Source organism: Phocoena sinus, chromosome 13 (genome assembly GCF_008692025.1).
Source record: "Phocoena sinus isolate mPhoSin1 chromosome 13, mPhoSin1.pri, whole genome shotgun sequence".
In the NCBI taxonomy this organism is placed as follows: Eukaryota; Metazoa; Chordata; class Mammalia; order Artiodactyla; family Phocoenidae; genus Phocoena; species Phocoena sinus.
In genome coordinates, this window is record NC_045775.1 from 51181543 (window position 1) to 51325721 (window position 144179).

At 45.3% G+C, this 144179-nt stretch overlaps 1 protein-coding gene across 8 annotated transcripts; it reads right to left on the bottom strand.

Moving 5' to 3' along the window:
- Positions 1 to 3703: 3703 nt before the first annotated feature.
- On the bottom strand, positions 3704 to 104126 carry BCL11A (BAF chromatin remodeling complex subunit BCL11A). 8 transcript variants are annotated; one of them, XM_032653523.1, is made up of 5 exons: positions 103417 to 103841; positions 96159 to 96488; positions 20924 to 21025; positions 13912 to 15654; positions 3704 to 5880 (listed from the first exon to the last, which is right to left on the bottom strand). In XM_032653523.1, the coding sequence occupies exons 1-5, from the start codon at positions 103469 to 103471 to the stop codon at positions 5789 to 5791; spliced, it is 2322 nt and encodes a 773-aa protein (XP_032509414.1). In that variant the 5' UTR covers positions 103472 to 103841; the 3' UTR covers positions 3704 to 5788. The 8 variants fall into 8 exon arrangements, with proteins under 8 accessions (XP_032509414.1, XP_032509412.1, XP_032509415.1 ...); XM_032653524.1 differs by having other exon boundaries at positions 5371 to 5880; positions 15512 to 15654; XM_032653519.1 differs by having other exon boundaries at positions 5389 to 5880; positions 13760 to 15654; positions 103417 to 103628.
- Between the last annotated feature and the right edge of the window lie 40053 nt (positions 104127 to 144179).

Here is a 144179-nt window from a genome sequence, read left to right on the forward strand (position 1 = left end):
GGTTAAGCACAGAGAGAGGACAACAGGTGGGTGAGCAAGACGAAGATAAAGCCAGGATTACAACCCAGAGCCGTCAGCTCAGAGACCAGGCGCATTCACCAGCCTGGACCAAAAACGCCAGGAGTCCATCCCTGGCCCATCAGCCTGTCAGAGGGAAAAGAACGTGTACCCTCAAAGAAGCCGAAAAATAAAAAGGACTCCACAAATAAGGCAAAGCAGCCACCAGCAAATCCACGCAAAGGGGACCCCTTTAAAAGAAAATCTCTCGTGTTCCTGAGTTCCGAACTTCGGGCGAGTTTCCGAAGAGGAGTATTTGCATTTTCGTTTTTCCGCTTAGTGTGGGGAAGCCAGCAACAGGTAAAAAGTCAGGCACTCTGAAATAGGGCGTGAGCAACACTTCGCAAATCTTAGCACCAAAGGGAGAAAATCTCCATGCACCTCTCCGTAGGTTTGCTTTCTGTGTGTCGGAGAAGAGGGAAAAATCAGCAGGGAAAGAAATCAGGCAAATGACTTCCTCTCAGACCATCCTCAACAGGGATATTTGATTTGCTGTGGCTCTCTTAGGCTTCCTGCTGCCCTGCTCCTATTTCAGGGATAGCTTTGCCTGTGCAGGCTCGAAACAGCTGCTGCACACAGCAACTGCAGCGCTATCGGGCCCCGAAACATTCAAAGTCAACCCATGTCCATTCGAGGAAGTAAATGTGAATCAAAGGATGGTTGGCAAGAAAAGAAATGGCGGCAGAAGACCTGAACAGAGCAGAATTTGTACATCTCTAAACAGAGCCAGGAACCCCTGACCAAAGGGGAGAATGACTAAGATTTCACCTTGTGCAGAAAAAGACTGTACAGCCTAAACAGCATAGTAAGCGGAATAATTCTCGCAACCCAGAGTTGTATACCACTTCAGTCAATCTTCCCTTTAGTTCTTTGTTATGTCACCATCTTTGAACTCAAAATTAAATATCCCTAGTAACAGGATTCAGGTCATGCTATTGGCTATTTGAATTCTCTAACAGGATGTGATGAGGCCTCGAAATGCAAATTAAGTGGGTGTTTCCCTTAAATCCTGCCTAGAGAATGGAACAGATTGTGAGATCTATTTAAGACATTTGAGATGAATTTGGTTTGGTGAGTAGCTCTTTTTTATGCCCTTTTAACTTTAAATGCTGTCTCCCAGCAATTCTTGATTCCTAAAATTCATTTCTACCATCAGAGGGGTGGATTAAAAGAGGAACCTTTCTAGGTAGTGACCTAAATGTGCCCTGTCATCAGGATGCCGCTTAGAAACCCTTGAAATATGGGACACGCTTACATATTCCCCACTAGGACTGGCACCAAAACAAGCTTTTGATTTCATTCTTAAGTTCTTCTGTAATGCACACTTTTTCTGCCATTCCTGCTTCTGAATTTAGTAGGTCGCAAGGGAGAGATTTGCCGTTTGAGTTCCTTTGCACAGGAGCTGGAGGCTTGGGTTCCAGTTCTGGCTCAGCCACTAACTGTGTGGCTTCAAGCTTGGCTCTCACTTTTTTCAAGCTGTGTGATCTTAGGTCCTTCACTTAATCTTTGGGCCTCTGTTGCCCTGATCTGTAAAACGAATGACAGCTGTGGTTCCTTTCAAGTTTTAGTCTATTCTTGTCCTACCTAATTTCTAGAATCACTAGGAGAATTGATTCTATCATGTCTGTAAAAGTACTCTATAAACCTTAAGTGTTTCCTGGGAGCATTTTTTAAAATATAAAGCAAGGGGGAAAGTAATGGGATTTAACAATAGGTATCTTAATTTACACTAAGATAGGAAGGAAAAGAATGACTGCTTCTGGATTTTGCTGGAATTGAAACAGTGCAAACTGAAAAGCGCTGTCTCTGCTAGGAAGTCAGAGAAAAGCAACATAACATTATTGTTTCCCTGTTGATTAAGAACTCAGGATGGGGCTTCCCTGGTGGCGCAGTGGTTGGGAGTCCGCCTGCCGATGCAGGGGACGCAGGTTCGTGCCCCGGTCCGGGAAAATCCCACATGCCGCGGAGCGGCTGGGCCCGTGAGCCATGGCCGCTGAGCCTGCACGTCCGGAGCCTGTGCTCCGCAACGGGAGAGGCCACAACAGTGAGAGGCCCGCGTACCGCAAAAAAAAAAAAAAAAAAAAAAAAAAAAGAACTCAGGATGGATCCTTGAAGAAGGAACGTGTGCTTGCAGCAGCACACCTTTTTTCTGAACTTTCAACTGAATTCCATATTGACTTTACAACCAATATGCATGTTCCTCAAATCTCTTCCCTCACACTACAACCAAAAAGGAGCCAAAGCTATGTGGCATGTAAGAAGAGAAACGGCACCTGCAGAATACTTCCGTTCTGATCCTCTCTACCACTCCTTTCTGGGGACCCTACTTTATAAAATAAGAATTCTTCATAGCAATAAACATTAACACTGAGAAAAAATATGTTAATAGGAAGGATCATCTTCAACATTAACTTCACTGTCTAGCCCTCAAAAAAAGAAGAGTAGGGGCTTCCCTGGTGGCGCAGTGGTTGAGAGTCTGCCTGCCGATGCAGGGGACACGGGTTCGTGTCCCGGTCCGCGAGGATCCCGCGTGCCGCGGAGCGGCTGGGTCCGTGAGCCATGGCCGCTGAGCCTGCGCGTCCGGAGCCTGTGCTTCGCAACGGGAGAGGCCACAGCAGTGAGAGGCCCGTGTACCACAAAAAAAAAAAAAAAAAAAAGAAGAGTATGTCAGCACACATAAAACTTGAAAGATATTTCTTACCACTCGATAGGTTTGGCTCTAATACAAATACTCTGGAAAACTCCAAGCAAAAATGCCTAGGAGACATTCTACCGAGGTTTGGGGTGCTCAGTTAGACCTCAGTAGGATCCAAGTTTTCTCTCCTTCCCTAAGATTTTTCTTTACCACCAGTTTTGATACAATCATTTATTTCTCCAGCACCACCAGTATTCAAAAGGCCAGGTGCTGGGTGCTGTAGGAGCTACTGAGTCTCTGCCATCATGGGCCCAGATAGCTAACAGATCTTTTTGTTTAGTGTGACAATCTGGACAGACCACAAAATTAATGTTCATAGACCAGGCGTGGGAGGGTAAGAACAATGTCCCATATTTGGTCCCTACCCTCCCGAGAACTCGGAACTCTGTCCTCTAATCCGTGCTCGGTGCATGCTGGGCAGCCAATTAATCTCTCTGTAATTTGAAGTTTCACTCTCGGGAGAGGGCACAGTGAGGACCCCAATCAGATTTGTCAGTCCCTTCTGCTGCTTCCACCATTCACGGAGAAACATGACCTTGACATATCACACGGGGAGATGTCTTCCCAAATCATCAATCTTGCGTGGGTCTTCAAAAGTTCTAGCCCTCGCATAACACCATCATTTCATAATGGATTTTTATTTTCTTTCAGCTAAAAAGGATATAGGGGAAGCTATGTGGGGTTTGGGGGTTTTTTCGTTTGTTTGTTTTAACGAGGGGTCTTTCTTCTCCAAAGGGGGGAAGAAGAAAAAGATATCCTTTACCCACTCCCCCCTCCTCCCCCCAACCCTCCCCCTGCCAAGCCCACTTCTAGAGATATCCATTTATTTACAAACTGACTTCAAGAAGAAATAAGAGGTGGAGGTGGAAACACAAACTAGAAATGAAACTGTAGTGAACACCAGGGCTGAAGGTGTCCCAAAATCCAGGATTGTTTGTTCTGTTTCAGTCGGGTCTCCCTTTTGAAGCAGAGTCACTCTTTCTAGGTAATGGCAAGGAGCTTAGCATGTTCAGTTGAGGATGCTGTCACAGAATCCCTAATAGCCTTAGGTTTCGGTAACACAGAGGCAGAGCATGGGACAGGAAATGTTCCTTTAAGAAATAACACTTGTCTGGAGGTCCCATCTCACCTAGATGAGAGGAACTCTCAAAAACTCATCCAGGCCACCTAGTTAATCAGGGTTATTTATTTGTCATGGAAAAGCCACTGGGGAAAGATGATGGCAAGAAGGGCTGCTTGCTCCAAACTCCCTCTGGCAGTGTGCACAGCTGTTGGTAGGAAGAGACACTTTTGTGTGCCTTACCAGTGGACATCCTTGATCTCTGTGTGTGAGCCATACATGTGTGTGTTTGTGAACGTTTATGGCTTGTGTGCTAACATGGGGAGAGACAATCCCCTTGACCAGTCACAGAGTTCAGTGGAATTCACTGGATGAGACATCAGAACATCTGGCTTCTCTGCTCTCCTTCTCATTGACGTGGCCCTGGGCAAGCCGTTAACTTTGGTGAGCCTCAGTCTCCCCATCCACAAAGTGGAAGTCGTGAGATCTGTCCCAACGAGGATCAGATGAAATGATGCACATGAAAGCACCGTATAACGTATAAGGCAGCACACATCTGTGAGGAGTCATTATTTATGATGAATAAGCAGGAAAGAATCCAGATGCCAATTATTTTTCTGTCTTCTCACTAGGCTAGGTAATCTAGCCAGAGGGTGAGTGGGTAAGATTTTCCCCACTTACGTTCACAGCCAATATGTAAATCTATAATACACAGGTGTCTGAGTTCTATTATTTATAAACCTATTTTAATATGCTATATTGTTTCTAGTTCTCTTCTGGATCTCCAGGCAATAGAAAACACCAAACTTAGAAAAGTTATTTGCAAATTAACTGGGCCAGAAGGAATTTTTAATCACTCGTTTGTAGACCTAACATTTGTGTCACTAATTTCTAAGGAATGGGGCACTATTACGATTACAATAGCGTGTTCTGATATGGACCTCTTTCCTCCTATCATTTTTTTCCCCTTATAAACCTGCCCCAAATTTCCTGATGTGGGTAATAAAGAAGTTTTATGTTTGTTTGTTTGTCTGCATTAAGATATATTTGCTGAAGTTTGGGGAACCTAAAATTAGAATACTTAATAAACAACTACTGATTTTCATCACCTTCTTTGGGATTTACCACTAATCCAGGGACATTAGCTTTCTTGAGCTAAATTAAAAGACAAATTCAAATCCTGCATGGTAGCCACCAAAAGCATATATTTGAAAAACAGAATTCAGCATGCCATATTATGCATTATTTAATGGTATGCAAATTATGTCAGACAGTTAGGAAAACCACACTTTAGCGTTAATAAACAGCAACACTACTACTACATTAATTATGATATTGCTATGATTTATTCCCAAGTTTTGCATTTTGATTCTCCTTGAAAATTTATGCCATCTGATAAGCAGTAACCTATTTCCCCTCCTACACCTCCTACCCGTTCCTCAAATCTGTTCCTCCTTCCCACCCGATGGGTGTGTGCAAAAACGGGTACAGAAATACAGTCTGAAGCGGCTGCATTGTCTTATAAGCATTAATAATTAAAGAACAAGCAAACACCACCTAAAGCTCCAACATTTATTGTGTCAATGTTAAGCACACTTTTTAAAAGACAACATAGAATGTATAGAAACAAGGGGTCTGGGGGACTCATGCTCATTTCCACAATACGGGGAATTAGGTTGGCTGGTCTCAGAAGGGCCAGGACGGCACTCAGGACAGCGATGGTCCATGGGCCCTCAATATGGGACTGATTCACTGTTCCAATGTGGGTCTGTTTTTTTGTTTTTACTTTTTATTAAAAAATATAAATAAAATGGCACTGCAGGCCCGGGCAGGAAGGACACTGCAGGACTCTGTCTTCGCACAACGGCTTCTTGGAGGCTACTGTCAGAAAACATCACAAACTAGCAGGATGACAGACCACGCAGATGTCGGCTGGGCGGCACGCGTCCACCCCGCCCCTGGGGGTTCAAATTTTCTCAGAACTTAAGGGCTCTCGAGCTTCCATCCGAAAACTGCCACACATCTTGAGCTCTCTGGGTACTACGCCGAACGGGGGTGTGTGAAGAACCTAGAAAGAGGTTGGAGACAGAGGAGGGGGAGAAAAAAAGTACAGGTGTGACTTGGCCCAGTCATTTTCTGTTCTCTAACTAGCTTTTTAAAATTATAACTTAAATCAAGCACAGGTTGAGCCACCGGCATCTTAAACATGATTTCAAACTCAATCTCCCCCACCTCCCCCAAATCTCTGACCTCTGAGTGCCTTCCCCATGCCTCCCTCCCCGCCTTCCCCCGAAGGACCCGGACACCCTCCCCGATCATAGGACAGTCCTAATAAGCTGGGGACACACCTGGAAGGAAACACTTTCCCTTATGACTGAGAAAACTGAGTAGGAAACAGTCCTTTGGTTGAGGAGAACAGGGGAAGGAGGAGGGAGGGGGACATTTCCTTAAAATAATAATAAAATTATAAAGAAACAAAAAACTCAAAATTGATGTAAAAGCAGCACAACGAAAACATGAAATGTCATCAAGTTCAACGTCAAAGCAGCCAACGATTTACAAGAGGCGAACAAATCTCTGAAGAGGAAACCAGAACTCAAAATAGTTGCTCCCAAATGGCACCAAAAACTGCCTGTAGTTTCTTTCAAACATGCAGTTTTCTTTTCTTTTTTTTCTTTTTTGTAAGGGGACAAGGCAGTGGTGAAGGGAAGAAGGGAGTGGTTATTTTCCTCCAGGGTTCCTCCCTTGCTTTGTACATTGACTCGAAGCAGCAGAACTGGGAGTCCGGATGTGCCGAGGAAGAGGGCTACGACTGTGGCATTCCAGGCCTCGTTGCCATGGCGACCCGAAGCAGGGGCCTGGGGCCTCCTCTCCCCTGACTTGGCGCCGCAGGAGGCCCAGGGTCTGGAGCTCAGCTGCTTTCTCGCATCCCCCCACCCTGAGCAGTGGAGACCTGGGCTGAGGGGCCTGCTGTGTCCAGGTGGGCTCTTGGGAATTCCATTCCCAGCCCAGCCCTAAGTCACTGTCGTTGAGGCCCCTTTCGCTGATACCCCCCCACACACCCCCGCCATCAAACCCCTTTGTCAGACCTGCTACCAATATTTAAAATCCTAACAGACAAAGTATAGCTAGCATGGGCATGTACCACATCCATTGTTATTTAAAAGCACAGCCCCCCTATGGGTTTGGGGGTCCTGCTTTAAAGGATAGACTTTGGGGAAATGGCTTAATTTGCCTTTTCTGCCATCTCATAAAGACCTGATAAATGCTCCCTTTATCACTTTACAGAAAGGGAAAACAGTATTTGGATCAACCATTGAGTTGCCTTCAGCCAAGTTTAGGTTCTTGAGTACAATGGACCCACGTGAACTGTATTGGTCTCCTTTCCCATGTGAAAGGGAGGAATTGATCGCATCCCATGATCATGAATGACACTGGGAAATAGAGAGAGAGAGAGAAATAGGCCCATCCCCTTAAAGGCTGATTCACTGGCCATGTGTTTTACTAAATGAAACAGCGGGCTAATGGGATAACAAGATGACAGCAAGCAAAAGAACAGACCCACAAACCCATGTCTACAATTTGTAGCTAAAGCAACCCTGGAATAAATGTACATAATCCCAGCTCCGTCTATGTGTTCTGATGTCCATGTCTCTAAAAATGGGTTCATTTATTGTTAATTGGGAAAGCTGCAGGGCCTTAGGAGACACTTAGGAAAATTTGCTAAGTGGCTAATGCCTTTTAAAAGTTAACAGTCTTTTATAAAACACTTTTCCAAGCAGGTTTAAAGAACACTGCTAATCCCATCCTCATACCAGCAAAAGTCCCACAATTTTTTGGTTTTTTAAATGGGAAGTAGTCTGAAAAAAAGAGCATAGGATGTGTACATTCTTGAACACACCAGGCCCAGGGACAATGGAGTAACAGAATCATAATGAAGAACACACGACTACAACACAGTCATAAGAAATCATGTTTGTGTGTATGGAGCCGGGGAGGGGTTTAAAAAACGAAAACACTGTTATTTCCTCCCTCACTCTCTGAGAGTAAAGTGTTTGAAGCAGGACAGAATGGGGCCTGAGGCTTCTCAACTCCTTTCCAGGAAGGCCTGAAACATCCCAGTACCTTTTAACAAACTTTTAGTGTCTGTGAATAAACCAGCTCATTTCCTTATTTCTCCAAATGAAATGATATCTAGCCCCCGCCGCCACTTCCTTTCAAGTCCTCACTTCAAGCATTGTGAATATATACAGTATGAACTTATTGCATATACAGAAATGGTATTTAAATAAACAGTTCTATCACAGAATGCCCTGGGAAAAGCTCAGCTACTTCACACTTCCTGCCATTGCTGGTACAAACGAAGACCCAAGCGTTCACCTCACTTCTTAGCAACCTTTAAAATATGTTCGTCTCACTCTTTTTGTAGGTCCTAAGCAGAGAGAGGAGAGTTACTGGTTTCAGGATGAAGGTAGTACATGTGCTGGAGAGTGTCTGGGTTAAAATCTGTGAGAAATAGTATTTACTGTATTCCTGTTTATTAAATTGTTCTCAAAATGAAGATAAAAAGGAACATGTTAAGCTTTAGGAGTTCAAGTATGTAGAGAACATTGCATTCAACGCATCAGGGGTGTCACATAAACTTAAGTCGAGAATTTTGAAATGTGTTCATGTCCTTAGCAGTTCCTCGTTTTAAAGCTTTATCATGAATTCATCCTACTGTTGGAAATGTTTTTTGTTATTTTATATTAAGATTTTTAATTTTAGGGTTCCAGATACAAGATGTCATTGATAAGTTATATTCTTGTTGCCTAGGTTTTCAGGCTTCTATTGTTCACGCAGCTTCAGAAATAATATTTTATAAGAGGGCTTCAATAAGTCAGGAGACTGAGAACCCTGAAGAACCTGTCTCCCAATAAATTTATTTAACTTTGGGACCATGTAAATCAAACATAATCTGTGATTTATCACCAGATGTTTGCACCCTCCCCATTCCCCATTTAAGAAATTTGAGCATACAAGCATACAGTATCCACCATTAATTCTGTCTGTCAGGATGCAAAACCTAATTACACTAAGAGCATCATATACTGAGAAATTTAAATGAATACTGTATATAAAACCTGCACAGCTGTACTCAGAGCCCCTAATAAAAGAGTAATAGGAATACACAGCGGTTTTATGGACATTTAATATGGTGGAGCAAAGTCACCATGTCTGAAACTGGCATGACACTTGAAGAATATTTCTATCTGTCTTGAACAGCATTCTGGATTCACTTGTGAAGTTAAACTCATCTAAAACACATATATCACCCCTCACTTCATTGCCAATTATCAAGTTCTGCAAGTACCCCCTCATTCCATCCCAGCTCCTGTACCATTTATGCTCTCCCAAATCATCTCTTACCAGATTCCTCCCTGCCTCCACTCTCTGCTTCCCACCCAAACAGACTTTTAAAAAATACACTTACTTTCTCTATAATTTAGAAAGATAAAACAATTCTTGCCTCAGATAAAAGGCATTCTGTGAAAAGGCCACCTCACAAGGCACCAGGGCATAAGAACTGAGCAACAGAAATGCTACCACAAGACAACAGAACGGTTTTTGTTTTGTTTTTTACAAAAAGAAGAACAATGTCGTATCCATTCATCTACACTGGGAACAGGGAGACAGTGTCACAGAGGTATGTGTTTAATAAAGCAAATAGATGCTGCAACATGCAGTATTTGTAAAACTGACAACACAGATTTCTAAGTAGGGGTTTTTAAAACAGACCTAACTTGCTTTTCAAAGACGTTGCTTCATTTTATAAATCTGTTGGTTGGCCAAAAGATAATTGAAGGGTATTCCCACCCTCATTTGCTATCAACCAGGAAGACCCTATAAAAACAGCTACAACATCTGTCCCAACTAGGGTCCCTAGGATCTCAGAATCACAAAGCAACCATATATCTCAGGAAATTAGTGGCTGATTCCACAGGTTTGGCCAAAGCTGGCTAAACTCCTAGTAACTGCTTGCTTGCTTACTTGCTTTCTTTTTTTTCCCCCCTCTCTCTTTTACCTGATGCTTTTGTTTCTGGATTTTTAGATTTGAGGGGTGGGGTTATTTTTGGTATGAGGAAAGACTCTTATGTGGAAACAAAAGAGCTGATTAAAAAAAAAAAAAACTTTTTTACATTATGTTCTAAGATAGGGCATGATGGGAGAATAGAAAAGAACTTTTAGACAACAAGAACACAAAAAAATCCAAAGGGAATAAAGGTTTAAGATGCTATTATCAGGAAGTTTTTCATTTATATCTGAATGGATTACTGCTAAGAGATGGAGGGGAAGTTTTTAACATCATACTGAAAACACTTTCCATTTCTCGAAAATTATTCTAGAATTATAAAGTCTAAACTATTTCCATGGCTTGAGATATGTCTATTTTAATATAGTAAGTATTTTATGTTCCTTTAGGGTATAATACACGCATCAAAATGCCCATAGAAATAATCTTGAAAAAGACTGACTGGCCTTCTCTTAAAACCTGTTATTTTCTTGAAAGTAATTTACAGAGTGTGTCAAATGAGGACACAAGAAGCTTACATTGTGTACTTTAATTTTTTTATTTTTTTCAATAAAGGGACAAAATGGGTGTATGAACAGGTTAATGCAGACAACTGCCAAAAAAACACAGACAGTGGTTTTTCCAATAGAACTTAACAAAGACCAGAAACAAATACAATAAAAAGCCAGGTTGTAATGACCTTTGGTCATCCAAATAAAAAAAAAAATAAAAACAAAGAAAAATAAAAGATCAAATTAAGTGCCTCTGTTTTGAACAGGGCACATAAGCAATAATAAATAGTGACTCCCATAGTAAAAGATAAAATTTCAAGTTACGACAAACAGCTTTCATTACAGGAATAGAAAAGGCCAATAACAAAATATTCTGCATTGCCATTTACAAAAAAGTATTGACTAAAGCGGGCTTTCTCTTTAATATGCTTTGCATATGAAATTCTTTCCAATCTAAATATAAAGCACCATTTAGTTTTTGGCAATGAAAAAAACTGCAAAACATTGGTTTTTTTTTTTTTTCCTTTTTTTTTTTCTTTCTTTCTTTTACTGCATATGAAGGTAAGATGCTGGAATGTAGGGTGATAGAAGGAAAGGGACAAAAAGCACACTACATAACAAACCAACGTTATTAGCTTGCAGTACTGCATACAGCATGGCAGCAGGAAAAAGGAACAAAAAAGGATATGTACAACCCCTATGACAGCCATCCGTGTGACATTCTAGCAGGCTCCCCCAAACCGCCATTATATGGCTTCTCATCTGTACAATGTCACACTTTTTTCTCTTTTTTTTTTTTTTGAAGCATACAAATAATTTGCACTATATTATCCTGCCAAATTAAAAAAATATACTGTGGCAGCCTGTCTTTTTTTTTTTCCACTACCAAAAAAGGTACATTGATACCTTTTAAGAGAACAAGCAACAGTTAAAAATACAAGCTTCAATATAAATACTATAGTGCCTAACACTAGATGAACATTTAATTCAAATACCATTCTAGAAATACAGAAAAAAGACCATAAATGTGTTTTAGCATAGGAATCAACATGAGTGTGCATTTTCCTATATTTAAGTACTATATAATCTTAAACCTTTCCCCAATGTATGTTTTTTTTTTTTACAACCTGAAGAGCGGTGTGTATCCAAGGCATAGAATTTCCACTACCATTTTTAAATGGATAACAAGTCTTGTAACACCACCAAGACAATGGAACCCTAAAATGCAGTTCCCCCCTAAACATAATGAAGTGTTTTTTTAAAAAATTCTTTTTTTCTTAACATTTATATTTAAAAAAGTTTTGTACAAAAAAATCCTTGCACTGTAGAAGCGAAAGCAATCATTCATTTCTATGTTAAGTGTATTCTGTTTTCCATTCACAGCGCTTGCAATGTTGAGTCCGAGTAAGTAAGCTCATTAGTCAAGTAAATGGCGGGCAAAGTTTTTTTTTTAGTTTTTTTTTTTTTTAAATGCTCATCAATGAGATTGTGTTCAAATTATTTTTTTCAGCATTCTTGCAACTTTTCCCTTAAGTATAGACCTGTAAACTGGGAAAATTGTACAGTGCACTTAATTGTCCTATCTGAGCAGGTTTATTTTATACTCAACCTCTGTATCTCTGATTAGAGAAAAGATACAGATATTACAGGCAGAGTCAAGTGCTATTTGAACACCAACTGGGGCAGATGCTAGCTTAATAAAAAAGAAAAAATTAAAAAAATAAAATAAAAACAATGAATCCTCTTTCATGTTAACACAAATAGCACACAGTGTATGGAAAAGAAATGAAGTACAAATTTTAGGGAGCACAGACATATATACTGCTACTCTTAAAATTCTTTCTCTTCTTTTTTAAGAATGTCACATTTAAACGCAAGTCTTAAGAATTCATAGTTAATCATCATTGTATCAATATTAGCTTATACACCTGTTCTAGTTTAAAATGGCAAATAGTACCACATTGTGCTAATAAATCACATATTTTTTTCCTCTGTTACCCTCTGTCAAACCTTATTGTCAGTCTCTTCTTTTTAACATGCTATTCGAGGTCTTAAAGTTTATCGTTTGATTGTCCATTTGACAACCAAGTAGATCTGGATCTATTTCTTCTGGTGCCAGAATTTTTTTTCAAAAGACATTATTTAAAACAAGTTATCTTCATAAAATGAATCCCTTACTAATGTATTTAATCGTGTTCCAGAGCTTTTGCACGTTGCACATTCAATTTAATCATCATTTAAAAAAAATAAAACTTTGGGCAAAAGAGCCCCTTTCTTTTAAGCTCTCATCAGGAGCAAAATAGCTTTTATACTGGTATAATCAGTTTTGCTTACAAGATTAAACGAAAGGGAAAAATGATGATTAACTAGGACATAATGGGTCATATTTTTAGGTAGCCATTGTTGTGAGAAATACAATATAGCATTATACTCTAGGTCCTAAGGTTTATTACCTCACCCAATGCTGAATTAAGCTACAAGTTTATAACAAGTAGAAAGAACCATCAATGTGGTTTTAATAGATCCAAGGCACTCATATTTTAAAACCAAATGATAGAATAAACTTGTTTTATTTTTCTGTTAATTTGTCAATTCAAGGCCTTTCCTTCATCTCCAATTGATATATTTAACCCTTTAGAGACAGACATTTAGCTTGTAGAGATTTGCTTTCAGTGCCATCTATTCTGTCTATAGAGGGTTAATCCAAAGACTGTTTTCCCTCCTCATGTTATAAAAGAAAACTGTACATGATATGTATTACAGAATGTATGCAGCATGGTCTTTTTCTCTCTCTCTCTCTTTTTCTCTCAGAACGGAACTGGAAACAGCAACATGTTTTCTCAGCAACGAATCGGGGACAATTTAAAATAGCCATAACATACCATACATGCTGTCTAAGTTTAAAAAAAAAAAAAAAACATACACAACATGTAAATTATTGCACAAGAGAAAGGCTCAAAGTTTGCGTAAAATGCAATAGTATTGCCCCATACAGATCATGCATTCAAACGGTGAGAACATAAAGGAAAAAAAGAAAAAGAAAAAGAAAAAAAAAACAAAACAAAACAGGTGTGCTGGTGACAAGCACTCTCATATTCTTAGCTTCCGTTACTTCTGTTTGTTTGTTTGTATGTTTAAATCACATGGGACTAGAAAAAAATCCTACAGGGTGTGGGGCTGGAGGGCGATGGGGAAAGGGGAGGGTGATGAAAAAAGGAGGTGGCAGGTGGGAGTGAGGGAGGGGTATTAATATACCTCTATTCAGTTTTTATATCATTATTCAACACTCGATCACTGTGCCATTTTTTCATGTGTTTCTCCAGGGTACTGTACACGCTAAAAGGCATCTTACAAATTTCACATTTGTAAACGTCCTTCCCCACCTGGCCATGCGTTTTCATGTGCCTGGTGAGCTTGCTACTCTGGGCACAGGCATAGTTGCACAGCTCGCATTTATAAGGCCTTTCGCCCGTGTGGCTTCTCCTGTGGACAGTGAGATTGCTACAGTTCTTGAAGACTTTCCCACAGTACTCACAAGTGTCGCTGCGTCTGCCCTCTTTTGAGCTGGGCCTGCCCGGGCCCGGACCACTAATATGGGGCGTGCTCCCTCCACTTCCCGTGCCGCTGCGCCCCGAGATCCCTCCGTCCAGCTCCCCGGGGGGCGTGGAGAAGCGCAAGCTTCCGTTCTCCGAGGAGTGCTCCGACGAGGAGGCGAAAGGCGATTGTCTGGAGTCTCCGAAGCTAAGGAAGGGATCTTTGAGCTGCCTGGAGGCCGCGTAGCCGGCGAGCCACTGCGAGTACACATTCTCCGTGTTGGGCATCGCGGCCGGGGGCAGGTCGAACTCCTTCTCGAGCTTGATGCGCTTGGAGAAGGGGCTCAGCGAGCTGGGGCTGCCCAGCAGCAGCTTTTTGGACAGGCCCCCCGAGGCCGACTCGCCCGGGGAGCAGCCGCGGCCGTTAACAGTGCCATCGTCTATGCGGTCCGACTCGCCGGCCACCGAGTCTTCGTCGCATGTGTCCCTGTGGCCCTCGGCCTCGGCCAGGTGGCCGCGCTTATGCTTCTCGCCCAGGACCTGGTGGAAGGCCTCGCTGAAGTGCTGCATGGAGCTGAGCACCATGCCCTGCATGACGTCGGGCAGGGCACGGCCCTCGTCGCCCACGCCCACCACCGCGCCCCGCGAGCTGTTCTCGTGGTGGCGCGCCGCCTCCAGGCTCAGCCCGAAGCCGTAGTCCACCCTCTCGCTCTCCGTCAGCTCCTCCTCCTCCTCTTCCTCCTCTTCTTCCTCTTCCTCGTCGTCCTCCTCTTCCTCCTCGTCCCCATTCTCCGGGATCAAGTTGGGGTCGTTCTCGCTCTTGAACTTGGCCACCACGGACTTGAGCGCGCTGCTGGCGCTGCCCACCAGGTCGCTGGTGCCGGGTTCCGGGGAGCTGGCGGTGGAGAGGCCGTCGTCGGACTTGACCGTCATGGGGGACGACTTGTGCATGTGCGTCTTCATGTGGCGCTTCAGCTTGCTGGCCTGTGTGCACGCGTGGTCGCACAGGTTGCACTTGTAGGGCTTCTCGCCCGTGTGGCTGCGCCGATGCACCACCAGGTTGCTCTGAAATTTGAACGTCTTGCCGCAGAACTCGCATGACTTGGACTTGACCGGGGGCTGGGAGGGAGGAGGGGCGGATTGCAGAGGAGGGAGTGGGGGCGTCGCCAGGAAGGGCGGCTTGCTACCTGGCTGGAATGGTTGCAGTAACCTTTGCATAGGGCTGGGCCGGCCTGGGGACAGCGGTGGGCTAGACGTGTTCCCTGCCAGCTCTCTAAGTCTCCTAGAGAAATCCATGGCGGGAGGCTCCATAGCCATTGGATTCAACCGCAGCACCCTGTCAAAGGCACTCGGGTGATGGGTGGCCAGGGCCATCTCTTCCGCCCCCAGGCGCTCTATGCGGTGGGGGTCCAAGTGATGTCTTGGTGGTGGACTAAACAGGGGGGGAGTGGGTGGAAAGCGCCCTTCTGCCAGGCCGGAAGCCTCTCTGGATACTGATCCTGGTATTCTTAGCAGGTTAAAGGGGTTATTGTCTGCAATATGAATCCCATGGAGAGGTGGCTGGGAAGGACATTCTGCACCTAGTCCTGAAGGGATACCAACCCGCGGGGTCAGGGGACTTCCGTGTTCGCTTTCTAAGTAGATTCTTAATCCATGAGTGTTCTGTGCGTGTTGCAAGAGAAACCATGCACTGGTGAATGGCTGTTTGCAAGTTGTACATGTGTAGCTGCTGGGCTCATCTTTACCTGCAAAATAATACAACACCAACATCAATGTTTAATCACCAAGGAGGGCATCAGCAATTGCTTATTTATGTTCCACCTCCAGCCTTCCCTGCCCCCAGCCCTCAACCCCACGGCCTAAGCCCTCACTGACCTTATCCCCTGTGCCTAGATGGTGCTGGCACATCTGGAGGTTGGTGCCCAATAAAAATTTGTCAAATCAGTCTTCCTGCCATTTGACTCAGTTCTAAGAATTTTAAATCCAGTCTTCAAAGTAGAAAGATCTAGATCGATTCAAGCTTGAGGATGAGGATCCCTACATTCTAGAGAAATTCAGCAAACATCTTCTGAACTTTCCAGTCTTTCACCAGCTGTGTTTTGGGGCAAGCCATTTCATCTCTGTACCTCTGTTTTCCTTGTCCGTTAAGTGAGGGATTTGGACAGGCTGGCCTAAGGGAAACTTTCCTGCTTTCCTAAATCCCCCTGGGTGGCAGGTGAACTTTCTAAACAGGCAATCATTTAATGGAGATATGAAAAAAGAGAAGGTCAACTCATTACAATTCTCTATGGCCCTAGAGATGCTTTTAATCTTAGCCTGAAACACACTAATTGTTGATATTGTTAAAAATGAGAAGGTACTCATGAAATAATTACGTGGAAGAGAGACTAGCGACATCCTCACAACCCCAGCCTGTGTGAGGGTCAGTTAGTCCCAGTTCTGGTTCCACAACACCCCACGGGGATTCCCATTTTTATCTCAACGGCTGTTACAAAAAATCTCAATAGAGAAATTTAATTCAGATTTAACCAACAGGCCATATCAAATCTTTAGGAGTTGTCCACCCCAGTCAAACAAATGGGAGTCTAGAGAAGTTAGGTGGAGTGTCTAGTGCCAACTTAAGCAGACATAGCATCCTAGCTTAAGAACAGTTAAAGCAGCCAGCACCCTGAAGGGCAGCAGGCTGAGAAATGCTACACTAGCCTCCTCCTCATTATTTTGAGAGGCTAACAACGTGAACCAAATTATACAACATCCTGCGCCCTCAGCTGAGCCTCAGCTCCAGTTGAGAAAGAAACAGAAAGATACAGTTCAGCTAGTCAACTCTTTGGCCAGTAGCCAAGCCGTCTGGAGAGGGGCCCTGCTTAAGTCACATTATTCTCTCTAGCTGAAAAGAACCCGAGAGTGGGAAATGCCGCTGTGGCAAAGAGGGGCCAGCTTGACTTCCCAATCATTCCTTTTCGGTGATAGCTAAACTAAAAAACACATATAACAAGGGAGTAACTAACAGTTTACCAGTCAACTCAGCATTAAAAAGGGCTCAGATGCTGGTGGCCAAAGGACTAGGATGAGAAAAACCAGTAACTTCCCAGGAATTCCAAAAAAGACACTGTATAAAGCACAAATGAGAAATACACTTTAGTTCCCCTTTTTAAGAGGCGTTCCTTAAGGCCACAGATAGTATTAGTCAGTAACTCTTGAAAAAGGAAAAAATTCACCATGGAGTTAAAGAGTGGGACTGAGGAATTAATCAATTATGATTCTTCCATTTAGCAAGTCAGAAAAGCTGGCAGCATCTTCTCAGGAGCCCCAAACACTCATATTCCAAAACAAGCCAGCCTCACTCAAGCACTTGTCTGAATAATGGACTCCCTGCCCTGACCTTGTAATTTACTTTACAATGCATTTATAATCTCACTCAATATATCCCACTCCTGGGTAAATCTCTTTAACAAGATTAGATGATAAGATACCAAAATTAGGTTTCAAACATTTGCTAATGTGGAGGGGGAAAAAAAAAGGCAGAAAGATTTTGAAAGAAAACCGCTGACATTAGTATCACATTATCTGCCTATTTTTGTTTGCCTTCTCTCTTCAAAGGGAAATAAAAAGCATCATTGAGCGTATTTTCATAAATTTTTTGTTGTTGTTGAACAATGACTTGGGTCCTAAATAGGCAGGAAAAAAACTATCTAGTTCCAACTACCGTGACCCTCTGTGGCTTTCTCCTTTGCCTCTCTAGGACTCTGTGTTATTATCATACATTTAGCCTGACAATCTGAATTGGGTAAGTAAAAAGGAGATTTGTCAGCTGAAGCAAGTCGTTAACACTTTCATCACTACAAATGCCTTTAAATCATATTTTACCTTATAATATTCTATTGAAACCCAGGACTGGACCCATAATTAGCGATGCTGGTTTTGCATGCACCATGAATGCAGTCATTGGTAAATGCCGAAATCTGTATAGCACTACATCAAGGGTCTCATCTGGATCCTTTTAAAAAGGCTTAAATGAGAAAAGTCCATTTTATTTTGCTGCACTGAGCTTCCTAAAATTTTGTTTTCAAAGCTATGTGATCATGCTACAATATGTTAACACTGTGCTGTTACCCTCCCCTCTCTCTCACACATCAGGTTAGAGAAAATGGCATTTTATCTTATAATGAGCATACAACATACAGTTTTCACTACCGCATTTTAGTATTCCCATCAACTAGATATTCTAGATCATGAGGGCAGCTAGTGTAATCATAATGTCAATGAGAAGGGCTGTTACGATTGAGACTAAAGATTACATGGAAAGAGCTGCTTTGAAACTGGTAATTATTACCAGTCCACTAATAGCAAATGATGCATTACAGTTTCACCATATAATCTGTATTTCACTCAGCTCACGCCCGTGCACCATATTATATCACAGGGCTCACGGATTCTAAATTCCGAAACTGCGGTCATCAATAAATGTGTTACTTGCCGTAATTTGTGAAATTACTTTGTTCATAACATCTTTGATGGTTTAGAAAGACCAGAATTGATTTCCTGTGTGGCAAAATTAGGACTACATTGATTTATTGACGTGTAAAATATAATAATATTCTTCATTTACTCTGATGGAAATCAACTTCTCAACTTGAGAGCCTCATTGGACATTCACTGGGATTGTTTTGATTTAGAGCAATAAACGGAGACCTGGCCCCAAGCATGGGAACTTGAGGCATCAAAACGGTTAAAATCAGCTATTAGCTCACCTACAGCTTTTACTTTATTTCATTTTATTGTATGGAAAGGAATAACCCCATTCCTAGTTTGTCACCAAGGCTCAAGAGTCATGATTTAGAAGAGTGATGTCTTATGAGGGACCCCTGGCTCTACTATTTACTAGCTGGTAGCTCTGGGACAGTCATTTAATTTCTCCGAGTCTTAGGTTTCCTATGTGGAAAATGAGCGTGAAAAACAGTTCCTTAAAGAATTGTGAGGCTCAAATGACAAACATATATAAAAGCTCTCTGTAATCTATCAGGTCCAACATGAATGTGAGTTTTCATTATTACCAGGCTTGATTAGTTACCACGAATGATGACTAACCACACGTTACACACCCACAAGGGCTTCTGGAGGAAAGACTGGAATCCAGAATCCGGGCTTTCCCAGGCCAAGGGGAGGCCCTGGTTAGAAGAAAGCAAGAGGGGGTGATTTTTAAGGCCCTTGCCCATGGTCCACCCAGCAGGGAGGCTACAAGTTCAGTGCTAAGTGCTCTGAAAGCCAAGGGCACTGGTTAAGGCAGCTGAGTGGGGTGCGGGTCAGTTTTGCTTCAGAACTTTCTGGATCCCTACAACCCATTTCCACATACCTTGTTCTGGTCACTCCTAAACTGGTCCTGCCGGCATGGGCACCAGCAAACTAGGCTCCCTCCCATTGCCGGAAGCAGGGAGAAGACAGGGGCTCCTTGTCAGGCTACTGGTTTCCCACCCCCTAGATCAAACTCCCTGCCCTCAGGAGGATCCAGAGGAAGAGAGAGAACTCACTCCCTTCCTACCCCTTCCCTCCAAGGGTGGCTCTGTTCCCACAGCCAAGTAAGGGCCCCAGGCACCCCCAGCAAAACGAGGCGAGTTCTGCCCACCCAGTCAGCATGTAGGGACTTGAAACCATGAGTCCAAACCCCTAAACTCTGTACAATCAGTGACCTAACCCAGGCTTCTGCCCAGCTAGGCTTGTGGGTGCCTGGGGCGGGTGGGGGGGGGGGGGGTGGGGGGGGGCGGGTGCATGGCAGGGAGGTGCTTTTAACCCCTGCACCACCCAGCAGTCAGGACCTGAGGGCTTGTGAAATTCATACAATAACTCTTTGTTACCTAGACCTAGGAGTTAATAAAAATAAACAACTAGCTTCCAGTCTGATCTCAGGGCACAGGCCCTGCCCTGCAGACACCATTCACAAGAAGGTTGGGTCTAGTTGACCTCCCATCTGAAAACAAGTCACCTTTAAGGCCCCAACTCCTGCATTTTGCTCTCTGTTATTCCCTCTCCACGACACATCATTCCCTTTCTTCTTTTCTTTCCACAAAAGGTTATTTTTTTCATTTACTTTAAAAATATTTTCCTTAAATACAAATTAGATGCCACACTTCTTTTCTTCTTGAACCTGCTTTTTTGTGTTTGTGGTGGAATCAATCCCCCGGCCCCCTCCTCCTCCCCCCCGCATCTGACTTTTTAGCCATGCATGACTCATACCATTTATTCCTACAGAGAGAAGCAAACTGTATTACCTTCTAAAACAACATCTTTCAAAAACATTTTTTTCCCAAAAACATTTTTATAAACATACGAATCTAAATTTCATAAGGTCCCCACTATGAAAGTTGGCTTAAGTAACTGGATGGTGGTAGTCGTAGTGATGGCGGGAGGGGTGTGTGTGGCATCTTTGAATTTTAGCAACAATGCTATGCATTTTTCTCTAAATCTAGGAGAAAAACAAATAGAAATCATATATATCTGCACATATATAATGTACGATGCATATATAAAAATATACCATGTTTAAATACACACGTAAATGCATATATAACACGCATGAGGATAACTCTAGAGTAACTGTGAACTGACTCCTTTCGGTTCTGGCCTCTGCTAAAGACATATGCCATGGAGTAAATCCAAAGTCCTAAATGAGGCCATGGGAGTAAATGTCCAGCAATACAATGGGCCCTGAACACACAGATGTATGCAGTCACCAGCCATGGAGCCACACAAGACCCTGGGGAGGAGACCCGCAGGGATGAGCTGCTTTCAGCCCCATGCCTTCAGTAAGGAGAGAGACAAAAAGGGGAGGGAAAAAAGCCACTTAGGGCTGAATGGATTGGGGGAGCTGGGTGCCAAGTGAGTAATGGAATATACATATGCAGATGCCAATGTATTTTGGAAATAACTCCTTTCAGTACTTAAAAAGTAAGGGTAATTTCCAGAAACTCTCATCTCTACACACATGGACGTTTGTAGAAGAAATAATGCTCAACTTACAAATACCCTGCGGGGCATATTCTGCACTCATCCCAGGCGTGGGGATTAGAGCTCCGTGTGTAGAACGAGGGGAGGAGAGCCCCCTCCAGTGCAGAAGCTTATCTGTGAAAGAAACCCAAAATCAAGCACTAAAGCTATAAACAATGTGCATCTTAAACCACAGGATACCACATTTCAATTCCATTAAAATAGGTTAACATCATTACAACAGCCTTGCAGATAGTTAACAGGCCCGGGCCTGTGTCAAAAGAACAGTGGTGAGTCCTTTCCCACAGTTCTGCTTTGTTTTTAATTTTGGTCTTTTTTGACAAAAGGGAAGGGAGTTTGTTTTAGGTATGGGGCAGCCGGGGGGGGGGGGGGGGGGGGGGGGGGTTCTTTGGTTCATTTGTTTGTTTGTTATTGTCTGATAATAAGAGATGTGTAAATAGCAAGGGGAAAATCGGTAATATGACTGGCAGCCTGGTAAAATGGGGGGATTTATCTGCAAGGCTGGTTTACATGCATACATTTACTTTACTTATAGACAAGCTCAAGCAAAAAACAATACGGTAACAGGAAATGAGTAGATTTGTGAATCTTTTCTTCTAGAACAGAGTCCCACTCTGCCTTTCCTGTCCCACTCTTCCCATTCTGTCTTTATGACAGCACCTTCAATGATAGGGAAACCTTGGGCATCTCAGGACCTGGAATTCTATCCATGGAGTACCCCATGTAGACATGGCTTCTTACAGCACAAAGCAGTGGGCAATAAAGATTAGACTTCTGGGGTTAAGATAACTTTGGCCAAGTCCTCACATTAAGGGTAAGGAATCCTACCGTTCAATGACAAGGAGCGAAGCAGCATTCCAAAAATAGCAACACCCTGAAAAACGTGGCCCACCTTCTCTATTCTACTGCACTGGGTTGCACTCTGGTGAGGAAAAATGACTTCTCACACTGATAAACATAAATCTAGCCGTAAATCAAGCCGTTCTAGCCGTGAGATTTTTGTGAGAAAGGAAATATTTGGTTTGTGCAACCTGGGGATTGTATGGTTTATGTGGTGAGTTCCTAGCTTTTCCAAGTCCACCTTGAGCTAACCAAGCATGGAGAGGTCAACCTTGAGACAGAGTGGAGGAGAGATGGAGCAGGGACACTCCGTGTGTCCTAGAGGCTTGGAGTTTGTGATGATTGGGGGAGGCGGGAGAGAAGAAAAACAGACTTTGATGGTGAGTAAACAGAGTATGTTTTCCATTAGCTTAATATTAAGAGCACTTAGAAGAGTTGTTGTTATACTCTAGGATAGCAGGTCTCAAGTGTAAAATACATCCTGTTCTCCTTCTATAGATCATGCTGCCAAGAACAGCCAGGGCAGTCAGCACAAGGTTTCCTTTCATGAGGAGCCTGGTGGGTAACAATGGCGTGTTGCTCGTGGAAGCTCTTACACAGAGGCATAAATCTGTTGTTACTGGGCCTGCCCAGGGAGGCAGCCACGAAGGCTCCGCCTAGCCCGAGACCATCTACAGAGGCATGTCCTCCTCCCTGACCCCAAACAAAACAAATACCACAAAATGAACCAGCAAAAGCAGGAAGACTAGACTTAAAAAGCAAGCATGTCTTCATCTAACTGCTTATGTTCTATGAATTGAGAGGCAAGGGTAAAATTAACTACAGATTTAGTCATAGTGTTTTTCAACGAGAAATCTGAGAATCCATTTTTGCACTTGTTCTTGCCTCAGCTATTTAATAAGTTTGTTTGTTGCCAAGACTGAAGTCTGTTTCTTAGGAGACCCATACAACTGAGTACTGTGACCCCAGCATAAAAGCAACAGGGTACTTGGACCCTCACACTGGGAAAGACTCATTTCATATTCCCTGCCACTTACTCTGGGAAGACCCTGAGGTGCCTCAAATAGACCCCCAGCAAGCAATGGGAGAACCGTTAACCTGGTCCAGGCCTGACCACGTGCATGCATCTCCTGTTGGCAAACTCATCTACTAACCCATTGGCCTAGAGCAAGCTGAGTTTCTGGGGGTAGCAGCCTGGCCCAGTTCCCCACAGCACTAGGCCACAAGGCAAAGTGAGGGCTCATCAAGGAGAGTGTCTGAGTATCTGCCCCCATTATTTGGTTTGGGGTTTGGTTTTGAGTTGTAAAAAACCTTAGAGATCATCAAGTCTAATGCCTTCATTTTACAGGTGGGGAAACTGAGGCTTTGAGAAATTAAGTGACTGGCTCACAGCTATAATGATGGTTAACCACAAAAGTGAAGATCAGAATTAGTCTCCTGACTCCCCAGTCCAGTGCTCTTTTCTGGGATATCCATCTCTCTCCTCCCCTCTGTCGTTCCCACCCTGGTCTGTACTGCTCAAGAAGTACCAGTGAGAAGGGATCTCTTTCTCTTGACCCATTCGGAGGAACAACCTCTCTTGGGAAAGAGTCCAGCCCAGAGGTGCTGAGTGGACCTTTCAAAAGGTCCAAATGAACTGACTTGGTTTCAAAATTGGAAAACATCTGATCTACTTCCTGCACCTTGCCTCACCCCCCACTGTTTTCATCCTCTACTTCTGCTTCCCCTGCAGAATCAGCCAGCTGAAGAGAAACAAACCATTCCTATCAGCCTAACAAGCTACTGACACTGTCTTCGTGAGAGAGACTCATACTTGCATTTCTCTTCCTCCACGAAGAGTGTCAAACCAAAGACAATGGGGACCCCAGCTGATTCTGCAGCCTCTCCCGCCAAACACATCTCTGAACACGTTCTCATTGGTAAGTAGAATCAACATGCCCACAGGAACTGGAAATGCTGAATTGTTAATAGCTTCCCTAGGGTTTAACTTCTTGCTATGATGCTTTCAATTATCCCATCACAGTTTAGGCAGAGTAGAGTCTCACAATTAATGCTTCTAAGCATCACCCTCAACCAGCAGCTCTGCCTTCCCAGGCTGCCCTTGACTGAGGGCCTCTTCTCCTCCCACCTGCATTTTCGTTCTCCCCAGGGAGAGGTGGGCTCCGGTGGCTGGCAGGGAAGTGGGTGGTCTAGCTATGCTCTCTTTATTTCCTTGGTGGTTCTCTCAGGGCAGTGGTTCTCAAAGTGTAGACCCAGGCCCAGCATCAGCATCACCTGGGAGCTTGTTGGAAATGCAACGTCTCAGGCCCTTCCTCAGAATTATTGAATCAAAAACTGGGATTGGGGAAGTGGATGTAGAGTATAAGAATCTATGTTTAGCAAGCACTCCAGGTGATTCGTACGCACAATCCAGTTTCATAAGTGCTGTCTTAGCATGAGGGGAGGAATGGAAGCTGGAAGCTTTGATGTTCTCCTGGCAGCCAGAGATCCACTGGCTATGAGGCTCTCATCCCTTCTGTCTGGGACTCACCTCCTTTAGGACCAGAGCAAGCCTGGGAAATTCCTAAGGATCCCTCCATGTGGAATCCAAGGTTCCACCCTCCCTCACTGACCAGGACACGGAACAGGCCCAGACTCAAGCAGGGAACGCTCTTTGCATAACATCCAAACCAGCTTATGTCAGGCAGATGGTATCCTCACTGCTTCCATAAATGCGGAAATGTTTGCAAATGCAGCTATGGCACGCTGCACGGGTGCAGTAAGCACTGGACTCCTGTTTCCCTTTCTGGACTCTCAAATGTGTTGCCCTCTTCTGAATTAATCTTTTCAAATGCCTTGTACTCCTCTGGTGAAAAGCATTTTAACCTGTTCTGTTTCATAAAAGTCTCTCCAGACCCAGCATTTCCACTTTAGGGCCTCAGAAATGCCTTATGTATTATTAGGTTGCAATGTTTCCTTATGGCTGAGTAACAAATAACGAATCTTATCTTTCAGGTCTCATTAAAAAATCTGCCACAAATTGGGAATGGTTTTGATTGAATGTTATGCATCGGTCACTTTAGATTTCTATATGCATTGGGACCAACTTTTGACACAGAGCTCTATAAACCAGGTGGGATGTCCCTGGAATTGAAGATCATTAAATCAAGTTTTAGGTTACCCCAAGAACATCTCAAAGATTCCTTTACTACTGACCTGTTATTTGTTTCTGAAACTAATCACTGGGTGTGTCATATAGCCACATCACTGTCTACCAATCAACAAGTAATACCGCTGATCTACAAATGTGCTGAAACAGCTGAGCACAAAGCATTATTTCCAAAACACTGAATGACTGCTCCAGGTGCTGACTTTTATAGGAACTAAAAACCCAGGCCTCTCTAGAGGAGTAGATACACGTATAGATGTTTGCCGTTCACGAAAACGTATATGTGCATTTATGTATTTCTTTTCTTAACCATATGTTTCTAGATAACTTCCCTATTTTCCCAGCAAGACGGGGCACCAAAGAAGTAGAGCCATCCCCAAGAGGAAGGGTTACCCTGTGAAGCGTGACCTCCCACTCACCTTGCGTCTTCAAAAAAAGAGAAGATGACAACCCACTATGATGGGGAGGGATCTCTATATTGGTGACAGGCCAAAATAAAGAACACTTACCGCCCCTTCTAGCTCCAACATTCTCAAGTCCCCTCTCTGCCCTCAGCCAGTAGCCAACTTACAGACTACACTTAAAATGCATCCCGAAAGTTTGTAAAGTTCCCTGAACGAACCAATTCCCGTTCTATCAATATTACTGGATCTAAATCACAAAAATAACTACAGTACAGCTAGTCTAGGATAGAGGCTTCTATATCTAACTGGAAAGCAAATCCACTAAATCTCCTTCTAGCTCCTGACCCTCCATTTAAGGCAGATACCAGCCCCCATCTCTCAGATCCTGTGACTTTTTCGAGTATTATAGAACCAACATTAGCCATGCCTGTGTCTTGAGTTGTGTCAATCTGAACTGAAAATGTGCCAGCTTTACCACTGCTCACAGACTTCTTAATTAACCTTCTGATATTGTCAAAATCACATTCCCTCTTGTTCTAGAAATGAGCATTTACATGAGTGTTTTCCCCATCACTATGCTTTTTCACTAGCTAAGATTTTACGGAATTGTGATGCTCTGTATACACAAAGCAAGCAAGAATTCTTCAGACATCACACTATAGAATTTCTTTGCTGAAACTTGTTCATGGTCCTTATATTCATAGAGACTTCACCAATGACTTTCATCTCATCAATCACTCATTGAAAACCTTTTTTTTTTTTCTTTTTTGACCAAGCCTATCACCTCAGAGCCTTGATTACCTAACAACACATTACTAATTTCACCTTTTAAGAGTTCTCACCCTAGGCGTCCACTCTATGAGTGAGGAGGAGAGATGACATCTTTCATGCCCCTTTATCTATAAAAATGCAAAAAATGCAAGCCACCAATCTGTCAGCCCTAAACAAAATTTTCTGCAATCTGTGTCTTTAACATAAGCAAAGCATATAATTCAAAAAAAAAAAAAGGAACTTGCTTTTCTGAAGAATAAGTAAGCCAAAGACATTGTGTTCCATCTTTGTGTTGAAATGCAGATTTCCCACTAAAAGGCAAATCCTTCATTTCAAAAGGTTGAATAGGATGATACTTAAAAAAAAAGAATTCCAACTGGTTAAATTTAGGGTGTTGAAAAAAGTTCATTCCAATAATATTTTTTGGCTCTGGGCCCTAAGTATTTTCATTTGATCATGAATTAGATACATTTTTATTACATTTTAAGCTCTCGCCTTAGAATGGTGGAACTTCTTGAGGAGACTGGAAGGGCAGCTCATAAGAAGACAAATTGTTTTAGGACAGTCTTTTTTTTTCCTTTGTTTAACTGTGTACCTCACTATGCAAGACGTGTGTACCCAGGATAAATTCCATTCATTCATTCTTTCACGCATTCATTCAACAACTATTTACTGAGTGCCCGAACTCAGTGAACGATTATACTTCCCCAAGCAATGGGCTACCTCTGTGGGCAACGCAAAGAAAAGTCAGACACAGACTTCCCTACAGGAGCCTCCATCTAGTAGAGAAGATAAGCCTGGAAAGGAATCGCTCTGCTCCAAAGTAGAAAGTGTGTCATAAGAGAGGTACAGATAAACTGAACGGAAATTCAAAAGAGACAAATAACTTCCATTTGTAAGGGAGGAGAGTGGCTTTAGGCAAAAGGGAACTTAGGAACTGGACCTGGAGAGCCAAGAGGAAGGACTTTCTAGACAAAAGAAAAAAGCAGGTATTGATGCCCCGAGAGAAGGCAAGCTCGAGATGTACCCAGAGCAAATGGGGCCCAATAGGTAGTACATTTAAATCAAAATATTACTCACCAATCCATCCTGTTGATAACAGAGGATATGGTCATCTAAATAAACCCTCTGAGGGCTTTTGTGAAGGATTCACCTTCCACAACTTCTTATTTTCAAACATCACATTTTCTTACAATAATGGATGCAGCCACGTGGACGCTGGTGAAACTATGAAAGGTCATCTGTCCTGTTTTGTTTCCCCCCACCCTGATTGTTTTGCCCCCTGATGAGTGGTGAGTGGTCTACCAAGGCAGAATTCACTGTGTTCTATTCCTCTGAGTCAGACAAACAAGTGTTGATAGCCATGTTCTTCCTGCAACCCTGCCTCCCCGGTTTAAATAATCTATTTCAGATGTAGCACTGCCAGTTTCACATGGGCTTGTACTTGCTGACACATCTTCAACAAATGACTGTGCAAGAAAGGTGGAGATTTTCCTATACCTCTGTGTCTCTTCAATCATCACCTTGACCTTCCCTCCAAATTTCCCCCCTTTCTTCTCTTCAGAGCCACGGGAAGAGCGGGGGTAACCTTACTCCCGCTCTGAGTCCTCACTGGAGGACGTTGTTTGTGTGTGGTGGGGTGTGAGGGAGTGTACATGTGTGGGCACAGGCTTGCTTCTACCTGAGGTTATTTTTCAGGTTATTTGGGGGAATTGGGGAACTACTTTTAAAAAGGCCTTGCCCAATCCATTCCTTCATGGGTCCCACTCTCTCCGGATTCCTTTCTTCCTTCAGGATGTTAGGGACTCATTCCTCTGGAGAGAGCTGCTAGAAAAAAATCAGGAGTTTAAGTTCTTCAATCCCAACTCTGCCATTCCCGGCTAAGCATGACTTTGAGTAAATCCCTTCCCCTTTCTGGCCCTAAGTTTTCCCATCTTTAAAAAGAGAAGACTGGATTAAGATGGAGGAGTTCTTTCTCCCAGGCCAGTCTTGAGTCTCCCTGAGACCAGATCAAGGGCAGGAGTCTTGGACGCAGTTAAGAGACCTACTATGGGCCATCCTAGAAGCTGGCCAGGATGGGCCTATGCCCCTTATGAACTTGCAGGGATGAGAAAAAAACCTACAGGCCTCTGTGGGCTGGGTCTGGTCCCCAGGCTAATTCTTAGACTCAGAAAGTAGGCCTGGTGGTGGTTTTCAACCTCCTGGGGCACAGTCGCGCAAAGCTTACCTGTCTAAGTTTCAAGCAGGAAACCTAGGTGAGTCCTGAGCCACAGAGACTGAAGGTCAGAGAGAACCAGGAAGAAACTTCCCACAAACTCAGGCTAAACGTCAAGGGGAAAGGTCTCTGTTGCCCGTGCCCGAAGGCCAGTGGCAAAGTTTGGCCTCATGTCAGAGCCTGGTACCCACTGCACATGAGGGCACGCACAGGACTCTAAGAAAAGCCAGAATCCTCTCCCAGCCGCCCCAAACCAGGGAGGCAAGGCCCCAGCGTCCTGTGGTCCCTGCCTCAGCCAACCTGAAGGGTTCCTGGAAAGCCATGTGTAAACTGAATTTCTGTAAACTGAATCACATTTGCTGACGGACGTAATTTCAGGGATGTTTCATCACCCTTCCAGGCTCATCGAAAATTGGCAGGGCTTCTAACACTTTTACCTTTTAAGTGCTTCTTCCTCCACCCCCTCCCCAACCTCTCTGTCAAGTAGTTAATGATCTGTAAACAAACACTTTAAATTCAGTGGGGGAGCTCACTATTGAAAGGAACCCTGTGGGGAAACCTTTTGAAAAGTTAACAATCTTTCTGTAATGTGAAAAATCACCCTCTAATTTATCAGTTTCCATTGATGAGATTTGGTGTGTATTGGGCTTTCTTAAAGTGGGGCTCAACTGCAGTACCTTTGTGGTTACAAGAAGGGGTGAGGAATGAAAGAAGGTGAAGTCCTGAACGTGTTTCTTTTGCCCAAATCATCCAGTCTCACGCAAATGTATTCGCAGACCCCACTCACCGCACAGCGAAAGGAAGAAAAGGATGGAAAATCATAGCCCCAGCACCTGGAAAGCCTTGAAAACTACACGTGTGTTCCCCATGATTTAAGGATTCGATGTCTGGGGGAACGAGCATTTTCAACTGAGGGGAGGAAGGCCTTTGGGCTGTAAAGGTGGATCCAGTGAGACTAACCATTTGCTCAGCAAACGTTTAATTCTGATAACACCAGCCAGGGCAGAGAAGGACTTCTCTATCAAAGCAAGCAGAACATGCAACTCCCAAATTCCTCTGAAGAGGCCACCCCGAGCCTTTTTATCTGTGTCAACTACCAAACGTAATTTATTGCCTCCCTATCTCCATTTTCATCAGTCTAAGAAAATACCAGAATAAGTTTAAGAAAACCAAGCTTGGCACTTATAAGAAGACCCCTGTTATTTTCAGGTGTCCCTGGGCCTCGCAGAGGAGGGCGTTTGTGGGATGTGGGCAGTGATGCTGCTGGAGGGGAGCGGCATGGTTGGTAGATGTGAGCAGGCCCAGAGAGCTGGAGAGTTTTCTGGTTTTATCTTCCAGGACTGATGTGTGCAACCTTCAAAGGAAACGGGCCCAGAAGCACGGGTAGCCTCCAAGCCTGGCCCTTTTTGAGAAAGTATGTTGTGGCCGCTGTGGAGGGTTTTATCTTCTTCCCAAAGCCTTCTCCTCACATTCTGACCCCACAGTAATCCTGTGGGATGAGGGAAGGTGTTATCCTCACCTCCCCAGGTGGCAGAAGATCTCAGAGGCACCCTGCTGCAGGCAGTGAGAGCAGAGCTGGAACTCAGAGTCCTGTCCACTGACTTGGGGACCAACCTTTGCCCCTCGTCACCACTCACTCACCTCACTCACCCCACCTCCGGGTGGGGTGAGGCAGAGTGTCCGGGCACTAGTCTTACAGCCACTTGCAGGCAATCATTTGCCTTCCTGGGATGATAAAATAGGGTGTGCGTGTCCAGGGAAATGGGGAAGGCACACTCTATGGGCCTAATGTTCTGTGACAATCTTGGCCAAGAGATTCTTAGAACCAGAACTGGCCATTCTCCAGAATTAAAACCTATTATGTCCTGTGGTTAATACAGAACTGCTCAGAAATTATGAGAACTAATTTAAGGCTTCAAAGCTCTACAAACTTAAAAAAAAAAAAAATGGTCTAGCAGGTCAGGCTCTGACATTTCTTCAGGAACAAAACTAGGCTGCCCTCTTGCCTGAGGTGAGATTGAATCAAGGAGGGTTCTGGGGCTTCGAGGCCAGGCCTCGTCCCATGGCAGAGAGTCCTTCTTTCAGAAACAGGCCTCTGCCCGCCCACACGCTCCTCCAGCTTCTGCTACCATCTGCTCAGTCCCTCAGCACCTTCCTCCTCCGAGCCCTGGCCTCAGACCCAACCTCTCTGACAGCCCTACAGAACAAAGGCGAGGCAGACACAGCCTACTGACTGGTGGCCTATTTTCTTGGCTTCAGAGATATTTTCCTGGCTTTTTACCCAATTCCGAATCCTTCATTTATCCCACTGACCAAATTGGAAAGAATTTCCTGAATAAAAATGGAGATGCGCATGTGTATCACCTGCAGCCATCCGAGGGGCTCCAGTCCAGCCGCAGGGTGGGTGCTGCTGGCCGTTCTCGGGCTTACTAGTTCCGTTGATACAACGGGGGCAACACCCAAAGTTATCAGCCTCCTCCAAGCTCCTCAAACCAAGAACACACCATCCCTTTCGCCCACTGGACAGGTCCACTTGGGAACTCAGCTTGTGGAAACCTGGCCTCTTTGGACCTTGAGGCCACCGTCCCCTTTCCCGTCTCCATAGACATCAAGGGCCCTCTGCCCCCCCCCCCAACACACACACACAGGGGAGTCCCCAGTATCATTTCCTGTTTTGAATCTAAGACTGTCTGGGCAATGAGGCCTCAGCTGTACTCTATTTCCATGCAGCACCAGCAGTGAGACTGACCCGGAGCCGCCTGTGTCAAGGTCTCTCAGGTCCACTAGGAACAGAGGCAATTCCCTCTCCCTAACAGGCCCCTCAGGCTGACATCCTTTTGCTTCCAGAGCCTCAACTTTCCACTGCTGGGTAGAAAGCCCCCTCTGTCACTGGCCCACAGATCTCCGCCACCATCATGGCCCAGCCCTGTCAGGTGGTGGGAGTGTGGACAGCAGGGCGGGTGTGTTCAAAGAGGCCGACCAGGCAAGAACCATCCTGTACTCCTGCCCTGGCTCTAACGCAATAAAATGTCTTCTATCAGTGTAATTCAAGGCAGAGTCAAGGGTCTGTCACCATTTTAAAGAGGCTTATTACATGGCCACAAGAATTTGCCTCGGGCTCAAACCTGGCATGTAAGGTATCAGTGTGGGACAGGTTCTTTTGATTTGATTTTATTTTCTTACAAAATCTGAAAATGAAACGCTTCTGTCCCTCCCTTCCACCAACCGTTTTTTGATTTATGGGGAGGAGGAAAGAAATCTGAAGTTGACAGGTTGGGACAACTCCACTCAGCTTTCTCACTCAAAAGCTGCTTTTGTTAAACCATACTTTGCATTTATGGCCTGCGGCTCTTGGCTAACACGGCCACTCCTCCAGTGTGGAGCAGGCTGCGGACTTCCCCGGGAGGAGGCCCCACTGAGATTACGTGCCCGCCTGCACCCAGGGCGGGAGCATCTTGGCTCAGGGGGCGAGGGGCACCCTGGTTAGACAAAGGCAAGGCCGGTGAAGGCTATCCCACGCCTGGTCCCCAGCCTTACACTACGTTTGGGTCCAGGGCTCCACGCGATCACTATGTATCCACCACCACTGGTCCCAACTAAAGTCCAAGACTTCCGAGAAGCAACAGCGTGCTATCCACCTCTCCTCGCCTGGCACCATTCGGGGCAAAGAAGAGCCCCTTAATCAATACTCGTAAATCAAGTGCTGTTCAGTGAACTTTTCTTCCTGGAGGGCGATTCTAAATGACCTGGCTGGAAGGAGCTGCCAAGGACCCAGCAGTGATCAGGGGAACCTTGCCTTCCTGGAGTCGCTGAGGTCTCTCCCGTAAATGATTCACTAACCAAGGAGCCTCCAGGTCAGCCTTGACCCGGGAGATGATTACAGTCCCTTGAAAGTGGCTGCAGGCCCATCAGTTCACTGTATAATTTTGGCAACCTGTGATTGTATATTTACTCAATGGTCGTTATGGACAATCAAGTTAATAATTCACTTTCCAAATGCTGTGTAATTATACAGTTAGGAGAGTTACAATAGATGTCAAATTTCCTTAAGACTTCTGGTGTATTGGTCCCAATTACCTAGTTTGGGTCCCTTTCCTCTCCCTCTCTCAATTTTTTTTTTTTTTTTTTTTTTAGTAATCTCCCACACTTTTCTCTATTCTCATTCCCCACCTACACCCCTATCTTTCTGCCCCGAGAGAAAGAACAGTGTGAAGTCCTGCAGTTCAAGCAATCCTATTTAGAACACATAGTTTTGCTCCACTAAATAAGGCTAGCCTTGGAAGGCTGTCTGGATGACCTCATCTGCCTCCCTGCCTCCAATGCAGGAGAACGCCTGCAGCAGCCCACAGCTCATGCCCCAAGTTGCACCAGATCCTGGCACAGCCCCGTGGAGGCCCAGAGAAGAGAGTGCAAAACCCTGGAGTGCTGGCTGGGGCTTCCCAGCCAAACGACTGGCATGTCCCTGCCCAGCCAGAGCTCCAGGCCCAAGCCCAGCCCCTGCCTCTGTTTGGGATGCGCTGGAGAACATGAGAGAAACACGTACACCCTGAAAACTAAAATGAGGCAGGGATCCCAGGAAAAGCAAAAACATTCAGAACCCTGGGCCTCCTGTCTGCTTCCTAAGAGCTAAACTTGGCCCTTCACTCCTGTTTTGTGGTCTTCACACACACACCCCACCCATCACAAGCATATAACCTGCTTTCAAGGCTCAAATTTCTGCCCCCCAGTAGGGCAGTGTGGTCAGCTGACCCGGATCACCCCAAGCTGCAGGGCCTGGCAGGGAAACCCAGGCAAGACGTGAATGTCCTTGAGCACAACCGGTGAAGGAGGAGAGGGACAAAGGTGACAGGAGGTAACTGCAGCAGAGACAATATTTTTTCTCCATTTCAATGAGTTTCTCTTTTTTTAAGTCATTTTTTGGGTGCTCCACCCTCTATACCTTTCTCTCTCCCACATGCTCCAGCGTACACACAACCCAGGGCTCCTGTGTTTTAAAAGGTCTTCTCCCACCCCCTCTCCCCCATCCCTGCCCCACAGATGAGATTAATTTTCTAACAGATTCCCCACCCCCAAATTTTATATTATGGTGGGAAAGTCTTTTGATCGTCGTGGTGTTCTGGAAGCATAAGAGCTAAGCATGCTCTCTGGAAAGTGAATTGGGACAGAAAATTCTCAAATTCATGAAATTCACCTTAGATACAGAAAACATCTCCAGAACCTCCCGTCAGTTCTAATCTTGGTGTCAAAAGAATGGGGATGGGGCTTCCCTGGTGGCGCGGTGGTTGAGAGTCCACCTGCCCATGCAGGGGACACGGGTTCGTGCCCCGGTCCGGGAAGATCCCACATGCCGCGGAGCGGCTGGACCCGTGAGCCATGGCCGCTGAGCCTGCGCGTCCGGAGCCTATGCTCCGCAACGGGAGAGGCCACGGCAGAGAGAAGCCCGCGTACCGCAAAATAAATAAATAAATAAATAAATAAATAAATGAATAAATAAATAAATAAATAAAAGAACGGGGATGGACTGTTTCCCGGCTGAGGGCTTGGCTATCACTTTCAGATCTAACATCCTGTTCTTCAGGGTCACTCCTGATGCCCAGAGAGGGGGGCAGACCTGTTAAAGGGGGGATTTCTATACGTTTAGAACATTTGGGATCGCTCTTTGTAGAGAGTTCGGTTTGGCTGGAGTTTTTGTTCAGGTTGTGGTTTCTTTTCCTCCATAAAAAAAAAAAAAAAAAAAAAAATTGGAGCTGTATTTGTTTCCTGTTGGTGGTGCGGACAGAAGGAGGGTGTGTGCTGGAGGAGGTGTGTGGGGGGGGGAAGGCTGGTGGATGGAGCAGGGCCGAGAATACCCGGAATTGGAGAAAAGCGAGAAATGGAGATTTTTCTTGGCCTCCAAACAGTTGTAATTTCTACTGCCACTGCTTAGATCCTGGGCACCAGGCAGAGAGAGTGGGAAAAGGGACATGTGACAACTTTGCCACAAATCAGGATTTGGCATTTAAATCCACAGGAAGCAAGAAGAATAGAGGGACATCTTATTTATAGATTTGCAGATGAATTGAATGAGATAACCAAACTGCACTTCTCATGTATCTGAAGGAGCAATTCCATTTTCAGACTTGGAAAGTTTCCCATAATTGAGTATCACCCGACCTCAGCAACCCGCTGCAGCCCAAGGTTAAGATCAGCTTCCTAAAAACCGGGCAGAAGGCTGCTGCTTAGGTGGTAGCTCAAGAATTCTACTTTGAAGGACAGGTTGGTACCACACTACATTTAACTGGATTCAGTTCATCTGATTATACAGTGCCTTGCTTTCTGGAATATGTAATCATCTCTTTCTGATGACATTTTAAATATCCAACTAGACAAATAATTGCAGCAATAATTGATAGCAGAGTCAAGCTGGAAGCTCACTGATTGGCAGAGTCCCTACCAAAACAAATCTTCTTTCTTTCAAACATTACAGGAATGATGTTTAAATCTAACTTTTGCTGATAAATGCTCAAAATCTGATTTACTGACAAAGACACGGTAAGAAAACCTGCATTTCAGCCTGTGATTACTTTGCTGAGCTGTTCGAGAAGAATCAGGCAGCGTGATTTATATTATTTTATTTCCCATGAATAACTACAAGGACAGTATGGGTAGTTGGGGAGAATCAACGGGGACAAGAGAAGTGCTGCTCTTAATACTGCGCTTCCTGAATGATGTCAGCCAGCCCTCAAGGTTTACAGCCCTGTCCCCCTCTGATGTGTGTCCCATGTAGAGAAATGGTTTTGACAAGGGGAACACCCAGAAAGGAAGGCACGCAAATGATGGGCTCCACACAGGCCTTTGGAAACTGGTTTAAATCAATGACTCAAACCAGCACTTAAATTCCCCTGCCCTGCGCACAGAGCCCTGGATGGGGTCAGGAGGCCTGAGCTCAGACAGATCCCCAAGGGATCTCAGGCAAGTCTCCAGGGACAGATGAGGTCCCCTTCAGCCCCCAGTCTGTTTCTCCATCCAAGGTTCAGCCCCAAATCAACTGTTGTCTACATCACGTTTCAATTGTAATATTCAAGTTGTTATGGTTTGGGTCACTGCTTTCAACAATTCAGACCCTGTGGAATGCTGCGATGGTCAGAAATAACTCACGGAGGAGGCTCGTCTCCGGGAAACATCAAATGAACGAGCTGGCATATTAGCAGACATAGATTACAGTAAGGAAAATCTAAAACAGAAGATGTATCTGATTGTTCCAGCCAGTGACAAAGGCAAGAATTCAGGGATGGGGTCTGAACGTTTGCCCAAAGCACTAGCATGAGAACCTCTTGTTCATTTCCCGCCCCCATTTTCCCTATTTTTTTCCCCTATTTTCTTTTCTTCTTCTTGTTCTTTCTTTATTCCCTTCCTTCTTTCTTTCTTCTTTTTCAGACGGGGGTCTAGGGTGTGCTTTTTTTTTTTTTTTTTTTTTTTTTTTTTTTTTCCCTTGAAACTGAACCGTTATAGGACAGTTCATCTCACAGCTTCTGTTAAAAATCAGGAGCCTGTTAGATGTAATGATTATCTGCGCCATGACACTTAGTGCATGTGAGGGGGCTTGTCGAACAGCTTTCCTCTAATTTGGATCTCCTCCGTTAATTAGAAAGCCCTCAGAGTTTCTGCAAATGCAGGTCACCATCGACAGCGCGTGCCTCTGATGCTTCGCCTGTGACAGTTGTAAGGCTCTCCTTCCAGGAGTGTCAGAAATTTCAGTCACCACAGCCGCCTCACAGTAAGTTACAGGCACGGTGACTGACCGTACAGTCGGTTTCCCCACAGCCAATGAGCCTGATGAAATCTGCGTTGGAGTCCAGCTAAAAATAGCCCAGGGCTTCCCTGGTGGCGCAGTGGTTGAGAGTCCGCCTGCCGATGCAGGGGACATGGGTTCGTGCCCCGGTCCGGGAGGATCCCACGTGCCGCGGAGCGGCTGGGCCCGTGAGCCATGGCCGCTGAGCCTGCGTGTCCGGAGCCTGTGCTCCGCAACGGGAGAGGCCACAGCAGTGAGAGGCCCGCGTACCGCAAAAAAAAAAAAAAAAAAAATAGCCCAAATGTCACTCCTCTCTCCCCGCTCCCTCTTTCCTTCTCTCTTCCCCTTTTTCTTCTCCTTTCCACCTGTTTCTACATCTCCCTTCTCTTATCTCCCCTCCCTTTTCTCTTCCAAAGGAGTCCTCTGCCATTCAAACTGGTCCCACTCACCAGAAAGGGAAGTAGGTTTTACAGATAAACCAGGTTGCTTTTTATTGAAACAGCAGTGATTGTGGAACAGAAACCACCCCCCCCCAAAAAAAATACGTATTTCCTATTTTTTTTTTGCGCTGGTCAGCAGCTGCACCTGGTGAGGTGGAGGTCAAGTCTATACTCCCAGCATGGCTCACACGTTTTTTCTTAAGGGAAGGAAGACCTTGTAGGGGGAGAGAAAAGGAGGAGGAAGGAAGGAAAGGTTAACAACTCAAGCCAAAATGCATATGGGGCTGAGGTCTTCTGCACTTATCACCATGCAAAGTAATTCCTATTACTTAGGAATAGCTCATTATGTGCTGGTGGGGGGAGGGGCGGGGGGAGGGAGTGGTGGTGATCTGTCCATGACCACGTGTGCATAAATTTGCGTTCAGCAAGTTCATCGCAATCTCATCAGGTTCAAGCCAAAAAGAAACCCTCTGTGGCATTTGCCTAAGACTTGGCCAAAAAAAGAGACCAGTATTTGAATCAAAATAGGAAATATAAAAATTATGTGTGCACACTCCCCCCACCCCCAAACAACAAGGAACAGCCCGGAAGAACAGCTATCCCTTGCCACCATCGTTCCCAAATGGACTGATCTCAAGGTCAAAGCCCAATTCCCTAAGCAGACCTGCACACAAATGCAGGAAGCTGAGGGTATTGGGAGCCTGGTCTTGCAGTTGCTGGCTTATGGAATGCAATGGGATGGAATAGGGTGGGATGCCATAGGTCAGACTGATGAATTCACACAAACCCAGAATGAGCTAAAGTCACAGCAACCAGGCAGGGTGGAGCAAGGTAACCCCAGCAAGAATCCCAAAGCCAGCCTCCTCAACAGGTACAGTGGGCAGCTAACCCCAGGCTTCTACTGACATCATGCTGCTGTCAACTTGGCCGTTGGCCTCCAGACACCAGTCCCAGGAAAGCCCTTGGTACCTTTAAGCTAACTGAAAAAAAACAATACAAAACAGAACAAAACCAGGATCATTTAGATTCTGCCTGTGAGGGAAGATAAGACAAACCCCAGACCTGGGAAGTAATGTGAAAAGTGGCAAAAACCAATCAAGTCATTTAAAAAGAAAAACCCTCCCTCCAACGTCACAAAGCTGCCGAACATTAGGTTCCTAGGAAACTGTCCCAGCAACCTAGATATGAGAAACAACGCTTGCTATTCTGAGGTGAGAAGTGAAGCTGTCTTTCACTCGGGACAGTCAAACATGGTCTATAAATACCAGCGCTGCCCCTTGTGAACAATGGGCTGAGCTCAACCCAGAGAAGGCAAGTATTTCCCTGAGGTCACACAGCAATTCCAGGTCCCCCCAGACAAACCCCTTCACCCAATAGATGGCTTTGTCTTCTCTTAGAAATACATATTGCTACATCAGATCCCCATTTTCGGGAGGTTGGGGAATGAAACTGCACATTTTAGTGTTACTTTCCCTACTTTCTTTCTCCAACCCTCTGCTCTGGTTCTCTCCTTCCACACACCCACATGTGCTCACACACGCACGTGCACGCACACACACACACACACACACAAGATGTTTAGTATATATAGGGATCTATTTCCATACCTAGCCAAGTTTCTAATAGCATTGCTTTGTCAGCAGATCAAGAGTAAAGGATAGTGGCAAGCTGTTCTCCATTCTGAAATGGATTAGACCGAAAGGCTGCTGGAAGTCAAGACCTCCTGGGGAGGTCAGTCCTGGGGCTTTCAGGGTTACAGCTCTGCAGGTAGACCATGGCTCATTTGCAGAGAATGCCTTGTGACTCGCTCTCTCCCCTACACATCAAATGGAGACATCAATCACAGCTCTGCCAGCCCACCTTGACCCACCTCCAGTTGGGCACCCGTGCCTTCTTCCCACACAATGAGAGAGAACGGAGTGGCCAAATGCTGAAAGTCCACTTTATGGACATATGTATCGTTAAGTACTGAAGTGAGTGAGAAATTCAAGAAAGCTATGCTTAGACTACACATGCACGCTCACACACACACACATTTTGCACGGAAGTGGGCAGCGTGATGGATTAGCTGGTAGGTTATCATCAGATACATGGAAGCTCCAACTTGACAACAGGACTGGGTCTGGAATGTCTCTTAGGAAGACCTTTATAGCATTAGACTGTTGACCAAGGCATCATTAAAAACATTAGGTGGTCGACCAAGGCATCATGGTATGACAGAGAAGCAGCCCATAGTCTCAACATGACCACACCCCTACGCGGAGTGGCATTTCTGCCCAAAACCCTATGAAGCCACTCATCTCTCAAACTTGGCCACTGCTCTCAGCCTGTATTCCCCCTTTCAGGTATTCATCCCTTTCCCTGCTAAAAGAAATGGAATCAGAACAAATTAAAATTTAATTTTAAGATTACTCTTCTATCAGAATTAAAAGGACTCAGGAAATTCAAAGCTAAGGCAAACGTCCCTCCTATAAATCTAACTTGACTATTCAGACAGTTCAGAGTTCTACGAACAGGGCATCTGCCCGCCTTCGATCAGTTACTCACCACGAGCCTCTGCCACAGGCAGGACGGGGAAAGCCAGGCTACACCTCTAAGTGTGCGAAGTTCTAACCTTTTACCCATGTCGATGGGTAAATATTATAATATATAATATTATAATATTATAATATAATATTTTGTCTTTAATCAGAGAAAGAATAAGATAATTTGATATCCCATAAAACTCCCTAACCTATATTTTGCAAGTCAATTAGGCAGTCCTTTTGCGTTAATGTCAGCACATCCCATGTTGCATCTCCAGTCAGGCTTTCGGGTATCTGCGGCCCACGATGCCCCACACTGAGAGGGTAAGAAGAAAACTCAGCAGGGAGCAAGGGGTGTGTGGCATGCAGTGGGCAGTGACTTTTTCGTCATCTGTATGGAAATTGGGAAATCGTCTTCTCAAATGGAGATTACCTTCCCTTGGGATCCTTCTGGAGGGCTATAAATAATAGAACATACTAATCAACATTATATATTAAAAAATGAATACAGAATCAGATTAAGGAAAAACTAAATTATACCATTATAAAAGCCAAAGTTAAAAAAAAAAAAAAAGAGGCATGAAAAAGATGTCTTAGCCCATCCCCTTCAGTTTGCCCTACTCTCTGGCAGCCAAACCTGCCTTAATAAGGGCGTTCAAAGTAACCGTTTCTCACTCCCTTATTTATGAGCAACGGAATGCAAAAAGCAAGGGGATTAATTTCAATGCAGCCATTTCTCTATCAGCTATTCTAACTAAGGAAGCTGCAGAAAAGTGAAGACTGGAAATTTATGAACACTTTATGAGAAATCTGGACAAGAATTTGGTCTAAATATATGAGAGGAACATGGACATATGGCATAAACATAAGACAGGAATGTTCCCAACTCCAGCTGCCCAATGATGTCTACCTCTAAGCGTCTTATGACTCAGTTTTCCCATCTCTAAAATGGAGTCCCCTAACCAAATCTGGGGAAACATTATAAAGAATAATTGGATGTTCAACTCTCACATAGAGACCTCTCTTTGCTATTACTTTTGAGCTGGTTTTAAAAAAACACAATAATAATACTTATAATGCATTCTCATTGTGCAGAAACATTAACATTATCCTGGAAGAGTCTGTCTCATTGGCTGTTGGAAGAGACTGTTTCTTTCTTTCTGTCTAGGAACACAAGGAGTGAACTTGGCTATTTCATCAAAGCCTGTAAAAGACACCTGAGTCATCATTTTAACTAAACAATTTCTCCAAGAATTCAACCTATGTGAGGGGAAAGAAGCCCGTCTCTGGGGTGTGCTGGGAAACGCCACTGACTTCTCGCTGATTCCTGTCCTCTGTCCTTGGCAATCCAGTTATGATCTGACAGCATTTAAAGATGACAGTATTTGAGGTAATAGGACAATGCCGTAACAAGATTACAGCAAATGTGAAAGGAAGGACACAAGTAGGTACCGTCATTTAGGTAACGTCACCTATGATCAGCTTTTGTTTCATTTTTTTGCTGACACAGAAGTCAGTATCAATTATACAATTCAGGGTAAACCTTGTTATGGCTGTAAATAGTTGGCTTCCCCGATGAAAGGAAACATTTATATTGCAGGGGGATTCAGTGAAACTTTTCTAGCTTTGGTCGATGTGAAAATAATAACCAAAAAAAATTCAAACCAATAGCCAAAGAGTCAAAATCAGCCTGAAGTCACTATCACCCCAAATTAATTTATCTTGAAAGAAAGAAAGAAAAAATTGCTGTTGATCATAAACAATAGGTGACCAAGAGGCTCCTGAAGAAGTCTTAGACCCTAATGAAACTGTTGCTTCAGAGAGTTTGGGGAAGATAAAGTGGAAACACCTAACTACATTCACTTCTGAGAGCTGGTCAACAGCAGTGCCCCTGCCAACAGCGTCCTTCTTAGTCATTTACACCATTTCTCATTCCATTTCCTTTTTGTCATTTGGCCCACAGCACATCCAGATCCACATAACACCAGCTTTTGCAAGTCGGTTCTACTCTACTTTCTAATTAATTTCTGCCACTGTGAGCTTTTCTCCAAAGCCACCAAGTCTCCTAGAAGCTGATATTCCTTTGCAGTGCACAGAGCTACCCTGCCTGCTGCTAAAATGACCTCCTCGTTGTCCTGGACAAGGTGCCATGCTGTATGCCAAGAGACCAACCACAAACAAAAACACTTGTCTGGGGCTTCCCTGGTGGTGCAGTGGTTAAGAGTCCGCCTGCCGATGCAGGGGACGCGGGTTCGTGCCCCGGTCTGGGAAGATCCCACATGCCGCGGAGCGGCTGGGCCCGTGAGCCATGGCCGCTGAGCCTGCGCATCCGGAGCCTGTGCTCCGCAACAGGAGAGGCCACAGCAGTGAGAGGCCCGCATACCGCAAAAACAAAACAAAACAAAACAAAAAACACTTGTCTGACCAACACCTGTCACAAAAGAAAATTCTGGCTAGAGGAGGAAGTCCCATGAAGGAGGCTGAAAAGATGTTCTGACCATTTCAAATCCTAACAGAGGCTAGTCCTCCTCTAGGACATTCTGGGTCCACTAGGATCTCTGATTTCCTTTTGACTCTCTGTGTGTCCCTGGCTAATCTCATGAGCCCCTAGACCCCCTTTCCCCTCCCAAATGCCTATCTAATACTCCTTTTATCAACTCTCCTCTTACATCATCCACAAAGGTTCATTCAAATTCAGGCTAGCTTTAAAAATCCCCAAAGTAGGAGGGTGCTATTAAAGAGAGTTCATAAGGATGTGAATTTGGTGCCTGCCTTATTTCATCACACACAATCTGAATGATAAATGCCATCATGAAAAACTAACCATGCCCTGAACAATTCCCCACATGGATGGTCTGGAGGAGAGGGACAAGGGTCCACTGGGAACCCAATGGGCTCTTGATTCCAAACTTCATTCCTGTCCACTCCCCACTCACAATAGGGGTGAAATGAAAACTTTCCGAGACTCTACACTAATAACAGACTGATTTGCTAATCTCCTACAATGTTTGGTTCCATTCTGCTTGTGAAAACCCTACAGTCAACCATTCCATCCTCTAGAACATATCTGTCAAAGGGGAGAACTCAGCATGAAGGACATTAAAGAGAGAATCCCAACAACTGGCCCCATCCTTCCTCTGGACAGAGTCCTTAATTTATGTCACCCTAGAATGCTGCCTTCATTCTTTGCTCAGAACATTGACAGCCTCCCATGGTCTACAGGATATGGTCCAACGCCTTAAGCGTCCATTCCAGAGCTCCATAGTCCCTCCCTAAATTTTTATTCCAGGCTCAGCTCCCTCTATGCACCGAGGAAAATACTCTGCTCAAGTAAAAATCTCTTCCTTTCTCATTCCCTTTCAGGCTTTTCTTCTTCCTCTTCGACTTCCTGGAATCCCGTTCATACTTCAAGCCCCAGCTAAAGGTCTACTAGTCACCTTAGCATAAAGAATCAATCTCTTCCTTTCCCAACCTTAAGGAGCACTCATTCCCTGCACCACCTGGACTCATAACCAGTCCTTACATCACTGGTTACCTCTCTGTGCCTCTACTTAATTCTACATCTTTCCAGTGTGCTTCTTAAGTGCGGGGACTCTGTCTTCTACTTATTTTTGTTTTACTTCAAAGGATCCAGCATAGCATGTGATATATGATATACCTATATCCTAGGAACTCAACAAATAGTGGTTAAATGACTGATTTGCCTTCCTAAAAGGAAAATTATTTTTCCAAGTATCTTTTCTGTCCATAATGACAATTTTAACCATCTCTGTAGCCACAAACAGTTCCCTTCTGATATCTGCTTGAATTTCCAGATAAAAAAAGGCAAGTGGCAGTAACCTGTTATGCTACACAAAGATTAGCATTAATATCCACCCTCTTTAAACAGCCACCCCACACCCTAGAGAAGAGCAGAAGTGAAGCACATGCACCAGCCGGAATGTGTGCCAGGTTGATTGAGTCTGGCTGTCAGTTACCAAAAAGTAACATCTTTATGGGAAACCCATCTTTAAGCTTGTACAACCCTCTAGCTCTATTTCAACCTTGGTCAGCTGCAAAGAAGTTAAGCTCAGCAGAAGCACACCCTGAATGCAAAACACTAAGCTCTAAAAACATATTTTTAATACTCTTTTGAATCCAGCACCACTAAAAAGGACTTCGCTTTGATGCCAGCGAGCAGGAAACATGGATGTTCTTGGCCGCCTTATCTATTGGGTGTGGTAAAGGGAAGGCCCTGCAAAAACGAAGGCAGCACCTAATGTAACTATTATTTGAAATGTTGCCTTCAATTCTCCAGCCTGGGCTGACTGTTCATATCAAAGCCCCCTAACAGTCAAGTCCCAGAATAAGGCCGTGTGGCCAGATGCAACCCAACACTACACATACACAGAAGTCTTCCACGTAAGGACTTAAATCTATGCAGCCTTAGCACAGATCTGGGTTCAGAAAAGGCATTCTCCCCACGTCTGCCAGATGAATGAGGAAAGTTCAGATACCACATGAATGCTGACTACCTTGGAAACTGCATGAGAGACAATTTGGAGAGGAAGATGGATGTTAAAAACAAACAAAAACTTTCACTTTACAGGAATTCACCGGACAGTCACACAGTTGGGATCTCCACCCAAGGAGGAGATATATCAATGAGTAAGACTGACTCAGGCATGTTCTCCCCTTTCATCTTTTAAAGCCCTCTAGAATTCTATGAAGTAAACCCCTCCTCTTACTGTCTCTCGCCTCAAACACTCACAAGTGCTCACGCATTTTTCACATAAGTACACGTGCTCTGCTGGTGGTGGAAAACATCACCTCAGTCTGCTTCTGTCTCTCTCCCAGACATTAACCAACTTCCATGAAATCTCCGAATTCAAAGAGCATTCTGAGTTCCCTGAAATGCACTTTAGTGTCCCCCCCCCACCCCCTTCAGAGACGGCTGGAGTCTTGAGATGACGCAGACAGTTAAAGGCTAGAGACAGACAGACAGCCTTCCATGATAGTCCAACTCAAGTGGTTGGTTTTCATTTTTTAGCTTTATTGAGGCATAATTCACATACAATAAAAGTCACCAACTTAAGTGTACAGTTTTATGAATTCTGCTAATTGTATACAGTGGTATAACCTCCACCAAAATCAGGTAGAGAACATTTCCGTCACTCTAAAGAGTTTTCCCATGCCCCTTTGCAGTCAGTCCCCTCCCCTAATCCTCTGACCCCATTTAATCATATATCTACTACCCATCCCTCTAGTTTTGATTTTTCCAGAATCTTACATAAATGGAATCACACAGCATTAAACCTTTTCTTAATTTCTTTCACTGAGCAGAATGATTTTGAGATTCATCCATGTTGTTGGGTGTATTACTATTTCATTCTTATATTGAATATTCCATTGTATGGCTGTACTACATTTTGTTTATCCATGCACCTATTGATTGACTTTGAGTTGTTACCACTTTTTGACTATTGGGAACAATGCCACAATGAACATTTGTGTATATGTGTTTGTATGAATGCATGTCTTCATTTCCCTTAGATAAATATCTAGAGCAACTCAAGTTTTGAGAACACAGAAAAGGTTTTGAGTTTGAGAGTCCAGGGAGTCCCCATTTTGTCACCCTACAGCCTGCCCCATCTCCACCCCATTCCTCGAGGAGTACAGCTCCAAAGCCCGTATCGCAGCCACCTGTTTGGTTCAATTACCAAATGTCATCTTATTCCAAGCAGAAACATCGCCACTATTCTAAGGGAGTGATGGGAAGTGACCCCAAAAGATTTTTATAACGGACATTCATTTGGACTGAGACCCCTACTGAGTCAGGGGTAACTATTAAATGTGGTGTTGAGAGCCCTAAGAGCCCCCCTAGGTCAGAAGGCAGGGTGGTTGACCTACTAGTTGTACAGCAGCCAAGGGTCCTGGAGATAACTTCTAACTTGCCAAAAGGCCTTGGGAAGTTAGACAACACCAAGGCCTCCCTCAGAAGGGCCCCCAGCTGCTGGCCAGTGCTGTGGACAGCAGAGAATCAGGGGAAGACGTGAAGATTCCCCTTGCCTCCCCTCCCCGACCCTCACTGGCTGTGACAGGGCAGGGCTGGGGGTCAACAGGTGACCAGGAAGCAGAAGGATCCGTGAAGGAGCTGGAGCCTTGAGACTGGAGCTGCAGTGGCCCCAGGAAGTGGCAGAGGCAGATTGAGGGAAGACACAGTGTGTGGAGGGAGAGTGGAAAAAAGAGGGGGCAGCCACCTTAAATAGAAAGACAACAACTCAAGGGGAAGAAGCTGAAAGAAACAGAACAGAGACTACTACTGGCAATAAACTGAGAAAGTGAAGCCCCGTGAGTGAGAGGCATGCCTACATCACTTAAGACGCCTGAGTAGACCTGTACTCCTGCCCCGTGAGTGAGGCATGCCTACATCACTTAAGACGCCTAGGCAGACCCGTACTCCTGGGGCAACAGATCCCTTAGCTATATAGACTAAGGAAGCATGAGGCAGGGGGAGGGTGGTGCTGACAGCGGTACAGGACCGTGGGAAGATGTGAGGCTGGGAGCTGAGGGCCCTGGCTTCTCGCCTGTGCATTGCCACCACCTGGCCCGGTGACCATGTTGGGTCTCGTCACCTCTGTGGACCTCAGTTGCCCCACGGTAAACAAGGAAGTTAGAAGAAATTATCTCTAATTCCCTAATGTCTTATAAATCTTGTGCCATTTTTGCAGAGATGGGAGTATGGGGAGAGGAAAGTGGAAATGGCCCAGAGCTGGCTGAGATGAAATAGCAAAGGGGAGGAAGGGTATTCATTCTAACTACCTAATCTCCAGTTGGCAAAGCCAGCCTGGGGGAGATACAGACTGCTTCTGTGATGACAAATACTCCTGGCTCACTCCTAATGTTTCACCACCAAACTTTATTTCTTTAGCTGGAATTAAATAATTGACTCATCTGTAAAATGGGAAGAATAATAGTATCTGCTTAATAGGGTTGTTATGAAAGTAAAATGACTTAATATTTGTAACGTACTTAGAACAGAGTAAGTACGTACATTTTATTGTGAAATGAAACACATGCCTCCTGGCATTTATTAGTTACACCTCAGCAGAAATGAGGTCATCAGCCCCTTTCCCAAGAGGAAGTTGGGATCAGTAGAAAAGGAAAGAGGGAGAGAACAGATCGAGGAACGTGAGGCTGGGGGGAGGGGGGTCAATTGGGAATGCAGATTCTAAGCTACTGTGCTGATAGGCGCCTGTATGTGACCAATGGATGGACAGATGGACAGATGAAAAATGGATGGATAGTGATGAGGTGGGGGGAGTGCAGACAGGGGAGCCCTCACCTCCTTCACAATTTGGGGAGGGATGATCTAGTCCACCTGCCATGGCATACAAATCGTTTTTTTCCCACTGAGTAATCAAAGCAAATTCTCCACCGACAAGAGACCCTTTTGAAAGAGGCCACCTAAGCGAAAGGCCACGGACCTGGAGCTCTCACTCCTCTTCCAGCCCACCCTCACCCCCACCCCAATCAAAGGCCAAACCCTTCCACGGGGACTTCGATAAAAGCAACTGTTGGTTTGCTCCAGACCAACTTTTCAAGTTGTGTTGGCCCTGGTGGGTCATGGCTAAGAGGAGGTGCTGTAGCTACTTTCCGCCAGTTTGGGGCTCTGCACTGGAGTCAGCAACCTGCTCACGTTTGTGCACACCTGGGCACAGACCAGCCCTGTATCTCTCTTCCGCCATATCACTCTGGATAACTTCCAAGTCCTGCCTAGCTTCGGGGTCCATCGGCAAATCAGGGCGGAACCCCCTAGAAATGAGCCCAGCTTGGCAAGTGGAGGTAGTTAGGTTGTATTCCAGGTTGGGGTGCAGAAATTTTTATGGTGCCCGTGGTTTGAGAGCTTGGGACTTCCCAAAAGGTACAGATACGTAAAGGACGTTTGGCAGACTCCCTTCCTGCTCAGACACAGGCACTCCAAGGCTCCTACCAGCCCAAACCCACTGCCACCGTGGGAGCCTGGGGCAGAGGGAGACGGCACACTTAGGGCAGACTGCAACTCCGGGTTCTAAACGGCGCTCCCGTTCCTCTGAGAGTCTCTAAAATTGCAAGGATATTTTCATTCTTATTAGAATATTTTTAAAAACACCTAGGAAACAATCTACAAATCTTGGAAAGATTGCCAGAAAAGGGGGGCACAAACTAAATAGGAGACCAGGGCCACTCTCCTGTGAAAACTCAATTCATGATAAAGCTTTTTAGGATAACAAGAAGGGGGATGGGGCTTCCCTGGTGGCGCAGTGGTTGAGAGTCCGCCTGCCGATGCAGGGGACACGGGTTCGTGCCCCGGTCCGGGAGGATCCCACACGCCGCGGAGCGCCTGGGCCCGTGAGCCATGGCCGCTGAGCCTGTGGGTCCAGAGCCTGTGCTCCGCAACGGGAGAGGCCACAACAGTGAGAGGCCCGCGTACCGCAAAAAAAAAAAAAAAAAGAAGGGGGATGATGGAAAGCTCTGCATATACGGAGGAAATGGATTAGGGGAACATGGATTTGCTCTTGAAATCCCAGAATGCTAGGACCAGGGAGGGTCCCCTGAAGCTGGAAAAACAAATTAGGATCTATACACCGGAAGCCCAATAAACCCTTTTACAGAATGCCTGGCCCAAAGAGGTGGGGCAGGCTGCCACAGACGGGGAAGGGTGAGAGCTGACCATCCCAAAGGTGTTACTAAAGGGGCAAGTGCCTAGCCTTCTGAGGCAGGAGTCCAGGCCAGAACCAGGAGCTTTTTGTGGTTCTCTATTTCCCAGCAGAGACAGAGCTGGTGCTGACCGTCTGATGATAGGTCTGCCTAGTCCTCTGGTCACCTCTGACACGCAGCAAAAGTGCGCTCAGAGCAGCAGCCAGCAGGAGCTCGGGAGGAAAGAAGGATGACGTCCATCTTCCACTTTGCCACTAGTCTGCGACTCGGATTCGAGCCAGTTACCCCTCCGGGAAGTCTGATGAGTACATTTCTCCCCTTGTACAAACCTCTTGCCTTACAGATGTCTCTCCCCCGGCATCCAGCGGGGGCCTGGGTCATTTCTGGGAGGCAAACTCTGATCACACAGAATTAAATTCCAGGACAGCCAAGCCTCTGCATTCCATCACAAGCTCTCTCCGTGCTCCCAGGAGGAGTCTTAGGCCAACTCCTTCCTCCAATCTCCCTCACTGTGTGCCACAACAGTATTCCTGAAAAGCAGTATGTAAACTGAATCTTTGCAAAGCAAAGCCCATTCTCCCATTAATAAATCATAAGAGATGGGTGAACACACCTTAGCACTTTAATTTCTGTCTTCACGATACTGTCTTCCCAATAATTTCATGAGAAGTCTTGCTTCCAAAGAGACTACCAGTCCTCCGAGGAACGAAGCATGCTGCCTACTTCTCTCTCAGCGTTGGACACACAGAGTGCTCAGCAGACACCTGTCAGCCAACAGAGTCTCATTCTCTTTAGCATCCTCTAAGCTAGAGCTGTGAGTCTATTTCCTTGCAGGTTTCCTTTTCTCTACCGAAGTCCTTCCATGGAGTAGTTAATGACCTGTAAACACTTACTGAGCTAGACAAACATTCCATTGAAAAGGAATACCACTGAGGATCCTTCTGTAAAGTGAAAAAAAATCTTTTGTAAAATGAAGCATCACCTTTTTACTGCTCTGTTTGATAAATTCAGATTTTTCACAATATGGACAAGTATTCAAGTCAAACCCTAGAAACTAGCCAGGGAACTATCGGAGAGCTTTGAAGTCTAGACTCAAAACTCAACTCCTGAATTGAATTGGCATGTTCCAGGTAGACAAACTCATGGCCTCTAAAATCAGGAAATCAACTGGAAACTCAATCAGTGCTTACAGTTACCCCCTACCTCATTGCCATATCCTCTAATGGTGATGATAATGGCCATGATGATGATAATAATAACCATAAGATGCCACTGACTAGCACTTTGCAGCTTACAGAGCAATTGAACAAACTGTTCTTCCTTGGAAGGCCCCCTAGACCAGTCTTCTACTCCCTCTTCCTCTGTGCTACCACCTTATCTTCAGCACACATTTCCCCTAGAGGACTCCGTGACCTCTACTCCGTGACCTCTTTTGTCCCATTTATTTCTTTGCCAATGACAGGACAATGGTCTAGTACAGAAATGTTCAAAAGGGTCCTGTGTTTGGTCCTAAATGAAACCACTTCATCAGCCAAGGGCCACCACAAGACTTCTGGGCGTTGCTGAGATGGCCCGGACCCCCAGGGCAGCCCCTAGAGAGCCAGGTTGGGTCCTCTGGGGAGGAAGGACATTGCTTTGAGCAAGGCCGAGGTGACTCAAAAGTCCCTGGAAGTGGGGGGGGAGGGGTGGGGATTGGGTCAGACTCTAAGCCAGAAGGGACTCTGCGTAGATGGGTGTGTGGTTCTTCAAGGGGACACCACAGCCCTGGGCACAGAGGTGGTGAGTGGAGATAATGCCCATGGTGATAACCAGCAGGGCCCTGGAAGAAGAGGCCCTGGACACTGCTGGCTGGGCACAGCCTCTGAGACAGCTCACGGGACACGCAGTAGTGTGCACCAAGGAGAACCCCTCCCCACTGGTGACCCCTATCAGTGCCGACCAAGCACACAAGATGTACACCCAGGCTGCGCTGGACGCAGGGGTCCTTGCAAGGTTGCAGGGCGTGCACTTAGGAGGTGGGGAGGTGACAGCCTGCAAGCATTGCATCGTGCTGGTACCAGGAAGGCACCACGAAGCACTGGGCTGCCCCATGCCCACTTTCCTTCCTAGAAGTGGTCTGGGACATTCCTAACACAGCCACCTCTGGCACTTGGGTTTGTCTTAAAAATGTTAATGGCTAACAGGTTTAGTGTGCTGGAGAGACGTGAGCAGGGGTGATCTGATCCACCCATCTACTCACCAACACGTACAATCAGGAAAGAGGGAAGCAGGCTGATGAGGGATGAGGGAAGAGGGAAAAGGAGACCAGAAGCCAGCAGCGTTACTGAGGTCACCTGTAGGTCCAAGGTCAGCCTGGACTCACCCCCATCGTTTGCCAGGCTGCTGGTTCTCCGAGGAGCCTGGAGACTTTGTTGCTAAGGGAAACCTCTTGGATTTGTGTACTAAGACATAGGGACCTTATACTCATATGTGAATCACCCATAAGCCTTGATCAGCCTTAGATGATTGTCCAACTCATGGAGAAACCACATTTCTCTAACAGAACAGGAAGCAAGTAGGGTGAGGAGTGTAACGCAGGGGCAGCGGCTCCTCCCCATTTTCCCTTCCTCTGACTCTCTCTGCGCACGGGCATTGAAAGGGAAGGACACCACGGTGGCAACCCATCTGGGAGATGACCCCAGGACACATGCCCTGGATCTCAGGTTCCTAGGGCTGCCGTCACCTTTTCCCATCTTTGGGCCCAAGCCAAGCTGGAGGACAATGTCTGGCCACAGAGGCTGGGGAGGCCGGGGGGAGCTCGGGCCAGCCACACGTGCTGGGCAAGGTCAGCAGACAGTGCCCTTCAGTAGGCCACTGGGGCCCAGGCACACCTCTTCCCCTGCCACACTTTCAGCCCACAGTGCTGAGGCTCAAGCCAAAAGACCACCATGCCTTATACTTCCGGAGCAATACCTCTGGGAGAAGACGTACATTCCGTAACACCTCTGAGTGAATGAGAGTTGAGTGGAACATTTCTTCCCAGTGGACAGGAAAGGTAATTAGCTCCATTTTACAGGTGAGGAGGCTGAGGCTCAATGGGGTGGGTCAACTCGTTTCAGGCCACCCAGCCAACGGCTGAAGGAACTTAGACATACCTGGCTTTACCGCCTTTCAAAGGGCTGCCTTCTCAAGACAATGTTTGCCAACTGCCCTGCCCCTACCCACCAGCCCAGGGACCACGAGACCCCCAGGACCAAAGTGCAGACTATAGTGAAGAAAACCGCTCAGCCTCGAGGGGAGAGGCTACTGTGAAACAGCTCTAGGGGACAACACGTGGGCCACAGTGTACAGTGGGGAAGGGGGCAGAGGCCAACGCTGTCTGGTGCTCTGCCAGCTCAGTTCTCCTTCTTCCCCTCCCAGCCCATAACCTTCAAGACCCACTGCCCCACACCCAGCCCAGCAGCTGACCGGCCCCCAGCAGGACTCAGACTCTGGAGGGAGCAGGCGCCAACCTGACTCCTCCCCAGCGGGCCAGCCCCTCCCTCCGGGGCGCCCACTGCACTGCCCGGCCGGCGGCTGGCTCGAGAGCTGGCTTCTGTCTCTCGCCGGGTCTGCTGCAGCTCTCCTTTCTCCTTCTCCTCCTTTGCGTCCTCTGCCCAGGTCTGCCAAAGGCTGCTTGCCAGAGCGATTGCATGTCAGGGCTCTGCCCAGGGCACTAAGGGTTGGGACTCTCACAGTCCTGCTTCTCTGACCGGGATAGGAAACCCAGAGGCCTGAAAAGGTCTGAGGGTAGCACCTGGGGCAGCAGAGGGGCTGCGTTTAGAGAGGCGATCCTAAGAGTGTAACTCCCCCAGTCCAGAGAGGTGGGAAGGAGAGAGGGGACAGGTGGGCTTCCCTGGGACTAGTCCCCTCAGGCTGAGCCACCTCTGACTTCTCCACCCCCAAAGGACACCCTGCAGGCTGACAGGGCACAGGATGGAGAGCAGCCGCGGCCTGGCCAGAGCAATAACCCCTGGCAGGAATGCACAACGGAGCGGGCAGACAGCGTCTCTAGTAGGGAAGGAAAGTGAGGCCCTGTGAAAGACGGGGAAAGAGTGGAAAGGACTAAGTGTACTAAGGGCGCTCCACTCCTCCCAACCCCGAGGGACCAAGTCCAGAGCCAGACTGGAGGCTGCTACCTTCTAGAGATGGCACCTGCCAGCAGGCCAGGTACAAGGCTGGCAGGTCTGGAACTGCAAACCCAGAGCTCAGAGTGGGGTACGTGAGCTCAAGGCCTGGTGGGTCAGCAGAGTGGGCACTCAAGCTCCCAAATTAAATCCTGGCATCTTCATCTACCACCACTTCCTGGCTGTGTGACCCAGTGCAGCTCTTTAACCTCTCTGAGCCTCATTTTTTTTTTCACCAGGAAAATGCACATGATAGTATTGTATTGCCAGCCTCCTGGGGTTGCTGTGGAAATGGATTAGAATAGTGTCTGTGAAACACTCAGCCCAGAGCAGGAACTCAAGACCTGCTAGGACTCAGTAACCTTGCCCTGAGGGCTCACAAGCACTGCTGGGTCTTCAAGTCCTCATCTGTAATATAGGAAAAGCCTTAACTGCTTGTCCCAATCAACAACGGAGGTCTCCGGCCACCTCAGGAGCCTCTCCCAAACGAGAGCTGTTTCCGGAAAGGAGTCAGTGAATATCCAATTTTGCACTTATTTACATTCTCATTCCAGAAATACTACCTTCATTCCACTTGATATGTAATGGCACCCAATTTCATTCATTTGTTCTAAACATGTATTGTTAATGGTGGGGAGAATTAAATGAAATGAACCTCATTCCTTGGCTTCAAGGAGCTCACAGTCTAGCAGCTCTAATCCTTAATGATCTGTAAATAGACATGTAAGAGTCCCAGGAAGCCGTGGGTCCTTCAGGGAAATGAAGGACACCTTTGTAATAGGATTAGTCACTTCCAAATGGTTCCTGTAGGTTCTCTTTAGGTGCCCACCTGAGTGGCAAGAGATAAAGGCCTTTCCAAAAGACCACACTGCTTCCTTAATTACAGCAATGTGCTCGTCTCACATGAAAATTTAAGAAGGGGGATCAGGAAAACACATTCTGAGAAGTTATACCAGCCTCTCTGCATTCCAGAATGGCCTCTTCTTCTAGTTATTTTACTAGTGAATGATGGAATGGGGTAATATTCTGTTTCTTTTTCCACAACTTGTGCTGCATTAGGTGAAATCGCAGGCTAACAAGGTTTCAGGGAGGAAAAGCCAGATTGAAAATAAGCGTCACTCCATGGAGAAGCTTTAACCACCAGAAGTCCTGGAAACCTGACAGCTTTGCATGTTGCAACCCCGCAACTTAAGACTATCAGAAACATATAAATATTTGTACAGACACTTATCAAAGCAACAATCAGCTATCAGGTCCCTCGAAGTGAGCTGATGTGCTTACAGTTTATGGTCTTGATTTGCAAAAGTCGGCGAAACAAAGCCACACACAGCAGATTTGCTAAGTTCCAAAGTCAGAGAGTAGGTAAATAGTGCAAGCATGTTGGCTTCCCTCCCTGGCTCACTTCTATGGGCTGTGAGCAAACGGAAAAATAAACCATCGGAAAAAGTCTTGGCCTAATAAAATTACATAGACAGAATGACTTCTTCGTGGAATTCAGAAGGGTAGCACAGTGGGTCCTTGCTAGCACATGTTTATGCTCTGCCGTGATCACAACTCCTGGCTCTCAGGTATTGCCCTAGAATTGTCCCCAGTTGGCTTCCTCCCTTCATCTCCCTCCTACGTCAGAAAGTATCATTCACACCCAATCCCATGCTTTCTGATAATAAAATATGCCTTTAAATGATACCAATCAAAGAAAACCAATTTGGCTCTGATCATGGTAATATATAGTAGAGCAGAAAAAAGCACTTAGCTGGTACCCGAAAGACGTAAGTCCTGTCACTGAGAGGCTATGCGACCAGGAGGGGGCACTTCATCTCTAAGAGATCCAAGTGTCTCATGGGTAAAATGAGACAGGGGAAGGGGTGAGCGAGACTGAGAGGACACTGGCCCATCCGGGGCTCCCAGAAGAAACAGTGAGGCTTGTCGTTCACTCCCTTCTAAACACTTACCTGCGCTGGGGCCCGGGGCCCATCCAGGGTGCATGGCTACTCACCTGGAGCAAAACCAGTGTGTCTGTCATCTTAATACGCAGGGAATGTGTTTAAATAAGGATCAAAGCCAGTCAGGAAGGTATCTGTGGGGAAGGGAGCAGACCGAGCTCCACTCACTGCATCTGCCTTAGGGGTGGGAGTAGGGGAGGAGGCCACCTCCTACAAACCAGGTCACCCCCCGTCGCAGGAGGGGGGGCCCACAACCCCTGATCATGTTGGCTCCATTCTGAAGCCCCAGCAGTCTCCAAGCAGGTGCAAGGGCAGACTGAGGTCCAACCAGGAGACCCAAGACAGAAAAGGGGGAGGCTGCAAAGGAACCTCACTTCTCCAGGGACTTCAACTTCTTATTAAAACCCTCACCCACGCCACCCACTGCCAACCAGCCAGGCGTTCCAGGACACAGACTTCTCCCTGTGAGACAGCTGACTCTTGCTTCCTTTGCACGACAACACGATTTCCTCTCTACCGGCTCCTCCACTATCCCCAGGATGGGGTGCGAGCCTCCCACCTACCAGCCAGACTCGCCATGCGCTACCCAAGGCCAGGAAGGAATCTGTGGTGCTCAGGCCTGAGCGCTGTCCAAACTCCAACACCAGTGACTGTCTCACGGTTCACAGTTGGTGGTTTCCACACCCAGCAGTTCCTACCCAGCACTGGAAAGCCTTCATCAAATACCCAGATGGCCCTGCCAGGAAAATGTGACATTTTGGGAGGGCTAAATTAACCCAACCCAAAGATTTGGGAGACAAGATATAAATCCAATGCCCATTGAGGGGGATGGTATTCTGGCTCTTTGATTTATCAGAGTTTAATTCTTTTTGTAAACTTTAAAAAAATTAAACAATAATTTGCATTCCTGTAAACCTTCTGAAAATTGATCGACTGTTTTATTGATTTTTTTTTAAAAGGAAAGAAAAAAGGAAGGAAAGGAGAGAGGGAATGAAAGACGCTGAGTGTCAAGGCTCAACCAAACTAAAAAAGGAAGGAAGGAAGGAAGGAAGGGAGGGAGGGAGGGGAAGGAGAGGAGGGAGGGAGGAAGGAAGTGAAAGACACTGAGCCTCAAGGCCCAACCAGACCAAAACCTCGCATTTCTCACTGCCTGCTGGAAGCGTTCGCAGCTTTGGGTGGCACAGTCTGACAACTCTGAAAGCATCACTGAGCCTTCACCACCTCTCTGCCACAGGGCCCTGGTCTCATTTTTGACTCGCACTTGCCTGGCAGGACTCCCCCCCAACAAAACAGAAGGGGGGCCTTCGCACAAAGAGACCCAGCGCCTGGGGCTCACACTGCATGGTGGTGTCCCCAGCCATGCAGGCACAGTCGCCGGCTGGCACGCGTGCAGGAGCGATGATGAAGCTGCGCAATCCTCCCGAGCCCTGCTGGGTCTACCCTTCCCTTTCTAAGCCTCCTCGGGGCTCACCCAGCCCAGCCAGCTACTGCAAAGGCAAAGGAGGCCACCAACCTGAATGCCAGCATGTTATACACGCCTGAACCCTTCACCCTGCCAGCCCACTCTCCCAGAGGGGAATGTAGAATATAACAAAGAAGTCACCCTCTGACTACCTGAGTTTTACACTAATTTTCTTCTTGAAATGGGAGCTCAGCATCCTGGAACCTAGGAAAAGAATAAAGTCTAAAGCAAAAGGCAAACAGAAAGTCAAGAGTGCTTGGCTTCCCTGGTGGCGCAGTGGTTGACAGCCCGCCTGCCGATGCAGGGGACGCGGGTTCATGCCCCGGTCTGGGAGGATCCCACATGCCGCGGAGCGGCTGGGCCCGTGAGCCATGGCCGCTGAGCCTGCGCGTCCGGAGCCTGTTGCTCTGCAACGGGAGAGGCCACAACAGTGAGAGGCCCACGTACCGCAAAAAAAAAAAAAAAAAGAGTTCTCCGTGCCTGTCTGCCCCAAGCCCTCCTCCTCAAAGCCTTCACTCAGCTTTGAGGGATAAACGCAAGAAACAGGTACTGCTGCTCCCTGGGAAACGTACCTGAGGTATTTACTGAGAAGCTCCTCCAAGTTAACACTGCCCCTGGTGCTTTGGGACTATGGCAATAAATTCCTGAAATTATATACAAAAGCTGAATGTCTGGCACATTTTGGTCCCTGCAAACTCTCAAAGATCAAACTAATCCCTATCACCTGCTTCCCCTACCAGTGAGCAATGGCACACAGCTTCCCTGCCCCAGCGCCTCCCAAGCCCCGCTGTTTGCCCTGTGGGCGGGCTGTGGATGGGAGGAGGGCCAGGACTGCGGAGGCCTGGGTGCAAATCCGAAGTTTACCCCTGAAGCTGTGTGAGACCAGACGCGCCCTTTAGCACTCTGGGTTTCAGATACCCCCTCCCCTGGCTCTTCACAAGGTTATTCGCGAGGGGAGGCTCAAACATGACGATGCTCATTCCAAGGATTCTTCCAGAACCATAAACACACACCATGATTTTATTTCCAGTCCCCTTATTGAGAGCACAATGGATGTTTGAAAGGGAGGGGCCCAATTTCTCATAAACCCAAAGAGCTAGAGGGTTGGCAAGAGGGAAGGCACAGAGACGGGGAGATTGCTTCAAGGTCGTCCTTTGCAGCCCCTTTCTTCCAGATTCTTCCAAACGCCTGCTGCAGCAACAACAGCCCCAAAAGAACAGCCCGCTTTGTCAGGACTTGTAGGTGAAATGTGTTGGAGCAGCTGTCAGCTTGGGGAAAATCACTCACCAGGTAGTCAACCGAGTGGGGCTGCTTTCAGCTGAACAAACACTGCAACCACAGCGGGAAGGAGAGCCTTCCTGTCCTTCCCTTGGGGGCCAAACCCACCCTCCTTTCCCTTCTTGTCCCAACCAGCAGGCCTCCTTCCCCTCAAAGGCACACCTCCCACCCTTCCTTCCAGGTCCCTCAACACTCCCTCAAGGAACAGAGACCTTCAGGCCACCAAGGCAAGACTGCGGTAAAATCGGAACCCCAGCCGCCCGTCCCACCTCCCAGGACGCGGGACACAAGGCGGCTCGGCTCGCTCTGTGATGAGGATGGTAATCCTCCCTCTGGGCCTTTAATTTCAGACCAAGTCATTCATGACTGACTCCTAAGGGGAACGAGCCAGTTACAGATACGGCCAGGAACAATCTTACCTGAGGGAGCGGGTCAGTATCCCCAAATCAAAAACGGGCAGAAGAATTTGCACCCAGGAAACAAACACCCAGGAGTCGCAGCAGACCTACCAGTCGCTGCACGGGAGGCGTGGGACATTTGGTGAATAACCCACGTAAGGTGTTCCAGGATATGGGCCACCACACCGGGCTTCACAGCCTGGGTGAAACCAGATGGTGTCAGAAGACAGTGAGCTACTCACAGGCAAAGGATCAGTTGTTGGCACACCTAAAAACCCCTTTTTGCTAGCCCTCATTGGATACCCACCACACTACATCACGGGCCCAAAGAGCCTGACTTATTAGCCACATGCCGGTGCTCCCATTTTGTCCAAGGCCATGGACGGAGGGCAGCTGACCAGGGGCTGGGGCTCTGGGCCCTCATTTAAGTTCCTCTGCAGCACAGAAAGTCACCTTCACTGGCAAGAGCTGTGGGCGAACATGCCACATCTTATGCCCCAAGGCTCTGGCAGCGGCTTCCATCCTGGGCTGTAAAATCCCTTGGAACCCTGAGACAGCCCTCCTCGGATTCTGGACAGAGCTGGCTTGTAGTGCCAGGGAAAGAGATCTAAGAGTGCCAAGCCTCGGCCGTCCAAGGTGACAAAGACCTCACAAGAGTGTGTCTCGCCTTTTCAGGCTCAGAGAGCTGGCCCAGGCTGGCCAGCTGCCTCCCAGGAAAGCCCTGGCTTGCTTACATACAAAATGACCCAAGTGCCTCTGTGCGTCTCTGCTCAGAGGACTAACGACAAACGCGGCACACGGAGGAAATGGCCGTGCCCAGCAGCCTCCTAAACTGCGAAGGCAGCGTCTACCACTGATGAGGGAGCCCCCTCACGTTTCCTTCTAAATGCCTGATATGTATCCATTTTCCTGTCAGCCACTTCAAATAATGCCTATAATGCTGAGATTTATACATGTGTACTTACAAATGTTATTTCATTATAGCTTCTGCAAAACTACCTTTCCGCCTAAACATTCAATTAATGTAATTAAATTGCTACCTGATGGCATTATCTAATTTAACTTGGGATCCAAACTATTGAAAAGCATGTGCCTTTTAACACCCTGACTGGTAAGGCATGTGATGAACGGAGCTATAAACATGTTGGCATAACTGAGCTGTTTAAAAATAAATTAGCAAACTATAAAAATAAACAGTTACATACATATGTACTCAATTATGAACTAACTCTAATTTTTGTTCTGAAATACTGTCTTTGACCTTAGTCATAAACAAGCACTATTAAAAAAACATAATATCTCAACAGACAGGAGGCCAAGGATTAAATGCTCTTCCAGTTCAACAGAATGCAAAACAAGGGAAAAGAGAAGGAAGAAAGGAAAGAAGGAAGGGAAGGAGGAAAGGGAGGAAGGAAGGATGGAAGGAAGGAAGGGAGGGAGGGAAGGGAAGGAAGGAAAGGAAGGAAGAAAAAAAGAAAGAGGAGGAAGAGAGAGAGAACGAAAAAAAAGGCTTGTCCTTCTTGAAAAGCTGAAAAAATGTGTACAAAACATACAAAGACTGCTGTGCTCATGCTGGTTTGAAGCTGCTTCTGTGCAAAGCCAGAAAAGTTAAAACCTGGTGAAGTGCTTTTGCATTTTCAGATGTTTTGGAGTCTCTCAAGAAGAGAGGGCGGGCAAGGGGGAAGCACCCAAATGCAGCTGTTTGAACAGCTCACTGTCTGCATAATAGTCTGTTACACAGGGCCACCTCCCCACCTGAACTAAGCTTGCTGTCCTAACTCTGCTACTGCCTCTAAGTCCCGAGCTTTTCTAAGACATATGGCAGAAATGTGGAAATTGTCTTCCAAATAGCACAAGACAGAAAAGGGGGGTGGAGGGGGAGGAAAAAGCAAAATCAAGCTGTTGAAACTGTATACAGGACACGTTTTCACTCTAATCCAGTGCTCCTGTAACAAAGGACAGCATACTATGGGATAATTACTATGGATTATTATTACAGTTTCTAAAGCAAAAGAACAAAAAAAATTCACAAAAGACCTATTACACACGCAGATTTTTAAAGCTTTAAAATCATATGGTCTTCGGTGTTGGTTCCTATGGAGTTACGAGGTAATGCCCTAATGGAGCAGGACAGATGCAGACACAAAAAAGAAATCACAATAAACCTGAAATTCTCTCATGTCATGGTGCTTACTGCCCTTTATTTCACAAACAAAAGTAGTTGAGCAACAGCTAAGTAGTTATTCATCTCAAAGGGCCAAACTAACATGCTGACTGCCCCAGGGTTGTCTACCCCCTCCTCCAAACAAGTGCAAAAAATTATATAAATAAAGAATAGGAGAAAAGAAAGAAAGAAAGAGAGAATAGGAGGAAACGCAAACTCGGCCACACTTGCCCTAGAACATGGCGCAGAAGGCTTGATGTGAAAGAGGAGCCCAGGAAAAGCTTGTTGGAGACACAGAATTCCGCCCAGGCCACTCTCCCTGCAGTGGTGAAAGGGGCCATACGCAGCCCAGTTACTGAGTATGACATTTACAAAAACGAGGAGGTTGTCAGTTTCTGGGAGACAAACACCTCAAGACACATTTCTAAAGGAATGTGGAGATAAGGTATGGAACAGCCAGTGTGGAACTGTGCTGGATTCTTCCCTTTCTGAAGAGGACTTTCGTTTCCTCCAGGATGGGAAGGATAGATTGATGGGCAAGGACAGAAATGGGTCTCGGGAACTCCCACTTGGGCAAACTGGTCCAAGAGCGGTGTGGCTATGAGAAGCTTCAGGAGGAGGCTGACGCTCACATATCTGGGACCGTGGGAGTGGCTAGAGGCTTTTGGATGTCCCTGAGAATCTCTTCGAAGGCAGGGCTCGACCTCCAGGCTGGCAGCCTAGACTCTTCCATGAGCTCTCCCTTGAGTCACCTATGATTCCAGATAATCTGTTCTACGTGTAGCAAAGCTAGCATCATAAAGGAGATGGAAAACTAAGGTCTGACTTGAGGGATGTTAAACTCATGCTCTAAATGCTGTCATTTAAGATCTTTATTGAGATTTGAGGGCAAAGGCACTCCTCCTATGATAAGGAACCTGTTGCTGACAAAAGATGCTCACCTATGAGCCCTAAAACCTCAAAGACACCCTCAAAACAAAGGCGGCTCAGACAGAAATGCTGGCTCTCATTTCTTATCAGACTGCTAAAATCACCGGCTTCTGGACTAAAGATTCAAGCTGAGGCCAGGGCAAGAAAGCAATTTATTTTGATTCAGGTCCTTGCAAATTACCCCCAAATAATTTACTTGGTCTCAGCCTTGGCCAGTTTGGTTGTTACGAGGATTCCAAGAATGATTTTACTTTTCCATTAGAGGGCTCTCCACTCTCCTTTCAAGGAAAAACACTCTATCGGCCAGCCAACTTCTTTCCAGGAATGGGGAAAGGGAGGAGGCGGACCAGGGGAAAGGAGAACAACGGGTTTCCATAAGAAATTCCATACCCGGGGCTGACCAGCAGATCTAAGCACAGCAGAGCCACAAAGGCTTCTTCGCAAAAGAACCCTCTGGAGGTACAAGACACAGCAGTGGATTCCTAAAAAGCCTCAGGCATCTGAAGAGGGTGCTGTCCAGGGCAAGAGCTTATATACCCATTTCCAAATCCCATGGTTCTCCAGCAGCCCCTGATGGTTTACCTGAACTCTGAGAAAACAAGCTCAGGGAAAGAAATGCAAGAAACAAAGTCTAAAAGTTGTGTCTGGTAGCTAAAGAAAAATAGAGAAGGAAACTGGGTAAAAAGTTCAGAAGGGTTTCCCTGGTGGCGCAGTGATTAAGAGTCCGCCTGCCGATGCAGGGGACACGGGTTTGTGCCCCGGTCCAGGAAGATCCCACATGCTGCAGAGCGGCTGGGCCCATGAGCCATGGCCGCTGAGCCTGCGCGTCCGGAGCCTGTGCTCCACAACGGGAGAGGCCACAACAGTGAGAGGCCCGCGTACAGCAAAATAAATAAATAAATAAATAAATAAATAAGTAAAAGTTCAGAGAAACACCTTCCCTAAAAAACTACAGTTAGAGTTTGACATGAGTCATCTTGGCTACAGGCCGTCTGCTAGAGCTCTCCTAACTGCCCCAAAGGGGCAAGCCTTCCTGAACAGGGTGAGTCTAACCCTCACCCAGGGCCCTAAGGAGAGGAGGAAGGGGAAGAAGAGGAGGATGAAGGGGAGAAGTTGGGGAGAGGAGGGAGAGAAGCCGCCCACAGCTCGAACTGGGCATCCCATCCTCCCGAGCACCCCCAATGCCTTCCCCATCTCGGAAAACAGCAACTCTACCCTTCCAGGCACCAGACCAAACATCTTAGGGTCCACCTTAACGCCTCTCTTCCACGTTCAACTTGTCAGCAAATCCTGTTGGTTTCACCTTCAAAATATGTCCAGAATCCAACCCTTTCTCACATCCCTGGGACCCTGATCCCAGCTGCCACCGTCTTGCCTGGATTGTGGTGACAGTCTCCTGACTGATTCTGCCTCACCTCCCCACAGTCAAGTCTTAAACAGCAGCCAAAGGACCTTCTGGGAACTAAGCCACACGACGCCACTCCTCCAGTGGCTTCCATCTCCCGTGGGGTCAAAACCAGAGTCCTCACAACGGCCTACAGGCGGGCGCTGGCTGGTCTCCTCTACCCGCCTCCCTGACTCCTTCAACTCTGACTGCCGGACCCCTCCTGCTCTACAGCCAGGCAGGCTATGCACAGGCCTTCACATCTGCTGTTCGCTCAGCCTGGAACCCTCTTCCCGCAGAAACCCACATGGCGACTGCCTCACTTCCTGGGAGCCTTTGCTTCCCAGAGTGGCGGTCCCTAACCACCCTGTTAAAAGCATGTTCACCATACATTCCCTATTTTGGAATAGGGAAGCAGTCTGGCCATCTTCTGACATGTTCTATAACTCACCTGCTTATTCATTTATTGTCTGTCTCCCCAGCGAGAATGTCCCACAAGAGCAGCGACATTTGAATGCTTTGACCATCACTATATGTCCAACACCAAGAACGGTTCCTGGCACGTGGCAAGTGTTCAAAAAAAGTCTTGAAAAATGAATGAGTGAAACTCCAGAATTCTAACTCAACCCAGGCAGCCCGATCTGGGTGCACTTGGGCTTTGCAGTCTGAGTGTGAGGCAAATTCTATTCTCCCCCCAGAGCCCACACAGGCCCTGAAGCCCAGGGGGAAGAGCATCTTGCATTAGAATATAAATGGAGGGGTTCAGCTGGCTTGGGGAAAAGAAGAATGGGGTGGGGGGGGACTCGAGAGGGGCCAGTCAAGACCAAATTAGTCTTTTCCCTAAGGCTTCTGAGGACTCACTAGAAGGAGAAGAGGCTTCGAGCCTGGGGAGGTGCCAACCTTCAGAGCTCTCCACCACCTCCACTCAGTGGTCCCCATACACTCCTGGCAGCCAGCCACCCATCGAGGCATACAGAGACGTGGGCACGCACATCAGCGCAGTGCAGGGGCCCTGGGCCAGGCACGGAGCCCGGAGAAGCCAGCTTCCTGCACGGCGTTACTCTTCCTCCATCTGTGCTTTCAGGCTCTCCCTCCTCCTGCTGGGGAGGGTGTGGAGGGGGGCCACAGTGAAGGGACAAATCCCTCACACCTGAGAGCCCGGGATCAGCCAGGAAAGCTAAAGTACCTTTTCCCACCCTGGCGCACATTTTGACAGGTGAATAAATGCTCCCCGGCAGGCAATAACGAGAAGTCTGAATTTAAAGAACTTGCCAATTTGAAAAGTAATGCCATTCTCTGTGACTCCACTCTACTCTGTTACCGATAAAACACTTAAAGATGCTATTCATGCAGACATAAAGTGCTAATGGCCACTTGTTAACATGTTTCATAATGTTAATATTTCCCTCTGATTTCCGACAGTTCCTTTTTTTCTTTCTTTCTTTCTTCTTTTTGGGGGCTATTTTAAGTTAACAGAGCGCTAATCTGATTTGAAACTGAAGGCTTAAAGAGCTACACTCTACATAACTGCACTATTAATGAAAACCGTAGCTTTACATGTTGCACCATTTCATGAAAACAATCATCACTCAGTCAAGGGTTTTTCCGAGCCACAGAAAAGCTGTAATAAGTTGAAAATACAGTAGGCATAGAAGAAGCTTGTAATGTTAGACATGGTTCCAGGGAGGGTGCCTTTGATTCTCCTCTAAGCTTTGTGCACTCTGTCTCCAGGAGGAAGAGGGATAGTAAAGTAAATGGGAATTTATTTTCTCTTTCCAAACAAACACACAAATAAATAAGAATGTGAGGTGCTTCATCTGCTACACCCAACTCACCAAGTTGTCCTTCCAGTAATGGGAGGAGTGTTCAAAGGCGAAAGAATGGGTTCAGTACTTACTACTGGGCCAAAGACACAGTAACTCTTCCCAAGAAATACGAGTATCTCAGTGACTCCAAAAGAAGTATGCAGCCATCTGGGCCTGCAACTTTATCCAAACAACTTGGAAGGGTAAGAAACACTGGCTTTGGGAGTTGCAAAGGAAGCTTTGTATGCAGCTTCCCTGGAGGGCTGTTAGAAGAGGAAGCCTGCTCACCTGGGATGCTTTAAGGGGGTGATTCAGAAGGCACCTAGACCCCACATCTAACTCTGTGGAGTCGCTAAAGCGGGCTGCATGACGTGCTAGAGAAACCATGGATTGGGGACTCAGAAAAACCTATTTGGGCTGTGGTTGAGCTCTGCTAGGTAGCTGGGTGGCCTGGGCAAGTCACTTCACCTCTCTTGGCCTGGGTCCTTTAGATTTTCGGGCTGCGTGTCTGGCTCTCGGGTATAAGGGATTTGCACCCCCCACACACACACCCTTTCTCCTACATGAGAATGCTTCACGAGCGGGAGCTTGCCTGGTCTTGTCTACCTCTGCCATCTCCAGCACCCAACACAGTGCCAGGCATTAAAGTAAGCGCTCAATGAACACATGTTGAATTTTAACAATGAGATGAGATGGCAGCTTCACCTCTCAGCTCTAATTCTTTGATCCTGAGGAAATGAAAGCCTCCAATAACTTCACATTGCTTATCTCATTTAAGAGGCTTCCATGATGTAGGCACCAGGACGTCCCTAGGTTGCTTAAAGTTGGTTCAGAGCCTGGAGAGGTTCACAGTCTGGTGAAGTCGGTTTATTTTCTTTCAGCTTCTCAACTATGAGTCATCTTTAACCAGGGGTAGGACAGGCAGGTTTTACTGAAGTGCACACCCACGGTGAAGGAGGACACTTGACCACACTGCCAACCCACATGGAAGCCACTCAGTGACACAAGGAGAAAGGACTTTCACCTGTGAGCTGTCTCGGAGATGAATCTCACCCAAAAAAGAACACCCAGGGCAAAAGCCGACAAGTCACATTTGACCACACCACCACCCCTGGTTACCCCCGAGACAGGCAGAGAAAGGACGGCCCACAGAACAGTCCCATTTCGGGGAGAGTTTTGAGGACTCGCCCCACCCCCCACCAAAATGCATGTAGAGTCTCTGAAGGGTGGTGAGTGACTTTCTCATCCAGCACTACTCTTTGAAAGGGCCTCACCTGGGAGGAGGATGCTCAGAGCAAGGGGCTCACATGCTAAGTAGGTTTGAGGCACATCCCAATACTGTCCCAGCATCCAATCCATGCAGTCAACCCCGCTCCACGATGGGGGAATGTGGGAGAAGGAGGGGACCAGGAATTTGGTCCTCGGAGGGGCTCTAGGTGGAGTTCCTGCCTCCGGGGGCCCACTCCTCAGTGGTGTTCACTGCCAGACGGTGAGGGAGATGCTGCTTCCGTGCCCCCCCAACTCTGCAGCAGAAGCCACCGCCCAATGCCCGGAAGCCACACCACCCCTGTGAGCGCCTTCGGCAGGCGTGGGGACTGGGCCAGCTTCCGGCAAGAACTCCTGCTTCTCTTTTGTTGGAGCACATCTTCAAGTTCTGTCGGGATCTTCCCTGTCCGGCCCTCTCCTTTCCCCCAACCTCAAAGGACTGGCTGCCCACTCTCACCCACAGCAGAAGCCACCCTGGCCAGGATGGGAAAAGGGCTCCCACAGCAAATAATACCTCCATAGCACCATTATCAGGAAATTAGAAGCGAGACCCAGCTCTAGAGTGGAGCACAGCTGGGTCAACACCTACAAAGGGGTCCTGGGCTACCAATACTTTGGAGCACTGCCAGCCAGCAGTGCTCTAACAGCTCTCCAAGGGGAAAGCTTTCATGCTTGGCCACCTCCTGCAGGTAGGAACAGGTAAAAAAGTACCACGAGAAAGATCACAGCTCAACTAGAAGGCTGTGGGCTTCCCTGGCCACTGATGGGACAGGAGTCCTGAGACTGGTCCTTCTGAGGAACCCATTTCTGGACAGTCCTGGGACTTGGAGAACAACCCACCTAAACATAGCATTCAGTTGAGGTTCTTTCTTATTATGAAAGAAATCTAGTTGGTCTGGATGACTCTCTTCCCAACACACTGAAGAGGGTAACACGAAGTGAGAATTTCCCTATTCAAATATCAAAGGTCTTGCATACACATACACCAAAAAAAGAGAGAATCACCCAAAGACAACCCAGCGTTAGCCAGAGCTGCCAGGAGGACAGCAGTACTCAGTCCCTCCGAGCGCAGCCGTATGCCCTTCTGGTAAGCCCCGGGCTGTCTGCGGGACGCGGCTCCCAGCTTCCCACACCCCCAGGGGAACCCCTAGCTGCCCTCCCCGTGTTTGCCCAGCCCTGAGGAGCCTCCCCGCACCCACTTTCAGGTGAGAAGGGGCAGGAACTACAAGCAGAGACCTTACTGCTTGGCCAAGAGAAAAGGCGAGCACAGAGTGAAGGCCGTAAAGATGCCATCCCTCACCCCAACCCCAAGCTCTCTCATCTCCTCCCCAGGGAACAAGGAGGAAAACAAACTTGCCCAGCCTCGGCACCTTTCCACTTCAGGGAGCCAAAGCATCCGATCCAAAGCCTGGCCTTTCCATTTCCAATCAGTCAGCCAGAACGAAGTATGAATTAAATCCCATAATGAACCAGCATTATGTGGGGCATGAAAACACAAAAAATAAAACACGATCCCTGCTCTCAAAAAGCTTATAGTCTGGAGAGGAGAAAACACCAAACCCACGAGGCAACATGGATACTACGGATGCCTTCTCACTAATCCCAGAGCGACACTTTCTCCAAAGAAAGCGACCGTCAGGGCTGTGCCAGGTCCAGGCTCAGACGTTCTTAGTTACCTGCAGAAAAGGCCTTGGAGCTCCAAGCCCAGGGGGTAGACAACACAGAAACAAGCGTTCGGCGCATGTATGTGGGGTTTGGCTACCTCCCTCTTCCCTGAAACACAGCCCAGTGCTTTCAGGAAAGGAGAACATGGCAGTGCACGGAGGGGGGTGTGACACGGACACAGGCGTTTCCAACCGACTTCTGATCACCCAGCTTCCCAGATGCCCCGTTTCTGCTCCTGACTTGAGACTGGAGGCAGAAGTTCCCAGACCACGTAGCTCACTGTGCGGTCATACACTGCGGGGATTACCGAGTCACCTCTGGGCTAGGCAGAACGGGAAGTGAGCCAGTCAGTCCGAGAAAGTTCCAAGCAGGGCATGTTCTCTGGGCTCTGCTGGGTCCCCACTCATGCAGGTGTCCTGGACTACAAACACACTGGAGTCCGAAGGGCGGGTGGCCCCTCTTCTCGTCACGTTTTTTTCATCTTAACTGATTGAACTGGGGTACAAAAAAGGGAGGCAGGGACTGAAAATGCAGCCTTGTGGCTATAAGCCTGCGATTACTCATGCCATGTTTGTGTGCTCTGAAATGCTTTCCCATGTCTGTAATGCTCTTCATATCATCCTACACACGGTCACCTCTACTCACCCCAGCACACAGAAAAGATGTGCTTATGATGTGCACTTAGACTCTGTTCTACTATTAAACACAATGACCAACTCCTATTATTTTAACACAGGTTGTGCTGGAAACTCAAAAAAGACTTGGCTCTGCCGGCTCGTGGGGAATCTGGGCTCTGCTCCTCCAAAACCTATGCTCTCCAGATGTCAGAGGAAAGTTATGAACAGCTCTCTCTCCAGCAGCGAGTGAGGCAAGAAAAGCCACTCACTGTATTTCTCAGCCTCCGTGAAGTTGTCAGTGTGAGAGGAACCAAGAGGGAGGAGGCCCCTCCAGAGACAGGATCATAACTCTCCATCACCTGGTGAAGCAGAAGGGTGGCCAGGGAACTTGGGACAGGAAGGGAGAACCAAGTTCAGTGTAGACAAGGACAGAGAAGGGTGTCTGGCAAGGGAGAGGTGTGGCATCCACACGGTTGAGTGAAAGTTTAACTGCACTTAAAGATGGCTGCCGGGCTTCCCTGGTGGCGCAGTGGTTGAGAGTCCGCCTGCCGATGCAGGGGACGCGGGTTCGTGCCCCGGTCCGGGAAGATCCCACGTGCCGCGGAGCGGCTGGGCCCATAAGCCATGGCCGCTGAGCCTGCGCGTCCGGAGCCTGTGCTCCGCAACGGGAGAGGCCACAACAGTGAGAGGCCCGCGTACCGCAAAAAAAAAAAAAAGATGGCTGCCAAAGATCTAGGGTTCCTAGTGGACATCAAGCTGAGCATGAGTCATCAATGAAGCACTGGTCTTTTAAAAACAAGCAAAGATACCTGAGTGCAGCTGTAGGAGTAAGGAATGTGGAAAACTAAGGCATGTCATTGCACTCAGCAGTAATTAGACTAACGTGTGAGTAAAAGATCTGGGAGACCAGGAAGTTCTAAAGAGAGGGACAAAAATAATAAATGGGTTTTAAAATAATAGATCTATGAGTTCAAGTTTAGGGACTAGAGATTACTCAGGAAGGAGTCTGTGGCAGGGAGTAGAGCAAAGAATTCTAAACTATGAGGGGTTTCAGCCCAGAGCTGGTGATGAGATCCTCTGTTTTCTCTGGAATGAAGAGGAAATGGGTTTAAACTGAAGCATAAGGGATTTAAGGCAGATGAAAGGAAGGATTTCCAGATAAGGAGAGGTGTCTTTAAAAATAGAGCCCTGGTGGAGGAAGAGGCTGGACCGACCACTTCTCAGGACCCATCTGCACTGAGAGGGGCGCCACCTACCCAACTCCATCTACCCCATCTGTCCTGTGATCTGGATACAACGCCAAGCTGTTCCACACGCACCCCGTGCAAACTTCAGAACTGCCACAACACGGGAGCCCTATCAGGAAACGGAGCGGGAAGGCCCACTCAAAACCGGGCAGAGGACGTGGAAAGGAACAAGGCAAAGCAACACGACCACCCTCTGCAATGGCCCGGGTGGTTGGGTGTTTGTTGTTTGGGTTTTAACCACGGGATCCCTAGGTTAGCATTGCCCAGAGAGCTCCGGGATCTTCCCCCAGCAAAAGCTCCAGTTCTGAAAACCACTGCAGCTGTCATACCTAAAAGCGTTGGGAGTAGCAAGGGTCTCTGAGAAGAAGTGCAGGAGGGCCACCCTGGGTCCCGCTGGACCAAGAGAGTTGGGACAGAGGGCCAGGGATGAAGCCAGGGATGAAAGTGTGAGGCCCTGGGCTCTGTCAGTTCTATCACTGCCTGCTGAGTAGACTTAGGCACCTGACTCCCAGCTCAGCCTCAACATGCCTCATCTATAAAAGACACAGGAAACAACAGGACTTCACAATTCTACATCTACACAGAAGATGCTAAGAATTTACTTCCCCCTTGCACGAAGGAAAATGTCCATGCCCAGAGACTTGTACTGTCATCTGTGATTCTGCAGCTACTCTGGTCAATGAGAAACAAGAAGCCTTGCCCTGAAAGTCAATTTTAGGGAGAGAAAAAATTTTTAAAAAACACTTTAATTACTGAGATTCCGCTATCTTAATTTAAAAAGACAAAATCAGGCCCAAACTCCCTCCGACAACGCTGGGCCTGACATCATCTTGCCTAGTTCCCTCCACCAGCATCCGCTCCCCCTTCGCCTAAGGCACTGGAGGTGAAGGCGGCGTGGATCAGACTCTCGGTTCCGCATGGCTGTGCTGCAGCCGGTAGTGAAGTGAGTCCAGAGAAATGTTACCACTTATTACTAATAAAATGTATTTACTTTGGAAGTGTCTGCGTTAGAGTAGACTCAAGATTGTGCCTGTAAAATGGCATTCCAACTCACCTGAATTTCAATACACTTACTCAAGTGGAGAGTAAGAGGTGGGGCCCAGCCTGGGAGGACATCGCACGGGAGAATGTCAGTTTCTCACACACAGGGACCTGGCGGACAAGGGGAGAAGCATCGCGTTCCACCCGAGAATCGCCACACGCTGGCGGGGGGCGGGGGTTAGGGTGGGGAACAGCCCATCAGAGAATGCTGAGGAAATATTAAGAGCCTGCTCATCATCACAGAGTTCTCTTAAAAGTCCATCCAGAGCCAGACGTAAGACGGGGTGCCGCAGGGCATCCTGAGGACCCAGCAATGACTCCTCAGGCTCAAGTCAAGCTGGATGGACCCCATCAACATGCTTCCTGGCAAAAATCGACACAGTTGTTCATGGCGGCAGTTCAGGGGGCTGCTTGTTGCTGACCTTCCGTCATTCACGTTGAGACCTGAAGCCACAGCACCCACCAAATCTGTCTCCCCACAATCCACAGCAAAATGAGAGCTATGGCAGACATCTCTCAACCCGGGAGAGAAAATGAAGAGTCCTGGGATTTCCCAATCCTGACACTCTGGTAGGTAATGCCAGGCCAAGAAGATTCTTGTCTCCCAGATACACCAAGGGCCCTATTAGACACAGGCTACAAAAAAAAGTAGGTGTAAAAGTGGAGCAAGGAGGACCATGCATGTTCAGAATGTGGGTATCAACATCTTTAAGGCATTTTTCAGACATAAAACAGAAAACATTACACCTGTCAGGTGTTGTGCCCTGAACTATCTCCAGGCAGCTGAAAGTCAGTACATCAGACTTCTAGCGATGTGAAAGTTAAAGATTAAAAACATGTTGGAACGCTGACTTCACGTGGTGCCAAAAACGTGTCTATACCCTTTTAGGAGGGATGGGTGTGGAGCATCGTCCGAGAAAGATGACAGCATTCACGCCGCAGAGAGAAAATAAGGTCCCCCCTTGCTTTCTTCCCTTCCTGCCATCCTTCCTGCCTTCTCAAGGAAATTTCTCCCAAAATCTGACATACTTTGCAACAGCATTAAGTGAACTACTCCAGAGAGTGAGGTTGGAACCGCTGAAATCCTGGGCTGATGGCTGAGGCCAATTCTGTTCTGACACGTGAGGTCAAAGTCACTGGTTTAGACATTCACGTGGCCACGGGAATGTGCTTATTCAGACAGGGGCTCCAGGTCACATCCAGTGTTCTCCTGAATTACTCTAGTGACAACAGAAACCCACTGGCTGCTAAAAGACACTTTCGTTTGGCACTGCCATTTGCCAACCTATAACTTAAGCACTCACGGCCATGCTTACTTAACTCTCTCTTGACAAAGAGCATAAAAGTTTGCATCTACTTACTCTCCCCTCTCTCTGGCAGAAAACCCATGTCACTGGTAAGCAATTATTGTACCTCCCTCAAATAATTCAGCTTGAATTTTCACTTACAGCTGATGTATTTATGCACAAATGTGTAATGGGGTGATGGCTTCTTTCTTCCAAAAATTGAAAACTGCAGAAAGCCAAAGATAACGTACTATACCTTGAAAGGCATGGCCTATGGACAAAAGCCAAAAAAATAAATAAATAAAAAACCCTTGCAAAATGATTTATGCAGGAGTATCATTAAAATTTTCCTCAAAAGTTCCCAGGCAAATGGGTGCCTCTTTAATTTTCACCCTTACAATAAACTCTTCTGCAGGTTTTGTTTATTTTGAGGAAACATTTCACTTTTTTTTTCCAAGACATGAGGTGTGAATGATGCAAACAGTATTTGGATATGTAAACTGAGTTATTTGCATAATGTATTACTAATCAGTGAGTATAAATTCTGGAGTCTGAGGAACTGAAATCAAGTGCCACAGAATTTTTTAAATTGAGATGATAAAAGTAAAGAGCATTGCCCTTCTGTGGAATAATGTACACATTTGCATTCTGCTTCTAAGAAAGAGAAATTATCCCCACAGAGTTTTTGGAAGCATTTTTTAAAAGTGATGTTGATGTGCACTGCTTCGCTCTGACTCAACAGTACAAGGCATAAAGGTCCTCAATTCACAGGCACAGCCACACCAGGCACAAGCACCAAGGAGAAGATCTCTGCATCTAAAAGAGCCAAAACCTTCCTCCCACTCCCATGCGGGTCTGCCTGCTGGACCTACAGGAATCCGAGACATAAAGCAGGACAGGGGGCAGCCAGACATTCTGCCTACATCACCCATCAGATCAACTTGGTCCCCATGCTGCAATAAGCCAGAAGTCATCCACACCCTTCTCTGCTTGCTTCCACTGGTGTTTTTATGCAAGCTTAGCCCCTTCTTTGCAGAAAAACACTGACATGGATGTGCAAACAGTAGAAAGATTATTCCAGCTTTGTGCACTTCCTTTGCCAACCAAGCACAATCAAACCAAGTTGGAGAAACTATCTGTCTGAACATTTTTTTGAAGAAGGAATGAAATGGGGAGAAGAGAAAAGGGAGGTGTATCCCAGCAGTCAGCCCCAGACAATGGCACCTTCCCCATTCCCTCAACGATGGCCTATCAGGTCCCTAATCACCCAAGAGTCACCTGCATGCTCAGAACTCCCACAGGTGCACCTCTGAGCACGTGCACACGTGCACACGGACACACCGATCCTGGAGGGTGCCAGGATACATTTCTACAACAGCTGCTCCTATTGTCTACTGCCAGTGAAGCCAAACCAGCCTAAAATTTAATTTAATCTGCTATAAACCCAAGCTGCCACTTAGATGGCAGCTAAAAGCGCCACTCTCAAGATAACTGAGTGACAATTGCTAATAATAGCCTCCACATGAAGCAAGCAGGAGCAGACATTTTGTGAAACCAGGGGGACCCGTGCCTGGGAATGGCTCAGAGAGGCTGGTCTCAGCTTCCAGGAGGCAGGTGACTGTCCCAGCTGTTGCTACACAGGCGAACGTGAGGCCCCTTTATGACTGTGCAATCACTGCAACCCTGCCTTTCATCTGTCGGGGGCAGTGCCCCAGTCCTCCCTTGACTAGCACTTTTTGTCCCCTTCTTCCTTAGAGTGTGGTCAGCCTCCTGTCAGGCAAACCACGCTTCTCTAACAGCCAGGGCTCCAACGGCCACAGGAAGGCCCAAGAGCCTTGTCTTCCTCAACACTATTAGGGGAGTGACCACTGCCCACCTCCTTCTTCCTAACACTCACCAGGATGAAAAGAGGCACCGGTGCTGAAACTTGGTCAAACTCCACCTCTAACTCTTCTTCGTGCACCAAAAAACCCACGGGCTCTCTTTTCTTCCAGGAGCATGGAGCACACTGCAGATGCTAAGATGACCCCCTTAACAGCAAACCTTCCAGATGCAAGACTTGGGCTCACAGGTGATTTCTTCACCACAGGACCCCTGCCTCTTCACTGCCTCTGAGCCAAACCCTTGGTGAAGAAACAATACCCACCGAACAAGGCCATTTTGCTCTTTACCACTCAGGCAGCGCCTTTATTTTCGGGAAAATCTCACATATATACCGAAGTACACAGAATGATAAATCAGCTCGCGGGTACGCATCATCCAACTTCAACCGCTAGCAACTCGCGGTCAGTGTTGTTTTAACTATCGCCAACCCTGCCCACTGATTATTTACATTGATTCCAGACATCCTATCATTTCATCAGTAAATACTTCAGTATGTATTTTTAGAAGATAAAGATTCTTTTTTTTAAAAAAAAAAAACCCACAAAACCATTATCACACCAAAAAATAAATAGAGTGAAAGTAATTTCTTATCATTAAATAGGGAAGTTACTTTAGACTCTGAAATACTTCTTTCCATCTAGGTTATGCTTGGGAGAATCCCTTTCACCAGGGTTCGAGACTGAAGCTGCCAAGGAAAGCATTGGGAGAATCACACTCTCTAAAAAGGGTGACAGCCTTTGTTTAAAGCTATCTTGCACTTTAGACCAAACTCTAGCCCCTTGCAGTTCCTTGCCCTACTGGGGGTCAAATGCACGCTCCGAAAGTCCTCTATGAGGGTCCTCACCCCTCTCAATGCCCACCAGCCCCCGAGTCTCCCTTACTCCCCACCAGGTGGCTCATCACCGCATCGGACAGGCAGGTGCACTCCCAGTGTTCAGAACCGGTATTTATTTTTCGTTGAAGAAAGTGTTCTCTTGGACAGTTCTGCACAGAATTCATTCACAGAGCATGTCTTGGATATACAGCTGACTAGATATGTCACTTATGTTCCAAATGGGTTTTCACAGGTCAAGGTTCCACAGGCAAGAGCAAACACTATTTTTAGACAGGATAAGGTCACAGTGCTTTTAAAGACAGTAAGGTCTACAATAAAACCTATTGATCAGCCTCTGGAACTACTGCTCCAGAGAGACACGGAGATTGAAACAAAAATTGCCTGGCCGTTTTCTCTATAGACTCGGTGAGCAAAAGCTTGTTGGACTTAATATCTTTCAGGATATAAAATAAGTAAGAAGTAACTGTACAGATTACTGAAGTCCATTTAACCAGATGCAGAGGCAGGTCAGGGGAAATATACTCCTCGCAGAACTCTGAAGAAGGGACTTCCAGGCAACAAGTGTTACAGCCACCGAGCAAAAGAAAAACCAGCCTTCTCAACTCAGCGAAGGCAAAAGGTACAGGCGGCCATACGTGAGTTCAGCTTGAGATTATTTTCCCTAAATTTGCAACTATGCCCTTCAATCCGGGGCTATGTGAATAACAGAGCCTCAAAGACAAATAGTATGAGGATGCTGTTTGCCTAAATCAGAATTCGATGAAAAGAGGTATTCACATGAACGATTTTTTAAAACTTTTATACTAACAAAATGGAATCATGGTAAATCTAAAGATCTTCCTACTTTCTCAATGTTTCTCTCTATATATGTATATAGAGAGTATGTGTGTGTGTGTGTGTATATATATATATATATATATATATATACACACACACGCACGCTGTATATACACACACTATATATACACACAGTATATACATGTAATGTATGTATATGTGTATCCATGTAGCTTGTATGTATGTATAAATGTGTGTATGTGTATATATATGCTATGTCTCATGATGATAGTGTTGCTGTATTGGGGAATTTTTTTTCAAAAGGCATCACAAGTCTTTTATAGGTGTACCACACAAGACTCCAGTAAGAAAAATCATTCATTGCCAGTGAAACTTGAGAAATCAACTTAGAAATCATACGCACACACAGGAGCCAAAGCAAATGAATCATCCAGGCACAGAAAGCCACTGGAAAGTCATTTTAACTATAGCCCAAAGATTCATGAATTTACCAAGGTTTTAGCAACAAAACCCTGAAGTCAAATAGGACCTTTAAATAAAGACATTAACATAATGGACTATCACATCTTAAACTTCAGCCAGAGATGTGAAACTCTGAAGTCAATTATGCCCCCATAAATACTTCTCCATTGTCAGCACTGCTTGTGATTGTCTTGGAGACTCGGGACCACAGGAACTAGTGTGAAAACTGTAGGGTATCTTCATTTATCATCTGCTCCCATCTCACAGCCCAGCTCGCAAACAAAATATGCCATGGTAAACATAATCCATATATCACATTGTGACACAGCTGACCCCATTAGTAAGCCAAGACTGTCCTAGCAGCAGCATCCTATCAGACATTAACAATACAACAGCTGATACGTTTGCACAATACAATTGGAGGGGAGAAAGAGAGAGAGACTATCGGGCTATGAAATCCTAAACTTCATATCTGAATACATATTTTGTCGCCTATCTCTTTGGCATGAACGCTGCCATTCATTCGATCCGTCCGTTATATTCATTTGGCTTAAGTTAGAGCTAAATTTTTTCCTTTTCACTGTTGGGGTTTCTTTCCCCAACATTTTTTTTTTTTAAACCAGAGACAGAAGAGCATACAAAATCTGAAATAGCTGATTATCAGCGCCCTAATAGAGCACTCCTAAAAAAAAAATCCCTAAAAGATTATAAATTAAAGAGGCAGTGGGGCTTCCCTGGTGGCGCAGTGGTTGGGAGTCCGCCTGCCGATGCAGGGGACACGGGTTCGTGCCCCGGTCCGGGAAGATCCCACATGCCGCGCAGCGGCTGGGCCTGTGAGCCATGGCCGCTGAGCCTGTGCGTCCGGAGCCTGTGCTCCTCAACGGGAGAGGCCACAGCAGTGAGAGGCCCGCGTACCGAAAAAAAAAAAAAAAAAAAAAAAAGAGGCAGTAATTTAAATAAATCACTTTTTTATTGAAGCTATAGATCTCAAGAGTGCCTGTGTCCTACCAAAAACACGTATTTCACAACTGGTTCATTTCCCCCTTATTCTTAGCACGTGGGATAATAAAAGAAAGTTTCAGATAATCATTATCCAAGGGTTAACTTTGAATGTTGGCTTTCAGCATGCTTCTGAAAACATCATTTTACATCTAATTTAATGCCACGTATCAATGGTATTTGCTGGACAGCCTGGAAAATGGAAACATCCTTGCTAAAGTCAATGGTAAACACCAAGTTTAGAAAATGGATTGCAAAGATCACATGTCCCAGAAGCAGCCATATGCTTTTACCTACATGATGAATAAAAAAAGAACATTTTTCCTTCAATTTATGCTGTCTTCAACACTAACAGAGGGAGAGTTCTTCTAAACATGTTGCATCGGATGCCTTTAACAAGCAAGAATTTGTAACTCCAAGAACTCAGCATATGTAGGCTATGTCCGTACAGAGAAATCAGCTCTGGGGGGAGGAAGGAGGAAAATATCCCTGAATTCAGTCAGTTAATTGAATTTAAAATACCTGGTTGTTTGAATTCAACTGATTTCTTTGTCAAATGTATTTCTATTTTGACACAGCTACAGTTGCCCAAAAAAGCAAACTTGGAGAAAATACACATTACACTCTTTAGAGTTTATCAAAAAAAACAGCTTGCTATAATTAAAAGATGGAGAAATCTTGTAAGGCTGGAAACTTCTGTGAATTATCACCATTCCATTATACCATGCTTCCATTTTGCTTCCAGCAATTGGAAAGTTGCTCTTAAGCTTTCTGCCGAGGGATCATGAACCCAAGCCTTCATCTCCAATGTAGCTTCCAACTTTGAGGCAAATCAAGAAAATATTCTGGCCTCTTTGCAGGTGAGCCCCATTCAGCAGCCAGATTCCAAAAAGAGCAGGAAGGAGAGGAAGTTGGGAATCTGCCTGTGGTGTTCAGAGTATATGCTAGTATATGACGGGGGCTTAAAGACCCGGCTGGTCCAGACTACCCATTTTACAGATGAGGAAACTAAAACACCAAGAAATGAAGGGAACCCAAGGTCTCACAGCTCAGGGTCAGAACCCAGGCATACTGGTTGCCAGACCAGTGTCTTTCTACTATCATTAAAAGTCAAAGTTTGGTTCTAGAAAAATCCCAAAAGACCTGAATCCTCACCATCCCCCAAACCAGTCTTGGTAATTTTTCCATTGCCTTCATGGAAGAGTAAATGTCTAGTACAAACTTTTATTTTATCACTCTCTTTTTGTTTTTACTTTCTCGTTTGGTAATCGAAAACAGTTCATCACAATGCTCTCAACTGAACTGTCTTCCTCTTACAGGCAGATACTGTAGTTTCCTTAGTAGCAAATAGTGGCAGGGCTGGAAACCAGAATATTGTTTTTTTTTTTTTTTTAAGATTACAGTTTTTTCTATAACAATGATTTCACATTCTAGGTGCAAAACAGGTATGGTTTCTCTCACTCTTAACTCCTGCAAAATCTAGACTGGATCAAATTTAGAATCTGGTTAAAATCCCATATTTTAGGACAATGTGTTCTAACTGAAAGCTCTGGGTTGGCTATATTGTGTTTTTTCTTTCCCCAAAGATTTTTAAATAGTTTTCATTTTTAAAAGGATTTCAACTTCGAATTGTGCCGATGCCAAAATCTCTATACATCTAATCAATCAATAAATAAGACAAACAAAGCAGCATATGTTTATCCTTTACCATTTGGGGAGTGTACATTAATTATCGCAGACTGTCTCCTATGCATCTCCCCCCCGTTGCAGACAGCAGTGCTCAAAAGGGTCCGCAAAATAAAAATGTATGGGGTAATTAAATGGATATTTATAATTAGAACTTAATAATTTGCATCAGGGACAAATGAGCTCTGATTTTAATCTGCAGCGCATTTAGATTAGCCCAAAGATAGTGTAATTTGATGGTTTATAGGCCTCCTCTCAGATTAGGAAATAACACCAAGCCTTCCAAGACAGCGTGTCTGTGTCAGGAGTGTGTTAAGGAAGAAGATGCAATGAGAATGTTTGACAATGTGAAAGCAGCCATAAATTACATGACAACTGTGTAAAAGTCATGATGAAACAAATAAAGGGCTGACCTATAATGCGTCTGATTCATTGTGACACACACAGCTCCCTGCACTAATCTCTGCCCAGCCAACACATTCTTAAGCGGGGAACTACTTAGCACCGGGAACGCAGTAAATTATCACTAGTCAACAGCATTGATTTTTAGTCAACATTTCAATCAGGTTGTAGTAGAAATACTACCCAGCTCATCCAACAGCCTCTTAACCAGTCCGCTGCCCCTCTGCGGTCTCCTCAGTTATGGCTTTGTTAAATTTCCATTGCTCTCACCATTCAATATTTATTATAGCGTTGCCACATCCAGGCACTTGGCCTGAAAGGTCACCGGCCTGCCTCTTGGGACATTAACTTCGTGCTTACCTTAACGGAGGCAGAACCAAAAAAGAAAAAGAAACAAAAGGCCACCAGAGAGCTGGCCTGATTTTCAAGAGAACGGAGAGAAAACTGGGGTGGGGGGGAATTAGGGGCTCTAAAGCAATGGTATTTTCTTTATTACTTCAGCTTTTCAGTCTAGGGGTCCCAGCCAACAAAACTCAGAGCTTCTCTTCTGGGGCGCTCAGTCCTCAACCTGGGGCATGTAGAGATGTGGGGAGCCAGGTGAAGAAGAGGTGAGGGGGAAGGAAGGAAGCACGGATCTAGTCCCAGGGCTGAGTAAGAACTGAAATGTAAGGCTTGCAGCTCTCCACCCACATGTATTCTCAGCAGCCACCTCCATCCCCACTGCCCACTCAGAAGACCGCCTGCATCCATGCCAACGGCAACCTCTTGGTGGTGGGTCTACCTAAACAGCCTGCCTCGGCTCGAAGAGAACGGTTACCGAGTGAGCAGAGGTCCCTGGTGACACTTGTCGGTGCCGAGGCCAACACTGCAGCTCCCCCATGGGGCCTCTGCACACAGTAGGCACCTCCTGACTACCCCGCGACTCTAAAATTATATAAATGGTGGTCTCTGGTGGCCCGGCCAATCTGAAAGGATGGGTAATAAAAGGAAACCCCTGCCATTTGGCTTTGGAATACATTATGTAATCCCTCTGCAACGAACCTCAGGTCTTGCTTCAGCAAATATTAATGGTGTCAGAGCAGCCTGCGGAGTGACTGGGGGAGGCCACCATGCAGCTGAAAACTTGCCTCGGGGAAAGCCACATGTGGATCATATGGAGTTGTTGACTGCAGTTTCCATTCAAAAATTCCCTCAAGTCTCCTTGCCTGCTTTCCGGACTCGCCTTACCACAGCGCTTGTTTGGCCAGAAATGAAAACCGCCTCGAAGCAGAGTATTACCGCTCAGGACCTCCTACGCACACACGCACACGCACACGCACACGCACGGTCTCCCTCACAGTGTAATTCTGATTCTCCGGACCCTTTAAAGGTGCAGTGAGTGAAGAGAATGCCAAAGAGACAACAGAACAGAACTGCTGAAAGCCAGACTCCGCCAGCCCTTCCTTTTAAAAGCGCTAGCTGGGTTTCTTGGTCAGCCTTCCAGTGTCTCCTAACCAAGTCACACACACATAGTAAAACCCCCTCCCTCATCTTCTCAGGACCCTCGCCCCAGTTGCGGATCACTCTGGACAGATGGAGAAGTGGCTACTTGCAAAGCAGAATTCCTTACATTACTGCTCTTTCCAACAGCTAGCTCGAAGACTCCTCCAATACGCCCAGGACAGCCGCCCAGGGACTGGATGGGAACATTCTTCTCCTTCCCAGAAGACTGAAAAACTCAACCACAGAACCCACAGGAGGGCGAACCGTCCAGCACCAGAGCTTCCCGCCCAGTTGGTGCCCCAGCACCACTGCAGAAAGCGGCAGACCTCGTGAAGAGGTGGCAGACGGTAATGACTAGAGGCTAAAGGACAGAATCCTTAATACTGTGAGCCCTTAAGGAGGGAAGTTACTTAACCCTTGGTGAGCCTCGATTTCCTCCTCCATCAAATGGGGCTAATAGGATTTCCCTTCTGGGGTTGCTAAGGGGTAGAGTAACAATGTGTTGGATCCACAGTATGGCACTGGCAACTCTCGGTGTGCATCCTGTGTATTTATGCTTTCTCTCATTTACCCCTTGCATAGACCCTGGCAGGGAGGTTCTTTGAGTGGTCTTCATTTCACAGAGGTTAAGTGGTTCACCCAAACCCTCCTGACCAGTCAGTGGTGAAGCAGGACACTGAACCCACAGCAACTATGTCAGACACCCAGGCACATTCTCCTGGTGAGGCAGCACATGTCTGCAGAGAGAGAGGCCAAGCATTGAGGGACCTGCCGATGGAGAGAAGCCCCCCCACACCAATCACCCCACCACACCAGATCTGCAAGGGTTCCTGAGCTTTCTCCACCCAAGGGCCCTTTCCCACAGGAGCCCACCTTGAGGCAGAAAGAGGCTGTGAGCGCCTTAGAACCTTCCCTGCCCTGTTCTCTCATCCCAACCTGCTCTCCCCACACAGGGAGAAACTACAGCAAGATACCAGTCCTTAAAGGAGAAAAAAGTTGTAAGCCATGAGTCATAATCGTAATAGTAACTAGCTTTCCTCAAGTGTTCACTTGGGGAAACAGGCAAGCATCCTCATATAATGCTCACAACGTCCCATGAGGTGGGTCCTGTGACACGCACACCGCCCGCCCCCCGCCCCCCCGGCCTCCATTTACAGATGAGGAAACCGGAGCTTGGAAAGATGAAGAAATGTGCCCAAGCTCACACAACCAGAAATGGCAGCACTCTTTTGCCATTTTATTCTATGTACTCACAGAGGCTAAAAAGGGAAAAAAAACAAAAAAAGGACATACACATATCTTTAAGAGTTTATTTCCCCTCACTCAGGCCCTCTTCCTTTTCTTACCACGCAGGTTACAAAGACAACCTCTTTGAGAGAGAAGACAGCATCTAAGGGCTTGGCTGAGTTTTGGGGGTTATCTGTGGGATGAGCCCAGGGACCTCCAAATTTTCCCAGTTTCTATAGGCTCCCAGACGAAGTCGGGGAAGAAAACCCACCTCCCTTGTGAGGCTTCAGCCTGGGGAAGTAAACATGATTTTATCATATTTTACGTGGATGTTCACGATGGTGCCTTTTCAAGTCCATGATGGGAAAAGATATTTTTTATTGTGTGAACTGCACTTTGGACAGGCCTCCAGACCACTTGAAAACCCCAGTGTCCCCTTCGTGGAATTCTCTGGACCCAGCGTTAGCCCCAGCAGCCCCTCTGCGGGGAGCCAGAACATGCCTCCTGCCAGTGAGTAACAGGGAAATTCAATTACCTCGCCACTTGCGGCAAGAGGGCAAAGATGCACATTAAAAGAGCCAAAAATGTCAGGAAGTTATTGGGCTGATGACTCTTGCTTGCCAACACTCATAAGTGAATACATAGTGTCACAATAAACTAAAAAACACAGAAACACACCAAAGAAGATAAGATGATCGAGAACAAAACAAGCCCAGACACATGGGTTTGCCATCAGCCCTGCTTGGGAAATGCTGTACTTCCAACAGGGCATTTTTTTCCCCCACTCCTGGCCTTTCCTGGGCCTTGCTCAAGTATATGATATTGCTCAGCCACCAACAGATCAGTTCACAAGGTCCTTTCCAACGAGGAGTTTAACTGCAGCCATTTAAAAAAATGGGTTCCCACCGATTTCCTACCTGCACACGCAGGCCCACCTGCCATGCCCCTCTCTGGCTCGGGACACAGATACTCCGGCACATGCACTCACACACTCTGGTCTCCTGAACACTCCAACCCTTCCGATCCCCAGCCCTTGGGTTACTGGCGTTATCACAACTCTTTTTTTCCCAACGGCAAGCCAGGAAAGATGATAGAAACTGTGTATGTAGCCAAAAGACTAGCCTCAACTGGTTCAGAGGGAAAAAAAATTGAGCTGTGTATGTTTTTTTTTCTTGCCTTTAGCCAAAGACCTGGGAGCATTTGATGTACAGTCGGCAGGTATTTAAAAAAAAGAAAGAAAGAAAGAAAAGAAAAAAAACCCACCACTGAAAAGGCCTGGCTGCACTGGGGCCCTGACACGCTCGCATCTAAAGCTTGGCCCTCGGCCAAGTTCATCTGTTAATGGACAGCCACAACCAAGGCCTGCACCTCCCCCACCTCCCCAACTCTTCTCTGTTCTCCTACCTCTTTCAAGCTCCTAAAAACTAGACATCGATTATGTCTGCACTTTTCCCTTTCTATTCAAGATAAACAAAGTGCTTCAAGTTCAGGGCACACCCTGGGACCCTTGACAAAACAATCTATCATTCTGTCTGCTAAACCAGTCTGGCTACCCCACAGCCAGGAGAGCAATGCTCCCAATGTACAGTTTTCCCTTTGTGCTCCTTCCCTCTTGCTACTAACCTCTTTTCTTTACCACCTTCTCGGGAGCATATGGACTTGACCACTTTGCTTAAGGCCGTCCCGGTAACCTCAGAAATTAAAGAAAAGAATGGAGCTCCTGGCTGCCCCTCCTCCTGCCCAGGTTTTCCTGCTTCCCCTGTGGCCCCCTCTTCCCTTGGACACATACATGCATCCCGTTAGACCCACACAATCCTTTGGACCCTCTCAGCACAGACACCCAGAAAATAAATGAAATTCAGGGACTGCCCCTTCTTTTGCTCCCTGCAAGAACATTTTAAGTGAATTTTGTTTCAAATCATATCCATTAATTTATCCTGACTCGCAATTAAATGCAAGTACACTTTTTACAACCGGTACTGAATGTACTAATTACAACTACAAATGGTCAAATGAGAGCACAGTCCCTCCTAAAAATATTAATAAAATACATAATAAATAATATTAATGAAACAAAAATAGATTCAGAAGCCTTAGCCAGGGCTTTTATTATTTCACACAAGGGGCAATCCAGCCAGTGAAACTTGCTACACATACTTTGGCAGGACTCTGGCCAACCATCACCACTGAACTCTAAAGAGCATGTTTGGCTGCAGGGCGGGGTGGGGGGGGATTACAGCAGTGCCCTGGTGCTGGGGGTTTTGTGCAGGTGCCACCTTGAGAGGTCGATTGATGGCCACGGTGCACAAAGCACGGCCCATGACATCTCACACAGCTTCCCTGTGTGGCTGGGAAAAGTTACCCACAGGCTGCTTCCCCTTCCTAAGGCAGCCCAAGCTGTTACTTCAGTGCCCACTCCTCCCCTGGAAGGACAAACGAAATCCTCTAGACCCAGAGAGAAATGAGCCCTGCTAAATTAAGGGCTTAGGATTCGTGCCCCCATCAGCACCATTTACTGCACCAGCGCTGTTAGCTGCCTTGCTGCCACACCACCAGGCCCCTGCTAACCTATCTCCACATCCCGAAGCCCCTCGCTTCACCCCCAGCACTCCCTGCCCCTCCCTTCCCCCCAAATCCAACACACCCACCACACAATCGAATCTAATTAAGATCAGGAGAAAATTTGCATTTTCTTTTCACTGTACCCCCAGTAATCACAGAAGTTCTTCAAATTTTGAGAATTTTGTTCCTCTGCTAATTATTTCCCTCATTTTGCATTTCAAGGCACAAAGACAGTCTATCTCACTGGTGGTCTATTAATAGTTTGAAGTTTTGAGCATCAGAAGGTAGGGTGGGTTTTTTTAATTTTTTCCTTTTAAAACTATTCTGTCATTTCCAGTTTTGTAAAAAGGGTTGTTTTTTTGTTTTTTTTTTTTTGTCATTGTTGTTAGTGGTGATGATGTTCATGTTTCTTCCAAAAAGACAGCTTAGCTGTGCCATTCTGTATATTACGATTTGGTCACCCCCTTACAATAGTTACTCTTTGCCTGGTTTACTGATTTACAGAACCTTGGTATGTGAACGGCAAAAAAAAAGAAAGGAAGAAAAGAAAAGGAAAAAAAGAAAGAAAATTCCTTGGCATAAGTGTATGTTTGCTGATCAAATTTCAGATCATGTGTTGTTCATTATTATGACTTTGCTTGAAAAACAGTTTACCACAGTGAGATGGATTCCCTTTATATGCTCTCTACCCCTCCACTCCCTTTAAGTACTTTGAAAACCAGTATACTTTTTTTAAGGTACATCTAAAGCATGAACTGGTTTGGATTAAAACAATGTTTCAATGTCTGTAAATTCCCTCAAAATACATTTTTAAAAGACTTACACAAAGCCACACATGATTTTGAAGAAGCTAATGAGATTGTCCCACCAACAAAATTTAATGGTGATTTAAGAAATTCTAATACTTTTCATTGACTTCCTATAGGGTTATTTGTGTACTTGACATTTACACAGTCTCTCCATTATATAACAATCTACTCTTGGTACACTAGATGATGCCAATCTACTAGAATGAAATTTGTACTCCATATAAGCAGAAGTTTCCAGTCGGTTTTGACTTACCATTATGTTTCAATGTAAAGTGTTATTATAGCTGAGTATAAAGCACAGCTACTCCATGCTCAGGGTTTTTAACTCTAATACTGTAATCTTTCTTGCTGCTTCTAGGGCTGTGTCAGTGTTTACATTCCTGGAAGTTAAATAAACCGACATGGCAAAACTCCTGGATAGACTGAATAATAAGGCTTGTGATGACTAAATTGTTTACTTTTTACCTTGTTAGGATCCCTTTCTTGTAAAGTTTGGGGGAGAGACAGAGAGAGGAGGAATGGGGGTGGGGATGTGATATGATAGAAAGAGAGAGATTTACACACTGGCTTCCATATGTCACAAAGACCTTCCTACCCACAACCAACGAGAAAGAAGCAGCCAGCCTAAGTTAGCTTTGCCTTTTTCGATTTGTTTTGTTTTCTTAAATACCAGGTCATTTGAATACCCCCTTGTCTACTACCTTCCCCCCAATAAAAAATATGAACATTTTTTTGCCCATTTTCAAATAGCAAATTATCCATTAGATTTCATCATATCTTAGGAAAGCAATTACATCAAGAAAATGATAGTGCGTGTGGAATCAATTATGCATGCAGTTGGCCGGAGACCAAAGGCTGTGAAGTCGGAGAGGGCAGAATCGCTCGACACACACAAATAAAAAGCCCCTGGATCTCACAGATGGACCCCATCAGTTCATCTTACTGCCTAAAAAGTTCATGCACTTAATAATTTATTTGTGTTCTGGATACTGTTTCCCAGCTGAATATTAACAACTTTGAACTGAAGCATGCTTTTAGCATGGTATGGCTAGAAGTCACGGTAGGGCAGTGCTAGGGTCCCTCAGAGGTTAAAACTGTAGTTATGTTTCTTACACACTGTTCATTTTCCATCACAATTTATTTTCTTTCATTAAACATTCCTTTTAATCAGAATATCAGTTTCAATGTTCTGATTCTGCTTGTTAACCAGTGATAAACTGCTAAACCAAAGACGAACATCAATAATACAGCACAGTCCATTCAACAGCAAAGGCAAACACCAAAATCACAGGCTCTCAAAAATCGGAAACCGTTCGTTAGCACCTTGTTTTCACAGCCAGGGCACTTGTGTACCTTGAGGGAGGCACCCGGCAGCCCAGAGACCACGATTTACTTTAGTGACGAGGGGAGGACACAGAGAGAGCAGCTGAGAGCAGAAGGCCCCAGGAAAACTTACTTGAGCTAAGAGATAAAGAAGTCAGCCAAACCCAGGCCCAAGACGTGGAGGTGCAAAAGCCATCTATTCAAAGCAGAGACCCAAAGCATTGTTAGAAAGGTCTGTAGTTTGTAGGCGTCTCTCTTCCAAAAGAGCCTGATGTCTTAATACACACTGGAATAGTCAAGTCTCTCCGCCATCAAACTGCTAACAGTGAAACTGCCCGACAACTTGCATGAGGGAACAGGGACATACATATTTCTGTACGTATCTGGATGTGCCTCAATCATACACCTAAATCTTATAGTCTTCTCCCCAAATGAGAACGACTTCCAGCCAACACTTCCACAAACTGTACTACTTAACGTTAAAAGAAAACGGATAAAACATATGTAATTACTCAAGGTTAGACATCTAATTCCTCAATTCACTAAAGGAAACTTGGCAAGAAGATGCATCATTTTGCTCCTTTCTACTGGGGCATCTGAGGAGGAGAGCCACTGAGGCAGCTAATACACAAAACATGATCAAAAGTGATTAACAACAGCTTCATATGCAAATTGCATTAATGAAGGAGTGCAAAGTCATCATGTAAATTAAATATGTCAAATCTCTTGGTGAACTTTCAATCTTGAGAAGAAAAAACACGGCTTTAATTTTTTTACATCATCAATTTTGCAAGATTGAAAATCTAAGAATCTTGGTGCTATAAACAATTTTCACCTTTTTTTTCTCCTTCAGCAGGCTGACAGGCCAGCCTGATGTGCACCGAATGTACATGTTAATAGGCCAATCAAAAATGCAAAACAATTCGCAATTACTGGAAGGACCTAATGGTCATTAGAATTTACAACTAGGTAATGAACTGAAGTCTGCCCACACCATGCATATTCATAAAGCAATTTAGCCTTTGAAGATTAAAGAAGTGCTTAAAATTCAAATGAGCTTTAGCAAATTATCAGTAAGATTCATCCAAAAAGCAAAGGGTTTTTCTTCCTATGATTTCCTCATTTTTTAAATGCAAAATTGTTATATCTTCCAGACTGAGCTTAAACTAAACATTGAGCTTCTAGTGAAGCCAAGGGGCTAAGAGACAAACAGAGGCTGCAAACATCGTTACGGACTTTGTTCATAAAACTAAGCCCTTAAGAGCCAAACCTATCTCTAAACATGGTAATTTATCAAAAACAGCCCAGAGTTGCTCCTAGGCAATACTGCACAGTCCTCCAACAAAACAGATTAACGCAAGTCCCACCACCCTCCCAAAAAGCCTTTTTCCCCTCAAGTTGAGTCTCCTGTGTAAACATCCACTATGGTATAAAAACAGCTTTTTCATCGGCTTGGAGTGGCATTCATTTTAGGAGTTTCTGCTTCCAAAGAGAAAAGAGCAAGGGAGAGGGTATGAGGCAGAGGAACGAGATCTGGTTTACTTCTGAGGAGTGAAAATCTTGTCGTTGGGTATATGTGTCTTCCTGGGGGTTCCCCCGTCCTGCACTGGCAGCATTTAACCCAAGAGGAACAGGTCAGACAGACATCAGCTGACATTCAGAAAGTTAGGGTGTCCACCCCACCCCCCAACCCCAGTCATTAGAGAGCATCGTGGGAATTTGGATTTTCACGCTTCCCAGTTACCAGTCTGGAGAAGAACCTAACTCACACCTTGAATGCTAACACATACCTTACTACCCTCAGGACATTCAAGAAATTCTAGTGACAGCATTCCCAGTGAAAGTCTCCCCCACTGCCACCCCAAACACTCAATCCAGGTCAAAGCACGGAGGTTATATGTAAACCCTTTCTCAGATGGTGGACAAGTCAGACTGAGAATAACAGCTTTGAAAGGACCATGTGCCCGTGCTTATTGCTCCAAAGCTGGACCCAAAGGGCTCTCTGCTTTGGTGACTGTGTTTGAACCCCCACTGAAAATATTCCAGTAGCTCCTCTCTGCCACCCTTCTCCCCCTTTCTCCACCGCCCCAGCCTCAGATGTTTTCCTGGAGTTGATCTTACCCAAAATGTACGTATATCAAGGAAGTGGGAAAGAGGAGAGTGGGAAGGGAGAAAACCTCAGGTACTGTCCCCGATTCCTTGACTGTCTTACCCATGGGACCTGCTCAGAAATGTGCCACATTTTAACGTTTGTTAGAAAGAACAGGATGCAAAGCTGCACAGAACCCACATTCACGACCATCTGTATGAACCACAGGTCTGCAGTCCTGACCAATTCCATCTGACACTAATGTTACTCTACATGAGTAGAGTTCAATGAGGGTTGATATGGGATGTGACAGAGTAAATCAGAATTAGATTAAAAACAAAAGTTTAGAAACCGATGCTACACTGCAGAGCAAATGGGACTTGAAGGCCAAATTTCCCCTAACTGCCTTCAAGTCATTTTCCCTATTAGAGCGTTTGCCTGCCACCCCTCTGCTGGCAATGCCGCAGTCACAGCAGAAGGTAGAGTGGAATGCATACAGGAAGGCTTGAGATGTTCCTCTTTAGATACAATACCTATATATTTAATATATAGCAATTAACTTCTGGTCAGGAGTCTGCAGGCAGCAAGCTGCCCCAAGCAGATAGTGGAGGAGGGGCCCGGAGCTGGGACAAGCACAAAAGACAGGTCCAACAACAATGCCTGCTGTCAGCAGCTGAATTATTTTTATACAGGAATTTTTATCTCTATTGTACAAACAAGTACGTGTCTGTGCAGACTTGTTAAGCAATCCACTTGTATGTAGAATAAGATTTTTTTTTCTTTCTTGCTACCAGTCACACAGCTCTAAGATCAGAAGAAATACATAGTCTTTGAAGCTGCTCAAATGTTTTAGTTAAAAGGACAGCAGTTGTTTTCAAAGATCCAAGAGTATCTTTATCAGAATTAAATTTTTCCTTATTGATTTTTTTCCCCTTAACATAACAAAAACATAATGTGAGAAGGTTACGATTTATTATTAAAATTTTTCTCAGCCTTTAAATCGTTCTTCAGTAGCCAGTGTTCACTTTTAAATGTAAAAGAATAATTTTTTTAAATCTTAGAATGGGATGGAGTAGGAGAGAGAAACTCATGAAATTTAAAATTTAACATTGGTTAATGCATTGTTTTAACTATGAACTCAAAGACTTGGGAGAGGGGGCTAAAATGAGCAGTAAATGGCTCATTGTAAGCTGCCCCGAAATGTAAATAAATCACGAAATCATGGTATCCCCTGAGTCGGTAAAAGGAAATGCTTCAGATTTTTTTTTTTTTTTTTTTGACCCAAAGAGAAACTCCATATTTAAAACCTAAAAAGCAGACGTGGCATGTAGTACCCTGTGCTCCAGTTAAGGTAAGAATCCAAGCTACACCTTATTTCCCTAAAAATTGACAGATGTGATTTTTTTTCTGCAGCTTTTTATGCACCATTACATATCAAGAAGATGAACTGATGAATATAAATGTAAATGCCCCGATGCTTAGCAAAAGGCTTCCCTGTGTTTTTTAGAAAGTTCCAAAATAAAATAGAAAGTGGAGAAAGGGGGGACACCACAGCACCTGTGTTCTTTTTGAAAGCACCTTTGCAGGTTTCACAATAATTCCATTCTTCATTTTAATGGTAGTTTTTAATCAGTGGACTCACCTCTATCTAAAACTAAAATCAAATTGTAGGTGTAATTGTTCATTGCCAATGCTAACAACAGCAAAGATACAAACAGAAACTCATTGTGAGTGACCACAGGTCCCCAGGTATCCCCTTCACCAACATGCCTGCTCCAGGTCCCCACTGGGAATTCCCTGGCGGGGCCGATTAAATTCTGAATAACAGGCTGACAGCCCTATCTGGAAAAGGGTGTGCACGGCGTCTTCTCGCCTCTTTTAGAGGAAGTTTAAACCTAATCATCTCACCTTCAGTGAGTATAATTTGCTGTTTAGCACACCAAGAACTTGGTATTGTATCTATCTAAAGAGATCAAAAAGAAAAAAGGAGGGCAGAGTGGGAGCAAGCTGTGGCCTGGCCTAGCCCCTGTGCAGGGTGCTAGCTCAGAGCAGCAACCTGTGCAGGTAAGACTTCCAGCGGCATTGCATCAGATCCGATCACATCAGTCTCCAGGGTGAACGGAGAGGTGAAACGCTCCGGTGCCCTGTCTGCAAACTTCTCATTCGCCAGTTCTTGGCAGCTTATTTTTCCAGAGTGTTTTGTTTCAGGAAACGTGTGTATTTTTCTTTGTATGTTTTGTGGATTTACCACAACTGGTTCTGACAGCTGTTGATACTCTTAAATGAACACATTATAAAAATCCTCTTTAAAACCTCAAGCAACAGTGGACTCAAAAATAATGGTAAAATATTTTAATGGAGTTCCAGTTGAGAGTTGGTTAAAAAAAAAAAAAAAAGAAGTACAAATGAAGGTACAGAAGTCCTTTAAGTCAGCGCTAGATTTAAACTGAATGTCTGTGTGTGCGCGTGTGCGTGTGTGTGTTTAATGGGGAAAGAGGGGTGTTGCAAATCACCACAAATATTTACACTGTACTCCCTTTGTTCAAATCACATACTTTTAACAGGAAAACCTGGAACTGTGGCTATTTAAAATTTTAAATATTCAAATGCCTGTAATTAACCATATGAAACAAATTATGTCGCATTTCTCCATACCAGAACATGCAAAAAAATTCGGGTGGGGGATTGGGAGGTGGCAGAGTCGGGGAGACAACTCCAAGAGGAGGAAAGGATGATGTTTTCATTTTGCTATAGATCAAAGGAGAACAAGAATGGAAACTGTGGCGTATCCAGCATTTTTACATTGCTGTCTTTCACACTGGGCTATCTAAGTTTACACAATTCCCCAGACTAGCTGCATACTAAGCTGGCTGTGTACAGCTTTATTATGGTGCGCTGGTGGAAGAAGCATTAATATTCCAGCTCCGCATCTGACAGGGCATTTACATGCGCCCATCTGAGCGGCACCTGAGAGATCTTCCAAGGTGCAGTAGCTGTGCGCCTATTGTAAAGGCAAATGAAGCTCACCTATTCCCTGCTGGGGTCACAAGTGACCTCACCACCCCCCATGCCTCAAATCCTTCCCTTGCCAACCTAACTCAATGCCATCACAGAATGACGAATGAGCTCAGAAATAGACCCTAAGTTACTAACCCTGCTAAGAACAGCAGAAGCCTTTGCTGAAATGTTTTAAAAATGCATAGGGAGTGCAGCTGGCCAGTAAAAAGCAGAGAGACAAATTCCAGTGAACCCAATATGGAATACATTACATTCTAAAACAACTGATTAGAAATAGTCTGATGTTTACTGGCTTCAAATTGAGTTTGGCATCAAGCATACTAGCTTTAATAATGCTGGCATTTTTTAAATTATTATTTTAAATCTGCCTTTGGTCTTTAGGAGCACATGTGGAGAGCTCAAGCATTCTTATTCGTCAGGTTACATTTCCTAGAAATTAAGTTTGTGACAGAAAATGACTCTACTAGCAATAATACGGTCCGTGCTCAAATTAATTAGGTCATTGTTGTAAAAACTACGTGGCAAATTACAAAGGTAAATTTACTGATATTGGCCAGAGCTCTAACCCCTGGGAGTAAAGGGGAGAAGCAGTTTAAGGATGCTTATTTACCTGGGTAGGAGGACAGAACAGAGGAGGGAGGGATACGATGCCAATTTTCTATTGGTATTACAAATAAAAATACTAGTCATTATCCATTAAATTATATAGTCTGAATATATTTTATGAACTTTATTAATATCCTCCAAATTGACACATAAAATTAAAACCTGTTCGATTTGAGATAGTGTTAAAAATGGGCCCTAAGTTTAAATCTTTTTTTTTTTAATCCTTGTAATAACAACACTGCTGACATAACCATGACCCAAATGAAATCTGAACAAGCAGAAAGGTACTAAAGATCCTTGGTGATTAAATCTCTTGCTAAAAAAATGGCAAGGTGCCAGGCTGGGTCCAGTTTGATGCTAAGTGACTTTTATTGCACAAAGCTGGTACTACTGTATGTAAAAACAGATTTGGGCTTCGGGTAAATTTTGTCAAATGATTTCTTTGTGCAATAAGGGTGTGAACAGAGCAACCAGAGTAGATTAAATTAACATCCAGTGACGCAATCTCGGTGCATCTCCCTAGCTGTGCTACTTCAGTTAAAATTTCGTATTTTCCCCCCAAATGAAAGCCGAACTATCTTCTTTTTTTCACTGACTAGTGTACAAGGCCACCATTCACCTATTCTCCTTTTTGAAATACTTTCACTAAGAAATCACAAAATTCTGAAAAATGCTTCCCTAGGATTTGCACGTTTGTTATATACTTCAATTTAGTACCCCCCCACACACACACACATTAGCCAAACTGCACTAAGGCTGCAGTGTGACAATAATGATTTTCCAGGATTCTAAAATGTGCCATTAATATGCATCCAATTCACCTCTTCCCTGAGCTTAAAGTTTGCTGTCCTGACGCTGCCTGCACGTGTCTATACTCACTTGCATTTTCCAGCCCATGGGCAGCTCCACAATTAAATGCCACATTCACCAGGAGAAAGGTGTGCAAAACAGATTTCAGATCCTTTAAAAGTAAAAGGCACAACTTGCAATACAACGAGGAACTGGGTGATCTGAGAAATTACAGCACTGCTTTTTAAGCTTTCATAGAATAAACACAGAGAATGGGAGGGAAACTTTCCCCCTCTGCTCCTGTTCTTGAAGTGAATACATATTTGTGTTTCCAACAGAAGGCCATTTTTACATTAACTGTCTGTAACAGCAGGAGACAGAAAAACTAACACAATCTCCACATCACACACAGGATGATCTTCATATCACGTGGCCCTATTCTCAAAACTATTTATAAAAGACAACTAGGAAAATGCACAATGCATCTTTTCTGTGTCACGGAAAGGGTAACGTCGGAAGAACTTTGGGATCTTTGGGATCTTCCACATTGTAGATTTTTTTTTCTTTTTGGCTTGCCGAAGTAAATTTAGCAGCCATGCGGGCCACTGTGTTTAATTAAGCTTTCAAAAGTCCTCTGACAATGCCAACAATTGTAAGACACTTCTGCGGCTCAATCATGCAATCGCTGTGACAGTTCTATTTACAATTTGTCTTAGAAAGAGTTTCTCTCACATTGTACTTTGACAAAACATCCAAGCTGCCAGTTCACAACCTTTCTCTGTCTTATTTACAAATACATCTTGTATATAGGACTCCCAGTCTCATGAACATGAGCCTTTGGGTAATGGTCCCACAAACACAGGCTCCCAATGAAAATCCTAGGTATTTATTAGGAAACAATATTCTTTAGTCTCTGGATGTGAAGGTTAAATAAAATGTTCACCAGTAAACTGGGGTTTTGTTTGTTTGTTTGTTTGTTTTAGCTGCCATGCTAAAAATTCACTTCAGAAGTCAGTGGTTTTTATTCAGAATCACACAAATAAAGAGAAATGAAAAATAAGAGGTTATAATAGGAAACTATAATTTATAGTCTCATTTACAATTATACCATAAAGTACATCTTCCAGTTCAGTCTGAGATAAGAAAGAATTCAAATGGGTACAAAAAGAAAAGGCAAGTTGAGTTTCTAAATTCTAAAAAGCATGAGTATGTTATACTTGATTTACCTTTAAGCAACATGCTTATATATTTCTGGATTGAATTAGTATTTCTCCTCTCACAGAGCTTCTGTCTTACATATTATTATCTGGGTATGAGGTGTATTGTCTAGGCATATAATTTTTCAATGCCCTGATATCAATGTCTATGTTCATGATTTTAAAGAGAAAAAATGTTATATATCAATAGCAAGAGACCTCACTACACTTTACAGGACTAATCATATTTTCTCCCATTCTCTCAAAAAGCTAACTTTATGACAGCCCAACCCTAATTTAAAGATTTCTATGTGCAACAGCCAAAACCTCAAAGCTGACACTGTGGGATAATATTTTTTGGCCTTTTCTATAAGTGAACAGCAGCTCCACAGTCACTAATTTCAATGAATATTTCCCCCTCATAAAATAGGAGTCTAGAAAACAAAACAAAACCCTAATTAAAAGCCCTGACTGCCAGTCAAAGGCTGCTGATATCTGATGGTGGATATCTGACACATAACATTGATGAACTGGGCCCTGCAGTTAAATTAGTTAAATAACTAATAAATTAGTTAAATAACCTGCCCATTTCCAGTTAAATTAGTACGACTTCAGTGGTCTCAGTGGATCACAATCACACAATATTATGAATGAAATGGAAAAAAAAAACACCTGATCAACATATACATGTGTATTCAACCAGGTAAAAATCATCCTTTCTAAAAAATACTCGGCTTTGAGAGGCCTATGTACAGCCAAAACCCACACCATCTTACTGAAGTTTTAAAGGACACTCAATCTCCTGTGTGAAAGCCCCAAATTCTAAGCTTTATTTATCTCAGGAAGAAGATCTGTCACTGTTTGATTCCAGCTTCCTGCCTATAAAACAGCACAGAGCACACAGTAAGCTCACACCCAACTTACAGCACTTTAATAAGGCCTTTCCTACACAGCGTATTTAAATAACTACCTCTTATATGGCTGCCAAACATATTCTTCTAGAGATTCATCAATGTATCTCTTTCCTAATACAGAGCATTGCTCCTCCTTTCTTCTTGTGACACAATTCAAATATCTACTGAATGATTACTCTTATTGTTTCCTTCCTCACCGTAAAAAGAAAAGCAGACTTGGGAGTTGTGAAGACGTGCTCTAGAGAGATGGGCTGGGAATACACAGCCGTCTTCCAGAACTTCGCTTCAGAGGCACCTAAGGGCCAGGGCATCTTAATTTATGTGCGATGGCAGAATGTTAATTTCACCATAGGAAACTCCTTAATTCATTACCGTGAATTATGAAAAGTCGTGACTCTAGTTACTGACATCTCGCTTTGCGATGCGACCACGCTATTTATGTTCAGCCAATTCCAGGGTGGGAACAGGTGATTAAACACAATGAAAGGAATCAAGACTTTGCAATTATTCGTGAATGAAAGGTTTACCTCACCTGGGTCGCAGCACTGGTGCACCCATTGAATATCTTAGATAGCTTAAGTAGCTCTTCATTTCAGTGGAATTACTTAGCATTAGCCCTATAAAACATATTTTAAATGTGCTTTTTGGGGGGCTTCTTTGAGCTCTTACTGCACTAGTCCTTAAAAAAAAAAAGAACCTTTATGACAACCAGAGAGTTAAGGAAAATATCTCTTCTTCTTCCCTATGTAGATTTACAACTGGGACAGTGAAAAGCCTTCACTAGAGAGCCTTCCCCCCAGCTTTTAGATTTCTCCTCTAAGTACAGAGGCACAGAATTTTCAAGCTGGTTAATCTGAGACTGAGTAACCTACTTGGGACCTCAGTAAGGAGTGTGGTTTTAATTCTTGCTTGACAGACACTGTGTTTTGTCTTTTAAACGAGCAGCTCGATATGTAAATACGATGTTACATCACACAAGTGTTACTCCATATTTGGTGATTTAGAAAGGCTTTGGATCTCCTAAGACGACAAATCCCCTTCCGCTTGCTCTGGCTTCATTAATCATGCCTTACACTTCTGTTCATTTTCCTTCCAGTCACAAGACAGCACATGGAAATGGTCATTGCCATATCCTGCTGGGGGGCAGGGAGGGGTGGATAAAATCTTAACCTGCATGTCATATAAGCTACATGTGGTGGATTTGAGAAAAATATTTTGTGAATGCACCTTCCCTGGCAGCAGATTTCTCATTTCACTAAAGGAAAAGTATCTGAGTGTTGTTGCAGGCAGCATTAAAAAAAAAAGAGAGAAAGAAAAAATGCCACGTTTGATTTTAATGATCAAATTCCAGAGGGGGGGAGGAGAAATAATACGACACTTAATCCCTTCTGGACTACTGACCCACTACAGTTCAACTCTGTGGTCAAACTAGGTTGAAGGGACAAGTTCCAATGAATCAATTGATTCTATGCACTACCCTTCCTAAAACTGAACAAACCCTCTGCCTTTTGGGGGCAGCAGCAGGGGAAATAGAGGGGAGTGACCAACCGACAGGCATGCCGGTTTTGTTACCACAGAATCTGCATTCACTTCATCTTGTACATTAAATCACCGTTGTTTCATTTTTAAAAATGTTTTAAGGGTCGCTGTATAGTGTTGCTGTTTATCACTTAGAGTGGGGATTTAAGTCCCTCTGTTAGCCATTAATTCCTTTTCCCTTGAGCTGTTGAGAAACCCACACCCCTAGCTACCTTTCTGCTAAAATTAACCAAAGGAAGCAGAGCTGTTCAACGTGTGTATATATTTTTCCAAGAGAATTTTTACGTTATGTTATAGCAGAAACAGTGGAAGTCTGCACTGGACATTTGTAAGGGTGACATGTGGTTGTGTAAACCACAAACAAAATCAAGATACATCTGTCAAAACCACATCAGAGACAAGAGAGAGCACAGAGAAGCATTTATCATTTAGCTGAGGAGGCAGGCTGCAGGGAGCAGCCGTTCCTGTCAAACCAACCTTTTGAAATTTCCAACATGCCCTTAAACTTTTCGAGTAAGCATGTCTGTGCGCTTCAGCAACTGCCCTCTCTACTCTGGCCTGGCCAGTCGAAAATGGCATCTTAAAGTCAAGGTCACGGTGTCATCCCACCACGGGGCTGTGTTTAATTACAGCCCCATACGGGCTGACAGCCAATATGGATCCAAGGCTAGCCCTGAAACTCAGTTAACTCTTTCCAGCCCCTCCAAAATGCCCTTCCAGCCCACCCAACTTCATGGAAACATCGAGAACAAACTGCACCCCTAGGGAGGTCTGATCAGGTATTCTGACTCAAACAGGTCACTGGCCGAACTACAAATGCCTATATAGCCACTTTGCCTCTGACTTGTCACCAAGGCTGGAAATGGACCTTGGAAACTGGGCTAGGTGTAGTAAGGTTCAACACTTAAAAATGAGAAGGGGAGAGAAAAGGAAAGAAATTCAGAATCAGCAGATCCAGAGAGAGGGTATCAGGTGTGTTTAACCTATTCTGCCTACATTTGGCTCGGTGAAGTGGAAAATATTTATTTTTATGTGTTCTGGACATAAGCAATAGGAATGCTTATTTTAACATTACAGGGCTGTCATGGACAGTCACATGGAGAAATACAGAAAGCACTTCACCACTCCTTACTGCTTGGCTACAGCGCCTCTGAAAATGAAAAGAAAACATGCAAACAGCTTTTCTCCTTGCTTCTCATTTACCTGCTATGTGTTCCTGTTTGGGGCAAATTCCTCTAGATGACGTTGATAAACAATCGTCATCCTCTGGCGTGACCTGGATGCCAACCTCCACGGGATTGGATGCTTTTTTCATCTCGATTGGTGAAGGGGAAGGTGGCTTATCCACAGCTTTTTCTAAGCAGAGGCTGCCATTGCATTGTTTCCGTTTGTGCTCGATAAAAATAAGAATGTCCCCCAATGGGAAGTTCATCTGGCACTGCCCACACGTGAGGAGGTCATGGTCCCCTTCTGGAGCTCCCAAAGGGCCGTGGTCTGGTTCATCATCTGTAAGAATGGCTTCAAGAGGTTCGGCTGTGGTTGAAGAAACAAAAGCACAATTATTAGAGTGCCAGAAAGGAAAGAATACGGGGAAATACATTCTCAACCCCATCCCATCCCAGCACATTATGTAAAGGGTTTCTAGCCTCCTCCATTTAATGCCCAGAAAAATGTGAGCGTATAAAATGTACACAGATGTGGAAACTGTCAACAAGAAAGCAAATTTATCAATGAGGCAAATCATCATATATTTAAAGAAAACTGCCTGACTTGCATACTTCCAGAGAAAACACACACACATACACAGACACACACACACACACACACCCACACACCCAAATGTGTCTGGTTTGTATGTTCAGAAAGAATGTGACTGTTAAATAAATAGTTAATGCAGCAACATAAAGTAAGCTTAAATAATAACTACCCCCCCAAAAACCTGGTAAAAACATGGATTGAAACCAAATTTGTTTCTTTTTCGTATAGAGTAAGTTGTCTATTGTGCCCAAGAATAAAAGGAGAAGTGAATAAACACACACACGCGCACACACCCTTTGTGTGTGAACATATATACTCTAAATATACAGGGACATGGCTTCATAAATTGGAAAGCTACTACATCACACAGAAAATGTGCCACATTTACACTGCCGTAATAAGAAAAAGACTGCATTCACCTGTGAAACAGATCTAAATAATAATCATAACGCAGCATAATTCACAGTGCCAAAAACCTTTCTGATCTCACTCTCAGCAGTGCCACAAAATCAAAGAAATACCAAATTCACTGGCAATTCTTCTCAGACACATTAGCTAAATGGGATACTTTTGAGTACTTAAGAAAATAAGCCAATTAGTCATTTTTTCATTCTGAAGAATGGAATGTCTAAAATATTCTAAACATGTTTGCAGTTGGTGGCCCCCATCACGTAAAAATCAGAATGGTCAAGCAAACGCCACATTTCAGATCAAGGCTGAGAAGTCCTTTCTTTAGACTTGAAATACTTTGCCTAATGTTGTCAAAGTTGTCTAATTTTCTGAATGAGCTCCAGAACGCTTCATTATGGGGCTATTTCTGCACACATAATCACCAGCGGATGGTATAACAAGGTAGATATGTCTTTCATTCCTGTTTCCTTTTTTTTTTTAACCGTGCACCAAAATACTCCAGCATCTATTTGAACAGCTTCTATCATTTTTTTAAACTTCCAAAGGGGAAAAGAGCGTTGGTAAGTCTCTGCTCCTGAAACCTTATGCTTACTCTATCGCACACACACAAAATTACAAAATATGAAACATATCCAGGATGCTGCCAGTTAATAAAACTGAAGCAGAAAATGTACAAGTCTTAAACAGTTAATCAGTCTGACCTTCTTTAGCAAGCTGCCAATTTCACATTTAATGAACTTAAAGCCACAGAGAATCAAAAAATAGATTTTAATTTGAGTGTAGAATATTGAAACAGATTTTGATAAAGTGCAAAAATCCAGTGAACTCAGGTTAAATTTATTTCAACCCTATCCAGACTGAATATTGAGGGGGAAGATCTGGAGTAACTCCCAGATGTGCTAGGTGAAATAATATTGAGAGAGCCCTACCTAGCTGCACCTGTGCTCAAGTAGGACATGTCATAATTTCTAGCCTCTGGTACTCCTCCTAATTTAACATAAGGTCACCACAGGAATATGAAGGTTATATTCCTACTAATAAAGACAGCAAAGTAAGCACTTATATTTCTGTGCCCAACATACTGACCAAAAGATAAATACACATGCATACTTTTCAAATAGAAGGAGACAAACAGAAAGCTTTTGCATTGTGCTTCTATATCATTTTTCTCCTATTTGCTTTCATTGTGACCAAGTGAGGAACTGAATAAGGAAGTCATTCTCCAAGATCCCTCCTATGTGAATTAGGAATTTTAAGTACACATTAACAAATGTGGCTTTTGTTGTTGTTGTTCAGCATTAACTACAAGTTCTGAGGTTTACAGATTGAAGAAAGACTCCGGAAAAAGACTTCATTTTATTAAAGTTAGTAGTACATAAAACCTTTGCACAAAAACATGTTTTTAAACTCCACCGTTAAGATTTGTTTTTTATTCCCAAGCCCTGACACATTTCTGAAAATGGAAATATTATTGGGGAGCAAAAGGAGATATTCCTCTAGTTATCAAACAGTTAAAGGTAATGTGCAAAAGAGACTTGGTTCAAGTCTTCTAAATGTAGTGACTGAACTGATTTACAATCAAAACCAGGAAATGAAGTGGTAATTCAGAGGTTGCCGATTACACCTCCACATTTCACCTAATTAATTTTATAGGAGGCAAAGTTCTTGAAAATAACAAGATGATCAAATGTACAGATATAAAACCTATAACCTCAACATTTTCTATGCTCTTAACATAAATTATTGCTAATTAACAAGAATTATATCCTAATGTATGAAATACGGTTCACATCAGGCTCCCTGCTAAACATTGGGCTAGTGATGTTCAGAGAAATACCAAAATGTTTTATCATTGCTACTATATTATTAAAAATCAGACGAAGTGGGGCACAAAGAAAATATGAAAATACAATTCTCTTGCTGTAGTCTACTGATTTGCATTGACATCTTTTCTCAGTGGCAATCAACATTTCCTTTCTGGGCTCTGATAATTTCTCTGTATTTTAATGCAAATTCCCCTTTCCCTAAAAACATTCCTAACCTCAGCCATTTTACCCCCTCCCTCAATTCAATTCCATCCTCCTTCACTCCCACACAACCACCGTTTCTAAGCTCCGGCCTAAGCTCTGGCTACAAAGCGGGGAGTCCAGGATTGAAGTGGAAAGGAGTGGGCAAATAATCATAATAATTAGCCGCGAATTCTCTACAAGGGGAAAAAGAAATTGAAAATAAAATGCTTCTGCGTTCAAACAGCAAGACTGACTGAAACGTCTCAATGCCCCAGCGGCTGACTGAGATCTCCTTCCTCTCTCTGCAGTTGCAAAGGAATAAATTTAAAAAAAAAAAAAAAAAAAAGCCTTAGAAGAAATGTAGGGAAGGAGGAAGGAGCTAGCGAAACGAGGGCTGCTGGGGAGGGGGAGGGGGAGGGGAAAAGAGAGCTCTGCCTTCAAGTTTGCTTTCCAAGTCCTTCCCTTTGATTGTCTTAACAGGGTAAGGAAGCAAACCGAGGCTGAAATGCAGAGAGAAAAAAGCAAAGAAACAAAAGCGAAGGCAGGGGCGACAGGCCGGGGGCAGGGGGGACGGCGGGGGTGGGCAGTGCGGAAAGTGAAGTTGGGCGCCGGGACTCTGAGGCACAAAGCGAGCAGCGTGCTGGCCGCAGGCTCCGGCCGCGCTCGCTGGGAACACGTGCAGCGGCTGCCGCGGGGCCGTGGGGCCGGGAACCCGGGGCGGGAGGCGGCGGGCAGCCTGGGGACCCGATTGCTGCCTCCACGGCGGTCCTGCGTGGCCGCGGGGTGACGACGGTTCCCCGGGACCACCAGTTGGAGAACTGGGAAGTGAGGCTTGGAAAACTCGGCAGGTTAACCTGGTGCTGTCTCGGTATCAACGCACACACCAAAAGCGCGGGTCCTGAAATTCATTCTGTGTCCAGAGGCTCACACTTTTTACTTTGAAGGATCTCTGCAAATGCCTTTCTCCCGCAATTCCCGGCACCCGTGTGCGCAGCGCGGCGGCGGCTGCTGCGGTTATTCATTATTAATGACGCCGCTTGCCCGCATCATTATGATGATAACTATTACTATTGTTGTGATTTCGGGCTTCAAGGCGAGAGCTGCAGGAGGCGGAGGAGCCGGTGGGGGGGGGGTGGGTCGGGCTGCAGAGCAGCCCTGCAAGCCCGCAGTGGCCGCCTCGGTCCGTGCTTTGCATGGGGGTAAGGGGGTGAAAGAAGTGAACCTGGAGACTAAGTGCAAACTTGCCGGATCCCGCCCTTTGGCCTTGCCCCGAAGCTGGAGAGCGCGCACTCCCTTTTCCTCCCTACCAAAAAATGCCCGCCCGAAAGAGAACGAAAACTGCACCCCGCTCCACTCCCGGAGCCCGGGGGTGTCGGCCGCGCGCTTCTCTGCAGCCCTGGCAAGAAGCATTTTTAAAGTCAAAATGAAGAACAAAGACATAAGGGGTGATGGGAGGAAGGGGGGAGAAAGGGAATTCTGCCTAACCGTCCGTTTCCCCCACCCCCACCCTCGCAAAGCTCTTCCCTCCCCGCCGAGAAATGCAGAGCGGGGGTGGGGGAGGCTCTGGTACAGGTTCAAGTTCGCTGAGCTTTCTTGATCTTGTTCTGCCTCCTAGCGACCGAATGGCTCAGCCAGCCCAAGAAGCGGAGGATGGGGGCGGGGAGGGGAAGGGGGTCCTGAAGACCGGAATGGCTCCCGCTCCCCCCTGCGCACCCAGAAAATTAGAAAGGACAGACCACCGCACGCCCTTCAAACTGGTTCCTCAACGCAAAGCCAGCCCTGAGACACGGCGAGAGGGGGATAACCCACCCAGCCTGGGATATCTCCGGATGGGCCCAGGGTGGGTGGGGGACGGGGGAGCAGCCCGGACTGCACGCCTTAGTCCGTCCTTTGAGCCCCCAATGCATCCTTCCGAAGAAGGGCCCAGCTTTCCCGAGTGCTGCGAACACTGCCCTTCCTTCCCGCCGGTACCTGGCCGGGCTGTAACTTCACACCGCCGCGCGCCGCGTCTGCTCCGCATCCGGCGCGGCCGGGGGAGTTGGGGGCGGGGGAGAGCGGCGAGGGAGGGATGCGCGGGGGTGGGGAGAGGGAGGGCCCCGCAACGTGCCCGGGCGGGGGAGCTTTCGAAGTGTGTGACAAGTTCCAGGGCCCAGTGAAAAATTCAATTCCCTCTGCGCACCCCCCTCAAACACACACACCCCTTTTAAAAAATACAGAACTGGGTATAGGGTGGTCCTTTAAAATTGCAGCAAAAATTAAAATAAGGGTCATGAATGAGGAGGGGGAAGGAGGTGGGCCCTCTCATTCCTTTCTTTCCCTTGCAGCCAAACTTTCCTAAGTGCCCACCGCCTGCCTTTCTAGGCGCATTCTGTTAGCCAGGAGACAGCAACCCACTTACCCACCCACCCCCACCCCCAATATAGACTCACAAGGGCCCCCTGACCGACACAGGCCCGTGGTAGAGGACAAGAACTCAAGGGAGGGGTGCGTGGAGTCCCAGGGTCGAACACTCCCCAAAAGCATACTCGAACATACTACTCCCGTACCACCTACCACCCACCCCCACCTGGCTTGGCCGCTCTCAGGAGCTGGGGGCTGGTGGCCTGTCCCGGTGGGAGGGGGGCAAGGAAAGCACGTGGTGACCTCTCCGCCTCCCCGAGCTGGGGGCTAGAGGCGTCGGGGGTAGGGGGCGGACAGAACTCGCTTTTACGGCTGCTCTGCAAAATAAAAATGCTTTGCAAAGCCGAGTTTCTCCCCAGCCGATTTCGCAGTAGGGTTGGCAGGGAGGAGGTCTGGGCATTATGCTGGGGGGTCAGAGAGGACCCTCGACCCGTCTGGCGCTGAGTCGCTGCACGGCCTGCCGCTGTGCCAGCGGGCGGGCGGCGGGCGCCGGGTGGGCGATCCCGGGCAGGGCGGGGGCGCGGCGAGGCCCGGCGAGGCCCCGGCGAGGCCCGGCCGCAGCCGCCGCCCGCTCCCGGGCTGCCGCGCCGCGCTCGGTCCTCTGTCTGTTTGTTGGCAGGAGGCTCCCGCACACGCGGTGCTTGTAAACATTCAGACACGAGATTTTTCCCAATCAAAATCCACTTCCACTTTTTTTGAAAATCTTCCAAAAAATAGTAAGAGGAGGGAGTTCCTCGCTCCCTCTCTGTGCCGCCGGCGCTCTAAGTTTGCAACTAAAGAGGTTTTGGTGAAGGGGATAATTGTATTTTATCCCCTCTATTAGAGACTGTGAGATTTTTGCGGGGAGGGGGGCTATGGGGGAGTCAGAGGAGAGCGTGGCAGAAAACGGCCGGCGGAGCGTTAGGCTTCTGTTTTGTGGCAAGAAATTTTGCCCTGTTTTATTTTATTTATTTTTCACGTTTTCTCGCCGCCACTGAGGTTCGGCCGGGAGGGGCGGGCAGCGGCAGCCCGGGCGGCAGCGGCCAGAGCGCCCCCCCTCCCTCTCCCGCTCGCCCCAGTCCCTTGCTCCTGCCCTTCGGCGGCGGCGGCGGCGGCGGCGGCGGCGGCGGCGCGGGAGGGCAAGCGCGAGGAGCCGGCACAAAAGGCAGCGGGACAAACACCCACCTCGGGCCGGAACAAAAGGCGGCAGCGCCGGCCGCTGCTCCCATCCTTCCCGGTTGCCCAAGCTCTCCCTGCCGCCGCGGCCCCTCTCCAGACTCGGGAGACTCCAGAACGCCGGGGGCCCCCTCCCAGAATCCCACTTTCTCACTATTGTGGAGATGACTACTTTCCTCCCGGTGCACACTTGACCGTGAGCGCGCTGATGTCCGAGGGCCAGTCTCACCTCTTTTCTCCCTGGGAATTGTTTTTTTTAGACTTGGGCTCCCCACCCCCCCGTTTTTCTTCCTACGGCGAGTGGAAGCAACCCCCCTTTCCCCTTCAGTTCCCTCCCCTAGGTTTGCACGAGAGTTGTTAGCATCCACAGCATTGTCCATTATTTTGCAAAACTGGAGGGGAAATCATTGCATTCCTTTTCGAAAAGCGTAATAAAGCAGAGGAAAGCAGGAAAGAGGAGCAGTCAAATTGTTGTAAAATTAAATAAAATTAAAAGGTTCGTGCTATCCCAAAAGTGTACATAAGGCTATGGTTCGGGATGGGATGAGACTGGGTTTTTTTTTCCCCCTCTCCCTTTAATCTCTTTTATCCCGACGCTCGGAGGTTTTTTCTCGTGAAAAAAATTTTAAATGCATGCACACACCCCTCTCTCCCCCTCTCTCTTGCTTCTCGTCCTGCGCGCTCTTGTGATTATTAATAATTATTATTACTATTATTGGGTTACTTACGCGAGAATTCCCGTTTGCTTAAGTGCTGGGGTTTGCCTTGCTTGCGGCGAGACATGGTGGACTGCGGGGCGGGCGGCGGCGGCGGCGGCGGGCGGACGACGGCTCGGTTCACATCGGGAGAGCCGGGTTAGAAAGAAGGAGACTCCAGAGAAAATATCTTCATCAGTGCCTTTTGACATCCAAAATAAATTAGAAATAATACAAAGATGGCGCAGGGAAGATGAATTGTGGGAGAGCCGTCATGGCTTTTTTTTTTTTTAAGCAAAAAAAAAAAAAAAGAGAGAGAGAGAGGAGAGATAGAGGGGGAGAGAGAGAGAAAGAGAGAGAGATGAAAAAAATGGCAAAAGCCCCCCTGAGCTGCAAGTTCAAGTGCGGACGTGACGTCCCTGCGAACTTGAACGTCAGGAGTCTGGATGGACAGAGACACACAAAACATGGGCAGGGCGAGCAGGAGAGAAGGGGAGGAGGGAAGGGGAAGCTCACACCAATGGACACACATCAGGGGCTGGACATGAAAAAGAGACCAGGACAAGCCAATGGCCAGTGCGGGGCGGGGGAGGTGCGGGGCGGGGGGCTCCGCAGACGCCAGACGCGGCCCCCGTGGGAGGGGCGGGCCGAGGGGAGGGGGCGCTGGGGCCGCGGGCTCACCAGTGGCCGCAGCAAGCGCCGAGGCAGCGGCGTGGCCGGGAGAGAAGAAGAAAGGGGTGGCGGGGGCGGAGGGGGTGGGGAGCAAGACGTGCGCCCTGCTCCCCACCCCCGCATGCGGACCCTAAAATGAAAAATTATTTAAAATTTAAAAAACAAAACAAACAAACAAAAACAGAGTGTACAGGGAGGCTGCAGGGGCCGGGGAAGCGCGGGAGGAGGGAAGCCAGGTAGAGTTGCTCCCGGACACCCTCCTGCGTGCGCACACCCACTTCCCCTCTCCGCCGCCGCCGCGCTCGCACCCCGCGTGCGGACGCCGGGGGCCGAAGCAAAAGCCCTGAGGCCGCGGCTGCGCTCGGGAAACTTTGCCCGAGGAGAGAATGGCAAAGAAAAATCACCCGAAGTTGAGAGCTGAGCCTCCAACTTACAGCTACGCGGCAGGCAAGGGGAGGCGGGAAGGAGCGCGCGGCGAAGCAGAGTCCAGCTCAAGTTTGGAGGGTTGCGGGTCCGGAAGGGCAGCGCCGGGGCCTTCGGGAGCCCGAGCGGCCTGGAGCGAGGGGGCAAGGGCGAGGGAAGCGGTGCAGACCAGGGCCGAAGGGCCGGGAGGGCGCCCCCCAGGCCAAGCAGGGGGGCCGGGGATCTGAACGTCCCGACAAACGATAGGGTCTGAATGCAACTGGGAGCAGGGAGTCGAGGCTCTCAACGGTCGCGGAAAGGGAGAGAAAGGCCGAGGAATAAAAAACAGGGAGCCGGACTCGGGGCAGGTTCCAGCCCCGGGAGTAGAGTGCCCGGACCCAGGGCGAGGGAGGCGCCGAGGCGTCCACCTCAACGGAGCTGCTGCCGGCCAGAGGACAAAGCCCGGGCAGTCCCGGGAGTGCCAGTCCCTGGGAACTTGCTCCCGGGGCCGCGGGAGGTCCCCAAGCTAGGTCCCAAGGAAAGACACACCCCCTCCCACTCCAGAGCTACTGCAAAAGCACCGAGGAATGGCAAGAAAGTGTTTCTTACGGGCAGAGCACAACTAGTCCAGTGCTGTTACCCGGGGAAAGAAAATGGGGAATGAAGAAAGAGCGACTGGCTCGCGGGAGCAGCGGGGAAGCCGCAGTGATGGGGTGACAGCCCCGGGTCAGCGCCACGCTCCCCGGACGCCCCGGGCGGAGCCGCACACCCCGGAGCCCGCAGCCCCCCTTCTGGCCTTTCTGCAGACGTTCCCAGGAAATTAGGGAAGACCTGTTGGAAATAAACCCCTGTCTCTTTAATGCGCGCGCGCGCGCGCTACTGCTGTCAAAAAGCGGGCTTCACTCTGGCGTGGGATACTTTCAGTTTTACGTAAAATGTACAGCAACAGCACCCCCTGCGATTGGAAAGTTTATTCAGAAACGTGCCCGCAAAGTCCCCCGGCGTCCCCCGCCTCCCAGCCTCCCCGCCTGCCTGCGCCACCCTGTAGCCTCAGCCGACGCCGACGCCGAGACCGCGCTGCGATTCCAGATCCGGAAGGGCACTGGGGGAGAGGAAAATGGACTCAGGTCCAAGGGAGGCGCGGAGGGTGCAGGGTGGAGGCGGAGAGCCGCGGCCCGCGACACTCCGAGCTGCAGGTGGACGTGTGTGAGTGTGTGTCTGCAGAGCGAGGAGCCTTCCTTCGCTCTCCTCCAAGCGGCTCCACAGCCCCTTGTGTCTTCTCTTCCCCCTCCTCAGTCTAAGGGACGTCGTTTTCGTAAATTCACCTACCCGGCGCGGGGCTTTATTGTTTTAAGCTAGCGCCCCGGGCTTGCATGCGCGCACCCATCTCCGAGCCGCGCCGGCCAGCGGCTGTTTATTCATATGTTGCCTTCATAAAGTTTCAAACCCATTAGAAAATAACTGATTTGCCTAGCTCGGCGAAGCTTCGGGCCCCTCTAAGGAAGAAAAGGAGGTTTTGATGCTCAACATTAGGAGAGATGTGGGCTGGACTGGGTTTGTGTAAATATGGTTTGTTGTTACTGTTTTCCTCCAGTTTAAGGGGGGAGAAACTAAAACCCTGTTTAAGAAGCAGGAAGATTCACTTGCAGTAAAGCTCTGTAGCGTGTGCGTTACACCATTTCCCCTTTTTCACGAGTTCTTCAGAGCAGGTCAGCATCTCTTTTCCACTACTGTCTATTTTTTTGTCTTGTTCCACTAGCCTTGGAGCGACCAAAAGAATGTTATTGCAGGGCAGGGGTGGGGGGAGCGGGACGTGGAGGAGAATGGTTGGAGGGAAGGTGAGGAGAGGGAGAAAAAAAGTACAACTGGAGGCCTTTGAAAAATAAATAAAATAAAAGCCCATTCAGGTAACAATAGTGAGTCAGTCAGATTCTTTCGGAACCGAGCTTTTCAAATTTAAATATTTTTCCCATCCCTCCATAAAAGTCCATATATAGAAAAGGTATATAAATGGGTGAATGTGTGTTCTGGAAATATATATGTATGATTTATATATAATGGTGTGTATAAAGCTTTTCAGGGTTGGCTGTAGTGTAAAAAGTAATGACTTTATTACCTCTGAAAGGTTCTGTGGTTCACATTTAACAGTCTTCTGAATTACAATTCATTACACAATTGTGTGCTAAAACCGGCACCCTATCAGGGCCGCTATCTGTGGTTATTTCCAATAAATAACTGGCAACATTTTATTGATTTTCTTTTTTAAAAAAATCATAGCAAATTAGGCACTTAGTTACAAGTAGGTCTGCTATGTTCCTGCACTTGTTTCAGATTCCAGGGGGTTCCTTCCGAAACCACATGTTAAAACATAACATTTCAAACCCAGTTTTGCAGCTGCTTTCCCTGGGTACCCATGGAGAGGTAAGTAGCGACGTTTCCACCATTAACATATATTTAATTTCACCATCATAAAATGCCCAGAGTGAAATAGGAACTGCCCTCCACTCCCGCCCCTCCCCCAGCCTGATTTCACCCAGTCCAGAAAACCAGGGCTGTGTATCGGCATTTGATTCCCTCCTCGTCGCGGACCCCCACTCGCGGTCCCTCCTGCTCGCCCCTACGAGTGACGCCCCCTCCCTCATTGCTACTGCATGCTCGCTAAAGCGCCCAAAACTGGGGGAGGGGGAACGTTTGTATGTGTGTTTAAAGAAATAAAAATGTGTTGTTTTAAGAGCTTTGAAAATATTACGTTAAGTATTGATTAATGATGCAGGTGGGTTTGTAGAGGGGTGAAAGGTCACTTTAAACGTGCACACTTGGATACACAATAAGTATATTTACTTTCCAAAAGTAGCTTTCAGAAAACAATAAATTATGACAACGTTAAAATTATTTTATGGCCGTTTGGTTAACTTCATTTGGAGCTGTAGAACCTTTGCTGATTCCACTGAGGAGCTAATACGCTCTGTGGGCTCTTTCCCAAACCTTTGGTGACGACACGGCGTGTAAACTCCAGGCCAACAGACGACCCCTCCCCTCCCCTCCTCCCCCTTTCTATCTTGCCCGCGGAGGAGACTCCCCAGGACTTCCTGCAGTATATATTCTGCCTCTGATCTCGTACTTAATAGCCAAGTCCTGTTTTATGCTTTATAATGTGTTGACAAGTTTTCTAACAGACTTTCTGAAATAATGCACATATATTCACGTCGGTTAGAAACCCACCGTATTTTTAGAGTCGAGTAGATCTATACCCTAATGCAGTGAGAGACTGTAAATCATAGAGGATTTCATAGTCCTTTCAGTAGTTTTCGGTATGAAGTATGAGCCGCGTGGCCTCCAGACGTAACCTTTTAGAAAAAAAGACAGTGCTTTTATTTTATGGTGTAAAGTGCTTTTAGCTCCAGGGCTCTGAACGTGAATGTGGTCAACAAACAGCTCCAAGAGGGAGACTTAATATAGTCCCAGCCCTCGTGCGGAGGATCGCCTGGCACGGGGGACTCGGGCTGAGCTGGAGAATGAAGGGTTAAAAGGTCTGATGGAAACTACAAGATTCAAATAAAATATTCACTGTCTGCCTTTAGCAGGAAACACCTTTATAGCCTTAAAGATAAATAAATGAATGACTGAATGAATGGTTAATACAATCGCTCCCACCTTGCTTTTACTTCATTCTTTTTTTTCTTCCTAATGTAATTTCAGAAAATAAAGAATGGGCAGTCATCTTGGTAAAAATAAAACTTAGGTTTGGGTTCATCACTTGGCATAGGTTTTGGGGTTCTTAAGGGTGGGAGTGCTAGGGTGTTGTTAAGACAAAGGAAAATTAATTTTAAAAAGGAAGGGAGGTTGTGCTTGAGGAAGGGGGTGGGCTTTGTGTGGGGGCCCCAAATTGAAAGGTGAGCATGAGGGCCACAGTCCCCTCTTCTCCCCAGCCTTCCTCAGCCTTGACCCCCCTATAACATTTCTTCCTCCTCTGCTCACAGTGTGATCCAGAGCCTGGGACCTAAGGAGGCCCCTGGAGGGCAGTGTCTACACCTGAAAAGGCAGACTTCCTCCAGTGGGGTTACGGGGGAACAGTTAGTATGGCATTTCTCCAGAGGCTCCCTGGGCCTTTAGCTGACTGGCAGGCTACTTCACATACCTGGATGGAGCCCCTCAAAAAAATAAAGAAGGGAGGAAAGAAGGGAAGGAAGGAAAGAAGGAAGGAAGGGAGGAAGGGAGGGAAAGTAGGAAGTCAAAAGCTGAATCTGCTCTAAATAAGTCTATACTTACCTCTAGACTGGGCTGCTGTGTGCTGAGTCAACAATGTGTGTGTGGAGGGGGGCGTGGGCAGCAGTCTCACCACTTAAGTAAGAGGCTCCTTTGAAGACAGCAAGGAGTTCTGGTTAGAACACTGAAATTTAGCTCCCTAACACTGACATCAAAGACACATACGTGCTGGGCAGTGAAACCAGTCCAATGGACCGCATTAGAAACGTCCAAATGCAATGCTTAGCACACAGTAGATTCTCAATAAATGGTTTTTGAGTGAATAAGTGAATAAATCCTATCACCACATAAATGAAACCAACATAACCATACAAATTCTATTAGTTTCCCCCAGAGCCAATAAGGCTTTCATCAGGCAACTCTGTTACAAGAGTACATTTTAGCCTAAAAGTGATTCCCACCAAGGATGGTGAGCTCCAAAAGATTACCCCAAAGATCAAAACGGCTGAACACTTAAGAATACAATGCAAGATATTTTCATCACCTCCAGCAGCCTACATAATCAATTATCTTCCAAATAAACCAGTGTCAAGAACCGGGTATCATAAGATTCACTTTTGTAACATTGCTTTTTGGATATGTTCAAATCTGGTTTCCCAAATGAGAGCCCTTCTAAAGGAAAAAATACAATCAGAAAAAACCAAAATGAAAAATATCTCAAACTTCATTTTCTGTGCACCCTCCCCCAATAAATCTTTTGCTTTTAACAAGGGAATAATTTTTTTAAATACATGTTTTTCACACCCAGTCTTAAAAACAAGCTTCACCTATTTCCCTTTTTTTGTGGGGAGGGGGTAAATAAGAGGAAAAGCAACACACACACACACACACACACATCTGGTCTGACATTTTGTACAGCAAGTTTCAGCCCAATGTGATTTAAAACAATGTGAGTTAAAAACCTCTTAAAATTTGGGTTTATAATGGAAACACTGACAGACTCTTAATTATAGCAGCCCTGCCAGACACTGCTGTAATGAAATAGTTGTGCTTTCATTACTACAGAGGCACTATAGTTAGGGGTCTGTCAGTGTTTCTATTATAAACCCCAAGTTTAAGAGGTTTATAACTTGGGCTATTTAAATGGCACTGGGTGGAATTCAAGTTATCAGTCCAGATGTGAAGTTGTTTTATAAAAGAATAACTCAGTAGAGGAAGAGCTTTTGGAGATATTTCCTCTCTCTCTCCCTTTCTCTCTCTCTCCCTCCTCCCCCCACCTTCTTCCCTCCCTCCCACCTTCCCTTCCTCCCTCCCCTCCTTACACATCACAGAAATGATTTTTACTGGTTTCAGATGGTCTTATTGCCAACTTCCAGCTATGAATTCACTCACTGTCTAAAAGGAAAATTTATAGGCAGCTAGTCCTTTATTTGGACAAGTACTCTTTACCATTATTATAATTTTTTACTATGCTATTATCCTGGAATACATACAGACAACACACACACACAAACCAAAAAAAAATCAAGACTGTATGTCAAGGAATGCAACCTCATACACATACGCAGAGGTATACATTCTGATGAAAAAGTATAAATTTACTGAAGAGGAGAAATAAAGCACCTGAAATCTTCTTTATCTTGTCTATCAACTGTGTAGTGAAAACAAGAGAAGTATTACCATCTTATTTAAAAAATTTGTAGCTTTCCTGTTATCATTTGGTTTGTTCAGAAAAGCAACAGCTAGCACTGTGCAGTCAGCACTAGATATCCAAGGACTCTACACAAACACCATGTATGTCTCTGCTGGACTTTGAATGTTGACAGTTTGATGAAGAATTTATCTTGGATTATCTAATGGACCAGAATTTTGAAATATGTTCTATTAAGCTGATATACCATCACCATAATGTATGTTTGTTAGCGAGGATGTGGCTGATACTGATTCTATCATAAGGAAAACAAAGATGGTGGTGGTGATCATGGTGATGGTAGTAGTGTTAATGGAGGTGACAGAGGTGGAGATGGTAGTGATGGTAGGGGTTGGAGATGGGGGGGGTGGTTTCCCTAGTTAACACGTCCATAAGAGTGCAGTAGAAATAGGATGAAAGATGAAGCTAAAAAGCTCAAACCTTTGCTTCTCCACCTCTTGACCCTTCAGAAAAGCCATTCCGTAAAGATGAGGTGGTCGATGAGTTAAAACGAAGTTTTCAAATGCACACTGCTCTATGTCCCTCCCCTGCCCAGCAAGACGTGGCCCTGGGTGGGTGTTTCTGGCAGGCCCTAAGGCCACTGACTTCATACAGAAAAAGACCCACCAAGAACTGTGCAGCAACCATATCTGCATTTAGAAACCTTCTCACTTTCAGAAGAACAGTCCCTTTTCTCTGTTCTGTCTGAAATCAGACCACCACCAAATCAGGCCATCAAGGACCATAGGGCCTTGATCATTCTCACTTCACAGTAGCTTTGGTTGGTATCCTCTCGAATTAGCTAGGTGACAAACGAGAAGCAGTCATCAAAACACATCACCAGGCTCAAGTTCCTTTTCTGCCAGTTTCTCATAAACCCCACAAATGCCTAGGCCCACAACCATTCCAGATGTGCGCCAATCATTCCCAGAGATTACTGAAGAGCTGCGGCTATTCCGGTCCCTTTTCCAGAATTTAAGACACCTTTTTTTCCCTGATAGTTAATCATCAGTATTTTTTTTCCTGCCAAAACCAGCAAAGGAAACTTTTCTGGTAGAAAAAGCCTGTCTCTATTTCATCTTCTTTGGCAGCTTGGTAGAAGATAAACAAATCTCTCTGGTCTCCCATTCCTGGTTGTATACAATTTGCCTGTTTTCTTTTTCTCTTAAAAAAAAAAAATCCTTTGCACAAGGTCAGTTACCTAAGCCTCCAGATTCCTATAAAATGAAGACTCTAGTCCTAAGAACTGTTATTCTTTCTTTCTTTATGGAGCACTGCACTGAACAGACATGACACATGGTTTCTGCTCTTGGATGGCTTTCATTTTTAAGGCACTGAGATACACATACACAGGCACAAGCCCATCGTATAAAGTTCACAAGTCACACATGCCAAAGCCATACTGATGCACACTATTATCCTTGCTTTGGGTAGCCCTGGCTTAACATTGCTGATTTGAACTGTTCTAAGCCTTTAGCAAGGACCAGTTTGAGGGGACACAGCTCTAGTTACTTCTGACACCAGTTGGAGAAAGAACTTGGTTTCTCAGAAATGAAAATGGTAAATAATGAGGTTTGGTCATGGGTATATCTGTGATAATTCTATTGTTTTCAGTTTTTATGACATTAAATATCTTAACTACTCTTGAGAAATGAGCTTTCCGTATTACATTTGTTTTGTAGGCAATTTTAGAGACTATTTCTAACATGCAATTGTGAATGTATCATTTCACTTCCCTAACACATAGTAGGCATTTAACACCGTTAAATCAAGGAATGAATTCTACAAATGCATTTTCTGTTGCTGCTGCAGGTGAAAAAGACACAGGTATTTGTGTCTGCTCACTAAGAAATTAAATGTGCATATAGTGGAAAATTACATTATTTCACTTTTTAAATAGTTAAGAAGTATGGGCCATTTGCACAGCTATCTAACTATACATTATAAACCGCAAGCCCATTTGCATCAGGTGGAAACAATTGCATGTCTCTCTGTGTATATTTCATATAGTAACTTATGTCATAAAAGCTATCACCTGACAAGTCCTGGGTTGTCAGTTCTGATAGGGCAGAGCCTCCATCCTTTTCATCTTTTTAACCCCTCAGCACAGAGCAGGACCTTAGGAAATGTCTGGTACATGAATAAAGACTCATGAAGTAGACCACTTAGATTCCTGGGAACTTCAAAATTCTTTCTACCATAGACAAAATGTTTTTTTTATTGTTCTCAATTCTCAGATTTTGAAATGCAATAAAATATTCAAACAGCCAAAATCCAAGTACATTACAACACAGAGTAACTCTGAGAGATTAGTTCTGGAGCCTGATTCTCCAGATACTACCTTCTTTAAATATCAAGGCCTGTTCTAGCTGGTTCTCATTTGAAAGAGGCAAGGCTCATAGAGCCTCATAATGGCAACTGCTCTCCCACCCATCCCCAAACAGTGATTTCTGTGGCCTTGCTCAGGGAACAAGGGAAATATCACTATGTGCTCTTCAAATATGATGGAAAGAGAATCCCGACCCTCTCTTCTCAAAAGATTGAATCTTGAACTCTGAGCTTAATTAGTAGGAGAAAATTCAAGATTAGTGGATTTTCAAAATAAACTCAGTTTATGAAAGTAAACATATGAGGGGGGGAAAGGCAAATATGTTAATTATTCGAATATTAAGCACATAAAGGGGTTTTGCTAAAGACTGTAGATCTTTTGCATTCGTTGATTTAAAGATTCTAGAAAATTAAAAATATGCTCATTTAAAAACATATGTTTTACAGGAAGTAAGCTCTCCTTAATGGGAAATTGCAACTCTCATTTTTTTTTCTTTTATTTTAGCATAAATAAATCAAACTGAAAAGCAACCTCAAACTAAAAAGGAACTGGTTTTTTTTTTTTAATTGATAAGACTTTAGCTATAGTAACATCTTTAGAATTCCAAGCTGGATTGTTGTATTTCCACTGATCTTCATATTTAAGGGTTTCAATCTCTTAAAACTAATGTGACAAAGAGAAAATGTTAAATGCTGAGCCCAGGCCTGTGTTTTCAGATATTTTACCCTCAGTAAGATTGACATGATATCTGGTTTGTAGAAGCGTTCAAAATTAATACATTTCTGACAATACTAAAAAGTTGTGATTCATTACTTCCAATTTTTAAATATTCTAGAAGGAAGAATCTTTTCATTATGGGAGATGAAGGGGGCAAAAGAGCCCCTGATTTCAGGTGGTATCTTCATTTTATTAGGAGCAAGGGATTGACCAGCAGCAAGGAAATAAACAAACATTAATCCTGAATTATATATTTTTTCCAACATGATACCAAAGGCCTAAACATTGCACTGAAATAATAAGATGATGGCAGTAATTATTTTAATGAGAATCTCCCTAGCCAGAATAACAAACAGATATATTGTCTAATGTTACACTGAAAGGTAGTACATAAGTACACGTACTGCTGTGGTGACTAATGTGTGATAAGAGAATCCTCTGCTCACAATTTGGGCATTTATGTCACCACGTATTATTGATAGCTATGTTATTTTTACTATCCTGTGTCTTTATTATGTAACGTCTAATTGCAGGAAAAATTATTTTCATCCCCTTGATTTTGATAGGCATTTCCAAAGAAAGGATGGAATACAGAGAAGGCTGTGTATTGTGGAGTTCCACCATCACTCGGGATGTTTGCTGATGATTGCTGGTAACAGTTCTATAAGCACTGTACACTGGCCTTTTAGGAGGGAAGAAAATTAAGTACAATAGACTTGTGATAAGGACGAGGTTCTGATGAAGACACAAGGGAACTGGACCACTTAGAATTAAAGCTTCAGCCCCCATATTCCTGCATTCAGGTGTTACCAGCTGCAGAGTGGGTGAACTCTCTCCCTGAACTAAAACCCCGGATAAACTGGAGTTTAACTGCACCTTGGTCCTAAGGTGGAGATAAGACTAAATTTTTCTGGGTGTAATTTCAATTATGATGCTTACTTTGGTGGAATGCTTTTCAAGACAGCGAGCAGAGTAACAAAAATCTGGCATCCACAACCAAACAAGCCCTAGTGTCTGGCCCCTGTACAGTTTCCACAAAGAAGGTCAAAAGGGGCTGAGAGGAAAGGTGTATCAAAGGTATCCCTGGAACGCAGAGCCAATAAAAATGAAACTATTCTCTTCTGAGACCTAATTACCTTTTATATCCAAAGATACACTGCACATTTGTTCATTGCTTATGACTAGGACTAAAAAAATATATGTGCCACGGAACTAGGCTTTTAAGTGATCCATTGGGTGGCTTTTCCATGTCTGTAAGGAATTTTCTGTTCTTTAGAGGTATTCACTCAATGAATAAGTAAATCTATGCTAATTTTTTTTCTCTCAAAACGTTAAGTATTTTCCTAGATCTATTTTCAAGGAATCAGAGACTTAGTCCTGTAACTTCCAAAATATTCCCTTCAAATTCTAAAACAAAACCAAAACAAAAATGTTCCAGAAACAAATTTCATGCTACCGGCTTTGCAAGGATTAGTCTCCTATTAGAGTCACGGTTCCTATATGATCCTTTTTCATGTGTTAAAGGAGGATATATATTTTTCTGTTACCGTTCTTGACTGTAAAGCAATCACAGGAACCTGCAGGAGGCACCATAAATATGCAAATTTCTGAAAGATAACTGTTTTCAGTGGTTATGCCTCCAAGTAGTCAGGGAAACAGGAGAACCTGAGCTTCCTACTTCCAAGTAATTCGTATGTTGGTAGTGCCCCCTGCTGCAATCACAGGTTGTCCAAGAAAGGGAGAATAAAATTCGGAAGCATATAGATCTGGTTAATATGTGAAGTAAATGCCCGCTACCTCTGCTCCAGGAACAGCCATACCCAGTTCAGAGTTCCTCCTGACTATCACAAATTCACTTTAAACACTTTGCTCAGCCTAAAATTGGGAAGATCTGCTTTTAGCTCAAAACCTTTAAATATGCAGGTTACATAGAGATAGATTTTATTTCTCAAAAAACAAAACAAAACACAGCACATCAAGATCCAAAACAGCACTTTAAAAGAGTGGAATATTCTAAGAATTTTTTAGAGGTTACCTAACTATAATAAATGTTGAGTTAGAAACATATCCAACTACCCACTAGGACATTAGAGCAGGAAGGGAAAAGTTCAAGTGTTAACAGCGTGTAGAGCTATTATTCAGTTTTAAATGGCTTTATTTATTAAAGAAAAATTTTGTGGGCCATTAGCTCATGGGGTGGACGGGACATTTTGATATTAAAAAAGAAAATGAAATAAAATAAATACATGAAACCACCAAGTTACGAACATTGGAGAACTGATTGCTGTAGCTCTAAAGTCACTCCATTGCAGATTTCCATATTCAGACTTGGGCGGAGGGGGGCAGTGGTGGCGATAGAATAGAATAACAGGATACAATTCAAACCTGTGCCGGTCTACTGAATGCATAATATGCATTTTTAAATTGCCTGAATATGTATTCACGTGACAGAATCTAATGGGTTTAGGAGGAGCCCTTGTTCTTGATCAAATCATAAAAACTTATAAACTTGTCTATCACATCAGATCACATACACTTCTATTAAAATTGTTTTTGTCTTCTTGTCTAAATACTACTAGAGTCTGAATAGATAAAGGAAATTAAACCTTTTTTTAAAAAGCTCAGTTAGGTATTAGAAACTCAACATAGGGCCACCAAAGCAAGGCCTGATGGCACAGCTACTCTTAACTTTTTCTGTTGGACCCTCCCCAATCTCACCCAATGCCCCAAGTTGCCCAGTTTTGCCATTTTTAAACATCAATTTCAGAAATGTATGCTCTCTCCTAGTGTAAATATCTCACAGTGGCTACGTACTAGAGTTTGAATTTCAACTTAGCTTCACACTTCATTTCCATACTCAGATCTTCGCAGCTAGAGCAAAGTTAGAGGACTGAGGAAATTACCTATATAATTTCAGCAATGAGCCTGTCTTTATCTGCATCATCCAGGAATCTTGCATCCTGTGTGTGGAGCCTTGACCTGAGAGCCTGTGAGGAGAGAGAGGGAAGGGGACTGGTAGATACTAGTTACCAGGCGGAACTAATTAGATATAGACCGTGATATTAAAGGTATCCATCTTTTCCTTACTCCAAAGTTAAACAAGTCCCCCATTACTCTATATGATGAGAATTTTTAACCACCCCCCCCCCAGCACTCTGGATTTTATTGCCACAGAAGGTGAACTGTTAGAAAAAGAAAACAGGTGCACAAAACAGCAGTTGGGAATTGAAGCCCCGTTTTACCAGAACCCCTGCCATATATGTTCTGTCACTCACCTTCTAGACACTCAGTACAACCATTCAATCTATTGAATCAAGAGACTGTTTGATCTTATCTGCATCTGTGAGCTGACTGTCAACCTGCTTAGGCTGCATATTAAATCATCTATAGTAGCTGTATCAAGCTGAGATGATCTGTTAATTCTAAATTTATTAACCCTTGGAGTGCAGTCATCATGTTTAATCTGGTGTAGCCCGCATTTATTTTACAAGATTAAATCCTTCTTTAAGATATGGCTGTGCTGTAGGTTAAAAAGAGCTAATGTGAGTTTCATTATGATAACTGGGGGGACACTGTCTGAAAAATGCTAGTGTGACTACCCTAACAGGCGATGTATGTATGTGTCTGGTCCGAGGCACTCTCCTAGGCTGGCATTTGCCTGTGGGATGAAATTTATTCCAGGAACAGTTCTGTCTCTAAAAAGAATGCAAAAGGAAAAAGAGGAGGGGGGAGAAGAGGGAAAAGAGCAAGGCCTCTGACAGATTTCCAGGGGTCCAGAGCCAGAAAGACTGATTTCCAAGGCAGTGTCAACCCCCAATGTAATGCCTGAGGGATGAATTTCCAGAGGCACATACCTGGTGAAAGACGCTAACAAAATTCCTTAAGTGAGTCAAACTTCTTGGTCAATAAAGATCACCAATTTCTGGATTGAGTGATTTTTTTCACTCCCCCCACCAAAGAAGAATTCCAAGCAATTCAAAATATAAGGTAGACCTGCTAAAAAGAGAAAAACATGTTCATTTAATATGTTAATCTGCTCTTCAGACAAAAAAAAAAAAAGATATCCATCTCTTCTACTTGCCCATTACTGATGTTATCAACATATTCATAGCTTTTCTTTCAGACACAAACTGCTAGGCATGCTCCCTTTTTTGGTAACCACGTGCCTGATATCTCTCTAATGTAGCCTAATAACAATTTTAGCATTCAGATGAAGCGATTTCATTCTGTGACTGCCTTTTCTATTAGATTTGATTTTGAGAAGCCCCAGTGGGTGCCTTCGAGGCAGAGATCTATCTGTGAGGCTGCTACCGACTCAATGGCAGCCTGGGCTAACCTTGACCTTTCCCGAGACCCCGCTCCATCTGGTGCCAGCCTGCTTTCCACCACCACCCCCTCCTTTCTTGCTTCATAGTCAACATTGATCAAGGCAGAACGGAGCGCCTCGTCTCCTGGAAGGGCTGGGCAGGCTCAGGAGGACAGCACATTTCAGTATATGGAAATGATCAAGCTTCTTATGCAATCATAAATCTACATAGGAGTCTTGTGATTTGATATTTCATTCACCTCCAAAGATTTTTTTTCTCCCTCCCAACAGGGATTTATAAGCTCTGTAAGAGCTCCCGGACAACGGCTTTCCCCAACACCTGGAAATTCTCAAGCTTGCTGCTTGCTGAATGATGCTAACAGCTCTAATGCTGCAAATTCATTTTTAACAACTCACTGGCTTTTATCTAGGATCTGTGTGTGTGTGTGTGTGTGTGTGCCTTTCTTTAAGAAAAATCTACCAAAGCAACGGATAGTACCAAAGACACCAAAATAAAATCTGACTTGAATCTCCTACATCTCCACACCATCCCCATTATATATCCATAGATAGATTTTTCTATCTCTGTGTTCTGTCCCCTTTTCTTAACTGCCTAGAGAGGGAGAGAGAAAGAGGAAGAGAGGAGAGGGAGGGAAGAAGAGAGAGGAGATGGAGATGGAAAGATGCCAGAGAGAGGTAACTGGATGTAACACTTGAATGGAGCTTGAAAACCTACCTCTCCCCTCCCCAGGCCACATTCCTTCTTTCCCAAAGACCCACACAAATGTCTCCTTCTCCAAATCACCCACTACAGTACACAGATGCCTCCTCTGCCTCACACTCTTTCTTTCCTCTTCTATCTGTTTCTGGGGCTGGGTGGTAAAGAGGCTGACTGAGGGGGAGTCACGTGGGCAGCCCGTGGGCAGCGGCGGCAGCAGCTCAAAAGAAATTGACTGACTGGCCGCTTGGGCGCATTTCAATATATGGAAATGACCAGAGGCTTCTGCAATAAATCAGCACTCAACACTGTCATTTTTCTAGTTCTGCTTCATTTTCCTATTTTCCTCTTCTCACAGAAGCCTCATTTCTTGCCTTTTCCCTGCTGTGTCTCTTCCCACCTCCGACCCCCACCCTCTCCGAATCTGGCCCCAGCCTCGCCAAACGCCCCCCCCTTTCTGTTCTCTGGCTACCCTGTAATTGGAAACATCCGGTCGAGAACGATTCTTTTCTTTTCTTTCCCTTTAAAATTTTTTTCTTACAAAATCGGGCAGCATTTGCTGGCGTGCATCAGATTTCCTCCGACCAGAGGCGCCCGGGATGCGCTCACTTAATCCCTAGGACAGGGGAACTCAAGCCCCTTGTGATGTAGAAAAAAGAAAAAGACCGCGGTCCTCATTTCACCTTTCCCCATCCCAGCTCCCGCTGCCACCCTCGAGGAGTTCCCTTAGCAAACTTAAAAGAATATCAGAAGCAACTCGTGTTATGAAATGCCCGGGATAGCGCTGTGTGGACAGCCAGGGGAAAGGGAGGGACGTAGTGGGAATCTGAATGGGTTTGCAGGGATGCTGTTTTTCTTTTGCAGATCCTCTGGTGCCCTCCACCTAACCCTGCCCCTGTGCCTCGGGTTTTTTGTTTTTTTTTTTAAACTAAAGCGGCGAGTCCCTGAAATCTGCAAATACTCTAGATGTTTCTCAGGAGCTCCACGGAGCCCGGATTTCGTGGCGAGTGCAAAAAGCGAAATTAACAAAACCCCATCACCGCGCTGCGGGGTTTTGATTTTTGTTTTTGCTTTTAAGTTCCGTGCTGAAGCAAACATTACCTAGCTTCCTCCATCCCCTCTCCCTGCTCCTACTTGAGATTTCTAATCTTTCAACTTGGTTCTCTCTTGTGTCGACTAGGCAGCCTCTCTTTTTTTCTTTCGCTTGGATCTGGGAACAATAGGCATGTAAAGGGTCAGTGGGCATCACCTTATATAGCTCAGAACCTAATTAATTTTATTAAAGGAGGATCTGTTTATGCAATATGACAGCCTGGGGGAATTAACCATTTGAGGACGCAGACGCTGTTCAGACACCAGAGATTCCCACCTCACATCATAAGCTTATACATACTTCCTGCCCCTTTTGATCCTGGGCGGCACCGTGATCCGGGTCTGGTTTTTTGTTTGACCTCGTGAAGAACTTGTCTAAATCCCGGGGTTCAGCACAATTCGAAGGACACCCAGAAAATCCATAGATTCCTATTACCAGATGACAATCGAAGTGCCCACCCATTCGCAGTTTGTTGCAGTGACAGCTCAAAAGGTCTTACTATGGGAACGGAGGATGAACCTCTCACGTGTCCTAAAGTGGATATTTGGTGCTTGCAAAATTCTACTTGGAAATCACATCGTGTGAAATCCAATGTTCCTTCTCAAGAGCACAGGAAAATGTAACTGTTCTTAAGTTATTATTTTTTTCCTGCCACTCTGGTAATTTGAAATACATTTTTAATAACCTCCTGGAAAAAACAGTTTAATAGTTCAGACATATTGTTCTTTGACTTAATATCCCTGTATATTCTTTAATTGCCAAAAACAAAGTTTATTTTATTTACAAGGGCTAACTTTACATCTCCTAGGAATTCTAATGTCATAGTTTTTTTTAATCATCACCTTGGATTTTGTTCAAGAGGGATCTAGAAATGTATAGCATATGTATAGAAATAGATATGATAAAATATTCAAGAGCTCTCTGAAGGAAAATGTGCTTGAAAATAACCCCCTCTTTTATGGAATTTGTTTTGATTTAGATCTATAGATAGTAAAAAGAATGAAAGAAACTGTGAATTACACTGAATATAAGATGTTTATCACTTTAATATTACACTTCCTAGCTTCCATATTACAGAGCTTTAGAATACTCCCCAAACTTTCAGATTGAAGCTCTGCCTTGTACGGTCTGAGGTTTGTCTGGAAAGACCTGCCAGCACATGCCAGCTAAAAATGAGTGTCAATTAATAATAATAAAAAAGCTCCCTTATTTCTACACTCATGTAATTTAACAGGTTTGCAGAGGAACATAGGATGACAACAGTTGTGAGAACATTCCAATATATGCAGTTCTAACAGCTTTCATTCTAAGACGCCAAACCTTCTTAAAATAGAATGGCTTAACATTTCTTTTTTATATTAAAAGTCCAATCTACATTTCACATAAAATGTTTTTTATCACAAAAATATTTGTCTCTAACAAAATGCACTTTTTGTTCTACCAAAAAAGCAAACCTCTTGAAACAGATTCTCCCAGTTTTTTGCAGCTCCCCACTGCAATTTTCTGTACTATTTTCAACTGCCCCTCCCTCATATGAGATACTTTGAATAAAAATCATGACAATTGAAATGCTGAACTAGAATGCTATGTTTCCCAATATTGCTAATAAAATTTCTAATTCTTAAACTGCTCTCTGATGGAACTAGGCAAATTGGGGAACTTACACTGATATTTCTAAGTGCAGTTTGTTGTTTTAAAAACATATTGTACTGATTAATAAAAATGTGAAATAATTTGAGTTACAAATTTTGAACGACAAATCGCCATCTGCTCAAATGGGGGAAAACCAAAAATTGCCGAATATATTTTCTCACCTCTTTTTTTCATGATAACATAAACAACATTCCTGAATAATTAAAAAAAGAAACTGCACTTAACGCATTTTTATAGTTCAGCAACTGCTTGATGAGTCCACCTTCTCAAACGTGCAATTATTTTTTTCTTAATTACTTACATATGCTCTATCAGAAGATGCAGGTTCTAGTGCTTTTCCTGTGTATTGTGCAAATCTGTTTAGTTCTATCTACTAGACTATAAGCCCCTGGATTGATATGATAAAGTAGACTGCAATGTGCAGTAACCCCGACTTGGTCATAGGTGCCAGCTATGTCAGAGACCCGAGAGAACACTCAGAGTACTCTCTGGAGGTGGGGAGAAAATTTTTTAATTTCTATGAACACAGATTTGGAGGAAAAGGCACAACCCATCAAATAGATACCTAGATACAAAGAAGTATGATAAGTTAGCTTACCATGTGTGGGAGAGAAAGTAAGGGGGGAAAAAAAGAAAAGAAAGTGGGTAGGTAGCTCTTCCATCCATGGCTATTAAAAACAGTTACTGGGCTTCCCTGGTGGCGCAGTGGTTGAGAGTCCGCCTGCCGATGCAGGGGACGCGGGTTCGTGCCCCGGTCCGGGAAGATCCCACATGCGGCGGAGCGGCTGGGCCCGTGAGCCATGGCCGCTGAGCCTGCGTGTCCGGAGCCTGTGCTCCGCAATGGGAGAGGCCACAGCAGTGAGAGGTCCGCGTACCGCAAAAAAAAAAAAAAAAACAAAACAGTTACTGATGGCCTGGCAAACAGGACCCAGTGGAATTTACTATTCCACCAGCAGAAACAGTGAAAAATCATCTAGGATGTACCAACTTGTTGGCATTCAAGCAAGGAAGGGAAGAAGCCAGGAGTCATCAGTGCAAGGAGTCTAACAAGAGATCCAATACAAAGTTAAACAGACTGCTTTTTTTTTTTTTTTTCGGTACGCAGGCCTCTCACTGTTGTGGCCTCTCCCGTTGCGGAGCACAGGCTCAGCGGCCATGGCTCATGGGCCCAGCCACTCCGCGGCATGTGGGATCCTCCCGGACCGGGGCACGAACCCGTGTCCCCCGCACTGGCAGGCGGACTCTCAACCACTGCGCCACCAGGGAAGCCCCAGACTGCTTTTTAAACCATAACCTAGGCTTAGACAGGAGAGAGAAGTATGTTGCTTTTTAATCATCCTGAGAATAAAAAAATCCCATTCTATTCAGTTAATCATAGAATAATATGATGCATTTTTTTCTTTCTTTTTTAAAAGCTTAACTATTTTGGGGGGAATGGTGTTCCTTTTTTTTTTTTTTGGTAGAGAAACATTTGCAACATGATCAAAAAGCTGAAACTTCACAGATCATGTATGCCAAGGAGACGGAAGAGTGGGCCAAATCATGTCATGCTCTCATGCCATGCCCACCACTATCCCTGTCCAGTTTCAGTGCAGGTAAAAGTTAGGGTGTGACTCCCTAGGTCCTGGGAAGGATGTGGAAGTTGCTTTCATCATGTTGGGATGGGGTAGAAGGGAATGAAGAAATGGCTGAAGAATGCCTCCAGCTGACCCTAGACATCAGCTGCTTTCACTCTTTCTACTCAAAGTGTAATTCCTTGAACGTGGCAGCTGTTGTTTTATTGTTTTGCTTTTAATTCACAGCCGATCTCTCTAATTTAGAGAATACTGAATACGGTGCATAATGTGAAATGGGCAGACCTCTTATTTAGGGTCAATGAAATGCCAGGTGCTTTTGAGTGTCTACCGCACCCAGGGACCTCTACCAGGTGTGGAAGGGACTTAAACTAAAAAAAAAAAAAAAAAGTTCCAATGTCCCCATCTTCTCAAGTGGTTCACATTCTAGGGGGGAGCTTATACACACCTGGCTACGAAACCAATCAGACTGGGGCTAGGAAATAAAGAGGAGATCAAGAAGCCAGCACAAAGCAGTAGATTCCTCAACTGCTGGAGAAGGATGAGTCGGGCTTTGCTAGGTGGGAAGATGTGGGAGGAACATTCAGGGTGGAAGGAACAACCTGACCAGTCACACGAACGGGCTTGGTGAGCTTGGGGGCCCACAAGTCTCCTGGTGCAGCTAAAGCATAGAGCAGAGTGGCAGAAAGTTGTCTGGAAAGAGTCTGGGCAAGTTTGGGAAGGGTGCCAAAGTCAGGCTTTAGAGTCTTGACCAAATTCTGCAAGCCGTGGAAAACCATTGGATGTTTCTGAGTAGTAGTAGTCATGTGACACGGCACACTCTTTGGAAAAATGAAAACTGGAGGCAATTTAGAGGATGGCTTGAAGCAAGTTGTCCTCTGCCAATCAACCTATTTTTCTGTCCACCAATCTGTAGAAGAAGCGGTCAGCATGACAATGATGTGACTTGAACCTTACGAGGGATGGAATATTCATTGCTTCCTCCTCCATAACCGAAGAAGATGCTCTCGACAGGGATCTCTATTTGTATGCACAGGATGACTGACTTTCGGAATCTTCACGTATAAAAATCTGTTCATTGAATGCTTCTATATTTGAAATCTGTAAGAATCTAATTTGTCTTTCCCTGGATGCGTCCCAAACATTTTTATCTCCAACCCTTACCTCTTCTCCTGACCCAATATGCCAAAAGGTAAGACCCAAACTCATGAAAGAAACCCCTCTTTTCTACCTCTTAAGAATAAACGTTTGAAGATATTTAAGCCTCTTATTATCCAGCATCTACTATATGCACATCCCTTTGCTGAATCTTCTTCCAGAAAAATGAACCCAAACACAGATATTAAGAAAACAAGGATGAATAATACATGCTTTTATAAATTTTTTAAAATAACCTAAAATCAAATAACTGAAGAGTAGCAAGTGTGCTCTGTTAACTGGTTGGATGGTGATCTGGTTTTTAACACAACTCTCCTAGTGCAGCAAAGCTAAGTTCTGTAAATTAAAAACCCTTTAAAATTAGATTCTAGATTCGATCTTTACAGGGCTGGAGAGACCAATTTATAGAAATTTGACTATGAGGTTTCATGGCTTTTGTTTTACTTCTCTAGTTCTACCCAGTAGAAAATAACAGTATGAAAAATGGGACACCATGCTGCATTTCAAATAGCCTTCTGCTAATTAGAAAATTACCCTGTATGATCGTAAGGGCTGACAGCATTGTTTTAATATGGGTCTGCTAATATTCCATTCTGAAGGCCCTAATTTAAAAATCTCGTACTTTGGCTGCTAAAATCACCGCAGGCTGAATCTTGTCAAACAGGAGGAGACTTTTTTTTCCAGTCTTGGACATGGAGCATAATGGTGTCATTTTAAAAGGCCTGGAGTGTGTGTATGTGGAGGTGGGGGGAGAGTACAAGAAAATTGTCTTTAAATGCTTTCCTTTCGGCACACCTTAGCTGTGATCCTAGAGCAGAACCTAATTCTCTTGAGAATGAAGACTGCTTTGACATTTTTAGTGAGGAAAATCTCAAGTAACCCACATGGATTTCTCCTACAGTATTTAGCCAAAATATATATTTGTAGGAGATTTAAACAAAGTAGCTTCTATTGTAACATTTACAATTATTATCTGTTTCTCTGTTAAATTATTTGTTTTGGTTTAAATTAAATCTACTCTCAATAAGAATGAGTGAAAAGTGCAGACCCTAGGTATGTGAACACATATTCATATGTGTATCAGCAAATTTAACAGACTATATGGAAGTATACAGTGTGTTCACTTTACCTAATATCAAAAGTGAGCACTTATGATCTGACTTCAGAAAAATTCTTGCAAAAATCAGACTTACCACCATAATTCCATTCTTAACTATGCCATTGTGGCTTGGTATTATTTTTATATGTTTCCCTACTTCAAATATCAGATAGTAAAAGACTTCATTCATCTTACATATCATATATACCACAGTGTCAAGGCAAAAGAGTACAGCATAAGAAAGCATTCAGCCTGAACCCTAAAACATCAGGTTTCACTCTATCTGTTTAGGGTATGATTTTAATGTAGATCAGTATATGGCTATGATAATATTCAAAAGAAGTGATACTTATAAAAAGCTATATCCCTTGGCAACGATTTAACTCAGAAAATTAATCTTGGCCTTGTCTCTTTCTTTTTTGCTAGCTGCACTTTCAAAAGTGTTATATATTTTAGGCAACTTCTATTTAAATGTAAAAACTGATTAATCCCTTGAGTTATTCTTATTTAAATTACAGACCCATAAGCATTGCCTTTCATTGCTGGCAAAAATTAGAAAGCATCAACTTAAAGTCTAGACGCATCTCCATCTAAGAAACAAGTTGAATAGTTTACAGTATGTGGCAATTTGGGTATGACGACTACTTGGAGCTCTGGAAGCATTCATTAGCTTACCTTCCTCCCTTTAGCTTGCAATAAAAATAATAACATTTGCCACTTAGTAGAGGCTTTTCACCCTCAAAGTGCTCTATGGGCATCAAGTGGTTTATTTATTAATAATCTATGTTTCTGCTTAATAAACTAGGTTTCTATTGACAATCAAAGAGAAAATTAGAAAATGTTCTGCAAGCCTTAAGTAAAAGGAGTTGCTAACGGACTATCAAATTACATATTTATTTTGCCCTGCCCATTATTTTTAAATGACTTTCTGCTAGCCAGTTAAAAATTTCAAGGTCCTGGGCAATGAGATATTGACGTCTATTTCACGTCTGTTTTTTCTGTTTGGGGAGGTCGTAGGTTATTTTCAAAGTTTTTATCCCTCGATTTATTCATGCAAAAGGAAACTGGGTTTTAGATACTACAGATTAGCCACCAAAGAGATTTCATTTGTGTTTATAAGAACATATCAGCAGCTCCGTGCTGGAGAGGGGGAGCCCCTGGAAGTCCTAGGGTGTCAGCTCAGAAGCCCTCAGTGGGTTCTGTTCCAACCACAGGAGGGACTGCAAGCATACATTTTAAAGACCCAAGGCCTCAAGGACATTTGAATTGTGCCCCTTCAGCTCTGGCTTCTGGACAGTTGAGTGGGTGAGGGCAGAGGTTAGCATAGCCCCTTGGTAGATGACCACTAGAAAGGAAATCAAACTGATCTGGGGGTGATGAGGGGGTTTTAAATGACATCCATAGACTCAGATTTCAAACTGACCTTCTCATCTCAAGATCTGCTTGAGGGTTTAGTTGGAACTGCTTATGCTTCAATTTTGAGTTTACCATCCAGCGTTCTCAGGAGGAACATCTGAAATGTTCTAAGGTTTCTAGAAATTCCTTTGAGGGGGCACAGCATAAAAGGAAAGTACAAACTGGTTTACAAAGAGGTGTAAATGGCTCACCGTACCGCAACTTAAATATATAAATATACAGACCATCAGACAGCCCAGCACACTGGGAAGGCTGCACCGCCTCTGAAGACTTAGAGATAGTTCTGCTGATAGGCTATTACCTTATGTGTGGTGACACTTCACAATTTTTACAGTATTTTCTCATACATTCTCTTTTTCAATTAGGCATACTTTCATCTCTCTTCTCATTGATTTTGGTTTATTTGCTCTTTAATATTTTTGTTGTATTTCTTCTAACTGACAAGAATGGGGTAGTGTAAACATCACCCAGATATGTTTGCATAATGCTGCCTTGTTATAATTAAGTGTATTTTTCAAAGGTCTCTAAGCAGGTCATAAAAATCTGCTCGGTGCTAAGCGTGGAATGTTCAGGTCTGATCCTATGAGCGAATTCTTTTAAACACCATAAGAACCTGAATTTTGGCCATTTAAAAACATATACACATGAAACAAACTCTCCGAGAGAGTGTTTGGGTTTTACAAAGTGACTGGGTGTACTTCCCATTTTTATTTGTGTAAAGAATGGATGTGTTTAAAAGTTAATTTTGGGGGGAGAGAGATGCAAGAGGGAGGAGATATGGGGATATATGTATACATATAGCTGATTCACTTTGTTATGAAGCAGAGACTAACACACCATTGTAAAGCAATTATACTCCAATAAAGATGTTTTAAAAAAAAGTTAATTTTGGTCTTTTTAAATTGTTGAACAGAAGCACTTGAAGCAGAAGTAGGCCTTGTGGTTCACCTTCAGTTTAAAAATGCTAATTTCTGCCTACTGGGTGCCTTTATAATGACTTGTCCCAATCTTTGGCATCAGAAAGCAACTATCCAGTGAGAGGGGCGGAGGGGATAGAGGGAGCCATCCCCCTCACCCTGCTTGCACGCCTCTCCTCTGACGTTTTCCAAGAAGGAGGCCCAGAAGAATGATCTGCAAAATCCCTGCAGGCGGGACAGAAGGGGAGGTGCAGCCCTGTTTAGCAATTCCTTCTGAGGGAACACCCAGCAAGGCCGGCCTCCTCACACGCTGGGGCCTGTACGCACCATCACCAGCCCTATACACACTGAGGGCTAAGTAGGTGAGAGGATTCACCTTGCTCTATAAAAAGCCATTTTCTGCCTCATTCCTCATCTCTTTCCAAAAGCAGCATTCATATAAAATAGAATTGCAGAGTTGGCCAGGAATGGGAACAAAATTGCAATTCAATTGCTTTTTTTCCATTTTGTAAAATAATGGCAATAAATTAAATAATCAAAATATTTAGCTGTGTAAACTGGCTTCTGCCACTTGTGCAGTTACTTCTTTTCATGAGGAAGTTTGCTTTACATACCAATAGATGTTTTTAAAATTATCTCGATATCTGTTTAGACATGCTGCTCCAGGAAGGTCTTCTGGTTTTCCTTCAGTTGAAATTACTATTTGCTAATAAAAGAACTGTCAGGACTTTGAAGTAAACATTCATTTATGGACCCAAAAGAACAGACTGTTTCCAGTCTTCATTTGTGTGGTGTCCTTCTGCCCCAGTCAGTCAGCAACTCTGAGTGGCTGCAGCTCTGGCCAGAGCTGGACATCAAGCTCGGGGTGACAGAGAGCTGCCTCCTGAAACGTGGGACATAGAATATTGAATTCATTCGTTTTACCAGCCCTGTATGCTCCCGGCAAAAACAAAGACTGTGTGGGCTGGATTCTGCATGTACTCATAAAGTTTAAGGTGTTGGCTTTAAGAATGACTGTCAAAAGGTGATTGTACCATAACCCATGAGGATAAGAGGGGCGACCCCCGAGGAAAAACTCAATCTCACACCTACTAAATTTTCATATCTATTTCAGGCATAAATGGATTCTAAAATTTTGTGGCTTAAGAAAAAAAGTTCAGTGAACACAGCAGAAACTGCAATGCTGAGACAGTTCAGCATGGAGACCTGGAAGCACAGATCGGACTGTGGAGCCTACCTGGGTGTATGTTTGTTCATGATCAGAGTTCAAATCAAATGCTGCCAATGGGATCATCAGGCAGGAGCGGCACCCCAAACGTGCCTGAACCTCAAGTTCTCTTCCCAGGCCTTCTCTTCTGCCCCTGCCTTCCTTCCTCAGCAAGGCCTGCACAATAATTGAAAAAAACTGAGATTTTGTAAGACTTTTCAAGGATTACCAAGTCAATTACTGAGAGGGAGAAAAATAAAAGGGAAATAGTTGAGCGTCGCATGCTTAGGGCACATTCAATTCAAACAGCTCCCGGGGAGTTGCAATTCTCTCTATAGGGTGAACAGTGGGTTCCTACATGTTGCTGGCAAGCCGACAGCAGTTTAAGGTAATATTTTGGTCAACAGGTGTAGACCCCAAATGAACAGTGGAGTGGCTTAAGACCTGGATTGTGAGAGGCGGACATGTGCTGAAATTAGAAAAGCATTCTCGGGCTATTATTTAACATTCTACATATGTGAGATACAGAATGAAAGAATGAGAATTATCTTAAAATCCCTGTTAAAGCAGGGCCTGCTTTCTCAAGGCAATCTCAAGCTTTAGTAGTTCAGACAGATTCTCTAGCTGACAATTAATATTAATGGGTAGATTTCACAATGTGGCATTATCACACGGGAGATGGGTGGGCACACCATCTGGGTTTTGGCAGGTATTAGATGTAATCAAAGGGATTACTTGGCTCAGGGAGAAATAGAAAACCTTGGGTTTGTTTAGTCTCTTTCCTCTTTTGTTTGGACGCAGCTCTAGGTGTGCTTAACTATTTTCCCCCTTGTCCTTTATTTGTGGTCGGGAACATCTCCAGGAGAAAAAAATCAAAACAAAACAAAAAGGGATGGACAACCCGCAAAGATCATTTGGATATAGAATCATGGCCCGTTTTCCCTTCTCACTAAAAATTCACCAAATATTTATTGAATGCCTACTGTGGGTAAGGAGCTCTGCCAGGACACCTCCGTCAGCTTTAGTTCAAACAAGCCATCAGTGTTTGCAGGTCTATTTCTGGATACTTTAGAATAGGTTAAAAGGCACACTGATCCTCAAAGATAATACAAACTTTTTTGGTCGATTTTTGCCCCCTTCCCTCCATTTGCCTCCACCCCACTCCCACATACACACAGACATACACACGCACACAAAAATGTTATTTAGACGATCAAAGGGAGCATCCACCTCAGATTTTAGAATAGTCACATCATTGGATTGCTTATTGGAAACATTCAATTAGCTAGACCAGGGAACCTACACAGGTGTACATGTTTATTTTCAATAAAAAATAAATGAAGTTGTTGATTGGTTAACAGTCTTGGAAGAGACAGGTGATTAGTCAGTCTTGAGGTACCAGAACCCTGCTGACTGCCGCTGCAGGTAACTTCTAAGTTTTACATTTAACTGTGCTCTGATGATGAGTAAGAAGATGGCTTGTAACCTAAGACATTCTGCTCATGAAGAAGCACTTCCAATCCTCTGGTTTCCTATCCGGGATTGTCTTGCATCCCACAGATACACGTCCTCCTGACCCACGAGGCACTGTCATCACTGGCCAGTGGTGATGCAGACCCAGGCCCTCCTCTGCACTCATCGCAAGCACCCAGGACCACAGAAGAACCCAAGTTCTGTCAAGGTTGTTTCTGGGTCTGACCATCTTGTCCCAGGAAGCCCAGCATGTGGGATGTCTATATTTAGCCACTTAATACATGATGGTGATTATGCCCCCCCCAATTTTCTCTAAACATAGCTCAAAGCTGAGACAGTCCCATTTGCAAGACCAGAAAGACATTATAAGGATCCATTTCCTCTTCCCCTTCTTTGCCATGTCACCTTACCACAGACAGTTCGCCCTCTAAAAGCATCTCCCCAAAAAGCCAAAATAAACTCAGCTGACACCACTGTCTCTTTCTCCCCACCAGCTATTATGGGGCATCTTTTCAGGTGCAACAGGCATACACTCCATGCTTTATCTGTATTTTTATAAAGTTTTGCTGCTAACAACATAACTGCATATTCAACTGCCCAGATCAACTTGAGATCTTAAAGCTGCATGTCGAAGAGGGTAGCCATAGACCTACACACATGTGAGCACAGGTGGCTACATAGATTTAAGTTCGTTAAAATTAAATATAATTAAAAATTCAGTTCTTCAGCCACACTTCAGGCACGCAGTCGTTACATGTGACTAATGGCTACCAAATACTGGACAGGGAAGATGCGGAACATTTCCAATATCACAGAAAGTTCTACTGGGCTGCAGGACTAAAGGGTGTGATGACAGGAGAGGAAAGAAGTTTTCCCGGACCCTGCAGAGACGAGGTTGGGCGACCTAGGCCCAGTCACTCCTGATTTCCACTCAAATCTAAATGCCAGTGTCTCCTCTGCAGACGTGACACCCAGGTCCTATAGCATTTCAACCCGGGAGGGGGGTCAGGGCAGTGGTGAAAAACCTCCACAGTGCGGAATTCTGGGGCAAATTCTTTGCTACAGGTGGAAGGGAAAGGAAGCTTCCTGGGCAGGCGTTTGGAGGCCGTTCGCACTCGGACGCTTCCAGCTTCTTGACCACGACCCAAGCTCACATGGGGCCGAGCTGTGGGGTGTCGGGGCCGAGTCGGGACTCCGGTGGATGCCCGGCTGGCGCCGCCTGCGCCCGGCATCCTCTTGTCTTGTCCTTTAGCACAAGGGCGGGCAGAGCAGGACAAAGGCTCTAGCAGGCGTCAGCTGCCAGCTTCGGCGCGCAGGGGCGGCCGCGGCCACCCCGGGCGCCCACCGCCTCCGCGGCCCCGCGAGGGAGGCCAAGCGCCCGCCTTTGTCTGCGCCTCCGCCGAGGGACGGGTCCGCAGGAAGCGGGCGCCATCGTGCGGCCGGAGCCGGGCACTGCGCCCCGGGAGGCGCGGCGCGACCCTAGCGCGGTCAGAACCACCGAGCTTGGACGGAATCCTCGCGGGGACCGCGGTGTCACAGCGGAGGCGACTGCCTGAATTGCTACGGTGCGTACTATTAGATATGCTGTGTGTTAGGGAAACACATTACCACTCCTGATAAAGGCAGCTGAGCCACTGCCAGCAGAAAAAGTAGAGGCAAGTGGACACACTTGTCTATGTATAACGAACAAAAATACCCAGTAGCTATGATCAAAAATATTTATTAATATAGTTGCTTGCATACGTGTGGACTATCTCTGGAATGTCACAAAAGAAACTGGTTACAGTACTTGCCCTGCTGACCTAAGGGGCCGGTGTGTCTAGGGGATGATGTGAGACGGTGGCTTCTGATTCTTTGGACTTTTGTACTGTGTGCACATATTTCCTGTTCAAAACCAAAGCATTTAGTAATATAAAGATATGTTTGATAGACTGTGTCTGTGGTATGTATCATGTGCAAATGTTGGTGGAGCCAAAGAGAAGTAAATACATACAGTCATTAAACATTCCATGTTCCGGCCCTCTGGGGACCCTGGGTCTACAGGGAAAACCCAGCAAGTCCCAGAAATGGAATTAACCATCATTTTCAATGATGCGTGATCAAGTACAGGTTTTCCCAGCTTGAAAGACCCTGTTCAGCACGTGAGGCTCTTGCAGTCTGAGTGAGGATACAAAGTGTGTCTGTTGTCCCTTACTTTGTTGACTAAACTCCTCTTACATGGCTTTTGTCTCAGAAAATGGGGAAGATTTAGCAGAAAAGGAGCAGTTACCCTCTGGCTTATTTTAGAAGGCAGGAGTAGAGTTGAAGCTCTCAGAAATGATACTCTATCTCCCTCCAACCCAGTCTTCTCTCCTAACCATCTAACCCCATCTTCCAGTATGGATTCCAACAAATTTAACCTATGAGGCCACTTGCCAAGGTAGAACTGGTTACGCTTAAGCTACTTCTACTCCCCATAGCCTTGACTCTGTGACACATTTGCAGAATTGGGCCTTGTGAGATGAACCCAGTCATTCCTGGCCCCTGAGAGCATTAAATCTAGCCAAGGAGCCAAGGCATGTGCACCAGGCCTGGGGCTCCTCCAGGCAGAGACCATGTCATCATCCTTCAACTTTGTTGAACTGAACTCTAAGTTGATTCTTTATTTACCCTGGAAGTGCTCTGTGGGGTCACAGAAAGCGATGGGACAGCCAGATTGGCATCCCTGCAGTTGGGGTGGAAGGAGTGTGGGCAGCAGGGCTGGCTGTAGGGCCTGACCGAGTCTCTCCTGATCATAAAGAAGACTTAAACTGCATGCTAAATGGGATCAGCAGGAGAGCTGAGAGCAGGGAGAGCAGAGCCAGGAAGGCCTCACCTGGGAGGGAATCTAGCTGGGCTGGGTAGAGGGGAATATGTGTGTACAGGTGTGTGTGTGCATGTGTATGTGTGGGCATGGGCGTGCGTGTGTGCTTGGGTCTAGGCAGTGAGCATTCAGGAGCCCCGCTTTGCCCACCTGCTTGGAGCAGATGGGCTGATTTGAGGAGCAGGTGAGTGAGAGCTTCTCGAGTCATTGTCTCTACGGCTTTGTTTCCATTCCCCAGATACAAGTTCCAAAAATTGCAAAATCTAACCCCTGGCCCTCTCCTGGAGCTCTGATGAATCTCCTAAGCACAGGTAGGAGTAAGGGAGGGGGGCTTGGCAGGACAGTGAGAACTTGGTCAGCGTTTCCTTCACGGTGAGGGAAGGCACTGTGGCTGAGTCTGAGAAGGGCATGAGGCAGGAGGTGAGCACGTTGGTTTTTCTGTTGTCTCTTTAGAACTCAGGATGGGAGCATCTTTCCTTTGCTCCAGCCGCCAGGTATCTCTTGGACCTTCCTTGGTCCTGCTTCTGGTGGGGGAGACAAAATAAATTCGTGACAGTAAGGAGCCCACTGCCTGGAAAATCTGCCCAGCCAACTGGGATGCACTTACAATTGAAACCCTCCACTTGGGAAAGGGACCAAGTCCACCCGCAGTGGGTTCAGAGTGAGGTTCATTTCTCGAGCACCCGCTCAGGGCCCTGCACTGTGCTGGGCACTTGCCAGCAGGTGTGAGCTTCCATCTTGTTTTGTTGGGATCCCTCTGACCTAACAAGGGTGGCAGTGAACCCCACTCTCTCCACAGCTCCAAAGAAGACAGCAGTTCCACAGCACGATCAGTGTTTGGATGGACAGCATCCTTGGAAATCGTTCACTCGTCAGGTCTTCAGCCTCGATAAGTGGTTAAGATGCCTCTTGCCTCAGCTGAAGCTGATGGAACATGTCAGGAGTCAGAGACGTTCTCCAGCTAGCTCCTTAACCACCGTATATGGCCTTCCCGTCTCTCCTCTCAGAAAGGAAGACTGTTGCCGTTGGTTCCTTGAGGAAGACTTGGGCCTCGGTGCCTGTCTTCCCAGTGGGGAAGCCCTTTGCCCTCTCCATGGGGGAGCCATGAAGCTTCCAAGCCTTGCTTTGGGCTCCCCTTGGGCTCCTGGCTCGTGGGACGCAGAGGTTAGTGAGAATTAATTGTAAAGTGCATTGAGAGGCACAAATGAAAACCAGTCCTGCGGCGGAGAGATTATTACTGTTGGCAATTTGGGTTTTCTGAAATAGCTCTTAGGATTATGACTGTGGCAGCCCAAACCCCAGAGGTGAGCTCAAGGCTGATAGATTTTCAGAGTGGCCCTGTTTTGCTACAGCCTTCCCGCCTCCCCTCCCTGAAGGTGAGCCAGTCGGAGAGGGGCCTGCGCTGGGCTGGGAGCGGCATCCCCTCCAAAGCCTGCAGATGCGAGGGCAGCTGAAGGCTGACCCCCACGTTCTTGAGAGAGGGTCCCCAGACTTCCCGGCGTAATTTCCTTCTCACTTCACTGTTCCCTTCCCTGTCTGAAATGGCAGGTGACCTACGTGGGAGCGGTGTGCAAATTGATTTGGAGGCGATCAATGGCCCGGGGCGCGGCCCCGGCTCGCTATTGTGTCACTGAACCTCTCCAAATCGATTCACACACCGTTCCTTCTCAGCACACCTGCCACGTCAGATGGAGAGGGACGAGTGAAGTGAGAAGAAAATTACGCGTTTGTTACCGCCACCGCCGTGGAGCCGTCTGCTTCCTGCTCTCCACCACCTCCCAGGCCGCCACCACTCGCCTCGGGAATCTGGGGAGCCCCTTGCCGGGCATGTGGAGAAAGAACCCAGGAGACGATGGAGCTGCAGGGACATTGGCACCACCCCACGGAGGATTCTGAACCAGGAGATCACCGAGATCGCCCTCTCCCACCACACGGGGCTCCTAAGGCGTTTGCTCAGAGCTTTTCATTTGTTTACTCTCTTTAAAGACCACTGTTGACCAACTTATAAACAGACCACTTATTTGGTGGGCCCAGAGTCATTCAATATTTGAAGTCAATTAAATTTGAATTAATTCACTCATCCATTCATCGACTCAACAAGCCTCCGTGGAAGCCCCACTGAGTGTCCAGCACTGACCAGAGACCAGGCCGGCTCCTCAACCTTCTGGGTTATCACCAACACAATCTGCTTTGGAGAAGACAGAGCATGCTCATAGGAGCACCCAAGAATAGCCCGAACCAACATCAAAAAAGAGAACAAGTGAAATAATGGAAAGATTCTTGTAGCCATTTTACACAGACCTCATCAACTTACTGCAGTTCTGCCGGTCCCCTAACTGTCCGTTACTGGTCTGCTAAGAGAGCTTGCACTGAAAGGGAAATAGACTGTGTCACGAAGCACAGTTCTTTCAGAACAAGACTTTCTCAATGAAGGAAGCAGTGCATTTTACATTCTGGTGCAAACACTTCCTGGAGTGGCACTTTGAGTCAGGACCAACTTATCCACTAGTCATGGGAGGCATGGTGCCTCAGCCCCGCAACACTTAGGGACTGTGGTGGGCTGAATAATGTCCTCCCCCAAGATGTCCACATCCTAATTCCCAGAACCCGTGGACATTACATGGCAAAAGGGACTTTGCAGATGTAATTGCACTAAGGATCTTGAGATGGGGAATTTATCCTGGATCACCTGGGTAGCCCCAAAATAATCACAAGGGTCCTTATCAGAGGGAAGCAGGAGGAAAAGGGTCAGAGAAGGAGATGAGATGAGAGCAGCAGAGTTCAGAAAGCCAGAGAGAGGTCTGAAGATGTGAATCTGCTGGCTTTGAGGACAGAAGAAGGAACCGCAAGCAAAGGAATGGGGGCAGCCTCTAGAAGCTCAACAAGGCTGAAAGTGATTCTCCCCTAGAGCCTCCGGGAGGAACCAGACCTGCCAACACCTTGATTTCAGCCCAGTGAGACAGATTTTGGGCTTCTGACCTCCAGAACCGTAAGATGATAAATTTGTGGTATTTGAAGCTGCTAATTCTATGGTAATTCGTTACGGCAGCCATAGGAAGCTAACAGGGGGCACACAAAAATGTTTTAATTTCTTTTCAGAAGGAAAAAATATGAATTTTTAGGTTAAAGAAAATGTCTTAACATATACACTTAATATAGCCATCTTTATACCAATGCAGTGGTGAAATAGAATTTTTTTTTATGGAGGAAGAGCCCCACGAAGGCCAAAGTGCTGAGGGCTCACGAAAGCCACGACTCGACCCTGCTTCAAGCAGGGAGAATCGTGAAGAGCCCTCTCTTTTAGCAATTCTGGAAGGATAAGAAAGCACAGATCTGATGCAGAACTAAACAATCCATTTGACCACCAATCTAGAAACCACCACTTCGGCTGCTTATTGTAAATCCTTCAAAAACCAATCTTTTTAAATAGAATTTAAAACTGAGCTAAATTTATTTGTCAGAACACATCCAAGTGACTTATTTATAATAAGAGAGGCCGGGTATGCCTCCTTCTTTTTTCATACTGTCTTCTGTTGTACAGAAATGGGCTTTCCCCAAAATTAATGGTGTTTCCACATTTATAAGTGAGGATTCCTTTTGTTGGAGAAGCCCCCTTGGAGATTTCTGGATTACTTGGAAGCTAAATAAACTAAAAGTTTTTTTTTTTTAATCCTTTAATCCTGCTTCCGCCTGTTTTGAGCCGCTGAAATCAAGAGTCTCCCACAGGCAGAGAACCAAAGCGATTCCTCTCAGCAAACTCTTTGACTTACTGTCCAGGTTCTGACACGTTCCTTTGCCAGCAGCAAATAAGTGAGAACTCTTCCAATGAGCAGTGGCACCTCTTCTCATTTGTAGAAGGGAGTGTCAGCCTGAAAATAGTGGCCAAGTGTTTTGACGCAAAAAGCAAGAATTTCAGGCCAACTGCAGCCAAGTGGGCTATTCTTAGATGTGCATAGGAGGCTGAGAGGTCTCTGTGTGGGTTGTTGGGAAATGGTTAGGGATTTGTGACTTTTAAGTGGCTCTTGAAAAATGTTTAGAGATGAACAAGCCCCTGCAGATCCCATTCATCACAGATGCTCGATTCCACCTGACATTCAGAGCCCTTCTTAAACAGCAGCTGGTTTCTGAGGTCTTCCCCAATCACTCAAGGATCAGTGTGGACCGATCCTTCTCCTGGTCCCTTTATTCAGTACTGGATTTGTACAGTCCATTTGGGCTGCTACAACAAAATACCACAGACTGGGTACCACAGCAATCTACTCTCACAGTTCTGGAGGCTGAGGACTCCAAGATAAGATGCCAGCAAGGTCGAGTACTAGTGAAGGTTCCTGGTTCCTCGCTGGCATCTCCTCCCTGAGTCCTCACGTAGAAGGGGGCTAGGGAGCTCTCTGGAGCCTCTTTTATAAGACATTAATTCCATTCATGAGGGCTCCACCTCACGACTTAAACACCTCCTAAAGTCCCACCTTTTAATACCATCATCTTTGGGGGTTAGGATTTCAACATAGGAGTTTGGAGGGGACACAAACAGACAGACCATGGCAGATAACATCCTCGGTAGCACTTGAGTGATACCTTTGGAGAGTCATATTGACATGGTCTTCATCCTGCTTGAGTTTTCAGGGGTGTTTGATGTGGTTGCTAACTAGCTGTGTAACTCTGGGCCACTGGCGTTTTGTGGACCTCAGTTCCTGTGACGCTAAAATGAGCACGGGCCATCTGGAACACGCAGATGTAAGAAGAGGCCTGGGATAAATCAGCAAGGAGTGGAGAGCACCACGGGACTCCAGAGACTGCCGGCGTGCCCGACTTCTTTTATACAATCTCTTGTATCCATGCAGACTTTTATTTCCTCCTTTCCTTCTGCCTAGACTGGACAGGGTCCTTTTGCTGTTTCTTAGTAGATTCTGCAAGTCCCACTTCCTCCCTCATGTTCACAAGAACGGCTGGAACCCTCAGTCAATGCCTACTCTCATGGACAGTGCCAGCACCTGATATGTGGGCCACCCTTTTGGAACCGGCTTCTCTATTCCCCATGTAATGCCGCTTGTGTTCCGGTTTATAAAACAGAAACAGAGGGTGGAGAGCTAAGGACTTGGGCACTCTCCAGACAACTCAGGGCAAAAGCATCGTGATTGAAAGCGAAGATTTCTGGCTTACACTACTCAAATAATTGCCCAACTGCATACAATGTACCAGCAGAAGTATTTTGTCTTACAGACTTCAAGACATGGCTATGAGATCATCATAAAGTCCTTCAAAACACTATTTGCCGAATAGAGGCAGCAAGCGGAGCTGATCAGGAGTGGGGAGAAGAGCTGCTACTCTGTTTTGGGAGCTCCTGGTTCACAGAGAACCCGTTCTCTGAGACACCGTCGTGGACCTGATGTCCTCATGCCTTTGACATCTGAGCAGGAGCTGCTGGAGCCCTACCACATTGAAGGGCCACTTGAAAAGGCCTCATGATTTGGCCATGCTGTGCCTCCTTCCACAACAGCTACCTGCAGTCTGCCTGAGGCTCTTGCAAGGCATAAAGGCTATCAGGCCCCACAAGGTGGGTTTTGTTTTTTTTTTTAACATCTTTATTGGAGTATAATTGCTTTACAATGGTGTGTTAGTTTCTGCTTTATAACAAAGTGAATCAGCTATACATATACATATATCCCCATATCTCCTCCCTCTCGCGTCTCCTTCCCACCCTCCCTATCCCACCCCTCTAGGTGGTCACAAAGCACCGAGCTGATCTCCCTGTGCTATGCGGCTGCTTCCCACTAGCAATCTATTTTACGTTTGGTAGTGTATATATATGTCCATGCCACTCTCTCACTTTGTCACAGCTTACCCTTCCCCCTCCTCATATCCCCCAAGGTGTTTTATCAGTACCTCTTTGGGTCAGTCCCTAGCAGACTAAGCAGAGAGGAGAGATAAGCAAACAAGCAGCTGAATATTGGTGCCTCAACCAAGCTGCTCAGCATTCTACTCTGGAAACAGCGTCTCTTTGGACAGGCTGGGCAGAGTGGTGGCTGCACTCTTTCTTTGTGCAGGGAAGGAAAAGTGTCATTGAGTAATTCCAAACTAACGTGATTACCGTAACTATGCAGATTAATTCATATTGTTAATTCCCGTGATGTGTGTTTACAGTAACCCAAGGACAGAAGATAAGCCTTGTAAGGGTGACCCATCACATGCAAAATTCCCATTTCCTCATCACTTCCTTTGAAATTTATCTGAAGTCAAAGGGAATGGGCTGCCCAAACGGTAGTGTCCTGCGATATGGTTGGTGCAAGAAGAAACTCGAGAAAATCTGAATCTACACTGGGGTGCTATGGGTTGAATTGTGTTCCCCCGCCGCCCCGCAAATTCATGTGAAGTCCTAACCCCAGAACTTCAGACTATGACCTTATTTGGAAACAGGGTCATTGCAGATGTAACTAGTTAAGTTGAGGTCATACTGGAGTAGGGTGGGTCACAAATTTTCAAATACAGTTGAAGAACTTCTGGAACACTAATTTATAACACAGATGTACTAATTATGAATTATATTTATTATTAATTTGACAGATTCCCTGAGGACCTCTACCGAGTTAAATTCTTATCTGTGTATATTCTGTTTCTTTTATAACACTTTTCAGACCGTGTGATGACATATCTTTGTATGTCTGTCTCTCCATTAAGCTATAAGATCTTCGAAGACTGAAAACTTCTTCTATGCCACTTAGTATCCCCGCCACCTAGCAGGACACACAGAGTCGTTGGTAACCAAGTGTTGGTTGAGTGAGATTCCAACTGTTGAACATTTTCAAAATTTCTATCATTCACACTTTTGTTTGACTAAAGATGCCATTATTAATCTGGTTCTACTCCCAAGAGTAATCTTGATATAAGTTGAACCCTGGTAAACTGAGACTAAGCAGAAGCAGAAAGGTTAATAAGAAAAATTTTACTTCCTCCAATGCTATTATTTGAGATTTGTTAAAAATAGGAGTGGGCTTCCCTGGTGGCACAGTGGTTGAGAGTCCGCCTGCCGATGCAGGGGACACGGGTTCGTGCCCCGGTCCGGGAAGAACCCACATGCCGTGGAGCGGCTGGGCCCGTGAGCCATGGCTGTTGAGCCTGCGCGTCTGGAGCCTGTGCTCCGCAACGGGAGAGGCCACAACAGTGAGAGGCCCGCATACCACAAAAAGAAAAAAAGGAGCATATACTTTGTTTGCCCAGATGTGGATTGTACAAGACATGTGAAGTGTAAAAATACCCGTTTTTTTTTAATTGAAGTATAGTTGGTTTACAATGTTTCAGGTATACAGCAAAGTAATTCAGTTTTATATATATATATATATATATACATATATATATATACACACATATATATTCTTTTTCATTACAGGTTATTACAAGATATTGAATATAGTTCCCTGTGCTATACAGTAGGTCCTTGTTGTTTATATACAGTAATGTGTAAAAATACCTAGATATTTTGAGGGAACTTGGAGTTGTGAGGTGCACCAATATCTTTCTTCTAATGCTACAGAAATCCCATAGATTCATGAATTAATTTATCTAGCAAATGACTCTCTACTCTGCCATCTCCTATGGGACCTTGGACAAATCCCTCCCCACCTTTGGACCTAGTATCTTCATTTGTAAGCGTAAGAGAAAAGGTGGTCAGATTGTATGGTTTTTAATTTCTACTTCATGTCTCAAGTTCTCTGAGTCCCATAAAATGTACTGAGAAATTGTGCTCATTCATACTTAAGGCAGACCTGGGTGTGAATCTCAGTTCTGCCTTCCAATGACCTTGAGTAACTCATTTTGGGTCTGTAAGCCTCAGTATCCTCAGCTGTAAAAGGGGGTCACGGGTAACCTTTTTATATGTAAAGTATGTATGTATAAATAAATGTAAATGTTTATGTATAAATAAACATGTAAAGTATAAAAAACATGTAAACTATCTGCTCAAAAAAAAAAAGGTAACCATGACCAATGAGCCAGTCACTAATGGAGAAATACAAAAGGAAAATATAGGACATTGGATCAACTTTCTAGAAATTTCTAGTGTCAGTTTGGGGACACTATTGTCTATAATGATCTTTGTAAATATCCCCCAGTCTCTGCTCAAGTCACTGTTATCTAATCTTGACCAACCATGAACATTTTTCATTAGCAAGAAATTTTCCCAAGTCTTTTGAGATACAGCCAGCATACCTGTCCTAACACTGAATTTCCCAGTTTTAATACATACAGGAAACAGTGGTTTCTCTTTTCATTTAGCTTATATTCACTGCCCTGTAATTTGAATCTTCCTCTTCATTCCTAGACTCTGTCCTTTCTTCTCAAACAAGAGGGTCTGCTTTGGTTTTGAACCAAGCCCTTCATCTTCCTGAATTTCTCAGCTAAATCGTTTCTAATGCTTCCCTTTTTGCAACATAAATAGTCTTTGCTCACTCATTGTCCCACCCTCCCTCACCTCTGGCTCCAATTAGAGCAATATTTATTTTTCCTTTTTAAGAATCTCTCTAGGGCTTCCCTGGTGGCGCAGTGGTTGAGAGTCCGCCTGCCGATGCAGGGGACACGGGTTTGTGCCCCGGTCCGGGAAGATCCCACATGCCGCGGAGCGGCTGGGCCTGTGAGCCATGGCCGCTGAGCCTGCGCGTCCGGAGCCTGTGCTCCGCAGCGGGAGAGGCCACGGCAGTGAGAGGCCCGCGTACCCCAAAAAAAAAAAAAAAAAAAGAATCTCTGTAGCTCCTACTCCTCGGAAATGAGGCAACCCAGCTCATGTTAAAAGCCTTTATTATGGTCACAGAAAATCTGCTCTGACAAGATCCACCTCGACAAGATTGTGTTCCTGGAGATCCTTCCCTCATTTTATCTGTCATCTCACTTTCTAGGTCACATCATTTCCTGGCATCTAAAGTGTTATCTGTTTATATATATTGTTAAAGAAATGGAGGAGTGGCAAGTGGAGTGAGTCCCTTGTGGGGCTGCAATGTAGAAAAGGCTCTTCTAACTTCCATGCAGGGCACCTGCCATTTTCTGGAGAAGGAAGAGGAACAGAAGCACACACATAACTATTTCTCCAAAGAACCTGTTGACTCTGATGGGGATTTTAGTTCTTCGAGGCAGCCAATGGCAGCCCAAAGCCTAGACATGGACTCCAGTCAAACCTTCAGAGACGTGAGTATGAATGTTTGCTGGATTCTTCCAGAAACACAGACAGCACGGGGGCGGGGTGGTGGTGGAGGGGAGGAGGGCTTGGGGCCATGAGAGCCCCAGGATATGATGACACTGCAGGTCCATCCTCTTAGGAAATCGCCAGTCACACAGTAGGTCGGCTTGCATCAGGCTGGCCCAGTACCATCATCCTGATGTCTTGCTCCTCAGACCAGTCCGTCACCTGCCTTATAATAGTACAGGCAGATCTGAGATATGGCGGGTTTGGCTCCAGACCACTGTAATCAAGCAAATATCACAATAAAGCAAGTTCCGTGAATTTCTTGGTTTCCCAGTGCAGATAAAAGTTGTGTTTCTGTTACACTGTGGTCTATAAGGTTGCAATAGCATTGTGTCTAAAAAAAAAAAAAAATGTACATACCTTAATTTTAAAATACTTTATTGCTAAAAGTCCTAACCATCACCTGACAATGCAGGTTGCCACAAACCTTCAATTTGTAAAAAATTCCAATACGTGCAGAACACAATGAAGTGCCATAAAACACGGTCTGCCTCTAATGCTATCTATTTATTGGGTGTTTACTAGCTACCAGCACTGTGCCAAGCATGTGACAAGCACAGTCATGTGTACGGTTTCACAGCCACCCTAAGAGGGAGGTTCTGTTACTAACATTCCCATCTACAGTGAGGAAACGGAGACCCAGTGAAATGACTTGCCTCAAGGTGCAGAGGAAAGAGCAGCGTCAGGTTGTGAACTTGGGCAGTGAGGCTCAGAGTCCAGGCTCTTAGCTTGGCTTGGTTAGTGTTACGGGTTGAATTGAAATCCAACCCCCCAAAAAAACAGATATGTTGGAGCCCACCCTCAGGATCTCAGAATGAGTCTTTAACTGGAGATAGGGTCTTCTTTTTTTTTTTTTTTTTTTTTAATAAATTTATTTATTTATTTATTTTTGGCTGCCTTGGGTCTTTGTTGCTGCGTGCAGGCTTTCTCTAGTTACGGCGAGCAGGGGCTACTCTTCATTGCAGTACGCAGGCTTCTCATGGCGGTGGCTTCTCTTGTTGCGGAGCACGGGCTCTAGGTGTGCGGGCTTCAGTAGTTGTGGCTCACGGGCCCTAGAGTGCAGGCTCAGCAGTTGTGGCCACGGGCTTAGTTGCTCTGCGGCATGTGGGATCTTCCCGGACAAGGGCTCAAACCTGTGTCCCAGGCATTGGCAGGCGGTTTCTTAACCACTGCGCCACTAGGGAAGCCCGGGAGATAGGGTCTTTACACAAGTAACCAAGTTAAAGTGAGGTCATTAAGGTGAACCCTAATCCAATATGATGGGTATCATTATAAAAGGGGAAATTTGGACACAGAGACAGACATGCACAGAGGGAAGATTATATGAAGAGACACAGGGAGAAGATGGCCATCGATAAGCCAAGGAGAGAGGCCTGGAACAGATTCTTCCTCACAGCCCTCAGAAGGAACCAACCCTGTCAACACCTTGATTTCAGACTCTGGCCTCCAGAACTGTGAGACAGTACATTTCTGTTGTTGAAGCCTCCCAGTTTGTGGTATTTTGTCATGGTAGCACTAGCAAGATAATACAGTCAGTGACCCTCATTGTAAAGCAAAGACACTTCAAAATTCATTTAGCAAAACCTCTTTCTCTTTCAGTGTGATCATTTGACCCTGGCTGGGGTTCATTCAAATACATTTAAATCCTAGGACTGCAGGGAATAAACTAACAGGGGTTAAACTGTTCTTATGCAAGGATGAGTTACACGCACCCAGGTTCCGTGCATCAGCAGCAGGGCTCACATCGAAGACGGCTGAGGTCCCCCAGAACACACTCGCCAGCAGTCAGGTCACGGAGGTTTGCGTAAAAGAGAATAGCTTCGTGTAATTTTAGAATCAGCACCTTGCGGGACACTCAAATCCTCCTCCTGCCCACTAGACTTGGGCCTGGGTCTTCAAGAGAGGGGACCATGGGTGAATAATGTAACAGTGACGTCCACATGGCATCTAAGTAGCACGCTGCTTACAGATACAGATATGTTGACTATCACTGGCTAGTGTTTCCATCCGTGTGTATGTTCTATCAGCTGTGGATTCAGGGCCAGATTCTTAGATGAGCTAATGAGACTCAGCACCTTAACAAAGCGATAGCTGA

Excerpts from the sequence above, each read along its gene's own strand:
- BCL11A (XM_032653516.1), bottom strand. The coding sequence starts at position 103,471 with ATGTCTCGCCGCAAGCAAGGCAAACCCCAGCACTTAAGCAAACGGGAA. Across the intron at positions 21,026-96,158 it reads CAAACAGGAACACATAGCAG|ATAAGCTTCTGCACTGGAGG; the intron begins GTAAATGAGAAG and ends TTTCTTTCACAG. Across the intron at positions 15,655-20,923 it reads ATATGCCCCGCAGGGTATTT|GTAAAGATGAGCCCAGCAGC; the intron begins GTAAGTTGAGCA and ends ATTATTTTGCAG.